Source organism: Arachis stenosperma, chromosome 4 (genome assembly GCF_014773155.1).
Source record: "Arachis stenosperma cultivar V10309 chromosome 4, arast.V10309.gnm1.PFL2, whole genome shotgun sequence".
Lineage (NCBI taxonomy): Eukaryota > Viridiplantae > Streptophyta > Magnoliopsida > Fabales > Fabaceae > Arachis > Arachis stenosperma.
Genome location: NC_080380.1, coordinates 14,800,638 through 14,944,816, shown reverse-complemented (window position 1 = coordinate 14,944,816; position 144,179 = coordinate 14,800,638). Strand labels below are relative to the sequence as shown.

General features: G+C 34.0%; 9 protein-coding genes and 3 non-coding genes across 13 annotated transcripts; 4 read left to right on the top strand and 8 right to left on the bottom strand.

Moving 5' to 3' along the window:
• Positions 1 to 3,953: 3,953 nt before the first annotated feature.
• On the top strand, positions 3,954 to 4,061 carry LOC130978016 (small nucleolar RNA R71). Its single transcript, XR_009085680.1, has one exon. It is a non-coding gene; the product is annotated as a small nucleolar RNA R71 (small nucleolar RNA).
• Positions 4,062 to 43,907: 39,846 nt separating this feature from the next.
• LOC130974677 (pectinesterase inhibitor-like) lies at positions 43,908 to 44,483 on the top strand. Its single transcript, XM_057899535.1, has one exon. The coding sequence runs from the start codon at positions 43,908 to 43,910 to the stop codon at positions 44,481 to 44,483; it is 576 nt and encodes a 191-aa protein (XP_057755518.1).
• A 16,299-nt stretch (positions 44,484 to 60,782) lies between these two features.
• On the bottom strand, positions 60,783 to 60,890 carry LOC130978718 (small nucleolar RNA R71). The gene has a single exon (XR_009086336.1). It is a non-coding gene; the product is annotated as a small nucleolar RNA R71 (small nucleolar RNA).
• A 15,404-nt stretch (positions 60,891 to 76,294) lies between these two features.
• On the top strand, positions 76,295 to 79,774 carry LOC130973616 (uncharacterized). Its single transcript, XM_057898237.1, has 4 exons — positions 76,295 to 76,832; positions 77,452 to 78,295; positions 78,888 to 79,026; positions 79,371 to 79,774. Exons 2-4 carry the CDS (start codon positions 77,743 to 77,745, stop codon positions 79,423 to 79,425), a joined length of 747 nt encoding a protein of 248 aa, XP_057754220.1. The 5' UTR covers positions 76,295 to 76,832; positions 77,452 to 77,742; the 3' UTR covers positions 79,426 to 79,774.
• A 912-nt stretch (positions 79,775 to 80,686) lies between these two features.
• Positions 80,687 to 81,469, bottom strand: LOC130976805 (cell wall / vacuolar inhibitor of fructosidase 1-like). Its single transcript, XM_057901730.1, has one exon. The coding sequence runs from the start codon at positions 81,439 to 81,441 to the stop codon at positions 80,854 to 80,856; it is 588 nt and encodes a 195-aa protein (XP_057757713.1). The 5' UTR covers positions 81,442 to 81,469; the 3' UTR covers positions 80,687 to 80,853.
• Positions 81,470 to 86,189: 4,720 nt separating this feature from the next.
• On the bottom strand, positions 86,190 to 88,803 carry LOC130974676 (uncharacterized). The gene is made up of 3 exons (XM_057899534.1): positions 88,653 to 88,803; positions 87,617 to 88,594; positions 86,190 to 86,311 (listed from the first exon to the last, which is right to left on the bottom strand). The coding sequence occupies exons 1-3, from the start codon at positions 88,801 to 88,803 to the stop codon at positions 86,190 to 86,192; spliced, it is 1,251 nt and encodes a 416-aa protein (XP_057755517.1).
• A 2,882-nt stretch (positions 88,804 to 91,685) lies between these two features.
• LOC130974675 (cell wall / vacuolar inhibitor of fructosidase 1-like) lies at positions 91,686 to 92,222 on the bottom strand. Its single transcript, XM_057899533.1, has one exon. It carries the CDS (start codon positions 92,220 to 92,222, stop codon positions 91,686 to 91,688), a length of 537 nt encoding a protein of 178 aa, XP_057755516.1.
• A 7,822-nt stretch (positions 92,223 to 100,044) lies between these two features.
• On the top strand, positions 100,045 to 100,838 carry LOC130974674 (uncharacterized). The gene is made up of 2 exons (XM_057899532.1): positions 100,045 to 100,327; positions 100,423 to 100,838. The coding sequence occupies exons 1-2, from the start codon at positions 100,045 to 100,047 to the stop codon at positions 100,836 to 100,838; spliced, it is 699 nt and encodes a 232-aa protein (XP_057755515.1).
• A 5,594-nt stretch (positions 100,839 to 106,432) lies between these two features.
• On the bottom strand, positions 106,433 to 106,957 carry LOC130974673 (cell wall / vacuolar inhibitor of fructosidase 1-like). Its single transcript, XM_057899531.1, has one exon. It carries the CDS (start codon positions 106,955 to 106,957, stop codon positions 106,433 to 106,435), a length of 525 nt encoding a protein of 174 aa, XP_057755514.1.
• An 8,486-nt stretch (positions 106,958 to 115,443) lies between these two features.
• TRNAW-CCA (transfer RNA tryptophan (anticodon CCA)) lies at positions 115,444 to 115,515 on the bottom strand. The gene has a single exon. It is a non-coding gene; the product is annotated as a tRNA-Trp (tRNA).
• Positions 115,516 to 115,932: 417 nt separating this feature from the next.
• Positions 115,933 to 119,690, bottom strand: LOC130976806 (nuclear poly(A) polymerase 3). Its single transcript, XM_057901731.1, has 10 exons — positions 119,066 to 119,690; positions 118,869 to 118,946; positions 118,251 to 118,358; positions 118,068 to 118,130; positions 117,829 to 117,990; positions 117,594 to 117,707; positions 117,387 to 117,449; positions 116,995 to 117,300; positions 116,712 to 116,876; positions 115,933 to 116,621 (listed from the first exon to the last, which is right to left on the bottom strand). Exons 1-10 carry the CDS (start codon positions 119,303 to 119,305, stop codon positions 116,217 to 116,219), a joined length of 1,704 nt encoding a protein of 567 aa, XP_057757714.1. The 5' UTR covers positions 119,306 to 119,690; the 3' UTR covers positions 115,933 to 116,216.
• A 10,631-nt stretch (positions 119,691 to 130,321) lies between these two features.
• LOC130973326 (uncharacterized) lies at positions 130,322 to 133,084 on the bottom strand. Of its 2 annotated transcripts, none has more exons than XM_057897805.1 (5): positions 132,818 to 132,870; positions 132,193 to 132,343; positions 131,702 to 131,897; positions 131,075 to 131,094; positions 130,322 to 130,721 (listed from the first exon to the last, which is right to left on the bottom strand). In XM_057897805.1, exons 2-5 carry the CDS (start codon positions 132,306 to 132,308, stop codon positions 130,691 to 130,693), a joined length of 363 nt encoding a protein of 120 aa, XP_057753788.1. In that variant the 5' UTR covers positions 132,309 to 132,343; positions 132,818 to 132,870; the 3' UTR covers positions 130,322 to 130,690. The 2 variants fall into 2 exon arrangements, with proteins under 2 accessions (XP_057753788.1, XP_057753787.1); XM_057897804.1 differs by lacking the exon at positions 132,818 to 132,870 and adding an exon at positions 132,940 to 133,084 and having other exon boundaries at positions 130,324 to 130,721.
• Between the last annotated feature and the right edge of the window lie 11,095 nt (positions 133,085 to 144,179).

Genomic DNA, 144,179 nt, shown 5'->3' with positions numbered 1-144,179 from the left:
ATTCTTTCAAGAGCCAACATTCATGAACCACAAGTTCAAAAGACATATGCACTGTTCAAGCATACATTCAAAGAACAAAAGTGTTGCCACCACATCAAAATAATTAAACTATTATAAAATTCAGAATTCATGCAATTCTTTCCTTTTCAATTAAGCACATTTTTATTCAAGAAAGGTGATGGATTCATAGGACATTCATAACTTTAAGGCATAGACACTAAGACACTAATGATCACAAGACACAAACATGGATAACCATAAGCACAAAAATCGAAAAACAGAAGAATAAAGAACAAGGAAATCAAGGAACGGGTCCACCTTAGTGATGGCGGCTCTTTCTTGCTCTTGAAGATCCTATGGAGTGCTTGAGCTCCTCGATGTCTCTTCCTTGTCTTTGTTGCTCCTCCCTCATGATTCTTTGGTCTTCTCTAATTTCATGGAGGAGAATGGAGTGTTCTTGATGCTCCACCCTTAGTTGTCCCATGTTGGAACTCAATTCTCCTAGGGAGGTGTTTAATTGCTCCCAATAATTTTGTGGAGGAAAGTGCATCCCTTGAGGAATCTCAGGGATCTCATGGTGAGAGGGGTCTCTTGTGTACTCCATCCTTTTCTTGGTGATGGGCTTGTCCTCATCAATGGGGGTATCTCCCTCTATGTCAACTCCAACTGAATAACAGAGGTGACAGATGAGATGAGGAAAGGCTAACCTTGCCAAAGTGGAGGTCTTGTCCGCCACCTTGTAGAGTTCTTGGGCTATAACCTCATGAACCTCTATTTCTTCTCCAATCATGATGCTATGGATCATGATAGCCCGGTCTATGGTAACTTCGGACCGGTTGCTAGTGGGAATGATTGAGCGTTGTATGAACTCTAACCATCCTCTAGCCACGGGCTTGAGGTCATGCCTTCTCAATTGAACCGGCTTTCCTCTTGAATCTTGCTTCCATTGTGCGCCCTCTTCACATATGATTGTGAGGACTTGGTCCAACCTTTGATCAAAGTTGACCCTTCTAGTGTAAGGGTGCTCATCTCCTTGCATCATAGGCAAGTTGAACGCCACCCTCACACTCTCCGGACTAAAATCCAAGTATTTCCCCCGAACCATAGTGAGATAATTCTTTGGATTCGGGTTCACACTTTGGTCATGGTTCTTTGTGATCCATGCATTGGCATAGAACTCTTGAACCATCAAGATTCCGACTTGTTGAATGGGGTTGGTAAGTACTTCCCAACCTCTTCTTCGGATCTCATGGCGGATCTCCGGATATTCACCCTTTTTGAGTGAAAAGGGGACTTCGGGGATCACCTTCTTCAAGGCCACAACTTCATAGAAGTGGACTTGATGCACCCTTGAGAGGAATCTATCCATCTCCCATGACTCGGAGGTGGAAGCTTTTGCCTTCCCTTTCCTCTTTTTAGAGGTTTCTCCGGCCTTGGATGCCATAAATGGTTATGAAAAAGCAACGCTTTTACCACACCAAACTTAAAATGTTTGCTCGTCCTCAAGCAAAAGAAGAAAGAAGAGAGTAGAAGAAGAAGAAATGAGGAAGAGGGGGAAGGTGGTGTTTTGGTTGTGTGAAAATGAAGGGTTGAAGAAGGGTATATATAGGTGAAAGGGGGGTTAAGGGTTCGGCCATTATGGGTGGGTTTGGGAGGGAAAGTGGTTTGAATTTGAAGGGTGAGGTTGGTGGGGATTTATGAAGGATGGATGTGAGTGGTGAAGAGAAAGATGGGATTTGATAGGTGAAGGGTTTTTGGGGAAGAGGTATTGAGGTGATTGGTGAATGGGGGAAGAAGAGAGAGAGTGATGGTGGGGTCCTGTGGGGTCCACAGATCCTGTGGTGTCAAGGAAAAGTCATCCCTGCACCAAATGGCATCAAAATCCACGTTTTGAGCCATTTCTGGCGTTAAACGCCGGGCTGGTGCCCATTCCTGGCGTTTAACGCCAGGTTGTTGCCCTTTACTGGCGTTTAACGCCAGTCTGGTGCCCCTTTCTGGCGTTAAACGCCCAGAATGGTGCCAGACTGGGCGTTAAACGCCCAACTGCTAGGCTTACTGGCGTTTAAACGCCAGCAGCTTCTTCCTCCAGGGTGTGCTGTTTTTCTTCCTGTTTTTCATTCTGTTTTTGCTTTTTTCATTGTTTTTGTGACTTCTTATGATCATCAACCTACAAAAAAGATAAAATGACAAAAGAAAATAGTTAACCATAAAACATTGGGTTGCCTCCCAACAAGCGCTTCTTTAATGTCATTAGCTTGACAGAGGACTCTCATGGAGCCTCAGAAATGCTCAGAGCCGTGTTGGAACCTCCCAACACCAAACTTAGAGTTTGAATGTGGGGGTTCAACACCAAACTTAGAGTTTGGTTGTGGCCTCCCAACACCAAACTTAGAGTTTGACTGTGGGGGCTCTGCTTGGCTCTGTTTTGAGAGAAGCTCTTCATGCTTCCTCTCCATGATGATAGAGGGATGTCCTTGGGCCTTAAACACCAAGGATTCTTCACTCACTTGAATGATCAACTCTCCTCTATCAACATCAATCACAGCCTTTGCTGTGGCTAGGAAGGGTCTGCCAAGGATGATGGATTCATCCATGCACTTCCCAGTCTCTAGGACTATGAAGTCAGTAGGGATGTAATGGTCTTCAATCTTCACCAAAACATTCTCTACAAGTCCATGAGCTTGTTTTCTTGAATTGTCTGCCATCTCTAATGAGATTCTTGCAGCTTGCACCTCATAGATCCCTAATTTCTCCATTACTGAGAGAGGCATGAGGTTTACACTTGACCCTAAGTCACACAAGGCCTTCTTGAAGGTCATGGTGCCTATGGTACAAGGTATAGAAAACTTCCCAGGATCCTGCCTCTTTTGAGGCAGTTTCTGCCTAGACAAGTCATCCAGTTCTTTGGTGAGCAAGGGAGGTTCATCCTCCCAAGTCTCATTTCCAAATAACTTGTCATTCAGTTTCATGATTGCTCCAAGGTATTTAGCAACTTGCTCTTCAGTGACATACTCATCCTCTTCAGAGGAAGAATACTCATCAGAGCTCATGAATGGCAGAAGTAAGTCCAATGGAATCTCTATGGTCTCATTTTGAGCCTCAGATTCCCATTGGAACTCAGAGGAGATTGGTACACGCCCACTGAGGTCTTCCTCAGTGGCGTCCTCCTCCTCTCTTTCCTCTCCATATTCGGCCATATCTATGGCTTTGCACTCTCCTTTTGGATTTTCTTCTGTATTACTTGGGAGAGTGCTAGGAGGGAGTTCAGTGACTTTCTTGCTCAGCTGTCCCACTTGTCCTTCCAAATTTCTGATGGAGGACCTTGTTTCATTCATGAAACTTTGAGTGGTCTTTATTAGATCAGAGACCATTGTTGCTAAGTCAGAAGTATTCTGCTTAGAGCTCTCTGTCTGTTGCTGAGAAGATGATGGAAAAGGCTTGTTATTGCCAAGCCGGTTTCTTCCACCATTATTATTGAAACCTTGTTGAGGTCTCTCTTGATTCTTCCATGAGAAATTTGGGTGATTCCTCCATGAAGAATTATAGGTGTTTCCATAGGGTTCTCCTAGGTAATTCACCTCTTCCATTGAAGGGTTCTCAGGATCATAAGCTTCTTCCTCAGATGAAGCTTCCTTAGTACTGTTTGGTGCATTTTGCATTCCAGACAGACTTTGAGAAATCAAATTGACTTGTTGAGTCAATATCTTGTTCTGAGCCAATATGGCATTCAGAGTGTCAATCTCAAGAACTCCTTTCTTCTGACTAGTCCCGTTGTTCACAGGATTCCTTTCAGAAGTGTACATGAATTGGTTATTTGCAACCATTTCAATCAGTTCCTGAGCTTCTGCAGGCGTCTTCTTCAGATGAAGAGATCCTCCAGCAGAGCTATCCAAGGACATCTTGGATAGTTCAGAGAGACCATCATAGAAAATACCTATGATGCTCCATTCAGAAAGCATGTCTGAAGGACATCTTCTGATTAATTGTTTGTATCTTTCCCAAGCTTCATAGAGGGATTCTCCATCCTTCTGTCTGAAGGTTTGGACTTCCACTCTAAGCTTACTCCATCTTTGTGGTGGAAAGAACTTTGCCAAGAAGGCATTGACTAGCTTTTCCCAAGAGTCCAAGCTTTCTTTAGGTTGAGAATCCAACCATATTCTAGCTCTGTCTCTTACAGCAAAAGGGAATAGCATCAGTCTGTAGACCTCAGGGTTAACCCCATTAGTCTTGACTGTGTCACAGATTTGCAAGAATTCAGCTAAGAACTGATGAGGATCTTCCATTGGAAGTCCATGGAACTTGCAATTCTGTTGCATTAGAGAAACTAATTGAGGCTTAAGCTCAAAGTTGTTTGCTCCAATGGCAGGGATAGAGATGCTTCTCCCATAAAAATCAGGAGTAGGTGCAGTGAAGTCACCCAGCACCTTCCTTGCATTGTTGGCATTGTTGTTGTTTTCGGCTGCCATGTGTTCTTCTTCCTTGAAGAATTCGGTCAGGTCCTCTAGAGAGAGTTGTGCTTTAGCTTCTTTTAGCTTTCTCTTCAAGGTCCTTTCAGGTTCAGGATCAGCTTCAACAAGAATGCTTTTGTCTCTGCTCCTGCTCATATGAAAGAGAAGAGAAAAAGAAAATGTGGAATCCTCTATGTCACAGTACAGAGATTCCTTGAAGTGTCAGAGGAAAAGAGAAATAGTAAGAAGAAGGAGAAGAAGAATTCGAACTTTATTAGTTAGAGTTCGAATTGTGCATTTAAAAGGAGTGGTACTCCATAAATAGAAGGATGTGGGAAGGAGGGAAGAGAATTTTCGAAAATTCAATCAAAAAAAATGTTGATAATTTTTGAAAATTGAAGTTGGAAAAGGAATCAAGTGATTTTTGAAAAAGATTTTGAAAATTAGAAGTCAAAAAGATTTGATTGAAACTATTTTGAAAAAGATGTGGTTAAAAAGATTTGATTGAAAAGTTATGGTTTTAAAAAGATGTGATTGAGAAGATATGATTTGAAAACAATTTTAAAAAGATATGATTTGAAAACAATTTTAAAAAGATTTGATTTTAAAAATTAATGACTTGCCTAACAAGAAAAGATATGATTCAAACATTAAACCTTTCTCAACAGAAAAGGCAACAAACTTGAGATGTTCAATCAAATCATTAATTGTTAGTAAGTATCTTTGAAAAAGGAAAGAGATTGATTTTGAAAACATTTGATTGAAAAGATATGATTTGAAAAAGATTTGGTTTTGAAAAACTTTGAAAACTTGAAAAAAATTGATTTTGAAAACAAAATCTTCCCCCTAGCACCATCCTGGCGTTAAACGCCCAGAATGGTATACATTCTGGCGTTTAACGCCCAAAATGCTACCTTTTTGGGCGTTAAACGCCCAACCAGGTACCCTGGCTGGCGTTTAAACGCCAGTCTGCCTTCTTCACTGGGCATTTTTGAATGCTCAGCTTTTTCTGTATAATTCCTCTGCAGCATGTTCTAAATCTTCAATTCTTTGTATTATTGACTTGAAAAGACACAAATTAAAAATATTTTTGGATTTTTAATAATCAAAATGCAACAAGAATCAAATAACAATGCATGCAAGACACCAAACTTAGCAGTTTGTGTACTATTGACACTATATGAGACACATAAACACTCAAGCCAAAAGAATTCAATGATCAGAGTAAGAAATCATCAAGAATTACTTGAAGATCCTTAAGACACATGAATGAATGCATGCTATTGACACCAAACTTAAGATGAGACACTAAACTTAAGCAAGAAACAGCAAATATTTTTTTGGTTTTTATGATTTTGTAATTTTTTTGTGTTTTTCGAAAATTAAGTGGGAAAAGGTATCAAAATCCTTAATGAGAATTCCAGGAATCAGTGCAATGCTAGTCTAAGACTCCGGTCCAGGAATTAGACATGGCTTCACAGCCAGCCAAGCTTTCAAGGAAAGCTTCGGTCCAAAACACTAGACATGACCAAAGGTCAGCCAAGCCTTAGCAGATCACTGCTCCAAAAGCAAAATTGATGAAAATCAACAAGCTCTTGTGGTGATAAGTTGAAACCTCGGTCCAATCAGATTAGACATGGCTTCTCAGCCAGCCAGATTTCAACAAATCATCATGAAACTCTAGAATTTACCTTCAAGAATTTCGAAAAAAAAATAAATACCTAATCTAAGCAACAAGATGAACCGTCAGTTGTCCAAACTAGAACAATCCCAGGCATTGTTACCAAAAGCTTGCTCAAAACTTGAACAATCCCCGGCAACGGCGCCAAAAACTTGGTGCGCGAAATTGTGAACAATACTTTTCACAACTCTCATAATCCCTGGTCATGAACTCCAAAAACTTGGTGGTTCAATTCCATGGCATTACACAACTTCGCACAACTAACCAGCAAGTGCACTGGGTCGTCCAAGTAATACCTTACGTGAGTAAGGGTCGATCCCACGGAGATTGTTAGCATTGAAGCAAGCTATGGTCATCTTGTAAATCTTAGTCAGGCAAACTCAAATGTATATGATGATGAATGAAAATAACATAGAGATAAAGATAGTGATACTTATGTATATCATTGGTGTAAGAGCTTCAGACAAGCGTATGAAGATGCCTTCCCTTCCGTCTCTCTGCTTTCCTACTGCCTTCATCCAATCCTTCTTACTCCTTTCCATGGCAAGCTCGTGTAGGGTTTCACTGTTGTCAGCAGCTACCTCCCATCCTCTCAGTGAAAGCGATTGCATATGTCCTGTCACGGCATAGCGGAATTCAGCTGTCGGTTCTCGGTCAGGCCGGAATAATATCCATTGATACTTTTGCGTCTGTCACTAACGCCCTAGCCTGCTAGGAGTTTGAAGCACGTCACAGTCATTCAGTCATTGAATCCTACTCAGAATACCACAGACAAGGTTAGACCTTCCGGATTCTCTTGAATGCCGCCATCAGTTCTTGCCTATACCACGAAGACTCTGATCTCACGGAATGGCTGGCTCGTTTGTCAGGCGAGCACTCGGTTGTCAGGCGATCAACCATGCATCGTGCAATCAGGAATCCAAGAGATATTCACTAAGCCTCAGATGCTTGTAGAACAAGAATGGTTGTCAGTCACCTTGTTCATGGGTGAGAATGGTGATGGGCGTCAATCATCACCTTCATCATGTTGAAGAACAAGTGATATCTTGGTAAAAGAACAAGCGGAATTGAATGGAAGAACAATAGTAATTGCATTAATACTCGAGGTACAGCAGAGCTCCACACCTTAATCTATGGTGTGTAGAAACTCCACCGTTGAAAATACATAAGCATAAGGTCTAGGCATGGCCGAATGGCCAGCCTCCCAAGGAGGGTTCAATCATAAAAACATGATCAAAAGGCTCTCCCTAATACAATAGTAAAAGGTCCTACTTATAGAAAACTAGTACATAGATGAGTAAATGACATAAAAATCCACTTCCGGGCCCACTTGGTGTGTGCTTGGGCTGAGCAATGAAGAAATTTCGTGTAGAGACTCTCCTTGGAGTTAAACGCCAGCTTTAATGCCAGTTTGGGCGTTTAACTCCCAATTAGGTGCCAGTTTGGGCGTTTAACGCTGGAATTTCTTGAGGTGACTTTGAACGCCGGTTTGGGCCATCAAATCTTGGGCAAAGTATGGACTATTATATATTGCTGGAAAGCCCAGGATGTCTACTTTCCAACGCCGTTGAGAGCGCGCCAATTGGGCTTCTGTAGCTCCAGAAAATCCACTTCGAGTGCAGGGAGGTCAGAATCCAACAGCATCTGCAGTCCTTTTGAGTCTCTGGATCAGATTTTTGCTCAGGTCCCTCAATTTCAGCCAGAAAATACCTGAAATCACAGAAAAACACACAAACTCATAGTAAAGTCCAGAAAAGTGAAATTTAATTAAAAACTAATAAAAATATAATAAAAACTAACTAAATCATACTAAAAATATACTAAAAACAATGCCAAAAAGTGTACAAATTATCCGCTCATCAATAAATAACAACCACAAGGTAGTGAACCGAAATATATACACTCACTGAACACCCAAAATATGTTTGAAAGAACTGAATACCTGTTTGTGTTATAGGTGGTGTCAAATGAAACCACGTCTCTGAAATAATCAAATGCAGCCCTGCTACTTGCATTAGCCTAGAATGCATGTTTAATGCAGTGATCGCCTTCAAGGTTGAGCTCAAAGAAGAAATTTTGGTTCTTCTCTTTCATTCTAACTAGGTACTTCCCAAATTATTTGGCATCGTCTTCTTCAGAAATATTTCGTACTTCCCTTGTGATGTAATTCCTGACGTCTTTTTCTATAAAACCTAGTTCACGGTGGCTGCCACAAATGATTGGTAAGTTTTGCTTGGTCTGATTCTGGCTTCCTCGTGGGTTTCGATGGTGCGACGCACGAACATGCTAAGCTCCCTGTGTTGTTTGAGCATCTCAGCCTGGTCTGCACAACAAGGATGTGAGTGATTCAAAATAACTTTGGAAATTGTCCAAAGACCAATATCCTTCATTATGTGTACGTAAATTCTGGCTAGACAATTTAACCCAACTGAAGGGTATGTCTTCAAAGTTGGAGATAGATTTCCACCTCCCCTCTCTGGAGTATACAATTAGTTTATTCTTAATCTTGTCTCCGTCCCAAGTCTTGTTTCTTATTTTGGTAGAAAAACCAGCAAGTTTGGAATAATGTTTGTAGAACTTTCCAACTTCTTCTAGTGTCTTAAAAATCATTCCCACCTTTGGGACAAATTTTTCATCCACAACATAGCTGGTATGCACGGTGAACCAAAATCTTAATTATGGTGAACCGAAATCTTAATTACAGTGAAACAATTATATAGTACTTAGGGAACAAAACAGAATATATTCGTCAAATTTTTTTAGACTCATTTCTGCTTACCAAACCGAACACATGCACATGGTGAATCAACTCTTTAGTACTAACCAAACCAAAAAGTTACTCACAATTACTCACAGTTACTCACACTCACAATTACATATGATCAATTCAATTCAATTCAATTCAGATATAGATCACATCAATCCATTCAATTCACTTCAAATAAAATTAGCAATTTCATTCCATTGAATTAGATTCAAAATTCAATAGTCCAAACCTCATCAAATTGATACGTTTCAGAAGAATTATCCAAATCTCACTCATTCAACTGATTTGAAGTTGATTCATTCATTGTTTTAATTCAGAAGTGCAGATCGAAGAAGAAAACAAAGAAGAAGATGAACGACGAAGGTAATTACGTTAAAGTCAATCCAAATCGATAATGCAGAGAAGAAAAACACGAATAAAGGAGAGCAATGAATTTAATTAGGTTGAAGAAGAAGAAGGTTATCGTTGTATGGAAAGGTTTACGTTGAGAAAGGTTGATCACGCAAAATAAGGATTAGGTTATATACGTTATATTAGGCGCGTGTACACGAACGAGTGTGTGGGGGGCGTGGAGTGGAAGGAACTTTGATAACATCTATCTAATTTTTACATGGATGTAGAGCTTTTCTGTACAAAAATTAGATAACTTATATTTCAAGAAAACATGTTAAGAGTATAATAATAAAAAATTTTAAATTTTTAATATATTTAATATGTTAAAAAGGTAAAAATAATTCAACATTTTTTTATTAAACCTTTTTTTATGATATTTTAAAATGTGCTCTTATAGTATAGGCTAACAAAATTCTTAAAATTTTTTAATACAAAATTTAATAGGTATTTTTTTTAAATATGGAGGTATTAAATATAATTTTTTAATGGAATACATATATATTTATATATATACTTTCATACATTTTTTTTTAAATATTAGTGGAGCATTTGCGCCCACCACCTATAAACTAGATCCGTTCTTGCTTTTAGGTGCGATGATAAATTCAAAAATTTTAAGTCGTAAAGATAAATATGTAATATATAAAAATAACAAAAAAATATATAAACATATCAAAAGTATATAGAAATAAATAATATAAAAATATTAAATATTAAACAATTTTTTATTTAACTATTTATTCATTATTAATAATGATATATTAATAAATAATTAATAAAGTAGTAATTAATTCAAAGTTTATAAATTAAATGTATATAATAATAATAATAATAATAATAATAATAATAATAATAATAATAATAATAATAATAATAATAAAAAAAGTTAAGTAAAAAAAATTCAGAATATAAACTTCAACTAAATAAATTCGTTAATTTATAATGTTATAGTAGTATTTTGTTTTTTAAAATTAATTTAATATATACTTTTATTTTATACTTTTAGATATAAATTAAAGTTTAACTTTGATATATTGACGGTGTAAAATATTTTATACAATCGTTTAATTACTTTATACTTTATACTTTTGAATAATCATTCACACAATTAATATAATAAACAATTATTTTTTATGACATAACATTACAAAATTAGATGCACAGATAAATTTATTTTACATTAATAATAGGTTAAAATTTAGTTCTAAAAATTTATATATAAAATTAGCTAACTTGTATCCAAAGAAAACATGTTATAAGTATAATAATAATAAATTATAAATTCTTAGTATATTTGATAGGTTGAAAATGTAAAAAAAAAATTCAATAATTTTTTGTCAAACCTTTTTTTATAGTGTTTTTAAAATGTGCCCTTATAATATAGGTTAGCAAAATCTTTAAAATATTTTGACGTAAAATTTAATAAGTAATTTTGTAATATGAGAGTAAATATAACTTTTTAATGGGTATATATATATATATATATATATATATACTTTCATATATTTGTTCCCACAAATTATGTTAGTGTAAAAACTATTAAAATTAATTAAATATTTTTTTGACTTTTAGGTAACGATAAATAAACTATACTATTTGAGCTATCATTCGTTATCAATTTAAGTAAATCTTTGACTATATATATTTTGAGAGAAATATTTCTGTAATTTTAATATTTTTAACATAAAAAAATATTATTATAAAATTAAAAAAGTATAAAAACATAATTAAAAAATACAAAAACCAAATTAAAAATTTAATAAAATTATAGAAACTAATAACAAAGTAATTAAATAAAAAACAATTGATTTTATTCAAAAATTAACTTTCTTTTTAGCTAATAATAATTGACCAATAAGAATAATAAATGAGAAATACTATAAAATAAATTTAAAAAATTATTAATTAAGTACTCGCTTAACAAAATAGTGCCTAATTTTTTTTTTTATCATATTTCGGTTTTTGATGATCCAAGATCAAACATCTTATTACAATAACAACAGATATTATAAAGGAATAAAAGTTATATTTACCAGCGTATTTCATGTATTTCGGTTTAGTGAGCTCATCTCTGTATGTTTTTTTTCACTAGTAGATTAATAAGAGATAATTGTAATTAAGAGGCACACATTCCAAAAAAATAAAAATTATTAAAAATTTGAAGAAAAAGCTTGAGAAATGTGAGTACGTAATTTGTGTTGCTCATGATAAATAGTAGTACATACAAAGGGGATGCTACGGTGAAATTGCTAATTTTATCTTTTTGTAAAGACGTTTTTTATTTTGTGGTTGTTATTGATTTAAAAGCGTATTATTAAAAGTGTTGCTTAAAGAGAAAGTGTTACCCTTAATCATTAACTTGGCTCTGATACCAATTTTTTAAATTCGATTTTTCTTTTAATTCTTCTTTCGAAATTTCTACTAACTCTTCATATTTTGCTTCGAATAAGTTTATAATTTGTATTGGTGGTGCTCTATTCAAAGGATTTTGATAAAAATAGTTTGCAACTTCATAATCTAAAGTATTAACCATTTCTACAATTTCTCTTGTATTTGTTATATGATTATTTATTACTAGTCCTTGATGTATATTTATAATTCTGATTTCATATTTATAATTTTTTTAATTCTGTTCTAATTTCTATCATAATTATAATATTCTTTTTTACAGGGATTATTATATATAAAATATTTTATCTGTTTGTCTTTTTAATATAATTTCTTAAATCCTCAAAAACTTCTTTTATTTCTATACTTTCTCTTTCTTCTAAATATCTTTCTAATTTTTCAATTTCATTCTTCATCTTTTCTTTCAACAGCTTTAATTCTTTTAAATCGTAATATGGTTTTTCAGGCATTTATAAATTTCCTATATTTAATTCCATCTTGTTTATATTTATTCTTATTTCTATCTTTTTTATTATAAGATCATCAATTTCGACCTGAAGATTATTTAATTCTTTTTTATACTCCTCTATTTTATTTTTTAATTTTTTCGCTCTTTTCCTTTTTATTTTATTTTCTGGTTTCTCAATCTTTTTATGCTTCATAAATTAGGTAATCTTATTATAATTCTAAAAATAGTTTTGTTTAGCATTATTTATTTTAGAATTTCTGCAAATTCTATCATCGATTCATGACTATTTTCTAGAGATTCTATTAATTTTTTTAGCTCTTCAACTTCTTTTTTCAGCTTGTTATAGATTATTTTTAGAGCTTCAAATACTCTTTGATTTATTTTAGAAAACTGCAAATAATTTAAACGATTCTCTCTTTCAAAGAGCTCTTGTTTCTTATCTTGATAAGTTACATATATTTCTTCCTTATTTATTGTCATAATTTAATATTTAGGGTTTCATTTAATTTTTCGACCTTTTTTGTTAATTCTTTTATTTCAGAGTTTTCTTCTTTAATTTTTAATTTAGATAAACTTAAAGGACTATTGATTTTAGATTCTCTTATTTGAAAATTTGATGAAACCGATCTTTTTTATGGTTCTTTTAATAATAGAACTGGGTTTTCAATAGCTTTATATTTTGGTATTTCTGTTTTTACAATTTTCTGAAATAATTCATCAACATAAATTCTTTCTCTATTTTTAAATATTATACTATGATGGTTATTTGTTAAAGCATAATTTATTGCATATGTAATTGAAAATGGTTCATCATCTTGTTCCATTAAACTTTTTCTATGAAATTTATAAGCTAAACTTATAGATCTACCAAGGTTTTCAGTTGATAAAGGTATAGCATATCCAAGATGGGCATTAAATTTAACATTTACATTTGCCAAATTTCCATGAACAATTTCAATTATTTGATCTATTGGGTTATCAGTAATTCTTTTGTCATAGATTGCTAAACTTATTGGTGAATTAATTCCTTTCATATATGTAGATTTGATTAAAACTTTTATAGTACTAATATGAATCCATCCAATTTTAGATCTTTTCTGTTGATCCTTAATTTTCTCAATCTATTTACTTAATTCTTCATCATTTATCAAAGCTATTTCAAGTTTTCCATTAGAAGATTTTATTTTTACAAGGGCTTCAAGTTAAATTTTTCCATAGTATATTATATTTTTTCTATTAAAAACTTTTTTTAAAAGACTTTGTTTATTAAAATTTTCATTTGATTTGAGATTTAGTTCTGTTTTTAGAATAGCCTATTTTTCATTATCTAATAAAGCAGTTAATCTATAATAATCAGATTCTTCTGTTAATTCTAAACTTTGTAAATAATTCATAACTAAGAGACTAGGATAAAGACGTACCTTTCTGGAGAAAAACTTCTTTTATTTAGTATATTTTACATAAGATATTTTTATCTCCAGAGGGGAGATTGTAGATATTAACTCCAGAGGGGAGTTTAAAACTATTTTTTCCTAAGGAAATTCTTTGTCAGACTACAGAATCGCCTCGGCAGCTTCCTCCTTGCTCTCCTAGCATATGAGTACTCTTAGCCTTCTGCTTTCTGTTTTCTGATGCCTTCTACAATTGCCTAAGCAATCTATTTATAATGGTTGGGTCTGATGGACAATTCCCATCCTTACCCTTCTTATGACGTCATTGCTTACGTCATTGTTTATTATCATGCACCAGCTACATTGTTGGTACTCTATGACCTAATCGCTTACATCATTATGCAATAATGTTGAGGGATGCTTCAGATGCACTATCCTCTTCTTTTATCATGTGGGTGGATGCACTGTCCTCTTCTTTTATCATGTGGGTGGATTCCATTTCATTATTGCTTTCTTCAGATATTTTCGAGGCACATAGCTGGCACTTGTGGTCTTCTCTGTCTTTTATCAAATAGCAGAGATTCCTTTTTATCCCTTCAGGGAGCTTTTCTAAGAGTCCGGATAAATTGTAGAATGCAGATTCAAATTCCACCAAGAGTCTCATCTCTCTTTCTTCAATTTCATTTCTTTTACTGGACACAAGCAGAGTATTTCTGCTTTTATAATTAATTCTTGTGTGAGATTCCCTTGTTATTTTTTGAGTTCTTCTAAAGACCCTTGCTAATGTACTGGCTAGTCTTCCTTCATGACTGTAGATTGTTAAATCTTGAATTTGATCAATTGGTTGAAAGTTTCCTGGGAAGACGGACATGAATATTACTTGGTGTGCCGGAACTAAGCATTCTTCTTCTTCATTAAAAATAGGTTGACTATTTGTAAATTTTAGGGATATATCCCTTGGATTTACATTGTCAATCATATTTTTAAATCTCTTTACTGCATCAACAAATCCTGCAGGAAACTCACTAATAATTTTTAGATCATTAAAAATTAAAATTGTATCAATTAATCCATACTGAAAAAACTGATAAGTGTCAGATGGGGAAGCCTCTGGAAAAATAACCAGCTTTGTTAGCTGTTCTTTGGCAATAGGATAGTATCCCAAACTTGTCCTTTTTTCTTCAGTCCAATTCAGGACTATATTAAGGGTTTCTCTGATATTTGATCTACAGACCCTTTTCTTTTCCTTGATTTCAGACCTTGCAGGAATATTTCTCATTATTCCTATTCTATGGGCTTGAGTTGGAGCTTTATCTGCTCTTTTTAGGGTTTGCTCTAGATGAAGAGCTTCATATTCCCTGAAGGATTCCTTTCCCTCTTCTAGTGTTAAAAATCCTCCTTTATGAACTATCTTTGATTGATGTGTGAAAGGTGCTGCTTTTTCCCAGGCATCATATACTCTGAAGGTTGTGGTAGGCTTAGAGAAGGGGGTTGAATCTATGCCTTCCTTTTAAGTTGCTGTTTTGACCCTTTTTAATCAAAGTTACAAATCTGATTCTGTTTGAACTCAGCAGCGGAAATTTATGAGACAATTTATTTTTGTCTCATGAATATCAGAAAACAGAACATGACAGAGAAGAAAAAGCTAACACCAGCATATATCTTGGTTCAGTTGCTTTGTGCTATGCAACCTACATCCAGTCTCCTCCACAACTATGGAAGAATTTCACTATAGTTAACAGTATTACATACACCAATTTCACACTCAAGTTCTAACCTAACTTGACATTGGCTATGCTAACACTCAACTATTCACTCTTAGTGCTATCCCAACTAAGAATAGGATACCAACAGGTACAAGATACAAGACACTTAATCAACCTAAAGAAATCAGAAAATAACTCTAGGCTTTTCTCTCAAGTGTTTCACTCAGTCTTTTTCAACTCTTGGCTTTTTCTCAAGCTTTCTCACAATGCCTTTTCTCTCAAGAAATTACAGAAAGATAAGCTTAGAAAAGTACATCACAATCAAAAAAATATGAAGGAGATTGACTTCATCAACAGCCTCTGTGCTATGCGAAAAACCAGATTAGCAAGCCTCTGATTTAGTTCTTCATACTGGCGGAATGCACCTTTGAATAGGTTACACTGTCCAGTTAGTTGAACTTCTTCAAAGAGCTCTCTCAGAACAAACACCTCAAGTTCACTGGTTATCTCTCCTTACTTCAGAATGAACAACAAGCTTCTTTTTATCTCCTTGCATGTTCCTTGGTTCTTCCTCCAAGGTCAACATCTTGAGCCTTGAGCTTCACCAACCTACAAGCTCACTTTTTCTTCTCAATCATCAAAGTAGAACCTTTCCTTCTGACTTTTCCAACTTGACCGAAAGCCATGAAGGAGTAACCGAAATTATTTTCCAATGGTCAACCAAATCTGAACTATAGAGATGCAACTTGGTCCCCAAGAATCTCTTGTGACCGTGGATTTGTAGCAGTGAAGAACAGAGATCAATTTTTTCTTTGAATGCCATTTTCGGATAGAACAGAGAGTAGGGAAGAAAGGATGAAGATCTGATGCATGCAAGATGAGATGGATTACCTTTCTTAAGCTTGATTTGTATTAGATTTTCTGCTTTAGCTTCTGTGCTTCAAGCTTAGATTTTCTCTTTCTTGCTTCTTTGGTTACTGGCTTATGGAGGAAGCTTTTCTTCTCTTTCTCTTTCTTACTTTGCTGAAGTCTTGATGTGACTTGATTAGAGAGGAGAAGAACGTTGCTTTGGTTGGAGCAAGATGGTGGGAAATTGAAAACAATTTCAAGCTTGGATCGGGTTCTTCTCTTTTTGGCCCGTGGTGCCTTGCTATGCTTCTTTGATGAATTTGTTTGATATGAATGACTTGGGCTTGTCTTTATTCACACTTTCCATTCAGCCCATTAGCTTTGTTTTGTTATTCATTCAACTTGGGCTGCCAAAATTGAATTATGGCCTACAACATAACATAAATAATTAGCTTATTTTGCCAAAAATAATGTTTATCATCACTAATTAATTTAGTTAATTTCTTAACTCAACAATCTCCCCTTGATGACAAACATGATCTAAGCAATAAGCAAAAGAGATGAGTTTGAGTAAGGTTTAGAAACTCCCTTTGATTTTTGTCATTTGCTTTTATGTTGCTCCCCCTGGATTTATGCTCTTCTCTTCTTTCCTGTTTACATATGCTTCTATGGAACTAAACAGATGCTATGTACCAACCAAAAGTATAGCAAACAGTGACAGTTTAAATGACCAAAAAAGTTTTAATACATCAGGGTCAGAGTCAGATAGCAACATATCATAAAGCAAGTTTCCAACCTCATTCACAACAGTTCACAATATCAAACAAAGTTCACAAAAAATAATCAAATGCAACTTTAGTCAGAATGGCATATCAGCTATTGCTATTGCGCCTATTACTCCCCCTTTTGTCATCAAGGGCGGATGATAAAAAGACCAACAAAAAGAAAGTCTTGTACCCTGCAGAAAAGGGTTAGAGCACATAACTAAGCACTAAATAAACTGTCAAAAGTGCAGCAAGATTAAAAGTTATTACAGTCATCCAAAATGAAATAGTGCAAAAGTAACGAAAGAAACAGAAATCATGAGACAAAAAGAGAGCAGCAGCAGCAGTTTTCATGAGACAAATTTTAGGTATCAGAACCATCCCCCTCCGAAGCAGCTTCCTCTTCAACATCGGTGGCAATGTCTTCATCATTATTAATGTTATCAATGAAAGTCATGAGCACAGCCACCCTATCACTTGATTTCTTCAAGAAGTTCTCATGCTTGATAGCTAGCTTCCTTTGTTCCTTGCTCATGGCAATTAAGTGATTTGATTGTGAAACAAACTCTTGAGCAACATCCTTGACTACATTCAGCAGAGCAGATGTCTTCCCAGTGGAAATGGAAGTACCCTCAGTGGAGGGAGGAGGAGAGTCATCTGGGATGTATTCTTCATCATCATCATCTAGAACCACTCTCTCAGATCGAGTTGGTCCTTTTTGCTGTTTCACTGAACCACCCCTTTTTAGGTATGAATGTTTATTTTCATAATCCTCATTTGACAAGTCAACACCAAAAATCTCAAATATGCAAGTCAAAAACATGCCATAAGGTAGTGCTTTATCCTTCACACTTCTAACAGAATCAAACATGTATCTAGCCATCAAATAGGCAAAAGAGATTTCTGTTTTAGTGATTAGGGCATACAAAACGAGTGTGTTCGTGTAAGAAACCCTTTGATATGAACCACTTTGAGGAATTAAAATGTGGTTGATAATACGATGCAACTGAGCACGTTCATATCCTAGGGCTTTGTGAGTGGGTGTGATGCCATCAATTAAAGAAACATGTTCACAAATGTGAGCAAGAGCATCATGGTACGAGATACCAACACCTTCATCCCACTTCACAGATGTATAAGCACACGGCCCTACACCAATGTACTTCAAGGAGTCACTGATTGTCTCATTATTCAAGATAATGTCTCTGTCTTTAACATAAGAATGCACGGTTCCTTCATGGTAAATCATGTTTGCATAAAATTCTTTGACTAACTTAGGGTAAACTGGTTTTTTGATTTTGAAAAGGTGATTCCAGTCTAAAAATTCCAGATTTTCAACAAAAGGAAATCCTTTCTTTTTCAAATCAGGTAAATCAGCAAGAAAAGAGGGACATAGATGACGGTACTGAATAACTCCCTCATAAAAGTCATGGTTCATTGCAGATTTGAAACGATGGAGGTTGAGATGTCATGAAGTGTGATTTGTGAGCAAAGGGATCAATGTCTGGTTCTCTAACAGATGTGAGGGGAACTCGAGTTTTACCTCTTTGAGACCGTGATGGAACAGACCTAGACTTTGGTTGTGTGGACTCAGGTGGAGGTTCTGGTGCTGCAGGTCGCTTCCCTTGGATGAACTTGGTTTTGATGACTCTGGCTTTGATGGTGTGACTTTCGGTGGTGGCGTCGGCTTGGCAGAGGCAGGGAACTTGGAGTGTTCTTGGTCCGAGCCATGGGGTCACAGTGAGGAGGAGAGGTAGGAGGAGAAGGTGAGGGAGTGAAGGTGGTGTCTTGAGAACGGGTTGATGGTCTAGAAAAACCTAGAAGTTTATGGATTTTCTCACGAGGTGCTCTTTTGGCAATGACTTTCTTCCTCATTTTGGTTAAATTGATGCCTTTGATGAAAGAGATATAGTGGTGTGAGAGGGAAGAAACCGAAGGGTTGAGGAGAAGTTATGGAGGGAAGAGAGGGAGTGTTGGTAACCGTACCCAAAAGCAAATTTCCAAAACCATGCAACTGCATCACCATTTGAAAAGACTTGACAAGACATGACATCATAAAGGAAAAGATTTTATTTGATTTTAAAAAATTAATTTTAAATTTTGAAAGGCAATCAGCATTAAATTGAAACTCCTTTTGGACCAAAGTCAAAAAAATTAAGTTTGCCAAAAAAAACTTTCGGGCCACAAAAAATTTTGAAGAAACTTAAACACACAAAAATAAGAAAGCAAGAATGTAACATTCATATTGGGCCCAGATGTGGTTTGAATTAATGAATCACATAGGACTACCCAGATCTGAATAGTGGTTGGCCCAGATTGATTTTTCGCTAGCAATAAGCCCAGAACACGCTGACTTGAGGGAAGCATTCATCATCTCCCCAGAATTGTCTCATACCTGTTCATGAGACAAAAAGCTCCAGCAAATACATCAACACTTTTCAAATAAGGAATCATAACTCAAAATTCCTAGACACGTCCTAAGCATGCAGAATCTATCCTCAGCTAATGGTTTTGTAAAAATATCTGCTAATTGCTCTTCTGATTTAACAAATTGAATGCAAATATCCCCTTTTTGGACATGTTCTCTTAATGAGTGAAATTTCACTTCAATATGCTTAGTCCTAGAGTGCAAAACTGGATTTTTAGAAATATTAATGGCACTCATATTATCACACATCAAGGGTATATTTTCAGCCTTTATTTTGTAATCATCAAGCTGTGTTTTTAACCATAAGAGCTGAGAACAACAAGAAGAAGCAGCTATATACTCAGCCTCTGCAGTGGAAAGGGCCACTGTTGGTTGCTTCTTACTTGACCATACATTTAAGGACTTCCCAAGGAAGCAACATAAACCAGAAGTGCTCCTTCTATCAACTCTATCACCAGCAAAATCTGCATCACAATAACCAACTGCAGAAAAATCATCAATCTTAGGATACCAAAGACCAAAATTGGATGTGCCATGAACATATCTAATGATCCTTTTAACAGCCGAAAGATGTGACTCTTTTGGTTTGGATTGGAACCTAGAACACAATCCAACACTTTGCACAATATCGGGTCTAGAGGAAGTTAGGTACATAAGCGAACCAATCATTCCTCTATACCTAGTCTCATCAACATCTTTCTCATTTTCTCCCTTATCTAATTTAGAATTCGGGTGCATGGGAGTTCCCATGGGTTTGGCATTTTCAAGGCCAAATTTATTGGCTAATTCCTTGGCATACTTTTCTTGATGAATGAAAATACCATTTTCAGTTTGTTTAATTTGCAGCCCAAGGAAAAAGTTAAGTTCACCCATCATACTCATGTCAAATTCGCTTGTCATGAGTTTTTCAAATTCAGAACAAAGGGATTCATTAGCTGATCCAAAAATAATGTCATCAACATATATTTGGACTAAAATAAAGGAATCATTTGAATTCTTGATAAATAGAGTTGTATCAGTGGTGCCTCTTTGAAAACCATTTTTCAAAAGAAAAGAGCTAAGTCTCTCATACCAAGCTCTAGGAGCTTGTCTTAAACCATAGAGAGCTTTAGACAATTTAAAAACATGATTAGAATGCTCTTTATTTTCAAAACCAGGGGGCTGCTCCACATATACCTCTCTATCTATCACACCATTCAAGAATGCACATTTCACATCCATTTGGTATAATTTAAAACCACAAAATGTAGCATAGGCTAAGAGAAGTCTTATGGCTTCCATTCGGGCAACAGGGGCAAAGGATTCATCAAAGTCTATTCCTTCTTCTTGGTCATATCCTTGTGCCACTAGCCTTGCCTTGTTTCTTGCAATGCAACCATCTTCTCCCAACTTGTTCCGGAATATCCACTTGGTGCCGGTCACTTTCTTTCCACTTGGCCTTGGAACCAACGTCCACACTTGGTTCTTTTCAAACTCAAGAAGCTCATCCTCCATAGCTTTAATCCAAGAGGGGTCACTAAGGGCTTCCTTGACGTTTTGAGGCTCTATTTGTGAAAGAAGGGCAATATTTGAACCTTCATTTGCCTTTCTAGTGGAAGACCTAGTTTGCACTCCATGAGAGACGTCCCCAATGGCAAATTCCTCAGGATAATTCTTCAAGAATCTCCATTCATGAGGTCTGGTGGACTTGGATGCGGATTCAGTCACCAAGGGATTCTGTGTGCTGCTTTCTGCAGAATTTCCTTCAGATTCATGAGACAAAATGGAATTGTCTCTTGATTTTTCAGTATTTGCTGTTTCTGGTTCAGTTTGTCTAGAATTTTCTTTTCCATGATCTTGAGCAGTTTCATCCTCTTTTTGAGCTTGATTTCCTGCATCACAATCTTCCAAAATGCTTTGCACCAAGTTAATGTCACAAAATGTAACGTGTATGGACTCCTCAATAATTCTAGCATCTTGATGATAAACCCTATATGCTTTACTAGTTGTGGAATATCCTACAAACAAACACTCATAAGCCTTTGGATCAAATTTTCCCAAATTTTCTTTGTTATTTAAAACAAAACATTTGCATCTAAAGATGTGCAAGTAATCTAAGTTTGGTGGATAGCCTTTCCAAAGTTCATAAGGGGTTTTCTTCAAAAATTTCCTTATGATTGTTCTATTCAAAATGTGGCAAGCTGTGTTAACCGCTTCAACCCAAAGGAATTTTGGAACATTACTCTCACAAAGCATAGCTCTTGTCATCTCTTGAATACTTCTATTTCTTCTTTCCACAACACCATTTTGTTGTGGTGTTCTTGGACAAGAGAAGTGTGAGATATTCCAAATTCCTCACAAAAGGATTCAAATAAATTATTTTCAAATTCAGTTCCATGATCACTTCTTATAGAAGAGATTTTCAAATCCTTTTCATTTTGAATTTTCTTGCAAAAAGGTTCAAAGGCCGAAAAGGCTTCATTTTTATGTGCAAGAAATAAAACCCAACCAAACCTAGTGAAGTCATCCACAATTACTAAACCATAATGTTTACCACCTAGGCTGTGAGTTCTTGTTGGACCAAATAAATCAATGTGTAGCAACTCAAGTGGTCTTTTAGTAGAGATGTCTTCCTTTGGTTTAAAAGAACTTTTTGTTTATTTTCCCATTTGGCAAGCATCACAAGTGATGTCTTTGTCAAACTTTATCAAAGGAAGACCTCTTACTAATTCTTTCTTTACAAGTTTGTTTATTTGAAACATACTTGTATGGCCCAATCTCTTGTGCCACAACCACTTTTCAGATTCTTTAGAGTGAAGACAAGCTACATTTTGATCCTTTAGTTCATCAAGAGTGAGTCCATACATATTATTGAAATGCTTGGCAACAAACATCACTTCATTTGTTTTTTTCATTAACAACACAGCATTCAAGTCTTTTGAAAACAACTAAATATCCTAAATCACACAGCTGGCTAATACTCAAAAGATTGTGCTTTAAACCACAAACTAAAAGCACATCATCAATGAAAGTAGATTGCTCATTACCTACTTTTCCAACTGCAATGATTTTACCTTTGCCATCATCTCCAAAGGTCACAAAACCTCCGTCATACTTATTTAGTTTAATGAAGTAGGTTGACCTTCCAGTCATGTGCCTTGAACATCCACTATCCATGTACCACATGTCCTTTTTGTTCTTGGATGCTAGGCAAATCTGCATGATGAGTTTCAAGTAGCCTTAGGTATCCAAATTAATTTGGATCCTTTAAAGTTAATCCATCTTGGTTGTCCAAGTGCATTGAAATCACAAACAACATTGTAGACCTTGTTTCCTACAACTCTCTTTTCAATGAAGCAATGTGCATATGAGTGACCAATTTTTTTGCAATTAACACAATGATTTTCTGGTGTGTGTCGCTGAAACTTGGGTGAGTTAAATTGCTTGAAGTGATTAAATGGTTGAAATTTTCTGGTTTTTGGAGGAGATGCATTTCTTTTGACAAACTGATTTTTGTTATAATTATTCCTCTTTGCAAAAATGTTTTCACCAGAATTTTTTTGAATATTTTTACCTTTCGAAAATGAGGTTTTGTTGTAAAATGGTGGTTTCTTGAAATCATCCTCAATTTTTGAAATGTAACCCAAACCTGGCCGGTTTGAACTCGGTTTAGTTTTTGGTGAATGCTCAGTTTCACTTATGTATACTTCATCAAATTTTTTTTCAAATGTTGGAGCATTTTCAACACCAACTTTGTTTGGTATAGTTTTGGTATTTGATGAAGAAGCCACAAACTTTATAGAGGAAATATTAGAAACTGCATCTTCCTTGGCTATGTAGCCTAAACCAGATTTTTCAAACAAAGGTCTTTGACTTGCAAGTAATTTATCCAAGTTACTAGAACTTTGAGCAAATTTTGCTAAGTCACCATTCAGCCTTTTAATTTTATCATTTAATCTTTCATTTTCAGCAATCAACTCATGAGAAGGATCCACAATGTGCTTTCCTTTTAATTTTTCAAGTTCAGATTTTAGAAATCTGTTTTCTTCAATGATGTCCGAAGCACATTCAGTTTCCTTTACTTTTTCCTTTAAAAATTCATTTTCAGCTCTTAACACATCTCTTTCAGATCTACACTCATTATATTTGTCAAGCAGTTTTGATGTATTTAAAGTGAGATCATCAATAATAGCATGCAAGTCTTCAATGGTTAAATCATAATAGTTTACCTCATCAAGATTGTTGTTTCCAGCCATGAAACAGTCTTGTCATCTCCTTCAGATTCTTCTTCTTCATTTGAGTCATTCTCAAGATCCTCCCAAGTTGCCATGAGTACTCTCTTCCTTTCCTTCTTTCCTTTGTCCTCCTTTTTGAGCTTTGGGCAGTTTGACTTGAAGTGTCCAGTTTCCTTGCAACGATGACACGTCACCTTGCTCAAGTCTATCTTTTGCTCCTTTGAACTTGAACCTTTGTATTTGTCCTTGCTTTTCATCATCCTTCTAAATTTCCTAGCAAAAAACAAAAGCTCGTCATCTGAAATACCATCACTAGACTCACTCTCTTTCGGTTCTATTTGTGACTTGAGGGCTATTCCCTTTTTCTTTGAGTCTGTGTTTGTGTGTGTGGCTTCATAGGCAAGGAATTTTCCTCTCAGCTCATCATAGGTTATGGGACTTATATTGTTACTCTTGGTTAGGACAGTGGCAGTGTTTTTCCACTCTTTTGTGAGGCTTCTAAGGAGTTTTCTCACCAAGGTTTGTTCTGCATAGTTTGTACCCATAGCATCAAGGTTGTTGAATATGATTGAGAATCTCTCAAACGCTTCATCAATGCTTTCTCCATCCTTCATGCTAAACATCTCGTACTCTTTTTGCAGCATATCAATCCTCGTTTCTTTGACTTGTTTAGTGCCTTCATGTGTAACCTGGAGTTTTTCCCAGATTTCTTTGGCTGTCTTGCATCTAGACACCTTCCGGTATTCTTCAAAGCTGATAGCACAGTGAAGAAGGTTGATTGCTTTAGCGTTCAGTTCTATCTTCTTCTTGTCATCTTCATTCCATTCAGCTTCTTCTTTCGGAGTCACCACACCATCAGCACTTATTTTTGTTGGGATCTTGGGACCACTCACAACGATCTTCCATAGGTTGTAGTCAATGGATTGGATGAAGATCCTTATCCTTTCTTTCCAGTAGGAGTAGTTCTTTCCATTAAAGAAAGGTGGCCGGTTGTTTGACTGGCCTTCAGTGAGGGTGTAGGCAACTGTGGTTGTGCCCAGGTTGTTCGCCATTGGATCTTTGCTCCAAGCTATTAAGCTTGACTCTTGAGACCTTAGCTCCTGATACCAATTTAAGGTTGTGGTAGGCTTAGAGAAGGGGGGGTTGAATCTATGCCTTCCTTTTAAGTTGCTGTTTTGACCATTTTTAATCAAAGTTACAAATCTGATTCTGTTTGAACTCAGCAGCGGAAATTTATGAGACAATTTATTTTTGTCTCATGAATATCAGAAAACAGAACATGACAGAGAAGAAAAAGCTAACACCAGCATATATCCTGGTTCGGTTGCTTTGTGCTATGCAACCTACATCCAGTCTCCTCCACAACTATGGAAGAATTTCACTATAGTTAACAGTATTACATACACCAATTTCACACTCAAGTTCTAACCTAACTTGACATTGGCTATGCTAACACTCAACTATTCACTCTTAGTGCTATCCCAACTAAGAATAGGATACCAACAGGTACAAGATACAAGACACTTAATCAACCTAAAGAAATAAGAAAATAACTCTAGGCTTTTCTCTCAAGTGTTTCACTCAGTCTTTTTCAACTCTTGGCTTTTTCTCAAGCTTTCTCACAATGCCTTTTCTCTCAAGAAATTACAGAAAGATAAGCTTAGAAAAGTATATCACAATCAGAAAAATATGAAGGAGATTGACTTCATCAACAGCCTCTGTGCTATGTGAAAAACCAGATTAGCAAGCCTCTGATTTAGTTCTTCATACTGGCGGAATGCACCTTTGAATAGGTTACACTGTCCAGTTAGTTGAACTTCTTCAAAGAGCTCTCTCAGAACAAACACCTCAAGTTCACTGGTTATCTCTCCTTGCTTCAGAATGAACAACAAGCTTCTTTTTATCTCCTTGCATGTTCCTTGGTTCTTCCTCCAAGGTCAACATCTTGAGCTTTGAGCTTCACCAACCCACAAGCTCACTTTTTCTTCTCAATCATCAAAGTAGAACCTTTCTTTCTGACTTCTCCAACTTGACCGAAAGCCATGAAGGAGTAACCGAAATTGTTTTCCAATGGTCAACCAAATCTGAACCATAGAGATGCAACTTGGTCCCCAAGAATCTCTTGTGACCGTGGATTTGTAGCAGTGAAGAACAGAGATCAACTTTTTCTTTGAATGCCATTTTCGGATAGAACAGAGAGTAGGGAAGAAAGGTTGTAGATCTGATACATGCAAGATGAGATGGATTACTTTTCTTAAGCTTGATTTGTATTAGATTTTCTGCTTTAGCTTCTGTGCTTCAAGCTTAGATTTTCTCTTTCTTGCTTCTTTGGTTACTGGCTTATGGAGGAAGCTTTTCTTCTCTTTCTCTTTCTTACTTTACTGAAGTCTTGATGTGACTTGATTAGAGAGGAGAGGAACGTTGCTTTGGTTGGAGCAAAATGGTGGGAAATTGAAAACAATTTCAAGCTTGGATCGGGTTCTTCTCTTTTTGGCCCGTGGTGCCTTGCTATGCTTCTTTGATGAATTTGTTTGATATGAATGACTTGGGCTTGTCTTTATTCACACTTTTCATTCAGCCCATTAGCTTTGTTTTGTTATTCATTCAACTTGGGCTGCCAAAATTGAATTATGGCCTGCAACATAACATAAATAATTAGCAATGTGTACTTATTAATTTAACAACTCTAATTATTTATTTTGCCAAAAATAATATTTGTCATCACTAATTAATTTAGTTAATTTCTTAACTCAACATACTCTTTTCATGGGGCCATTACAAATTACATAATATTTTTTATCTTGTGTGGATTTTTTAATAATTTCAGCAATTGTTTTATTTTCAGAAATTTTTTCTTCACCTGGTTTGTCCACCATGTTTAGCTGCCTGAACTCTGATGGTTTTGCTTGTTGTGTTGATTTCATTGTTTCAATGGCCTTCTTGAGGGATTGGATCTGTGTCCTTATTTGCTGACAATGCTTGCATTCTTCGAGTTCTTGCTGATATTTTTGAATTTCTTGATTTAATGCGCTGTAAACGAACTCCATTCTCTTGTTAATGCATCTGCAATAATATTTTTGTCACCTTTAATATATTCAATTTTTATTGGATATTGTAACAAAAATAATTGCCATCTTACCAATCGCCCATGATTATAATCAACTTTTAAATTGTATCGAATGAAACCTGTTAGGTAACTTGAATCTGTCCTTAATGTAAATTCTTTGGGTAGTAAATCAATTTTTTATTTTTTAAGAGATTTAATTGCTGCTAGAGTTTCCTTTTCATGAGTAGTATATCTCTGTTCTGTTGGAGTAAAAGTCCCTGAAATATACCTGCAAAGTAATTCCTTTGGGGAATATTTAGAATCTAGTGATTCTTTTTCTTGATCCAAACTTTTTATAGCTTTCTTAGCTTTTAGACATCTTGACCAGGTTATGTCTGAAGCATCTGTTTCTACTATTAAGTAGTCGTTTTCTTCTGGAATATAAAGTTCCGGAAGCTTTTCACATAATTCTTTGATTCTTTGAATTTGCATGCTATTTTTTTCTTCCCATTTTCATTCTTTTTTAGTACTTATTTTTGTAAATAAGTTTTTAGTGTATTCTGTTATATTCTTTAAAAATCCTTGATCAGAAATATAATTTATACACCCTAAAAATCTTTGTAATTGTTTTCTATCTTCTATTTTATTAGGAAATAAATTTACCTTTTCTAAAATATTTGGTTGAAGTTTTAGCTTTCCTTGAGTGGATAAAATTAACCCAAGAAACTCTATTTCTTGTCTTGCAATTTTTGCTTTCTTTTTGCTAAGAACTAATCCTTTTTCTTTACATCTTTCTAAAACTATTAATAATTTTTGAAGATGATCTTCTTTATCCTGTTTTGTAAAAATAATATATCATCAATATAAACTAAAATAAATTCATTTAACTCTTTTAGATTTTCTTCCATAAATATTTGATAGATACCTGGGGCTTATTTTAATCCGAATGGTAAAACATTCTATTCATAGAGCAACACACTTGTTGATTCTTTTGTTGGGCAAGTAAAAGCAGTTAATTTCTTTGTTTCTTCGTCTAAACGAAGTTGCCAATATCCTGATTTTGCATCAAGAGATGAAAACCAAGTTGCTCCTTTGATTTTTTCTAAAATAGAATCTTTTCTTGGAAGTTTATGAGCATCACCAACAGTTGCTTCATTCATTTTCTTATAATTAATTACCATTCTTCTTTGTTTTCCCCTTTTAATTTCATTATTGTTTTCGACATAAAAGGCTGGAGCCGCATGAGAACTTTTGCTTAATCTTATAATTCTTTTTTCCAAAAGATCTTTACATTCTAATGAGAACTCTTCTCTATCTCTTGCGGAATAAGGAATTTTATTTGGAACATTTATTTCTTTTGTAGGATCTTTTAATTTAATGCTTACTAATTCTTTATTTGTATTTTTAATATCTAAAGGATTTTCAGCGCAAATTTCATCCAAAAGTTCTTCTATTTTTATTTCAAGATTATTTTTTGGGATATTTATCTGAAAATATAAATTTAAATAACATGTTTCTAATATAGAAAATATTTTAAATTTTAAAATCTTATCTATGGTAGTAGTTGGTATCTTTATACGTTTTGATTTTTGATTTATTGAAGAATCGTGTGGAGCTTTTAAAACTATATATGTTAATTCTTGAATAAATGGATGATATAGCTTTAAGAAGTTATTTCCTATGATAAAATCCATCCCAGAATCTAACATATATATGGATGGAACAATAAACCTATAATTTTGAATAAATATTTCAACCATTTCTACTTTTTGGTCAATTTTATGTATTGATTTGTCAGCTATTCTAACTCTTAATGGTTTGTTTAATTTTTTCCAATCAAGTTTTATATTTGTACTAGCAAAGCATTGTGTTGCTCCAGTATCTATGAAAGCATTTATAAACTTTTTTGTTATTTTTATAGTAATAAATGTGGCATTATTGCTCAGTCTCTGAGTCTATTTCTGAGACATATTCAAAAATATAGTCTAAGTTATCATCTGATTCTTCTAATGGTTCCATGAAACAAGACTTAGCAATTTCTAATTGTTTGGTAAGGTCTTTTTTATCCTTTTTTTTGGACATTCATTTGCATAGTGTCCTTCTTCTTGGCAATACCAACACTTACAATTTTCTTTTTTATTTGGGCAATAGTCATTTTTTTGTTTTTTGTTTTTATTGTTATTTCTTTTTCTAAAATACCTCTTTTTTCTCCAATTTGGATAGTATTTTTTTTTCTAAATTGATATTTTCTTTTTTTTTGAAAATTTTTATTAAGACCATATTTTTGAGGTATTTCTTCATTATCCTGACAGCAAATTCTAATTATATTTTCAAATCTTTTGAGTTGCTTCTTGCATACAACGTTCTTTTATTTCCTCTCTTATTGTAGATGTTGCTCCGCCAAAATTATTTTCAATTGTTTCTCTATTTATTTCTCTTATAAATCTTCCCATTATAAATTCATTAGCAGGGTATGAAAGTTTTGTTATATACATACTAAGATAATAGTTTTTATCTTCTTCTTTTAGTTTATAATAATGTATTCTGTATTCATATATGTAAGATTCCACATTACATAAATCATATATTTGAATATTAGCTAAATGGTTTTTTGCTTCTTGATATTCTTTATTATAGACTTCTTGTTTATGATCTATAATATTTTTTCCAAAAAATTCTTTATACAGAATCATCATTATATGTAATATCTTATCGTAAACTGTTGTTTTTGTTGCTAATTCTTCTATTATTTGGTTTTCTATTGATGTCATATAATCTCTTACAGTTCCTTTAGTATGAAACCCTATATAATTTCAGATATCTCCTCCAGACAATTCACTAAGTTTTGGATTAGTAAAGGCTTCTAATAAGAAGGAATTCAACCAGTTCTCAAAAATTTCTTTTTCATTCTTTTTACAGTCTAAATCGAGCATTCTTTCTCCTTTCGTTTCTTGGATTTTAGGAACGTACTTTGATGGTATTTTTGTACACTTTGAATTTTTATTTATAAATCCCTTTTTAAAAGCATAACTTTCAAAACTTGTTTCCCATTTAAATTGAGATTGATTATCCTTAGATGTTCCAACTTCATTTTTTACTTGTATTGGAATTGCTGGTTCTTCATCACTTGAATAATCTAGGATGTGTTCTTCATTTTCTATATTTTCAGAATTTACTAATTCTTCTTCTATTTGAAACTCTTGTTCCATAATATTATTTTCTTGAGCCATTTTTAATTGTTTAAAAAGTATTGTAACTTCTTCTAATTTTTCTTCAATATTCATAATTTCAATGGTGGTTTTACTTTTAGTTTTATTATGTTTGCTATATTTTGAATTTTTTCTTCTTTGGGATTCTCTTTCTGAAAATATTTATTTAATATTTGTTTAATTTCGTTTATATTAGGTTCCTCTTTTTCCTTATTTCTTTGAAATTTTATGGATACTAATATTTCTTCAAGCATATCTACTATAGAATTTAATTGTGGGTTAAAAGTATGATAGAGATGTGGGGAATCATTTCCATGGTAGCATTTTTTAGAAATTCCATGTGAAATATAAGTTTTTTCAGTTTTTGAAGTCCTTCAATAAAACTTATAGTAAAATAAAGATTTTGAGAAAAATCATTTTGTATTAATTTTAAGAATTCGGTGTCATTACAATTACCATTAGTTAAAATCATTAGTTTTTTATCTATTAATTTTGATAATTTAATTATTTCTTCTCTTAAATCTTCTAATTTATTTTTTTCCATTAGGTGACGCTTTTCTCATAAAATGCTATGGTTTTAAGTGTTATGTAATTAAAAGTGTGACTTTAGAATGTATGGTTTAGGTTTTGCCACGTAGACGTCTTTAGAAAAAGTTATTTTTGGGATTTTTATTTAAGTGGTGCCTAAAGATAAATTCACATCAATAGTAAAAAAAACGAAAAACCTTTAATGGAAGGAAAAAATACACCACCACCACAAATCTTTCACCGCCATCATGCCATTTTCATTGTCCATACCCACCACTACAATCAATGATTTCAGCTTTCTCAACGATGATACGTTTTTTAAAAAGCCACTTACTGATTTAGTAAAAGAGGGAGATTTTGGTCCTCTTCCTTCTCTGCCTCCGGACGCAATTGTTCTAGAATCTTTTGAAACAGTTGCACAATCACAAAGGTCATCCTTTTTTTTAATCCCATCTAATCCTGATGTGGCTGTTAGTAACAACAATAATAGCGATAGAATCTGTTGCCGGAATTAAACGTCCAGCAGAATCTGTTGCCGGTGACAGTAGAAATGAAAGTCTGAGAAGTCATGAACCTGATGATGAAAAAAATAATGATGAAAAAAATAATATTATAACTAGGTAAGACAAAAAAAAATTAATAGTAATAGTGCTGAAAATAAATAAATAATATAATTAAATGATCATTATTTTCTCATTTACTTTTTTTCAATGGTCTATTTTGTTCAGTTGTGGTTTAATTTTTATTTGGAATTTTCTCACCACTTTTATTTATTATTAATTATAACAAATATTTATTTTAAAAAAATCAAATAATAAAAAAAACAAAACAGGAGGATAAATAGAAGGAGCGAAAATAATCTTTCGAAATTTGCTTTTTTGACGGAGAGTGAATCAGACAACCTTAAAGATGGCTATAAATGGCGCAAGTACGGTCAAAAAACCGTGAGAAACAGCCCTTACCCAAGGTGATAATATAAACATAGTATCATAGTAGCCAAAGTTGCGATGGTGATTTAAAATATTAAATAAAAACATGAATAAATTTTATCTCTTATAATACAAATGTGACTTCTTTTGCAGGAACTATTATCGTTGCACAGCAATTGGTTGCAATGTGAAGAAGAGAGTGGAGCGGTGGTTAGATGATCCCACCTATGTATTAACCACCTATGAGGGTCTACACCTTCATGATTTGCCACCGATCCCGGCCCCTCTACTCCTTTGAAGTCCTTCGGCCTCTACAACAACTGCACCACTGGCCCCAAACCTCACAGAGGCAACTGTAGCTGTCGATGTAAAAAATGGTAAATCGAGGTGATAATCACCTTTGAATAATTTGACGATAGCCACTTATTAAAAAAAAATTATTAATCTAATAATATGAATACTTATTCCTTTATCATTTTATAAATTTTTTATTTATTTAAAAACATATACAAAATAAAATCACATATACATTGGAAAACAATTAGGACCGATTTTTTAAGGCCAACAATCAGCTAACATTCTTTTTTTTGTTCTTTAAATTTTCTTTTCTTGCTTTTAATATTTAGTCATATACATTATGGTTACACAAAAATCAATCATCTCGTATAAAAAAAATATGTATTTAATGTCTCATAAAAAATTTATTACACTATTATAAATAAATTTAGTTATTCGTTTATTATATTTTTTTGGAAAAAATTTAAGAATTCACATAATTTATTATTTTTTGTCAATATTTTTAGTTATTTGTTCAATTTCTTTAGTGTAGCAATTTAACAATATACTTTTAGATAATGACACAGTTCCAAAACTTTTTTCGTGAGAACAAATATGTAGCACATAAAGACATATCAAAATATATAAAAATAAATAATATAAAAATATTAAATATTAAATATTTTTTATTTATTCATTATCAATATTAATATATTAATAAGTAATAACATATAATAATAATTCAACTTTAATATATTAATTCAAATTTTTATAAATTAAATACATATAGCAATAATAACGTTGAGTAAAAAGAAGTCAAGGATATAAACTTTAAACTAAATAAATTCATTAATTTATAATGCTATAGTATATATTTTTTTTAATAATGCTACACATATAATTATTTTTGTTAACTAAGTCCAACTAAATTAGTCTGATATAACAAAAATTAATTATGGTTAGCATTATTTTAAATCTTATTATTTAATTTGATTGGACTTGGTTTATAAAAAAATTTAGATATGTAGTATTATTTTTTTATTATTAAAATCTAATATATATTTTTATTTTATATTTTTAGATACAAATTAGTGTTTAATTTAAATATACTGCTGGTGTAAAATATTTTATACAGTTATTTAATTATGTCTATTTTTTTGGATGAACATTCATTCGATTAATGTAAAAGATTACAAGGATAGTTATTTTTTATGACATAATATTATCGATACACGTCATTTTACGCTGATAATGTATTAAAATTTAGTTCTAAAAATTAATATATATATATATATATATATATATATATATATATAATAAAAAAATAACTAACTTATATCTCAAGAAAACATGTTAAAAATATAATAATAAAAAACTTTTAAAATTTTAATATATTTAATACGTTAAAAAGATAAATAAAAATTCAATAATTTTTTATCAAACTTTTTTTATGATATTTTAAAATGTGCTCTTATAACATAGGCTAACAAAATTTTTAAAATATTTTGATACAAACTTTAATAGGTATTTTTTTAAATATAGAGTTATTAAATATATTTTTTTAACTGAGACACATATATATATTTGTATATATATTTTCATACATTTTCTCAAAATGTTAGTGGGGTATTTGCCCCCACAACCTAGCTATAAACTAGATTCGTCCTGCTTTAATTCTTAGGTGCAGGACGACTCCAAAAATTTTAAATCATAGAAACAAACATGTAACAAAAAAAATCGTATAAACTTATCAAAGCATATAAAAATAAATAGAATAAAAATATTAAATATTAAATAATTTTTTATTTATTTATTATTAATATTGATATATTAATAAGTAATAAAGTAGTAATTAATTCAAATTTTATAAATTAAATAATAATAATTAAAATAAAAATAAATTTGAATAAAGAAAAATTCAGAATATAAACTTCAACTAAATAAATTCGTTAATTTATAATGCTACAGTAATATTTTGTTTTTTTAAATTAATTTAATATATATTTTTATTTTATATTTTTAGATATAAATTAAAATTTAATTTTAATATATTTACGATGTAAAATATTTTATACAATTATTTAATTATGTGTTCTGTCGGATAATCATTCATGTACAGATTAATATAATCGATAATTACTTTGTATAATATGACATTACCAAATTAGATGCACGTATAAATTTATTTTATATTAATAATATATTAAAATTTAATTCTAAAAGTTAATATATATATATATATATATATATATATATATATAATTAACTAATTTTTATCTTAAGAGAATATGTTATAAGTATAATAATAAAAAATTTTAAAATTTTTAATATATTTAATACGTTAAAAATGTAAAAAAAAAGAATTCAATAACTTTTGGTCAAACCTTTTTTTATGGTGTTTTTAAAATGTGCTCTTATGATATAGATTAGCAAAATCTTTAAAATATTTTGATACAAAATTTAATAAATAATTTTGGAATATGAGAGTAAATATAACTTTTTAATGGGCATATATATATATATTTGTATATATACTTTCGTATATTTTTTTAAAAGGTCACTGGGAGTACTTTTTTTACAAATTTTTTTAGTTTAAAAAATAACAAAGTTAACTAAATATTTTTTGATCTTTAGATGAGAATTAAAAAATTATATTATTTGAATTATAATTCGTTGACAATCTAATTAGATCTTTTACGGTATAGATTTTGAGAAAAATATTTGGTTAATTTTAAAATTTTTTATATGAAAAAAAATAATTAATTAATTATAAAATTAAAAAGTAGTATAGAAATCTAATTAAAAAAATTATATTAAATATTTAATAAAATTATAAAAATTAACTGAGTAATTAAATAAAAAATAATTAATTTTATTGAAAAATTAATTTTTTTTAATTAATAATAATCGACCACAAGGATAATAAAAAATATTATAAAAATAAATTAAAAAATTTTATTAATTAAGTACTTCGTTTAAAGAAATACTACCTAATTTTTTTTTTATCATATTTCAGTTTTTGAAGATCTAAGATCAAACATAATCGCTTTTATTACAATAACAACAAATATTATAAAAGTTATATTTACCATCGTATTTTATGTATTTCTGTTTAGTGAGCTCATCTCTGTGCGTTTTTTTCTTAACTAATAAATTAATAAGAGACAATTGTAATTAAGAGGCACACATCCTAAAAAAACAAAAAATATTAAAAAATTGAAGAAAAAGCGTTAGAAATATGAGTACATAGATTGTGTTGTTCATGATAAATAGTAGTACATACATAGCTTAAATTCAAGTAAAAAAAAGGAAAAAACTTTAATGGAAAAAAAAAATACACCACCACTTCTTTCACCTCTACCATCACCGCCACAAATTTTTTCACCGCCATCACCACCATTTTCATTGTCTATACCCACTACTACTATCAATGATCTCAGCTTTCTCAATGATGATACGTTTTTTGAAAAGCCACTTACTGATTTAGTAAAAGAAGGAGACTTTGGTCCTTCTTTGTATGAGTGGTTAGGCATCGCCCATGAGGATGCTCCACCAGTTAAAAGACCAGTAAAGCATCCTCTTTGTTCTTTTCCTCCGGCCGCAATTGTTCTAGAATCTTCTAACACAGTTGAACAATCACAAAACTCATCCTTTTCCTTAATCCCATCCAATCTTGATGTCGCTGTTGGTAACAACAATAATTGCGATAGAGTTTCTGGGATTAAACGTCCAGCAAAATCTGTTGTCGGTGACGGTGGAAATCAAAGTCTGAGAAGTGATGATGAACCTGGTGATGAAAAAATTAATATTATAACTAGGTAAGACAAAAAAAAAATTAATAGTAATAGTGCTGAAAATAAGTAAATAATATAATTAAATGATCATTATTTTCTCATTTACTTTTTTTAATTGTCTATTTTGTTCAGTTGTGGTTTAGTTTTTATTTTGAATTTTCTCACCACTTTTATTTATTATTATAACAAATATTTATTTAAAAAATCAAATAATAAAAAAGAACGAAACAGGAACACTAAGACAATTAGTCAATTACAGAAAGGGTGCATGCGGTGCGTGAAGAATGAGAAATAGAAACACAGAATACGGAAATTTCTGCACTAATATATCTTTCTTTTTCTGTGTTTCTTTAGGCTGAAACTGAGCCCATCTACAATGACATCGATTGCAGCTACCATGAAGATAAATAGAAAGAGCGAAAATAATCTTCAAAAACTTGCTTTCTTGACGGAGAGTGAATCAGACAACCTTGAAGATGGTTATAGATGGCGCAAGTACGGTCGAAAAACCGTGAGAAACAGCCCTTACCCAAGGTGATAATATAAACATAGTACCACAGTAGGCAAAGCTGCCATGGTGATTTAAAATATTAAATAAAAACATGAATAATTTTTATCTCTTATAATACAAATGTGACTTCTTTTGCAGGAACTACTATCGTTGCACAACAATTGGTTGCAATGTGAAAAAGAGAGTAGAGCGGTGGTTAGATGATCCCACCCATGTATTAACCACCTATGAGGGTCTACACCTTCATGCTTTGCCACCGATCCCCCCTACTCCTTTTAAGTCCTTCGGCCTCTACAAAAACTGCACCACTGGCCCCAAACCTGACGGAGGCAGCTGTAGCTGTCGATGTAAAGGTGCAGTCGCAGTTGCAGGTGCAGGTGCAGATGCAGGGGAACAAAATCGTGCTAATAACGCTATTACTAGTGTTCATCTTAGAACTGTCAGTGGTGGTAGCGGTGTTAATGACGGTGGCTCGCAGCGCATTGTGGCAGGTGAAAATGAATTTAATTATAACAAACACATGCAGAATGTAGAAAAAGCAATTGCACCAATACTGTTACAGAACTTCAAGTTAATTGCTCCACAGACTTTCTTGAATAATGCTACTCCCATGACTGTTACTCATAATGGTCATTACCAATCATCACTGATGAGTAGTGTTCATCATGGTAACAATCATCGTCAAGATTGTTTTGGTGCTGGATCTTCAAATGGTGGTGCCGAGGATTTGTTTAGGAAGAAGAGCACTGGTACCGGGCTGCTTGAAGATATTGTCAATTTCTCATGAATAGCATCTCATGGTCATCATCATCATCAATCAAGCTCCCTGTAGGTGAAGAAATTATAATGAGTAATTCTCAGATATTCTCGAAATAAAGAAGAATAAATAAAATAGTTTGCTATGTTGATATACATAATTTGACATTTTAGCCTCTATTTTAATAAAACAAAACACAATGAAATTTTAAAAAATTTCATAAAAAATAAGTATTCACATAGTTTTTACTTTTTATATAAAAGCTAAAATGTCAAGTTATATATATCTAACATATAGTTTTTATTTTTTTTATATTTTGGGAATATTTAAGAAATTTTCTCTGGTATGTTAGTGTTTATGCGGGAACAATCAAATTAATTTTATTGTCAGTTTTATTTGAGTTTTTAGTATAAAAATGTGATGTTTTCAAACCAATTGGATTGCTTAGAAAGATCTCTGGTTTCTTTAGTTTCCTCTTTTGACTTATAGAGAAAGGCATTATAGTAGTTTTGTTAATTTAAGTTTTATTTTCTTTCTATCTATAAAATACAATGAGACATTAATAATTATAATTAGTTTTTTTTAATATCTATCTTTTCTTTTTATGTTCTTTTTTCTTTATGAATGTAATTTTGTAGTGGCCAATAATCTTCCTTAACTTTTCCAATACTTACTAGGGAAAGAGAAATCAATTTATGTAAATTCTTACTTATTTGAAACTACCACTAGAAGGAGTATTTCTCAATGGAAAGTATGAATAATGTAAAAGATGCTCAAGAATCTAGTAGCGACAAGAGGGTCATACAAAACGAAGGTGGAAAAAAATTCCATCATAAAGTGTACGTGGATTGCTAACAGGAGGATAACAGCAAATGAAAGCTTATTTTAATAAAACTTTTATGAGTTGTGTATGTGAGGATTGGTTTAATTTGTATATAGGCTTTTGTTATATGTCTTAGTGGTTGAGGTTTTGAAGTGTGGTGTGATTCACAAAAATTTGTGATTTGTAGTTAGTCCTTGATAGTAATAGTAAAGGAAATTGACTATAAGTCAAATAAGACCTATTTATCTTATGAGTCAAGACTGGTAAGGACAATCTAAAAAAGATGATGAAGATTGAAAGTTTTCCCCATCTCTTATTGAGTTGAAACGGTGCATATGAGACAGAAAAAATGCACTTAAATTATTGAGACCAAATTATTATTTATTTTAGTTGGTGTTTCACTGCAATTATATAATATATTTTGTGATAGTGACTACTGTAACAACAATATAGATGTGGTCAGCAATTTAAACACTCTCTGCACTATATATGTCATGAACTAGCCTGGATTTGAACTCTTTACATATATCTATACCCATTTCTATCAATATTCAGTTCATTTCAGAGAGATTTTTATTAGTTTTTAGGTAGGAGTGTGTGGTAGTCAGGCTACATATCATAGGTGTGTTTGTATTTGTTTTAAAAATGTTATTTTACACGTTAATTTTTTTTATATAGTTGAAAAAATTTTAAGACTTATTTTAATGAAACATATTTTATAAAATTCATATAAATATGTGAAAAATTTTTTAGTCAAAAAATTAAATATCGAAATAAATGCACCCTATAATCAAGGTGCTATAAATTTAAGCTGTTTTGGATTTTTTGGGGTTTTTGGGGGGGGGGGGGGGTTGGGGTGGGGCGAGGGGGGAGCTATATTTTCAAATTTTAGATAATGAGATTTAAATAAGTTGATCTTAAATATCAAATATTATAAGATAAACAATTTTCTTCACCATTTTGGTAATTTTAGTACATGATAGCAATTTTTCAAATAAAATTTAAATAAAATGGATTATCTTAAAAAGATTCAAACATAAACTGGTTCTTATATAACTAATTATGCAAATAAAGCACTAACAAAAAATCTCTAAAAGACTAGAATCACCAGTGAAGCACGATTTAGGCTCACAAATTAAATATTCATGAGTCATAGAATTAATCTTTAAATACATGAGTTGCAAGGCTGTTAGTTATATATAATTTGCAGCAGTTGCTAATTTTCCCATTAGATCTATCTAATTGTTGTTTCTTTCTGATTTGCATGTTTTTGGTGTAGGAGTTTTGTTTGAATTATTATAAACGTAGCAGAGATGTCATCTAATATCAACCACAACATTGGAAGGTGTGGAGTGGAAGGAAAATATTATATATAAAAGGGTTAGGGCTTTCCATTTACACTTTCATCTTCTTTTTTAGTTTTTTTTTTATATTTTATAAGGAAAAAAAATCAAAGCACAAAATAAAATTTTGTTATTTTAACTTTTTTTTTCATAAAATTATAAAAAAATACGAAGAATACAAAAATAGTGGAAGATGACAAAATTATGTTTTCTGTTTTAATTTAACTCAAACCAAATAGACTCATTTTCAATGTAATTAGCTTCGCTTAAATTATTGTATAACTGTGATTGTATTCACAATGTCGTTTAATTTTCAAGGTGAAATGATATTTTTCTCCAACAAATTTTGTAATTGAAATAATTGAAAACCATTTTCTTTCTCTCCAAGTCATAAATATCGAATTGAATTTATAATAAAAAAAAATGCATGTAAATTGGCTATATATGTGTTTGAAGATCCATAAATCTTTATTTCGACAATGATTATTAATTAGTTTTAAGTTTTTGTCCACAAGAAGTTCTTGATATAGCTGGAACTGAGGACGAAGAGGATGTGGATTTGAAATTTATAACAAAGATAAGGTTTTGTAGAAAATTTCGTATGAAACCCTCTCTATATATGTATCTCTTAATTTCTATATATGCTATTTGTATAGCCCTGTTCATATTAGAAAGTTCCTTTCATAAGACGGTTGACATCTATATAGCATTAAAGCTCTGAATTATATAAATCACAATTATATTGTTACATGGTTCCCAATTGGAATGCAATAAGTTCAGGAACTAATGAATATTAAATAGCATGTATGTACATGGTAGAGAGCAAAGGTCATTATTGGTAAGGGTTATTACTTTTACTCTGTCACCTTATGATGTGATCACAAAGTAAGATACCATATACACATAATATTTCAACACTATACAAACAGTGATATTTAGTATGTGAATCTATCTATCTAAGTATCTATCATCATCATTATTGTCAAAGCCAAGCTTGGACATCCAAAGCTATCAACGATTCATGGCACACCACCAATCCCCTTCTGCAAGATAGAATCGAATATCTCTCTGCAAATACTAAACATATATGCTGCACCAATATATATTTGTCAAATTCTTAAGGTAGGAATGCCTAGCTACTCCTATGCTAACAAAAAAATTAGTGTGGTTCAACTTAAAAAATCTATGTTAAACTAACAAAGATTCAAAATTAAGTGACAACTTAATTCAAATATCTAATAAAGTCATAACAAAGTAATAATACTCCAATCAAATGTCGAATTTCAAATGCATGTTAAAAATCTCTCGGTACTAAATTATTTGGTGCATGCTAAACTTTCACTATTAGTAACTAAAACAACAAAACTCACAAATAATAACAAAGAGGGAAGCTAATGATGGATTGAGCATGAAGCAGATTACATTGGTTCTGCCTTCAATAATGGCTATTATTTATAGAGGCTAAGAACCCAAGAAGCCAATCTCCATACCTTGCATCTCAGCGTAGTTTGATTGGTGATTCAACTCTGTATAGATAGTGTGATAATAATATTTATGTTCCTGTAGCAGTGAATGTAAAGTGTAAAGTGTAAAGAGTAGTAGACTACCAAATAAGTAAGGCTTGCTACGTTTACTTCCTCATATGGTTTGTTTCTCCAACTAGCTGGTACTAATCTTTTACCTTTCTTAAAAAGTTATTATCTCTGCTCTCTGTAAAATATGTCTTCTGTGTTCACAATGTTGGAATTTGGAAATTGCATGCAGTATCTAAATCTCTATATTTCTTTATCTGATGATCATCTTTTAATTTTATCTTTTTATGTGCATGATTTAATATTTTTCTATTATTTTAGATGGATGCATGATTCAATAATTCAACAATAAGTTAAAATAAGACCGAATGTGGTAATCTCTTCTATAGTCTAAAAGTTAAAAACATATTATTATTCACATTAATCCCTAATCAAAGTTACGTATCTAGGATTAAGTACACATTTCATTCAATTAATATTCATTATCGTAGTCATATCTTCATCTTCATCAGCATCGGTGAAAACCTCTTCTCCGTCACATGCTTCTTCATCCATCGAGCTAATCCTGTTGATGCACAAGAGAAAAAAAAAAGACGGAAGGGGAAGGAAAATGTAAATGGAAATAAACAAGTAAACAAAAAGAAATCATCAATTGCAGAGTCAAAGTCAAATCACAGTTTACCCTGAAATTCCAAACTTTGCAATCCCTAGCGATGAGGAAAGCACAATGAGCGTCGACGGTCGCATACTCAACCTGTTCATGGCTCAGAAACTCTTCGTCCCAATCGCTGATGCCGATCTCTTTCCTCTGCTCCACTTCAAAGCCGAGACACTCCTCCACAATCGTGTTAACCGAAGCGCGCTTCAGGCTCCAGCCGCTGTCGGTCTCCGTGCACAACCTCAGATCCACAGGGTCCGTACGCATCCTGAGGCCGAGCCAGTTGTTCTCCAGTTTCCGGCGATCCGAGTGGTTCCAGAACCCGGCGAACGTCACGCGGTGGTCCAAAAGGAAGCCGCGGAGGTTCCGCGGCGCAGCGTTGGCGTGCGCCAGCTGGAAGATTAAGCAGCGGCAGCCGACGCAGAGCTGCAAGGTGTCGGCCGGAGGATGACGTTCCGCGGCGCAGGGAGTCCACTGGACGCCGAGGCCGACGACGAGGCGGCTGGTACGGAGGAAATGGCGGTGGAGGAAGAGCGTGGTGGAGATCCATTTTCTGACGACGGAGGCGGTGGAGGTGACCGTGACGCTGACGTGGATGGTACCTTGGTTGAGGGAGACGGAGTAGGTGAAGCCGTTAGGATGACGCATAACGGGCAGAGTGTGGAGTTGAAATGTGAAGCGGAGAAGGAAGGAAGTGGAAGCGTGCTTTGGAAGGAATGGAAGTTTGTTATTTCAATTGTGTGCGCTGTGAGACTCGACTGAAGACTCATATCATACCTTCATCTGCATTGCACACACTGCATGTTTTTATCCGTTACTTTAAACGGAAATGTGTAATAATAAAAAAAATTAGAATTTATTAAATAAAGTTAGTTTTTTTTTTTTTTGGTCTCTTTAGTCTTTACTATTATCATTAGTTTAAATTATTTTCAAAAAGTATAAATTTACTGGTATGGCAACTTATTATATGAATTATTATTCGTATATTATTGCAATTTAAATTATTTAAAGACAACGTATCATTGTCTTTAAAATAAATAAAATCGTTTTTTTTGCCGTACAACCGTTTTCTTTTACAGTCAAGGACTCAAGGTATTCAAATTTCAAACAGAAGGTAAACTGTAAAGTGTAAACATACATCTTGCTTTGCAATTTTATACCATCCTATAAAATTGTTGAGACACTATCTAAGTTTTGGCTGCTCGGCAATAAATTCTTATTAATTTTGCCACTAATTGTAAGAGAATTATAATAGGTAAATGAATGGTAATATACGATTAACTTCGATTTCTACTTTCTAGATACTTTATAGTTTATATCTCTTCTAGAGAAGTAAAGCAAAATTGTGTTCTTAATTCTTATTTGATCTCCTTATTGATTATATTCAAATACATTCCACATATATATTTTGAATTAACATCCATAAAGTCAAGTCTCTCAGAAAAAAAAAACCCATAAAATCACAAATCATAGATCAATTCCTCAATTGCCAATTTTCTCATTAGATATATTTAATTGTGAAGGTTTATTAAATGTTTATAATTCACGATGGAAGTAATAAAATAATAATTTATTATCTATTCTTCTGTGATTAAATTTTTATTAAAGTAATATAAATCAAATATACATACATGATATAATCGTTATATATAAAAATACGTATTTAACATATCATAAAATTTTTTATCATACCATTAAGCAAATTTGAATATTGAATTATTGCATATTTGATTATTCTATTATGATAGATAGAGTTTAATATTGTAAAGGTTGGTTATCTAATTTATATATACAAATATATGATTACTAAAATAATAGCTATTTTTAGTATACATGAAATGTTTTTTTTTTAAATATCTTATCAATCCAGCTTTATTTTGTATTTCTTAATTATTGTTGGAAAAATTTTATAATTTTAGATATAGTAAGTGTAATTATAAATATGCAAAAAATTAGAAATGTTAAAATACATGAGATAATTTTGAATTATTGTCTTCCTAATTATTGGATGCACATTGTTGTATTTTAATAAATCACATCGTTATATGTAATATATAATTTATTGAAAATTTTAAATAGCAATTATTTTACAAAACAAAAAATGTACAATTGACCAAGTATAAATGTTAAGAAGTCCAAATTCGTACTTTCAATCAAGTTATAATATTTAACCACTAAATTAGAGTAGTTTCACATTTTATTATTATTATTATTATTATTATTATTATTATTATTATTATTCTATAAAAATAAAAATAAACAAAAAATACTACATATTTATAATTCATAATAATTTTGATATTTTAATTTTGACTTAATAATAAATTATAGTAATACACTCCAAAAGTTAAGAAGCCGTCCAACAAATACGTTAATGGCTGTTTGAACGCATTAACTTTTCAATTAACTAAATTTGTTAATTTTTTTTACTATCAACTTTTGAAGGGTTTAGAGAGTTTAGAATATAAGATTTAGAATTTAAGACTTAAAGTTTATAGTTTAAAATTTAGAATAAAAAATAAATTTAAATAATATAATTGACTAATATTAATTAAAAAATTAACTTCCTAATTAAAGTCATAATAAATCCAGGGATAACATTTAACAAAAAGAATCAAAGAGAAATTTGAGAATTTAATTCAATGATGAAATAATTTTGAGAATAGAATAGATTAATCCACGAATTGCAAAGGAAAAGGAAAAGAATAAGTTTCACTATTAAGAGATTAATATATTGAAACTTAGGAATTTAAAATGTTTCTTAAAATGTTGACAACCAAGAAAAAAATACAAAAACAAAAGAAAACAAAAGAAGAACCACTGTGAACCACAACTCTTTTGAGGACGGGCGAGTACAAAGGTAAGCCTCAAAATAATTTAGTCACGAAAAAGAAATAGACGTTTGCTTCATTCAATCTCTATAGCACAATAAACTAGCTATATAGTTATTCCATTATCCTCCTATTGTGTTATTTAATCATCAATAATTCTCTGCGGAAGAAGATGAAACTCTCAACATTTTCAACCATCATTGCACTTCACTTTGCAATTTCATGTTTATTCTTGATCCAACCAATCCAATCCACCATCCCAAAACCAGGCTTGTTAGAAACCGTATGCCGAAATACACCCCATCACTACCTTTGCGTTTTCATTCTAAAATCACATTTGCAACCCCTGCAACTTCGATCCGGCGTCGACGTTGCAGGGTTTGCTCGCATAGCCCTAGAGGTCGTCGCGGCCAACGCATCAGCCACGATAGACCGCATTAAGGAGATTCAAAAGCAATCTGAGGACAAGAAACTCAAAACTAGCTTGGAAAGTTGCATAGTCTCTTATACCAAGATTGTGAACGTGCTTTTGCCACAAGCTCTTAAATGCATGGACAAAGGTGACTATAGTTGTGCCAACCGCAATGCGTTAATTGCTGGAACCCTAGCTGGTTCATGTGAGAAAAAATGCAAGGAGAGCTCTAGTGCAGTCATGACAGATACCAATATTTATATGCAAAATATATGTAGCATAGCTGTGTCCATTATTACAACAATGCCTCAATCTGTGCACCAAACTTTGGCATAGATTTCACTTTGCAGTTTTTCTTTTTGGCGTTGGCTTATAGAAGATTCTTATGAGTTTGGATTTTTATTTGTTCATAACTTTTGGGCCGTAGCTTCATTTATAGGTCTTGGACGACCAATATTCTTCGATTTTTGTAGAGTTTTTTATATTTTTATTTGTATTGTGATCATGGTTAATAACTTGTACATAAATTTAATGTAAAAAAAAATTGTACATAAAGTTTGCATTACACGTGGTTGAGGCCTTGGGCACAATGGATATTCATAGTAACCACATTACGGTTCGAAACTTAGTTAAAATCAAGTATCGGATAAAAATTCTTAAAATGCTATGTGCCTAAATAAACAATGTGAATAAATTTGTTATTTTGTAATGATTAAAATTGGAGGCTGTCTAACCCATAAAAAAGGAAGTTCTATGGTGGTATAAAAAGTAGTGATTAAGAGTGATCAAGAGTTGACTAACCTATAAGAAGAACACATGTGGTGATTCAATTAGTTAAAGACGAATTTAAGATGCTCTAACTCTCTGGAGGTCTACTGTGCTCCATATGTTCCAACTCTGTCAAGTATCAAGCTTTTTTGTGAAAATTTTTCCAAAGGATACAAGAAAGGTGATTATGCCACTCTGCCAAAATGCTTCTTATTATTATATAGACAGATTATAATATATATAACAATATTTACTTTTATTTATATTCAATTTATTTTAATTTTAAAGTCACTCATTTTTAAATTAATTATATTTTATTTAACTATAAATTTATTAAATATATAAAAATTAAAAAGATAAACAAAAAAATTTATTAATCACAATTTATTTTTTTATGATTATATGATATCTATTAATATTATTTTTTCAATAAATACTTGTAGTATATAATAATAGGTAAAGACTCACATGCAGTTGTCTTCATAAGAAGTTAATAGTTGAAAAATTTTAGATGATATTTAGTCAAATTTGTTAAATCATTTGACGGTTCTTAAATATCAACTTCACATGAAAATAACTGTATGTGAGTTTTCACCTATAATAATATAATAATACAATAAATGTAAACTAATTAATAAAGTATTAAAATTTGAAAATGATAATTATTTTTATAAAAACAAAATAAAATTATTTATAATAAAAAAATAATTAAATTTTATATAATTATTTAATTATACCGAGTTAACCGGTTCGACCAGTGACTCGCCGATTGAACCAATAATTGAGTGACCCAATAGCCTTTCACCGGTTCGGTTCTGACGTCCATTAGGCTGGTGTGGAGTGCAATAACTTGCATGAGTTTAAATATCATCTAAAATTTTTCAACTATTAACTTCATATGAAAACAACTGCATGTGAGCCTTTACCTATTATTATTATATACTACAAGTATTTATTGAAAAAAATAATATTAATAGTATCATATAATCATTAAAAAAATAAATTGTGATTAATACATTTTTTTGTTTATCTTTTTAATTTTTATATATTTAATAAATTTATAGTTAAATAAAATATAATTAATTTAAAAATGAGTGACTTTAAAATTAAAATAAATTGAATATAAGTAAAAGTAAATATTGTTATATATATAATAATTTGTTTTTATAGTAGTAAGAAGCATTTCTAGTATAGTGGCATGATCACCTTTCTTGTATCCTTGAGAACAAGAGTTTGAATCTCCTTTGAAGCTAAAAAATTTTCACATAAAAACTTGACACTTGCAGAGTTGGAACATATGGAGCACGGTAGACCTCCAGAGAGCTGGAACATCAAGTTAGTCAACTCTTAGCCACCAATTTACAGGAGCACCTTTTGATACACTGCAAATAACACTGGATATACATACATATTAGAAACGGCCAGTAATAAATAAAAATTAAAGAGTGAATATTTTTTTCAATTCTTAACCATTTATCTATAGAACATAGCGTACTCTAATTATCATTAAATTTCATCTAATTCTCCATCTATTAAAAAAAATGAACAAAACAAAATCTGCAACCGACACTGCAAGAAAGTTTCAGAATAGCGACCGATTTTAGTAATCAACAAAATCGGTTGCTATTAGCGATTAATTTTGCGATCAATCAAAATTTTTTAGGAAAAAAATGTTGGTTGCTAAATTTTAATTAGTGGCCGATTTAGTAATCACCCACTCTTGATCATTAAAATCGGTCGCTATTTTTTAATTTAGCAATTAAATTAGCAACCAAAATAAAAAAAGGCTTTTGGGATCCCCGTTGGTGACTAAATCGGTCGCTATTTTTAATTTAGAGACCGATTTTGTGACCAATATAAAAAGAAGCTTAATAATTGTTGGTCGCTAAATCGGTCGCTAAGAGGTTGATCACTAAATCAGTTGTTAAGTGTTAAAATAGCAACTGATTTAGCTAACAACTTTAAAATGCTGCTTTAAAAGTATTTTTACAAATAGTTTTACAATTCGATTTGAGGAACACAACCCAGCAAAAATCTCCTCACTATAAGTTTACTTCGTCATGGTTTTGAGAATCGAACTGAATCAATCGATTCAACCGATTTAACTATAAACCGATTATCAAACCAATTCAATTTAAGTAAAAAATTAATTGACAATGTGTTACATACCCATATAGAGTTGAGGAGGTGGGAATAGAAGGTTCTAATCCTAGGAAGGGGAAGATCCTCCCATTGACATTTCATTACAGTAGAAAAAAGAGGGTGGGAGATAAAAAGAAAAATGAGAATATCCTAATAACTAACATGCCACTTGGCACAGGTAGTGAGAAAGTGCGAGAGGAGAGGTGTGATTAATTGAATCGGGAGTGGGCAAGAGAATATTAATGAGGATAGAATTGAGGTTAGGGACAGTAGGTTTTTGGAGCAAGACTAAAGATAGGCATAGGAGAGAGGATGGCTAATGAGTCCATATTTTTTGATATATTTTGCCCTGATTTGAATGGATTCTAGCATATGAACTCACATTTAAGCACCAAAATAGCATACTTTTGTGTTTGATCCCTAATTTGATCTTAAATATGAAAACATGCAATTTTGTGCTTTAATAGAGCAAATTAATTCCACTTTTATGTCATTCGATGCTGTGATATGGTTTGTGAGTGATTTCAGGCCTTTGAAAGCAAGAATAGATGGCCAAAAGTGGAAGAAGGCATGTACCAGTACAAGGGAGAAAACATGAAGAAAACAAGGAAAAGCACACACAGCAAGGTGTGCGTGCGCACAAGCAAGCATGCATACGCACAAGACCGCTTCAGCCAAGTGTGCGTGCGCATAAGCCAGCGTGCGTACGCACAAGAGGAAATTTCTATGCGTGCGTGCACACAAGTACCCGTGCGTACGCACAGGAGCCAAAACAGCCAAGTGTGCGGACCCACACATCTGTGCGTCCGCATAGGTCCCTGTACGTGATTTTGTTAATGAAACGCGTGCTATGCATTTTCTGAGAGCTTTTGGCCCAAAATTTGAAGGCTGGGAGCTGAATTTGAGTGCTATATAAGGGAGATTCAACACATATCAAAGAGAGCTCACTTAGATAGTGTTGGAGAGTAATTAGGGGTAGGAGTAGGAGTAGTGTAGCATTGCTCTCTTAGGGTTTCATTTTTTATTCTCATGTAGCATTTTATAGCAAGCTTAATTTTGGATTTTAATCATCTTTAATTGTAAGTACTCTTTAATTTCAGTTTAATTACATTGTCTTTACTTTTATTTCCTTTGGTTCAAGTTACTTTGTTTATAATTGCAATTTTGAGTTTCTTGAAGTTTTGATTGATGAATTTAATGTTTCATGCTTTCTTTACGTTTGTTTGGATGTTTATTGTTGATTTTATGCATCGTTAGTTATAGCTTTCTATTTTACTTTGCAAATTTCCATGTTTTGGTTTTATGCACACAAGGTATTTGTGAAAATGCCAACCTTAGATTTTGAGTAGATTTTCACACCTTGGCTTGTGGTTCGAGTTCCTAGGATACTAGAGTCATAATGTCCGACATTTAGTGGTAATTCTTGGGGAGTTAGTTGGCTCTTGTTTTCATTAAAGCTAGCCTTTCACCAACTAGTTGGTGAGTTGGATAGGACTTTTGGATTAAAGTCAATTATGCTTGCTTGACTTACTCCTCGATGGTTGGGGTTAACTAGGTGAGACTAACTCATGACAATTACTATAGTTGTGATTATGGCAATGATAGGACCCCTTGGATCTTCACTCCCAAGCCAAGGTCTCTTTTATGCATTAATTCACAATTTTGCTCATTCCTTAGTTCTCTGATTTCTTAGTTCTTTTAATCTTTGATTTCTTGCTTGAAAACCCCTTTCTTCCTCACAACCGAAAGAGAAACACTCCTAATTGCATTCCTAGGGAGAACGACTCAAGGTTTAGATACTCTCGGTTATATTTTGTTTTGAATTGAAATATTTGATTGTGAGGATTATTTGTTGATTTAGACTATACTTGCAATGAAAGAAATCTTATTTTGAGAAAAATCTAGATCATCAAACAGTCCTAACATCAAATTTGACGCTGTTGCCGGGGAATGCAATTGGTGTTATATCTTAGGTTGTTGTAAATATGTTGATAGTGTAAATAGTTTACTTTTTGGTTATTTGGTTGTTTTTGTTAATAGCTAGGTTCTTGTTTTTCTTGTTTGTTAATGTCTTTTGTTTTTATTTCCTACTTTCTCTATGAGCTATCACCCTTGTTGCTTGGAGCTTGGTTGAGATTGTTTTGTAGGGTATGATGAATTCATGTTGAGATTGCTTCATGGAGTGGGAGAATCAGTTAAGGGAGGAACCAATTGCGTGTGAGCAACACTCATGGCAAATACTTCCCTCATACTACAATGAGCCACACTCTCCCCTATTTGAATATCAACCCCAAGGATATGAGAGTTACCCCATACACAACCCTCAACCACCCTATACACCTCCATGGAATCAAGGTACTTATACACCCTACTATCAACCATATGAACCATCACCCTCTTATATACCACCTCAATATCCCCACCCACATGACACACCTCCCTCGTATACAACCTTTCTCCCAACTTTTGAACCTTCTCTTCCACCTCAAGGTGAAATTTTCCAACCCTTGCCTCAAGAAGAACAAGACCTTCAAGCATTCTTCCAAGAGCAAGAAGGATTCTGAAGAAAGCAAGGGAAGTTTATGGCAACCATAGCCGAAACGGTGAACTGCTTAACCTTGCTACACTCAAGCAATCAAGACATTCCCCTTGAGGGATGTGGAGGATTGATGGAGGAGTGTAGTGAGGAGGAAAACATGGAGCCTCAATGAAAGGAAGAAGAAGAGTCAAGGCTTGAGCAAAAAGAGGAGGAAGGTAGAATTAGTGAACCGGAAGAGGTAGATGGTGAATTGAGAGAGTTTGATCAAGAAGTGGATTGCATCCTCAATGATTTTTTGTCCACCTTGGTCAACCGCCTCAATGATCTTGAGGAACCTTCCACTCTTGCGTTTGAGAGAGATATGGGGGTGAGAAAAAGGAAAACATCCAAGAAGTGAGAGCTTTCGTGCAAGAGCTTACAAGAGTGACTCCGATCCAAGGGCAATGTGAGTGGGTGACAATATCCTCCATGAGCTTCATAGGACCACATCAAATTGCTATCTTGGAAACGGATCATCAACTTAAGGTGCTTCTCAGAGTGTTAAATGGTGAAGGAATAAGTGTTGGTTGTCAAAGGAATTCAAGGAACAAGTGGTGCAAGGTCCAATTGGGAGGAATTCAACATTCAAGTGGATGCTTCAAAGGTGCTTGGAAAGGTTGTTCATCCAAGGGCACAAGTGAAACTCAACAAGAGGATGATAGAGAAACCAAAGTGTGGGATCCGGGAATACAATTCTACAACCAACAATTTTGGATCCCCATTGTCTACTTGAAGTTGCTTGGGAGCTTAATGTACTTCGTTTGGGATCCCAGAGGATTTTTGAAGAACAAACATGGGTGGCTACTTAAGGATGAGTGGAAGCATAAGCCACCATGACACAAGCTTCACTCAAAAGTCCAACTTAAGGACTTAAAACCAAAGTGCTAGGTGGGAGACACCATACCATGGTAATATCTTTCTAACTTTCTCTCTTTTACTTTTTGCCTCATGAATAATTTCACTATATTGCTTAGTTGGATAGATTTATTTTGATGTTTGCTAAGTAATTTTAGTGAAATAATGTGTTTTTGGGAATTTTATGATGTTTTGGGACTTGAAAACATGTTTTGGATGTCATGTTTAATGCCTTAGAGGCATAATTTTTGTTGCAGGAACAGAGACCTGTGCGTGCGCACACCCTTGTGCGTCTGCACAGATCTCTTATTCTCCAGTTTCTGTGCGTACGCACAGCAATGTGCGCACGCACATCCTTAAACACCCCTTCTGTTCCCAACACGCGCATGGGCTGTGCGTGGGAACAATCCTTTCCCCTTCTATGCGTCCGCACACCATGCGTGCGGCCGCACACGTCCCCTTTCTCTTAAAAAAAAAGAGAGAGAAACCTCTTGTGCGTGCGCACAGAGATAAGCGCACGCACAACCTTAAACCAACCCTCCGGCCACACCGCCCGCACAGGCGGTGCGTGTGCACCCAACCCCCCTTCCCTCATCTGTGCGCGTGCACACCCTATGTGCGCCCACACAGGTCGCGTTATACCTTCTGCTCGCAGCGTCCGCACGATCTTGTGTGCGCGCATACCCCCTATCTTCCTTCCATGCGTCCGCACGGGTCTTTTCTCTCTTCTCTATTTCTTTCTTTCTTTCTTCTTCTTCTCTTTCTTTCTTTTATTTCTTCTTTTTTCCTTCTTTTTCTTCTTCCTTTGTTCTCTTCCCCGGCGAAGTTCCGTCGTCGTAAGCCTCGCAGTGGCTAACACGAGTGCCGCTGTTGCCTATCCCTTTCCTCTCCACTCTTCATCTTTTCAATTTTCTTATTTTCATTTTAATTTTCTTTCTGTGCATAGTTGCTTGTTTTATTTTCATCTTTTTAGTTAGCTTTGGTAATTTAGCTTAAGTTTTTCTTAATCCTTTGTTTGTTTGTTACATCGCAAGTGTTCAAAATTCTGATTTATGGGTTGTTGATGTTTGAATTTTAACTTGAATTTTGTGAATATGTGCACCACACTCCATATGTATGATATAATGCCTGAATGAACTTTTTGGTTTAATGCATGTGTTGTCGCAACCATATGTGTTAGACATTATCCTTGTTTGGCATCCTAATTAAGAATTGTGCACCGTTGAATGGTTATAATTTCAATAATATACTTGTTGTTTAAAGCTTTGAGTTGTTAGCACCAAATTGATTTAGAAATTGACTTTTTGTCTCTTCATTGGTGCAATTTTTAACAAGTACATATTGAATTTAGTGAATTGAATGGACTTGCTTATTCATCATGATCTTTAAGTCAATATAATCACATCACAAGGTATTTGCTCCTTGTTAATGCTTTGCATTTGTTTGAGTTGACTTGACTTGATTCTTATCAGGACTTGTCACTTTTTGTAGCAAGCACCTTCCCATGTGATTAGTTGATTATTCTTAAGGATGAATAGGTAGTTCTCTTTATCATTGCATTGGTTATTGTTTGTTACGCTATTTTATATCAATTTGTCTCTTTCACTTGCACAACTTCAATATCCAATAATTCCTACATTCAATTCACTCTTGTTGTTTGCCTAAGTTTGCATGTGCTTAATTGATGCTCATTCATTGCTTGCATTTTAGGTCATTTAGTTGAGGAACTAATTCTTACTTTTTGATTGTGTGAATGCCACTTTAATCGGCCGTTGTGTGTGTTCTACACCACTATGCAACCCTTCTCAATTAGATGTTTATTTGTTCCCTCCTTTACCTTTTTGTACTACTTGCCTATGAGTTCTAATTATACCTCATTCGTTTCTTTTCGAGGATGAGACATACCGACAAGGAGCCGGGAGAGGAGGATGGAGATGCCAAGAATGCGTTGGACATTGGCGAATTCCACACAACCTAAGCCCCCGCATTCGCCAACCAAAGGTGGAGCTCCTGAGAGACATTCTCCCCAGATTGTGTTCGTGCACGGAGGACCGTGCAAAGCTTAAGTGTGGGGGAGGATTTGCCATTTTGGGGCGTAAACTCTCTTTTTCGAACACTTTGCACTTTATTTTTGTTTCTTTTTATTATGTTCTTGTAGATATTTGGGGTGTTTTTAACTGTTGCATTGTATTTTCTTTTAGCATATATATCTTAGCTTATGCATAGTTTATTTCTAGCTATTGCATGTTGCATTTTTGCATCCTTATCTTAGTATATATTTTATAGATAGAAGTTGTGATTGGATAATGTGAATAGTATAGCACCTAGTTCAATCTTGTCCTAATTGTTCATGTTAATTTTTGCTTGTTAAAAATTAGGAAGAGAACTAGAAAAATTTTGAAAAAATTACATCCATCACATCATACATACATATAGGAAATAATTTTGGTGAAAAACAACAAAGATTTTCAAGAATTTTTTGTATAGGGCATTCTATTGAATTGATTGGAAAATTGTTCTTTTTAACTTGCTTGAATGATTTTTATGAAACATAGAAGAGAGAAAGAACAAAATACCTTGTGAGTTTTTTAGCTTGAATGAGCGGTTACACCTCTTAACTACTAATTTTGTTCATTGTGTGTTATATCTCCTTCTATGATTGTGATCTTGGTTTTGCTTGATTCTTTATTTCCGATGTTTGATGTTTTGAATGCATTTAGCATGATTGAGGCTATTTTTGAATCAAACTCACTCACCCATATGGACCTACCCTTGCATCTACCTTTATTAACCCCTTTTGAGCTTTTTAATCCCCTTTATTCTAATTGTTAGCACATCACAACCCTAAGCGAAAAATTATGAATTATCTTGAATTGTATCTTTGATTAGTTTAGGTTGAGGAATGTGTGTCATTTAAGTGTGGGAGAAATTTTGAGAAACATTGGTAGAGAAAAATTTTGTTTAGGATAATTGTTGAAAAAAAATTGAAAAATGGGTGCATATTCATGTTTTAATTTGCCTTAACCATATGCATTTATCACAAAAAAGAAAAAAAAAGAGAGAAAATGAATGAAATGAAAAAATTTTTTATAGTAATAAGATGGGACAAAAGTTATCCCAAAGAAAAAGAAAGAAAAATATGAAATGAATGAAAAATGATGAATAAGAAATGCATATGTGGTTTGAATAGAAACTAAGGCATGAATGTGTGTGAAAAGAAGTAATGGGTGGCTAGAATGCATTCTTATGGGTTGATTAATATAGGTTGAGTTGGATATTTGAGCTAATCAAAGATTCAATCCCTTAGTCCACTTAGCCATATACTCATCCTACCCTTACCCCAACCCCATTACAACCTTATAAAGACCTCATGATACTTACATTCATACATCACATATTTGTTGATTGTTAGATAGAAAGTAAATTCTTGAAAGCATGATTAGAGAAGACTTGAGTGAATTGACCGAAAACACCGAGCGTTGAGAGTGTATACACACCTAGTGAGGGTTCAATTACTCAATTCTATGTTTCCACTTTTCTTATCATGTATTCTTGCAAGTTGCTTCATTTTTGTTAACTTGAATCAATTCTCTAGATCTTGTTTGCATTGAATTAATTCTTTGCTTAAGCCCTACCTTGTCTATACTTGCTTGGAATTGGATTGCTTGCTTGATTTCACCAAATAAATAGGACATTATAGATAGATAGATACATAGCATATATATACATGCCTGCATATAGATAGTTGCATTTAATAAGTTGATTACCCCTTTAATTATCCTCCTTGTTGGCTTAGCATGAGGACATGCTATTGTTTAAGTGTGGAGAAATTGATGAGTCCATATTTTTCTATATATTTTGCCCTGATTTGAATGGATTCTAGCATATGAACTCACACTTAAGCACCAAAATAGCATACTTTTGTGTTTGATCCCTAATTTGATCTTAAATATGAAAACATGCAATTTTGTACAATTTTGATCCCTAATTTGATGCTGTGATATGGTTTGTGAGTGATTTCAGGCCTTTGAAGGCAAGAATGGATGGCCAAAAGTGGAAAAAGGCATGTACAAAGGAGAAAACATGAAGAAAACAAGGAAAAGCACACACAGCAAGGTGTGCGTGTGCATAAGCAAGCATGCGTACGCACAAGACCGCTTCAGCCAAGTGTGCGTGCGCACAAGCCAGCGTGCGTACGCACAAGAGGAAATTTCTATGCATGCGTGCACACAAGTACCTGTGCGTACGCTGTACGCACAGGAGCCAAAATAGCCAAGTATGCGAACACACACATCTGTGCGTCCGCATAGGTCCCTGTACGTGATTTTGTTAATGAAACGCGTGCTGTGTGTTTTCTGAGGGATTTTGGCCCAAATTTTGAAGGCTGATAGCTGAATTTGAGTGCTATATAAGGGAGATTCAACACATATCAAAGAGGGCTCACTTAGATAGTTTTGGAGAGTAATTAGGGGTAGGAGTAGGAGTAGTGTAGCATTGCTCTCATAGGGTTTCATTTTCCATTCTCATGTAGCATTTTATAGCAAGCTTAATTTTGGATTTTGATCATCTTTAATTGTAAGTACTCTTTAATTTCAGTTTAATTACATTGTCTTTATTTTTATTTCCTTTCGTTCAAGTTACTTTGTTTATAATTGCAATTTTGAGTTTCTTGAAGTTTTGATTGATGAATTTAATGTTTCATGCTTTCTTTACGTTTGTTTGGATGTTTATTGTTGATTTTATGCATAGTTGGTTATAGCTTTCTATTTTACTTTGCAAATTTCCATGTTTTGATTTTATGCACACAAGGTGTTTGTGAAAATACCAACCTTAGATTTTGAGTAGATTTTTACACCTTGGCTTGTGGTTCGAGTTCCTAGGATACTAGAGTCATAATGTCCGACATTTAGTGGTAATTCTTGGGGAGTTAGTTGGCTTTTGTTTCCATTAAAGCTAGCCTTTCACGAACTAGTTGGTGAGTTGGCTAGGACTTATGGATTAAGGTCAATTATGCTTGCTTGACTTACTCCTCGATGGTTGGGGTTAACTAGGCGAGACTAACTCATGACAATTACCATAGTTATAGTTATGGCAATGATAGGACCCCTTGGATCTTCACTCCCAAGCCAAGGTCTCTTTTATGCATTAATTCACAATTTTGCTCATTTCTTAGTTCTTTTAATCTTTGATTTCTTGCTTGAAAACTCCCTCTTCTTCCTCACAACCAAAAGAGAAACACTTCTAATTGCATTCCTAGGGAGAACGACCCGAGGTTTAGATACTCTCGGTTATATTTTGTTTTGAATTGAAATATTTGATTATGAGGATTGTTTGTTGATTTAGACTATACTTGCAATGAAAGAAATCTTATTTTGAGAAAAATCTAGATCGTCAAACAGTCCTAACGTCAATGGCTATCTGAATTCAACCTTTATCATTTTCCCTTCTTCTATTTCTTTGTATTTCTTTCTACTATTTTATATGTTTATAATATAGTATAGGAGGTAATCACTTTGATTCCTTCTGCATTTCGACTTCTATGCTGCTATAAGTATATGTGTGTGTGAGAGATAGTCAATTGTGCATAGACCAATATTACAACTAGTATTAAAACACCGTTCTTAGAAATTCCTGTGTATGGTAACCACACAAGCTGCTACCATAGAGGAAAGAGTGGACCGGTTTGAAGAGGCAGATGGAAGAGTTCTATGCTGAGCACGCATGAAGCATGTCAACAATTCTGAAGCGATTGGAAGAGATGAATCAAAGAGTAACGAAAAATGCGAGGTTGGAAGGCGATCGGGGAGAACAGGACGTAGTAGAGTCTGATGGAGAAAGAGAAGGTGAAAATCCCCTGGCCTCACCAAGGGTGGAGGTGACTCAGAGTATAATTACCGACCTTTGAGGGGGATGATGTGTGTGGGTGGTTGGTGAAGATTAAGCGTTACTTCCATATAGCACAGATCACTTAGGGGGAGAAGCTTGATTACATAACTCTTAACGTTTTAGGGAGAGGTCTTGACATGGTTGGAGTGGTGGGAGGAGTAGACACTGTTCTTTTCGTGGAGGAGATTCAAAATGAATATGTTGAAGCGGTTTTAACCAGGGACCGCAACAAATTTCATGAGCCCTTTGCTGGAGGTAAGGTAGACTGATACAATGGTCAAGTACCGATAAGAGTTTGAATTGGCAGCGAGGATGCAACACAGTTTGGGACATGGAATTCTTATGTATATTTTATTGAATGGGTTGAAGAAGGAGGTGCAAGCGAAGATGGCCATTTCGAATTTTGAGAGCTTCCAAGAATTGATGGATCGAGTGGTGGCATTGGAAGTTAGAAACAATGCTTGGCATGAAATAGAGCTGATACTGGGAGGAAGACAAGCTGAAATGCTTCATTGGAGAGTTAGATTCAGAACGAGTCAGAGCTTAACATGGGATCGAACTAGTCTAATAGCAGCTTTAGCAAATGTGTCCTGGACTGAAGGGGGTGGAAGCAACCATGGGATTAGAACTTCTATTGGCCTAAATTCAAATTCTGGGAAAATAGTAGAGGCTCCAGCAAGTAGCAGTGCATCTAATAGATTGATGAGCGGATAATTTGTACGCTTTTTGGCATTGTTTTTAGTATGTTTTTAGTATGATCTAGTTAGTTTTTAGTATATTTTTATTAGTTTTTAGTTAAAATTCACTTTTCTGGACTTTACTATGAGTTTGTGTGTTTTTCTGTGATTTCAGGTATTTTCTGGCTGAAATTGAGGGACCTGAGCAAAAATCTGATTCAGAGACTGAAAAGGACTGCAGATGCTGTTGGATTCTGATCTCCCTGCACTCGAAGTGGATTTTCTGGAGCTACAGAAGCCCAATTAGCGCGCTCTCAACGGCGTTGGAAAGTAGACATCCTGGGCTTTCCAGCAATATATGATAGTCTATACTTTGCCTAAGATTTGATGGCCCAAACCGGCGTTCAAAGTCACCTTCAGAATTCCCAGCGTTAAACGCCGGAACTGGCACCAAAGTGGGAGTTAAACGCCCAAACTGGCACCAAAGCTGGCGTTTAACTCCAAGAAGAGTCTCTACACGAAAAATGCTTCATTGCTCAGCCCAAGCACACACCAAGTGGGCCCGGAAGTGGATTTTTATGTCATTTACTCACCTTTGTAATTCTTAAGCTACTAGTTCCCTATAAGTAGGACCCTTTACTATTGTATCTTCGGATCTTCGGACATCTAGTTCTTAGATCAGATCTTGGTTCTTCTGGTTCCCTCTTTGGGACCAAAGCCAATGATCACTCTTGTTCTTATGTATTTTCAACGGTGGAGTTTCTACACACCATAGATTAAGGTGTGGAGCTCTGCTGTACCTCGAGTATTAATGCAATTACTATTGTTCTTCTATTCAATTCCGCTTGTTCTTGTTCCAAGATATCACTTGTTCTTCAACTTGATGAATGTGATGATCCATGACACTCATCATCATTCTCACCTATGAACGTGTGACTGACAACCACCTCCGTTCTACCTTAGATTGAGTGAATATCTCTTGAATTCCTGATACACGATGCATGGTTGATCGCCTGACAACCGAGCGCTCGCCTGACAACCGAGCCAGCCATTCCGTGAGATCAGAGTCTTCGTGGTATAGGCAAGAACTGATGGCGGCATTCAAGAGAATCCGGAAGGTCTAACCTTGTCTGTGGTATTCTGAGTAGGATTCAATGATTGAATGACTGTGACGTACTTCAAACTCCTGAGGGCGGGGCGTTAGTGACAGACGCAAAAGAATCACTGGATTCTATTCCGGCCTGATTGAGAACCGACAGATGGATAGCCGTGCCGTGACAAGGTGCGTTGAACATTTCCACTGAGAGGATGGGAGGTAGCCACTGACAACGGTGAAACCCTTGCATAAGCTTGCCATGGAAAGGAGTAAGAAGGATTGGATGAAGACAGTAGGAAAGCAGAGAGACAGAAGGGACAAGCATCTTCATACGCTTATCTGAAGCTCTCACCAATGATATACATAAGTATCTCTATCTTTATCTTTATGTTTTATTCATATATCACCCATACCCATTTGAGTTTGCCTGACTAAGATTTACAAGGTGACCATAGCTTGCTTCATACCAACAATCTCCGTGGGATCGACCCTTACTCGCGTAAGGTTTATTACTTGGACGACCCAGTGCACTTGCTGGTTAGTTGTGCAAAGTTGTGTTTATGCCATGGTATTGAGCACCAAGTTTTTGGGGCCATTACTAGGGATTATTTGAGTTGTGAAAAGTAGTGATCACAATTTCGCACACCAAGTTTTTGGCGCCGTTGCCGGGGATTGTTTCGTGTATGGACAACTGACGGTTCATCTTGTTGCTTAGATTAGGTATTTTTCAGAATTCTTAAGAATGAGTTCTAGAGTTTCATGATGATCTGTTGAAATCTGGCTGGCTGAGAAGCCATGTCTAATCTTATTGGACCGAGGTTTCAACTGATCATCACAAGAGCTCATTGATCTCTATCAATCTTGCTATTGGAGCAATGATCTGCTAAGGCTTGGTTGGCCATTGGCCATGTCTAGTGTTTTGGACCGAAGCTTTCTTTGAAAGCTTGGCTGGCTGTGAAGCCATGTCTAATTCCTGGACCGAAGTCTTAGACTAGCATTGCAATGATTCCTGGAATCCAAATTGAGAATTCTGAAACCTTTATTTTCTATTTCCATATAATTTTCGAAAAATCCAAAAAAATTTCAAAATCATAAAAACCAAAAATATTTTATGTTTCTTGTTTGAGTCTAGTGTCTAAATTTAAGTTTGGTGTCTTGCATGCATTGTTTGTTTGATCTTGGTTCTATTTTCAAGTCAATAGTATAGGGAACTGAAGATTCAGAACATGCAGCAGAGGAATTACACAGAAAAAGCTGGGCGTTCAAAACGCCCAGTGAAGAAGGACAGACTGGCGTTTAAACGCCAGCCAGGGTGCCTGGTTGGGCGTTTAACGCCCAAAAAGGAAGTGCATTGGGCGTTAAACGCCAGAATGTGCACCATTCTGGGCGTTTAACGCCAGGATGGCGCAAGAGGGAAGATTCTGTTTTAATTCAATTTTTTTTCAAGTTTTCAAAGTTTTTTAAAATCAAATTTTTTTCAAATCATATCTTTTCAATCAAACATTTTTCAAAATCAATTTCTTTCCTTTTTCAAAGATACTTGCTATCAATTAATGATTTGATTCAACATTTCAAGTATGTTGCCTTTTCTGTTGAGAAAGGTTTAATGTTTGAATCATATCTTTTCTTGTTAGGCAAGTCATTAATTTTTAAAATCAAATCTTTTTAAATTGTTTTCAAATCATATCTTTTCAATCATATCTTTTTAAAAAAGCATAATTTTTTTTCATATCTTTTTAATCACATCTTTTTCAAAACAGTTTTTAATCATATCTTTTTTATTTCTAATTTCAAAATCTTTTTCAAAAATTACTTGATCTCTTTCTCACTCTTGATTTTCGAAAATCAAATTAAAGTTTTTCAAAATGTTTTTAAAATCTTTTTAATTAATTTTCAAAAAAATCTCTTCCCCTCTTCTCGCATCCTTCTATTTATGGAGTACCACTCCTCCTCAATGCACAATTCGAACTCTATCTGACTAAGTCCGAATTCTTCTCCTTCTTCCTTCTATTTTTCTTCTTTTCTGACACCTCAAGGAATCTCTATACTGTGACATAGAGGATTCCGTATTTTCTTGTTCTTTTCTCTTTCATATGAGCAGGAACAAAGACAAAAGCATTCTTGTTGAAGCTGACCCTGAACCTGAAAGGACCTTGAAGCGAAAGCTAAGAGAAGCTAAGGCACAACTCTCTGGAGAGGACCTAACAGAAATCTTCAAAGAAGAAGACATGGCAGCCGAAAACAACAACAATGCAAACAATGCAAGGAAGGTGCTGGGTGACTTTACTGCACCTACTCCCGACTTCTATGGGAGAAGCATCTCTATCCCTGCCATTGGAGCAAACAACTTTGAGTTTAAGCCTCAATTAGTTTCTCTAATGCAACAGAATTGCAAGTTCCATGGACTTCCATTGGAAGATCCTCATCAGTTCTTAGCTGAATTCTTGCAAATCTGTGACACTGTCAAGACTAATGGGGTTGACCCTGAGGTCTACAGACTTATGCTATTCCCTTTTGCTGTAAGAGACAGAGCTAGGATATGGTTGGACTCACAACCTAAAGAAAGCATGGACTCATGGGAAAAGCTAGTCAATGCCTTCTTGGCAAAGTTCTTTCCACCTCAAAAATTGAGTAAGCTTAGAGTGGAAGTCCAAACCTTCAGACAGAAGGATGGAGAATCCCTCTATGAAGCTTGGGAAAGATACAAACAATTGATCAGAAAATGTCCTTCTGACATGCTTTCTGAATGGAGCATCATAGGTATTTTCTATGATGGTCTCTCTGAACTATCCAAGATGTCTTTGGATAGCTCTGCTGGAGGATCTCTTCATCTAAAGAAGACGCATACAGAAGCTCAAGAGCTAATTGAAATGGTTGCAAATAACCAATTCATGTACACTTCTGAAAGGAATCCTGTGAACAATGGGACTAATCAGAAGAAAGGAGTTCTTGAGATTGATACTCTGAATGCCATATTGGCTCAGAATAAAATATTGACTCAACAAGTCAATTTGATTTCTCAAAGTCTGTCTGGAATGCAAAATGCACCAAGCAGTACTAAGGATGCTTCATCTGAAGAAGCCTATGATCCTGAGAACCCTTCAATGGAAGAGGTGAATTACCTAGGAGAACCCTATGGAAACACCTATAATTCTTCATGGAGAAATCATCCAAATTTCTCATGGAAGGATCAACAGAGACCTCAACAAGGTTTCAACAACAATAATGGTGGAAGAAACAGGTTTAGCAATGGCAAGCCTTTTCCATCATCTTCTCAGCAACAGACAGAGAATTCTAAGCAGAACCCCTCTGACTTAGCAACCATGGTCTCTGATCTAATCAAAACCACTCAAAGTTTCATGACTGAAACAAGGTCCTCCATTAGGAATTTGGAGGCACAAGTGGGACAGCTGAGCAAGAAAATTACTGAACTCCCTCCTAGTACTCTTCCAAGTAATACAGAAGAAAATCCAAAAGGAGAGTGCAAGGCCCTCAACATGGCCGAATTTGGAGAGGAAGGAGAGGCAGTGAACGCCACTGAGGGAGACCTCAATGGACGTCCACTAGCCTCCACTGAGTTCCCCAATGAGGAACCATAGGAATCTGAGGCTCAAAATGAGACCATAGAGATTCCATTGGACTTGCTTCTACCTTTCATGAGCTCTGATGAGTATTCCTCCTCTGAAGAGGATGAGTATGTCACTGAAGAGCAAGTTGCTACATACCTTGGAGCAATCATGAAACTAAATGACAAGTTATTTGGAAATGAGACTTGGGAGGATGAACCCCCTTTGCTCACCAAGGAATTGGATGACTTGTCTAGGCAAAAATTACCTCAAAAGAGGCAGGACCCTGGGAAGTTCTCCATACCTTGTACCATAGGCACCATGACCTTCAAGAAGGCTCTGTGTGACTTAGGGTCAAGTGTAAACCTCATGCCTCTCTCTGTAATGGAGAAGCTAGGGATCTATGAGGTACAAGCTGCAAGAATCTCACTAGAGATGGCAGACAATTCAAGAAAACAAGCTTATGGACTTGTAGAGAATGTTTTGGTAAAGATTGAAGACCATTACATCCCTACTGATTTCATAGTCCTAGAGACTGGGAAGTGCATGGATGAATCCATCATCCTTGGCAGACCCTTCCTAGCCACAGCAAAGACTGTGATTGATGTTGATAGAGGTGAACTGATCATTCAAGTGAATGAAGAATCCTTTGTGTTTAAGGCTCAAGGATATCCCTCTGTCACCATGAAGAGGAAGCATGAAGAGCTTCTCTCAAATCAGAGCCAAACAGAGCCCCCACAGTCAAACTCTAAGTTTGGTGTTGGGAGGCCACAACCAAACTCTAAGTTTGGTGTTGAACCCCCACATTCAAACTCTAAGTTTGGTGTTGGGAGGTTCCAACATTGCTCTGAGTATCTGTGAGGCTCCATGAGAGCCCTCTGTCAAGCTACTGACATTAAAGAAGCGCTTGTTGGGAGGCAACCCAATGTTATATTTTATCTATTTTCTTTTGTTATTTTATGTTTTCTGTAGGTTGATGATCATGAGAAGTCACAAAATCAATTGAAAAAGCAAAAACAGAATGAAAAACAGGAAGAAAAATAGCACACCCCGGAGGAAGAACCTACTGGCGTTTAAACGCCAGTAAGGCTAGCAGATGGGCGTTTAATGCCCAGTCTGGCACCATTCTGGGCGTTTAACGCCAGAAAGGGGCACAAGACTGGCGTTAAACGCCAGGAAAGGGCAAGAACCTGGCGTTAAACGCCAGAAATGGGCACCAGCCCGGCATTTAACGCCAGAATTGGCTCAAAACGCATTTTTGCATGCCATTTGGTGCAGGGATGACTTTTCCTTGACACCTCAGGATCTTTGGACCCCACAGGATCCCCACCTACCCCACCACTCTCTCTCTTCTTCACCCATTCACCAATCACCTCAACACCTCTTCCCCAAAAACCCTTCACCTATCAAATCCCATCCTTCTCTTCACCACTCACATCTATCCTTCATAAAACCCCACCTACCTCACCCTTCAAATTCAAACCACTTTCCCTCCCAAACCCACCCATACATGACCGAACCATGAGCCCCACCTCTCCTATATAAACCCTTCTTCACCCCTTCATTTTCACATAACCTAAACACTACTTCTCCCCCTCTTTGGCCGAACACAAAGCCATTCCCTTCTTCCTCATTTCTTCTTCTTCTACTCTCTTCTTTCTTTTTTTGCTCGAGGACGAGCAAACCTTTTAAGTTTGGTGTGGTAAAAGCATTGCTTTTTGTTTTTCCATAACCATTTATGGCATCCAAGGCCGGAGAAACCTCTAGAAAGAGGAAAGGGAAGGCAAAAGCTTCCACCTCCGAGTCATGGGAGATGGAGAGATTCATCTCAAGGGTGCATCAAGACCACTTCTATGAAGTTGTGGCCTTGAAGAAGGTGATCCCCGAGGTCCCTTTTTCACTCAAAAAGAGTGAATATCCGGAAATCCGACATGAGATCCGAAGAAGAGGTTGAGAAGTTCTTACCAATCCCATTCAACAAGTCGGAATCTCAATGGTTCAAGAGTTCTATGCCAATGCATGGATCACCAAGAACCATGATCAAAGTGTGAACCCGGATCCAAAGAATTGGCTTACTATGGTTCGGGGGAAATACTTGGATTTTAGTCCGGAAAATGTAAGGTTGGCATTCAACTTGCCTATGATGCAAGGAGATGAACATCCTTACACAAGAAGGGTCAACTTTGATCAAAAGGTTGGACCAAGTCCTCACTGACATTTGTGAAGAGGGCGCCCAATGGAAGAGAGATTCAAGAGGAAAGCCGGTTCAATTGAGACGGCATGACCTCAAGCCCGTGGCTAGAGGATGGTTGGAGTTTATCCAACGCTCAATCATTCCCACTAGCAACCGGTCCGAAGTTACTCTAGACCGAGCCATCATGATCCATAGCATCATGATTGGAGAAGAAGTGGAAGTTCATGAGGTTATAGCCCAAGAACTTTATAAGGTGGCGGACAAGTCCTCTACCTTGGCAAGGTTAGCCTTTCCTCACCTCATTTGTCACCTCTGTTATTCAGTTGGAGTTGACATAGAGGGAGACATCCCCATTGATCAAGACAAGCCCATTACTAAGAAGAGGATGGAGCAAACAAGAGACCCCTCTCATCATGAGATCCCTGAGATGCCTCAAGGGATGTACTTTCCTCCACAAGACTATTGGGAGCAACTGAACACCTTCCTAGGAAAATTGAGTTCCAACATGGGACAACTAAGGGTGGAGCACCAAGAACATTCCATTCTCCTCCATGAAATTAGAGAAGATCAAAGAATCATGAGAGATGAGCAACAAAGACAAGGAAGAGACATTGAGGAGCTCAGGCACTCCATAAGACCTTCAAGAGGAAGAGCAAGCCGCCATCACTGAGGTGGACCCGTTCTTTAATCTCCTTGTTCTTTATTTTCCTGTTTTTCGAAATTTTCATGCTTATGTTTGTCTATGTTTGTGTCTTATGATCATTAGTATCTTAGTGTCTAGGCCTTAAAGTTATGAATATCCTATGAATCCATCACCTCTCTTAAATGAAAAATGTTCTTAATTGAAAAAGATAAGAATTGCATGAATTTTGAATTTTATAACAGTTTAATTATTTTGATGTGGTGGCAACACTCTTGTTTTCTGAATATATGCTTAAACAGTGCATATGTCTTTTGAATTTGTGGTTCATGAATGTTAGCTCTTGAAAGAATGATGAAAAAGGAGACATGTTACTGAGGATCTGAAAAATCATAAAAATGATTCTTGAAGCAAGAAAAAGCAGTGAATACAAAAAAAAAAGAGACGAAAAAAAGAAAGAGAAAAAGAAAGAAAAAGAAAGAAATAAAGTTGTGATCCAAGGCAAAAAGAGTGTGCTTAAGAACCCTGGACACCTCTAGTTGGGGACTCTAGCAAAGCTGAGTCACAATCTGAAAAGGTTCACCCAATTATGTGTCTGTGGCATGTATGTATCCGGTGGTAATACTGGAAGACAGAGTGCTTTGGGCCACAGCCAATACTCAAATAAGTAGCTGTGTTCAAGAATCATCATACTTAGCTAGGAGAATCAATAACACTATCTGGATTCTGAGTTCCTAAAGAAGCCAATCATTCTGAATTTCAAAGGATAGAGTGAGATGCTAAAACTATTCAGAGGCAAAAAGCTAAAAGCCCCGCTCATCTAATTAATACTGATCTTCATAGATGTTTTTGGAATTCATTGCATATTCTCTTCTTTTATCTTATTTGATTTTCATTTGCTTGAGGACAAGCAACAATTTAAGTTTGGTGTTGTGATGAGCGGATAATTTGTACGCTTTTTGGCATTGTTTTTAGTATGTTTTTAGTATGATCTAGTTAGTTTTTAGTATATTTTTATTAGTTTTTAGTTAAAATTAACTTTTCTGGACTTTACTATGAGTTTGTGTGTTTTTCTGTGATTTCAGGTATTTTCTGGCTGAAATTGAGGGACCTGAGCAAAAATCTAATTCAGAGACTGAAAAGGACTGCAGATGCTGTTGGATTCTGACCTCCCTGCACTCGAAGTGGATTTTCTGGAGCTATAGAAGCCCAATTGGCGCGCTCTTAATGGCGTTGGAAAGTAGACATCCTGGGCTTTTCAGCAATATATGATAGTCTATACTTTGCCCAAGATTTGATGGTCCAAACCGGCGTTCAAAGTCACCTTCAGAATTCCCAGCGTTAAACGCCGGAACTGGCACCAAAGTGGGAGTTAAACGCCCAAACTGGCACCAAAGCTGGCGTTTAACTCCAAGAAGAGTCTCTACACGAAAAATGCTTCATTGCTCAGCCCAAGCACACACCAAGTGGGCCCGGAAGTGGATTTTTATGTCATTTACTCACCTTTGTAATTCTTAAGCTACTAGTTCCCTATAAGTAGGACCCTTTACTATTGTATCTTCGGATCTTCGGACATCTAGTTCTTAGATCAGATCTTGGTTCTTCTGGTTCCCTCTTTGGGACCAAAGCTAATGATCACTCTTGTTCTTATGTATTTTCAACGGTGGAGTTTCTACACACCATAGATTAAGGTATGGAGCTCTGCTGTACCTCGAGTATTAATGCAATTACTATTGTTCTTCTATTCAATTCCGCTTGTTCTTATTCCAAGATATCACTTGTTCTTCAACTTGATGAATGTGATGATCCGTGACACTCATCATCATTCTCACCTATGAACGTGTGACTGACAACCACCTCCGTTCTACCTTAGATTGAGTAAATATCTCTTGGATTCCTGATACACGACGCATGGTTGATCGCCTGACAACCGAGCGCTCGCCTGACAACCGAGCCAGCCATTCCGTGAGATCAGAGTCTTCGTGGTATAGGCAAAAACTGATGGCGGCATTCAAGAGAATCCGGAAGGTCTAACCTTGTCTGTGGTATTCTGAGTAGGATTCAATGATTGAATGACTGTGACGTGCTTCAAACACCTGAGGGCGGGGCGTTAGTGACAGACGCAAAAGAATCACTGGATTCTATTCCGGCCTGATTGAGAACCGACAGATGGATAGCCGTGCCGTGACAGGGTGCGTTGAACATTTCCACTGAGAGGATGGGAGGTAGCCACTGACAACGGTGAAACCCTTGCATAAGCTTGCCATGGAAAGGAGTAAGAAGGATTGGATGAAGACAGTAGGAAAGCAGAGAGACGGAAGGGACAAGCATCTTCATACGCTTATCTGAAGCTCTCACCAATGATATACATAAGTATCTCTATCTTTATCTTTATGTTTTATTCATATATCACCCATACCCATTTGAGTTTGCCTGACTAAGATTTACAAGGTGACCATAGCTTGCTTCATACCAACAATCTCCGTGGGATCGACCCTTACTCGCGTAAGGTTTATTACTTGGACGACCCAGTGCACTTGCTGGTTAGTTGTGCAAAGTTGTGTTTATGCCATGGTATTGAGCACCAAGTTTTTGGGGCCATTACTAGGGATTATTTGAGTTGTGAAAAGTAGTGATCACAATTTCGCACACCATAGATCTAGAACACAAAGGGTACAGAGATTGACCCAAGAAGAATGGAATGAGAGACAAAGAAAGGGCATGTGTTTCAAGTGTGGTGAGAAGTAGGGGTAGGATCATGTGTGCTAGGTGAAAAATTTTCACATTCTTTTATTAGGTTAGGGTGAGGAGGAACCCAAAATAGAAGAAGACTTGGGCTTTTGAGAAAAAGAAGCTAGTGCAGAGCTCTTAGACTTCAACAATTTTCTTACACATTTTGGGGCCTCACTACCCACAAAAGCTTCAAGGTCGAGGAAACGATGATGGGCCAAAGGGTAGTTATGTTAATAGACCCAGGAGCATCAATAAATTTAATTGCCACCAAAGTTGTGGACAAATTAGGACTTTTCAGTGCAAGAACTTTGTAAGTTTAGAGTAGAAGTGGAGAATGGGGCTTTTGAACACAAAAGTCGATATGTGATTGGTGTGGAGTTTGAGATACAAGGGGTTACAATTAAACAATCATATTTTGTTATGGAATTAGGTAATGTTGAGATGGTATTCAAAGTAGGGTGGGTTGCTAGCCTTGGGAGATTTTAGGATGATTACAATAAGATGGTCTTTTGTTGGGTGGAAGGAGAAAGAGAACTACGGATCAGGGGCGACCCTTCTCTATCCCGGCAGCAAGCATCTTGAAAGTCAATGTTACAAGCTTTAGGGCGTGAGGAAGAGGGATTCTTAGTCACCCTTGTAATGTCGCATCACCGAGCAGCCATGAAGGAGGAATTAAGTCTAGAGCTCCAGCGCCTCTTCCAGCAATTCAAAGCCTTGTTCCACATACTTGAGGGCCTCCTTCCACAACGGGAGCATCACCATGCCATCATTCTTAAGGAAGGAGCTGAAATTCCTCGAGTTAGACCCCTATAAGTATACCCACTATCAGAAGACTAAAATAGAAAAAATAGTGGGTGAGATGTTGCAATTGGGGGTGATACGGCTCAATGCTAGTCCTTTCTCAAGTCTAGTGATTTTGGTCAAGAAGAAGGATGGGGGTGGTGTTTTTGTGTTGATTATAGATCCTTAAACAAGATTACCATCGCAGAGAAATTTCCATCTAAGTGATAGATGAATTACTGGATGAGTTGGGTGGAGCCACAATGTTTTTCAAGCTGGATTTGAAACTAGGATATCATCAAATAAGGGTACATGAGGAAGACGTTCATAAGATAGAATTTAGAACTCATGAGGGGCATTACAAGTTTCTTGTAATGCCATTTGGTTTAACCAATGCGCCTTCTACTTTTCAAACCCTTATGAATCAAGTACTTTGACCATACCTGAGAAAATTTATATTAGTATTTTTTGATGATAGATTGGTGTATAGTACTAGCTGGGAAGAGCATCTAAAGCAATTAGCTATGAGGTGTTGTGAGAGAATCAGCTTTGTTTGAATCGCAAAGAGTGCAGTTTTGACTACAAGAAAATTGAATACTTAGGACACCTTGTAATATCTCAGTTTTTTGAATTATGTTCATTATTCAATAATTAATTAAAATTGTAATAATTTAAGATTTAAATTCATAATAAAGAATTAGAAAATAATGCATTTGAAAAACTAGCATATATAATTTAAAATATGAAAATACGAAAATACTAGTTTAATTTTAATGAATTTTTAACCAACAACAAACAACCTTTTAAAATATAGTCATAATTAATTCTATATTTATTGGATTTGAATGATCTTTAGTTACATGAAAAGATAAAAAAAATCAGCTTCATTATTTAAGTTCAGTGCAAAATCAAATTCAAATTAAATTAGGTAGATAAATCTATTAAAAGATCATAGTAGAAAATTGCGCTCTAACTAACCAGCCTGATATAATAACAGTATTTCGTAAATATCTCAATCATATGGTTATCCAATTGACTTAATTCATAATGCATTTTAAATCTAACTCAATTCTCTATAAATTTTTCTCTAATAGCTATTTCCAAATTCCAAACATACAACACATTACAAGGCTCACAAAGTGACGATTCAGATTGAAGATTTCACCTAAACACGAGTTATATTCTCCTAACACAATCTGGCAATTTGCACATACCTAAGAGCCATTTAAGCCCTTCCTTTCTCATTTTATTCTCCTTTTTTATATATACAAAAATTCTAGGTAACCTAGTTTCTCTATCTCCAATTATTGTCATTCATATACTTTCTCTACTCCATTATAGAAAAAATTCTTATCCTTTCTCACTTTCTTACTCTCACTCTAAATCTTCTATTAAACTATTCACAAATTTTACTCATATATTGTTCGAGAAGATATCCTCTCTAAATTATAAAAAATATGTAGTATGGAAATTTCTTTCTATCCAGTCAAAGATTCATACATACATCAAAACATATACACAGTCTAGCCATGGAGCAAGTCTCTCTTTGCTAATGAATCGTGTCTATTTGCATTGGAATATATATAGGAACTTCACTGGAGCTAGGGTTTTTATACTATTTTTTATATGTCATGTTTTAAATATTTTTGAATATAGATGTTAACATTGCATGTCATGATATAATATCTATTTATTGCATACGCATTATACATTATAATAACCATCTTATATGCATTAAAGAACTGAGAAAATAATCTCTGGTAAGAAAAAATGACCCCCAAAGACAAGATAATTGAGATGTGGTGCACGAAATTGTGATCTCAATGGCGCCAACAACTTGGTACGCACAATTGTAATCTCAACTCTTTTTCATAACTTCGCACAACTAACCAGCAAGAGCACTGGGTCGTCCAAGTAATAAACCTTACGTGAGTAAGGGTCGATCCCACGGAGATTGTCGGCTTGAAGCAAGTTATGGTCATCTTGTAAATCTCAGTCAGTCGGATTCAAATGGTTATGGAGTTTTAATAATTTGAAAGATAAATAAGCATAAAATAAAGATAGAGATACTTATGTAATTCATTGGTGGAAATTTTAGATAAGCGTATGGAGATGCGTTGTTCCTTCTGAATCTCTGCTTTCCTATTGCCTTCATCCAATCCTTCATACTCCTTTCTATGGCAAGCTGTATGTTGGGTGTCACCGTTGTCAATGGCTACTTCCCGTCCTCTCAGTGAAAATGGTCCTCTACGGTTTCTGTATGGCTAATCAACTGTCAGATTTCTCGTCTTGGATGAAAAATACCATGCACAGATATGGCTAATTAGCTGTTGTTTCTCGATCATGTAGGAATAGAATTTACTATCCTTTTGCGTCTGTTACTACACCCTACAGTCACGAGTTTGAAGCTCGTCACAGTCATCCCATCCCAGATCCTACTCGCAATACCACAGACAAGGTTTAGACTTTCCAGATCTCATGAATGCTGCCAATGGATTCTAGCCTATACCACGAAGATTCTAATCTCGGATTCAGATGCCCCATTGTCAGAGGGGAGTCGATGTGAATCGTTAATTAGAAACCCAAAAGATATACATTCAAGCTTGTTTTCATGTAGAACGGAAGAGGTTGTCAATCACGCGTTCATAAGTGAGAATGGTGATGAGTGTCACATAATCATCACATCCATCATATTCTTGTGTGCGAATGAATATCTTAAAATAAGAATAAACATGAATTGAATAGAAGAACAATAGTACTTTGCATTAATACCCGAGGAACAGTAGAGCTCCACACCTTAATCTATGGTGCGTAGAAACTCCACCGTTAAAAATACATAAGTGATGATCGTCCAGGCATGGCCGTGAGGCCAGCCCCCAATGGCATATGAATTCAAAAATAGGGAAAAGGACCTAATCCCAAGATCAAGGATGATAAAAAGATGTCTAATACAATAGTAAAAAGTTCTATTTATACTAAACTAGTTACTAGGGTTACAAAAACAAGTAAATGATGCAGAAATCCACTTCCGGGACCCACTTGGTGTGTGCTTGGGCTGAGCATTGAAGCTTTCATGTGTAGAGGCCTTCTTTGGAGTTAAACGCCAGTTTGTAACTTGTTTCTGACGTTTGACTCTAGCTTGCAACTTGTTTCTGGCGTTTAACGCCAGAATAGGGCAGAAAGCTGGCATTGAACGCCAGTTTGCGTCGTTTAAACTCGAGCAAAGTATGGACTATTATATATTGCTGGAAATCCCTAGATGTCTACTTTCCAACGCAATTGAGAGCGCGCCATTTGGGTTTCTGTAGCTCCAAAAATTTCATTTCGAGTGTAGGGAGGTCAGAATCCAACAGCATCAGCAGTCCTTTTTCAGCATCTGAATCAGATTTTTGCTCAGGTCCCTCAATTTCAGCCAAAAAATACATGAAATTACAGAAAAATACACAAACTCATAGAAAAGTCTAGAAATGTGAATTTTGCTTAAAAACTAATAAAAATATACTAAAAACTAACTAAATCATACTAAAAACTACCTAAAAATAATGCCAAAAAGCATATAAATTATCCGCTCATCAAGATGACCCTTCGATATGATTGAATCGAGATGATCCTTTGGTAAGGGAAGGTGATCGACAAACTTTTGGAATAAGAACCTTCAGTAAGAAAATAAGACTCCTATTAATTTTATATAATAATATCTCTTTATTGTATACACATTAAACATTATAATAACCATCTTATACGCATTAAATAACTAAGAGAATGATATCACTCGGTAAGAAAAGGTGACCTCCAAAGACAAAATAACAAAATGATTCTTCGGTAAGAGAATGTGATCAGCAAACTTATGTCTCCTTTCTTTTGGCATGACTCTCTTATTGTGTATGTCTTAAATAACCTTAATTGTAAATTGAACTGAGGGAATGATCTTTTGATAAGGGAAGGTGAGTCCTAAATATAATATATCGATATGATCTTTCGGTAAGGGAAAGTGATCGATCGAGATGATCCTTTGGTAAGGGAAGGGGACTCCCACTTTTTTATACCAGTTTGAGCTCAAATACCTTCCATAAAAGTTATGAGAAAAAGTAATAAAAAGTACAAAGAAAAAAGTGATTATGTTATTGTTCTCCTTTCGTTCAAAGATCTTTTCTGTTTGATATATGATTATATTTATTATCCTTATTTTATTCATAGATCTTTTCTGTTTGATTATCTATACCAATGTTGCTATTCTTCTCTTATTTATTTTGCATTGCTTTATGGCCTATGAGAAAACCAAGTCAAGGTTCATGAGTTTGCATTCTATATGTTTTAATGTTATTTACATTTCGTTTTGAGTCACGTGTCACAATATAAGTAAATGAGAAGCATCTAAAAGTCACACCATTCTGACTAACAAAGATTTTTGAAAAAAATAATTGAACAACATTGCATTATCATTGTTTTTATTTTAAAACTCGAAGTGGGTGGGGATGGATACGATGACACCATATAGATAAACTATTACGAAACTTTTGTTTCTCACCCCTTTCTCCGTACCATCTTTAAGAACAACACGGTGCAAAGTAATACCCTACTTGATTGAGTTAAAAAGACCAGTATATTATAAGATGGTTAGGAGCGGGATATCAAGGATATAGATACGAAACATTAAGCATTTACCCAAATTCATATTAAGGATGGAGCATAGACGATTGTTTCAGCCATAATTATGCAAAGTGTGAGAATTAGGATCTTCTGTGTATCTTATTTAATCTTTATTGAGTGACTGCAATTGTGGTTATGATGTTTGTTTTTATTTATTATATGATTATTTTATATGAGTAAAGTTTATCATTGTTTTTGCCTTTATAATTTAGTACGCCCACTTTCTGTCTTAGTATCACTAGATCCACTTATATTTCCCAACTAGTAACGATTCTTGTGATCAAGATTCTCACTATTTTCAAATAGCTTCCAAAAATAAAAACTAGTTATCCATTTTTTTATGAAATATTTTATATACAAATTTTATTTTTTTTGAAATTTTGTAAAATTTGAATATCAACCACTAATATAATTCAAATAAAGTTTAAGGCTAGTTTGAAAATATTAGGCTGTTACACACCTCATCTCATCCTTGGGTGTGGACATTGACCCAAAAAAGGTGCAGGATATGCTAGATTAGCCTCCATCTAAGGATCTTAAAAGCTTGAGAGGGTTCTTGGATTTGACCGAATACTATCGACAATTCTTGAAGAACTACGGAAAAATTGCATGGCCACTCACTTAACTACTGAAGAAGGATAATTTTAGGTGGAATAAGGAAGCTCAGGATGCTTTTAAAGCACTAAAGGCAGCCATGACATCAGTCCGAATTTCAACTATACCATCCTTCTTTTAACCTTTTGTTATATAAATGAATGCTTTAGGAAAATGATTAGGAGCAGTATTATTGGAAAAGGGGAGCCCAATTGCTTACATGAGCTAGAAGCTATCAAATCGAGCTCAAGGTAAATTAGTTTATGAACAAAAATTAATGGCTATCATCTTGGCAGTCAAGCGATGGAGGCATTACTTATTGGGAAGCATTTCACGATTTTCACAGACCAAAAAAGTCTTAAATTTTTGTTGGACCAGAGGATATGGGAGAGGAATAGTAGTGGTGGTTATCTAAATTATTGGGGTATGATTTTAAAATAAAGTATAAGAAAGGGAGGAAAAATACAATGGCTGATGCGCTATTCAGAAAATTTTAATTCGCATCTCTATCAGTGGTTTATGCTGCAAAATGGGAAGATTTAGAAGAGGAAGTACAAGCTGATGCGAAACTCAGAGACATCTTCACAAATTGCTCAGAAAAAAGGAAGTTTTGAAGGGTTATAAGCTGTGAAAAGGGCATTTGCTTCATCAGGGCAAATTAGTCATCCAAAGAATTCTACGTTCATTCAAAAAATTCTCTTTAAGTTTCATGATTCCAAGCTGGGAGGGGGGAGGGCATTCAAGTTACTTTAGAATTTATAAAAGGGTAGCAGGAGTCCTATTTTGGGAGGGGATAAAGAAGACTATTATAGAGTATGTGAAGCAATGTGATATTTGCCAATGTAATAAGTTTTCTATACTTTTTCACACTGGATTATTACAACCATTGCCTATACTAAAAATGTGTGGGCTGATGTGAGTATGAATTTTATTTGGGGGATCCATAAAGCAGTAGAGAAGGACATTATTATGGTAGTAGTGGATCGAATGTCTAAGTATGGTCATTTTTTCGCTCTATCTCACCCGTATACAACAAAGGATGTGACAGAGATCTTTATTCGAGGCATAGTTACTCTTCATGGATTTTCGGTTTCCATTGTGTTGGATCGAGATCGCTTGTTTATGAGTGCATTTTGGGAGGAAATATTCAAGGTAGTAAGGACTTCACTTAAGATGAGCTCCGCTTACCATCTGGAGACGGACGAACAAAGTGAGGTTGTCAACAAATGTGTGAAGACGTATTTGAAGTGCTCTACGAGCACAAAAATGACTCAATGGCATAAGTGGCTTCATTGGACAGAATATTGGTACAATACCAACTACCGCTGGTCCATTAAGATGACTCTGTTCAAGACTTTTTACGGGCGGGATCCTCCTAGTCTATTAAGAGGTGGAGGTGAGCCTACGGTGGAAGCAGTCAAGGTACTAATGGAGGAACAAAATCAGATATTGAATAAGCTTAAGTCTCACCTAGATAAATATCAGGCACGCATGAAGCAGAATGCGGATAGGAGGTGTAGGGAGGTGGAGTTTCTGGTGGGAGAAAAGGTTTTTCTCAAAATATAACTTTATCGGCTCAAGTCCTTGGCTAAACTAAGTAACCAGAAATTGAGTGCTCGTTATTATGGTCCATTTGAGGTGTTGAAGAGAATTAAGAAGGTGACTTATAGACTGCAGTTTTTAGAAGGCTCAATGATGCACCCAATCTTTCATATTTCGCTGCTCAAAAAGAGTGTGAAGTTTGACACTCCCACCCAACCTCTACCGGTAGCTGTAACTGCTGAATATGAACTGCAAACTAAACCAGCAAAGGTTTTGGCAGTTAAGGTGAATGAAGTTAGCCAGATGGATGTTTTGATTAGGTGGAAAGATTTGCCAAATTTCAAAAACTCTTAGGAGACAGCAGCAGCAATTCAAGAGGAATTTCCCTCATTCTACCTTGAGAAGTAAATCTTCAAGAGGGAATATTATTACATATTCAGATAAAACTGATGAGGTGGGAATAGAAGGTTCTAATTCTAAGAAGGAAAAGATTCTCCTACTGCCATATCATTACAGTAGAAAAAAGAGGGTGGAAGGTAAAAGAAAAATGAAATGTCCTAATAACTAATATGCCACCTAGCATAGGTAATAGAAAAACGCGAGAAGAAAGGTGTGATTTTAACTGAATCGGGAGTGGGCAAGAGAATATTAATGATGACAAAATTGAAATTATGGATAATAGATTTTTGGAACAAAACTAAAGATAGGTATAGAAGAGAAGTTGACTCTTTGAATTCAACCCTTATAATTTTTCCTTCTTCCTACTATTTTATATTTTTTTCTATTATTTCATATGTCTATAATATAATACTGGAGATAATCACCTTGATTTCTTCTGCGTTTTTATTTTTATACTGTTGTAAGTGTGTGTGAGAATCAATTATGTAGATACTAGTATTACAACTCCAGTGTTACCCAATGAATTAATTAAAAAGCCAAAAAAAAAATTAATTAATCGATTGAATCGATACTAATTTTTAACAGTTAATTAAGTTAAAATAATAAAACATAAAAATATCACCTTTTTGTTAAAAATATTAAATATTTACATAAATATTTTATATTATTATACTCGATTCAATTCAAATTAAATCTTTAACTTTTGGAGTCTCTAATTCTATTGGTTTGATGACTCATTCTCACAACCTTGATCTTGGTTGAAGGAAACCTATCACATACAAGTTAGTGTTGTCCAGCTTATCATGATTATTGATATGGTTCAATCATAACTAGATATCACATTTTGAATTATAATGAACCAAGACGCGGAGGTAAGCACGTTAAGCGTCAGGCTTAAACGCGTTTCATTTGCAAGCTAATAATTTCCACTAGCTAGCTACCAATAGTTATTAATACATTTCAGATATGAAATATAAAGATTTACTAAATTGAACACTGAATTTTTAGACAGAAATAACTCATAACAAACACAGTATTGTTTTTCTTTCTCTTAGCAGAGTTTTAAGATTAAATCAGAGGAACAAGGCACAAAAGTATATTAATAAAAAATTTGAACAAAATACACAAATTATGTCACTTATTGTAAAACAGAAAGAGAAAGAGATGAAGAACCCATACCCAAAAAAGAAAAGAGAGAAACTAAAATAAAATTGAAAATGGGGGGCCACGCAGAGGCAGTGAAACTCAGAGAGGTGCCAACTGTCAATCAGGCTATGCCGTTTTTTGAAGACAACACAGCACATGGGAAATGCCATATGCCATATTCCCATTAATAACAGCCACTTTTGTTTTGTTTTGGATAAATTAACACAACAAATCATTTCTAGAAATTACAAATGTGTGTTACATATTTGCTCCTACAGAGAGATTCTCGTTGCAACAAATCTTAATTTTGCAGTGTTTCAAACTAACTCTCTCTATATTCTCGTGTCCCCTTCCCTTTTCCCTTTCTCTCTCTCTCATTACAAATTTTCAGCTCTCTCTTCCGTCATTGGACTTGGGATTCCTTCCATTTCCCACAAAGGTATTCATTTTTTCCGTTCCTTATTCCTTATTCTTGTTCTCTTTATGCTGCTCATGTAATTTAATGTTTTATTTTGTGTTGTGGCTAAAACTAGTTCAAAGTTGTTGACTTTTTCAACTTTCATGGGTGCCCATTTTGTTCATTTTGTCATCCTTGGTTGCAATGTGAGAGGTTTTCGTTTTTTTTTTTTAATTTTTAAATAATATGGTGAGGTATTGGTTAGTGGGTGGCAGGTTATCGAAATTTCTTTTTTCTATATTTTCTTCTGTCTGGGGTTTAGTGTTTATATATGTTTGTTCTGTTTTGGTTTCTTTTGTGTGGAATTTTCATGGGTGAGAGCCATATCAATGCCTTTGGTGTTGCTTCATATGCGTTCCTACCTTAGAAGCTTAAACCCTTACCTTTCCTTTGTAGTTCACAATTCACATTTATTTTAATTCCTATTTTGTTTGAAAGGTTTGAGGATTGGTGCTTTTAAGGTAGCTTAAAGTTTGTACATTATTTAGTTTGCTTCTTCATGCCGTTACCATATGATGAAAAGACTAGTTTCCCCACCATTGAAGGGGAAATCATTGTAAGAGGGTCATTGGATTGAAAACTGTGTTGTGTTGTGATGCAGGGTCAATCCTGTTTGTTTGGAGGGAATTATGAGCTTGCAGTACATGCGAGCTTAGAAAGGATCGAAGAGGAAGGGATATAGTTTTCGGTGTTGATTATCGTTGTCTAAATTCTGTCTTATGTGCCTTCATAGGAGCTATCAGAATAAGGATTGTCTTGTTGATGATTATTGGTCGATTCCAGGATCAGTGCATAACATCTTTAGAGGTGGTTGAGTTTCTTGGTTGTGATTTAGATGAAATTTGTAGGATAACAAATTGTGAGAACTCAGAATTACAATTGTATCTTCAAGATGGATCATGTAAATGCGAAGGATAACGAGAATGAAGTTGATCTTGAAAGTGGATTGCCATTGCTTAGAGATGATGAATCAAAGAATATCTCTCCACCAAGTACTTCAAACCAAGGGAAGAAAATATTTGCCAAGATTCCCGATCGGTTTGTCGGAGGTTCTTTAAGAGGCGAGGAAATGCCGAGTTTCCCCTTCAATGAATCAACTTTAAGCCAAGTTTCTCTGGACTTGCCGAAAGTGGCAAACAAGCCAATGATGGGGCAAGACTTGGCGGATGCAGAGAGGACACCGTTAAAGGAGAAACGTAAAAAGTCTAGTCATAAAAAACCTCCCAGACCTCCGAGGCCTCCGAAAGCTCCAGAATTGAATGCAGCAGACTATAAGTTAATAAGGGAGATAACTGAACTTGCCATGTTGAAGCGTGCAAGGATAGAGCGTATGAAAGCCTTGAAGAAGATGAAAGCTGCTAAACAATCGTCGCCATCTTCTTCCAATACCAGCATTTTGGCCATGATTTTTACTCTTGTCTTCTGTATTGTGCTAATATTCCATGGTAACTTTCATCATAAAAAATAAGCTTTATTTTTCATCTTACATTTTATATATGATATGGATCTTGCTAATTGTTGAGTTTGACTTTGAGACCTTGTTTTCTTACCTTTGGATTCTGAATTTTCATTGGTTAACTAAGCTTTGCTAGGCATTATGAATTTCAAATAATTCATTTCTATATTTCGCAAATCATTATTTTGTCAAACTTACAATTTTTTCAGAATCATAGTTTGTTAAAAGTATGACCAATAGATCATGGTCTTGCTTTTGGAATCAAACATTGTCATTTTTCCATTGTCTATTGACTTTTTCGTTGTGAGCAGAGGTTGCAACTTTATCTATAATCCATAGCCAAGATTTTTTGAGATCATATTCCCTGTGTCCTGGTTTTCTTTCGCAGCTTCAGCTATATTCCGAGGGTGCTGCAACTTTCTCTGATTATGCATGAGCTAGATTCTAGTAGTTCTCTTTATATTATGCAAGGAGTGATAGAAAATATACTTTGGTCTTGTTACTTTCCTTTTCCTGTTCATTCGGAGTGAGAATGCTTTAATTTTCATGATTGTTATCTGATTTCGATTTCGCTTTCTCAGGCATTTCAAGTGGAAAAGGTTCCGGGGCAACTTTCCAGGGATCACCTCTATCTACGGCAGGAGAGGGTGGTTTAATTTCAGTTCAGTTCCAACTCACTCCATATGCAGTTGAATCAAAAGCACCTGGTTCACAGTCAAGGTAAGAGTTTCACATGCTTCATACTATTCCCTTAACAAAAAGAAATTAACAAATTGGTCGCGTATCTTTTAGAATATTAGACAAATTAGTCCTAATGAAATGAAGATTGGGGACCGTTTTCCTTTTCTAAAGGGATTCTTGGGGACTAATTTGTTTTATTAAGGACTAATATGCCTGAAAATACGAGGGACCAGACCGATTTGTTAGGGACTAATTTGTCGAATACAAATACAAATCTGGACCATTTGGGGGATGGGGGAAGGGGGGGGGGGGGTACCTCAAATATAATGCCGGTGCGACCTCATACTAATATCAATTTTACTACTTTTGATGGTTCCTTGCAGTTTTGTACAGCAAGTAACAGGTTCAGATCTGGCTGAGAAACTGAAAAGAAATTAAGGTTAATGCAGTTAGTCCAACAGAAGATATGGCTTAATGCTATTGTGCTTCTCTTTTCTTGTTTTTCAATATATATGTCTTTAATCATTATGAGACTAACTGTATTGGTAATTTATCCCCTATATGTATATTAATCAAATATTGGGGGGTGAGTTAAATTACCATAGCAGAGTTCTTACTGTTCTTCATTGGCTTGCCACAAATTTAGCTGCAAGATTTTGCCTTTGAAGTTGCACCTCCTTCTTTGACTGTGAAGGCCTAATTATTATGTAATGATGTATATTGTCATTGGTTTGATTGACACAAATACTACATAACTAAGTGTTGTATTGTGTACATTCTAATGTTATCCAATTTCCACATACCTCGGTTGAAGTGATTTTTATTTTAGCCTTCCAAGTTAATGACTATAATTCGATTTTATATATTTTATAATGCCTTTCCTTACTAGAAAGGAGATTTTCTCGTTAAAGAGCAAGAACCAAGAATACTGTGGATGTGATTCCTGATGCTTATTGTGTCAGCTAAATAGATCCTACTTTGGACCGAGTCATGTGTATGTTTTTGTTTGAGTAATAGCTAGAATATATGAACATGATCTCACCAGTGACATTATTTCTCTGTCTGTGATCATTGAAAGAAAAGAAAATTAGAAAATTGTTATTTTTATTCATTCTAATTTATGTATACTTTATTATTATTATTAAATTAGTTGTGAGATTCATATGCAATGAGTTTTTAGACTTTTATGCTCTATCTAATGATGCAAGAGTATACTGAATAAGAAATTTAAAAAGGAGTATAACAATCGACCAAAAAAAAAAAAAGGAGTATAACACATTTGAAAAGAAAACTACCAAGTAGGTAGGAAGATTCCTTAGATGGGACATGGATTCTTGAATCTGCTCTCATCCTTAGTGTCTTTTTTGTTTGTTAGTTTTTCCAAATCCCATATTGATCATTAGTAATGGGTCTTATTAATAACTATGAAACAAACTTGGTTGAGTAGTTAGCTCAATCTTTCGCTTAAGCAAGTGTTAGGATTCGAATCTCGCTTTATATATGTAGTAAGTCATTGACCAATGAAAACTCTTAAACAGAATTCAAATTTGCGGCAGATTAATTTTTTGCTGTGGGGTGGTCGGGTTGAGGATATATACTGTGGAAAACCAAAAACTATGAAACAAACATCAACTTGGTAGATTTTCGGAAAAAAAAAAAAGTGGACAATGTTGTATAATTAACTAAATTAAAAGGGTGATTCAAATTAGTGAAATTACAAAAAGAATCATACTTTGTGCAAGCTAAACCAACCCACCTAGGCTAAAATTGTTTTTATTCAACAAACAATAAACTACAAAATAGTACTTGTACTAAGTAGTAGTAGTAATAAGAGGTATGAGACAAAAAAAACAAACGAACCCATGATCAAGCCTTCAAAAGCAATTTGATAATGGCATTAGCAACATCAACAAGCTTCTGAACAACATCATTCCTATCACCCAAAGGTGACTTATCAGAAGGTGATTTCACCAATCTACCCTCACAGGAATTAACTTCCTTAACAGCATCAGAAATGCAGTAACTTGCAAAGGCAAAGTGTCCCTGGCTTATAGCCACAGCAGCTTGTGGAAGAGTGAACCTCACAACAGGGATATATGACTCAGCACAAAGAGCCAAAGCTTGTTCCAATGGGGGGTCCTTTGTGTGCTTCAAAAGGGCTTCAATGTAATTGAGTGTGTCAGTTGCATTTGACAGAATGTTGTTGACCATTATGAGTGCTACTTGTTTGATGTCACTCTTGGGGCTTAGAAGAGGGTTGTTGTGGAGTGTGGAAATGCATAAGTCATAAAAGGGTGTTCTTTTGCATACTTGGTCTATTAGATCTTCAACACCATTGTTCTCATTCCAATAGTAATACACTCTGGTGGTTTCGGATTGTGTGCAGGGAATAGAAGAAGAAGAAAAGAGGAGAATGATGGTAATGGTAAAAGTAATATGAAGAGTTTTAGCCATTGTTATTTGTGAGAGTGGAAGTGATTGAAGAATTTTAAGGGAATGAGACTATGAAAACGGTGTTTCTTGGATGCTATTTAAGGTTACTTTGGTTGTTGGGTGTGTCGAAAAACAAAAATATTATTTACAAATTAAAATCAACTACTAATATATTTATATATAAATATAGCTTATATGTGTTGTTCAATTTATTTTCAATACATATTTATATTTTAATAGTGGAATTGATTTTGGTGTGCATCTAACATAGTCCTAAAAAATTTCTTCTTTATTCAATTTCTACTCTTTTATTTTTTATTTATTTTGCCCTCTTAAAATCATCGCCTAAAGAAAATGATCGATTCGATTGAGTTTATTGATGTGTTCAATTTGTTTTTTCTGTACATTTTGTGGCCCTTTCAAAGAATATCATGACAGTGATTTTTTTATCCTATCAAATGAAAATGTTTACACTACTAAATTGTAATTAAGCCTAAAGGCTATTACACTATTTTTCAATTTATCAAAATATGTATTAATTTTTGTGCAATTTTACCTTCAATATAACTAATAGGGTTAAGTACTATTTTAGTCTCTGAAATATAGGTCGAATTTTTTTTTGTCTCCAATCCTTTTTTGCGTATAAAATGGTCTCTAAGATTTAACTTAATTTTAAAATCGTTCCTAAAATTTAATTTGATTTTAAAATCGTCCTTAAAGTTTAATTTGATTTTAAATTTTTTGCGGCAAAAACAGAGACAGAGATAGATTGTGGACAACTTCTTTTTTTTTCCTCTTAGCAGGAGTAGAAACATTCTCTTTCTCTTATTTTTCTTTATTTTTATTTTATAATTTTTTTTGTTATAGATAATTTGATTCAAAATTTTAAGATTTAAGTAAAAATGACAATTTTGTATAAAAAAATGTTGGAGACAAAAAAAATTTCGACCTGTACCATAGGGACCAAAATCATACTTAATCCTAACTAACACATTACAAAGCACTTTATATCCATTAAATTGTATTTTTATTGATAATTTTTATATAACTTAATATTTTTTATAATAACCAATTTAGATTTATTTTTAGAAATTCTGTGAGGAATAAATAATTAAATATGAAAAATATAAAAAGAGTATGTAATAGAAATAAAAATTTAAATTAAACTATTCTCTTTAAATAGTTATTCTAATATAAATAAGGGACTAATATAATTTACTCTTCTCAGATTAATATGAGTTTTTGAATGGACATATGTAGTTCTCGGTGTCTATATATAAAAAAGAGAAGGGTGCATTTTTAAAAAACATATTATATACATTTTCTATGTAATTTCTATATTTAAAATGTAATTATGCATGTCATGTATTTTATGTTCTTAATTTTGAAATTGTGAAAATTGTGACTGGTTGGTTGTTTTGCTGTTTCAGAACCATGGGCTGGAATGTGTGGACGGTGTTATTTACACATTGTTTTAAGGTTACAAATTACAATGGCTTTGTATAACGGATGTCTATATTTCACAATGCCACGTGTTTCTATCTTGTTCCCTCTTTCATTGTAAGATGCCAAATTTGAGAACTTTCTAGATCTTGGTGTCTTAATTAATCCCTTCATGTTGAAATATAAAACTAAACAAATTGGAAGAGGGTCCTCCCCCAAAATAAAAATATTAGTTAATATTAATTTTTTGAATAATGTTAAAATATTTTTTTTAATTCAATTTAGATGTTTGTGTTTATTTAAAAAATAAAAAACAATAAAAGAAGAGTAGCAAAGAGACAGAGAGAGACGACCAACGTTTTGCAACTAAGATTTTAGATTTTGTTAAGACAAAAACTACATGATTGCTGTAATTCCTCTATTTTTTATTTTTCTTTTCAAATATCAAGGAAGAATCATTAAGCATCACCAAAGACAGTTGGTAACTAACAAAATATAATTAGTATTCTCCTTAATTCTTAATTACTACCATTAATTAACTTTTAATATTTTGTTTTATCTAAAAGTAGCAATTATTATTTCAATATAAAAAGTTCTGCCATCACATTGAAAGTCTGGAGAATTTTTTTCTGTGGCACATGGAAATTTTACCTGCCACTAAAATATTGAATTCCTTCTTTTAATTGTTTAAAAGAGAGTTAGGCATAACATAGAACTGCACAAAATTAAGAAATAAAACAATAAAATTGAGTGGACAAAAAGATAATATATATATATATATATATATATATATATATATATATATAATATTATTTTAGAGATCATAATATTTGAATTAAATTCTAATTTTATTTTTAACATTTAAAAATTTTTATTTTTATTCTAATAACTAAAATTTTTCTTCTGTAAATATATTTTTACTCTATTATCATTTTTTAAGTAATGATATTGTAATGATAGCAATTATAATAGTAATTATAGTGACTTTAAAGTGAAATCGATACATAAATAAGAAAAAGAAAAATATAATAATTTAATTTGATTAAAAATAAAAATACACAAAATAAAATATTTAGAACATAAATAAAATATTTTAAACATAATAACAAAATTATGACTTAAAAATGGACTTATAATACATTGTAAAATATAAATTCTTCCTAAAATTTGTATGCAAGTAAATAACTATTTTAATACTTAAAAATTTTTAATTTTGACAAAATAAATTTTTATATTTATTTTTAATAAAAAATGAACACTCAAATATCTGTTCTTTTTAATAAAATGGCCTAATTATTTAAAGTGATAGGTTAATAATGAAGCCATTTTGTAAAACGAAACAGATATTTAACGGATTTGTTTCGTCAAAAATAAATTTTTTTGAGTATTAAAATGATTATGTTAAAAAAAAATTGTCATGTTATATTGGATTTTTTTTTTTTGTTTTTCACGGTATTCCCCAATCCGGTAGGCTAAGGACTAATTTGCCGCGATACTGAGTTCCATTTAAGGGTTTGTCATTGGCCAATAGGTTGCTGCATGCACAACGCAAGATTCAAACCCCCGACACTTGTTTAAGTGGATTAATAAGATAACTACTAGACCAACCCAACTTAATTATGTTATATTGGACCCTTTGACGCCAAGAGTTGGCACCAAATGAGATATCGGTCCCCCTTGATTAGAAATTGAAGAAAGAAAAAACCCCTTTAAAGTGATTGAGGTTCTTTTCCAACCTATACCTGGCTGTATTCTAACATCACAAACAGACAAAAACCATATCATATCATCAGTAAAATTTGGACCGACTATATGATTTCAAACCCCCACAAACAAACAAAACGATCCATGGTGTGAAAAGAAGAAAATAACGCGTCAACGATTGAACCCAATTCCGATAACAATTTAAAAAGAAAAATGAATAACATAATAATAGTAAAACCTAAGAAGCAATGAACAATGCAATGAGCTAGGGAACATGCACATTGTGATGTGGACAACCGGATTATCTGCTCTTATTTTCAGAACCGAACATCACATGTATAGAGACATCACCAACTAAGTAGTGCATGTTTGGAAATTCTCTGGTGTATTTTATTTAAGGTGGAGACTCACCTCCACTTATTTTTATATAAAGTTAGTAGTTAAAAATTAAATTATTAAATAATAATTTAATTAAATTTATTAAATTATTTAACAATTTTTATTATTAATTTTATATAAAAATAATTATACGTAAATTTTTATTTGTATAATTATATTAAATATTTAGATGATAAAAACTCATTATATGTATTTTAAGTGATATTTAATTTGTCAACTTATTATATTGCATTTGATTTTAAGAATAGAATGAGAAAAAAATTACAATATATAAAACAATACACAAAAAATAAAGATATAAAAATTAATATTTTTATATTTTATTTAATAATAAATTATATTTAAAAAATAAATTATAAAATTTAATTTATTCTATTTTTATTTTAAAAAAAATATAATAACAAAAAATAATAAGAATAATAAAAATAAAAAATAAAAAATATTTATTATTAGTATTTTTATATCTTTTCTATTAAAAAACATAAAATACATTAATTTATTATTTTAGAATATAATATTTATGGTTATATCTCATTACCAATATAAATAATATATCTTAATGCATGTCTTGTAAATAAACTCCTTCTAAAATTTCATAGTTGATCTTTGCTAGGAATTGTTAACAAACAAATCCGGGAGTCATTTAATTATTAAGGATTAGAAGCACAGATAAAAATCATTAGGATAGTGTTTGTTTTTAGAGTCTATAACTGAAATTGGGATATTAGATTCAGTATTATTTTTAGTAGTTAAAGATTAAAATTAAAATTTTAGTTCTAAAATCTAAAATTTTAGCTTTTTTATTATTTTATGAAAATATAAAAGGCTAAAATTTTGTGAATAAAGATAAAAATTTTAATAATATTTTTTAAATAATACTTTTTTTAATTTTTTAAATTTTAAATTTATTTATTAATTTTTATATTTATCTTAAACTAAATATAATACTGAGACATAATTCAGTTTAGTATATTTTACACTAAACATAATATAAAAATTTAATTTTATCTCTATCTTTTAATTTTTGTCTTCTAATCTTAGTCTCTCAATCTCAATCTTTTCTAAACGCAACTAGAGGATTAGGAGGTAACCCAAGTAATTCAACTTTTTTTAATATATTTTTATTCATTACAGATAATTAGAAAACTTGTATTGATCAAATAAACTTTATTAATCAATATTGTATTCAAAGAATTACAGTATTTCATTTTTGAGAATTTGAATCAATAGTAGTCTAACAATAGCTCCTGCAACATGTGCCACATCACGCATATATCAATGTTCTCTTTGGTGAGTGGTGAATTATTACCACTGAACTGTTGCTCACAAGACATGGCCTCATTAGCTGAATCATTAATAGCTTCTTCAGCAAATAATTAGGGTTCCCAAACTTAATTCCATGAGTGGCTTGTGGTACATCACCCACCAAGATTCCAGTGATACATCAAAACATGAATGTAAGGCAAACTTAGTTTCATCACCAGCACCTTGGAGGAGTTGATGAATCTTGTTCAATGTATTATTTAATTTAGATTGACATCAAGTCATCAACTATGATTAGTGCTAGGCCTTGGACATTAGTAGTTTTGCTATTAGGGTTTGAAAGGATTTTGAGACAGAGCTTTGGGTTTGGTGTTTTTTCGCATGTATCTTGAATTAGTTTCTTATGATCATTTGGTTGGAAAACCCTACATTTACCTTTTGGCATTACTGAAATTGTGAGCTTGTGACTAGAGCAAGAATTGTGAAGAATAGAGATAGGTATTTCAAGTTTTTTGCCATCTTTAATTTGTTAATAATAACAAAATACTCAAAAAGATTATTGAGAGGATGAATAGAATGAAAAGTGATCAAGTGAATTTTTCTGGCTGAGGTTTTTTGTTTTTTGTTTTTAATAAATGTATTTCAAAAATATTGAACATTTTAAATAGATTGTTTTAAATGTATTACAAGAAATTTAAAATGAATTAAAGAGGAGTTTTTTAAAAGTTATAAAGAAGGGGAATGTACATTTTATAAATAAAAAAGAGAGAAATATTCTTTTAGCATCTCGCAAGAAAAAGGAGTAAAATTTTTCTTATATTTAACATTTTAACAAGTGTATCTTTAGGATACTTATTATTATTAGTTAAATCCATAAATTTAAAAGTGATACGGTATGACTGATAAAATTTATTATTTTTTATTAATATTTAATTAATTTTAAATTTTAAAAATTAAATTTTAAATATTAAATACTAACCAAAATATTAATTAATATTAATAAAAAATATTACCCTTAACATTTATCTAAATTTAAATCATGAGTCAAAGAATAAAAAAGACAAAATTATTGTTAAGGAACTTTCCAGTCAAAACTTTATTTTCCTGACCACTATTAAATGTACTGGTCTACAAGTACCATATATTGGGTCACAGATATAGCACTCTTTCCGCAGTATATTTAAAGTAACCAAATTTATTTAAGTGAGATGATATGTATTTTCCTTTATTTAAATTTTTTAAAATATAAATAATTATGATTAATTATTTTCAATTTTTGTTGTAGATGTGACTTGATAACTTGCCTGATTAGATTAGATTAGATTAGTTAGCAAGTTAGTTAACACTGCTTTAAGTTTGTTAGAATTAGACATTACAAAAGCTATACCTTGGTTGGATGGGAGTGATACCACTTGGTTTGTTGTACCTATCATCTTTTGGATTTGTTGTGCATCTGATTGCTGCAGCAGAGACAGTAGTGCGCGTTTTTGCTCTAGGATAAACTCTAGCTCAGCCTTACTTTCCTCTTCAATGGCGCTGCTGTTTGTGTCAGGATTCTCTTCAGCAGCTACATTGTTGATGAAGCTTGTTCCACCTTGTTTGAGATGAGGTGGCATTCCGTGTTTCTTGTAACATACATCAACCAAGTGGCCAGTCTTACCACAATATGAACAATGTTTGGAAGGTGTTCTCCCTCTTCCCCTGCCAGCTCCTCTGCCACGCCCCCTTCCTCTATTTGCTTGAGGAGTGTTGCTTGAAGCGCTCATGAGGGTTCTAGCATCAAATACAGGTTCAGTCTGATTTATTTGCCGTTCTTGCTGAAGTAGCATGAAGAAGGCTTGATCAATCTTTGGCATTGGCTTCATCAACATGACTTGTGATTTCACATGAGAGTAAGCTTCATTCAATCCTTTCAGGAATCGTACCACATAGGCATCTTCTCTGTACTTTCTGACCATCTCCAGACCACATGCACAGTTAGTTGCTGCACACGTTACACAAGGAGGTATGGGTCGCAGATTTTCAAGTTCTTCCCAAATTGCCTTCAATTTGGTGAAGTATTTTGTGACAGAGAGTTCACCCTGCTTGATTGTGCTTAGTTCATCATCAAGTTCGGCCATCTTGAATATATCCCCTTGACTATACCGGTGTTTTAGGTCTCGCCACAAATCTGCTGCAATATCGTGCCATATCACACTTTGAGCAATTTCTGGACTTAATGCCAAGGTTATCCAAGAAATGACGATATTATTACATCTATCCCATGCTTCATACAGTGAATCATTCTCATCTGGTTTTGCAATTGAACCATCAACAAATTTTACCTTATTTTTGACCTCAACGCTCTCCACATTGCTCTTCCCAACTGTGGTAGTTTGAGGATGTCAAGGCTGTAGCGATCAAAGGAGATCCTGGACTTTCACCAGGATGCAGGTAGTACGGGCTTGATGGATCTGTGAGAGGACTCATGTTGTTCCTTGCTTGCTGAGACTGCATGATGTTGAATTGATTCATCATGCTTGCGAAGGTGTGCATGTCCATGTTTGGAAGCTCGTTTCTCTGATCTGGCACCATATGTATCAATGAATCTTTTAGCGTTCAAGATTCAGAACTTCTTCTCTAAACTCGTTGATCGGAAAACAATTGTTAGCATCGGGAAGACCAGAAATTTGCTAAGCTCATTGTAATCTCATCAATCTCTGTTGTGTGAGTGAAGAGAAGAGGAAGAATTGGGCAGAAACGAAGAATTTGGGGAAGAATCAGAGGAAATTGAATCAAGAATTGAGGTTCAAGGGTTCGAAACAGGAATTTGAGATCGAAATCGTGAATGAGGGACTGATGCGTCGATTACAGTCAGGAATCGAGAGATCTAGGGTTTTGAAGTAAGAAATTGGACTTGTGGTTTCGAATGAGAATTCGATTTGATGCGTCAATCACCTCTCCCTCGCTGTTCGTTCGAATCTACTCAACCTTCAGATTTCAGCTCCACGCTCACCGCACCATGTTAAAGGTGAGTTCAAGCTGTATCTAAAGGGAATGATTCAAGAATCAGTGGAGTGTGGGGAGAATATTTTTCTACACATTCCCTTTGAGAGAATAGAGAATTTGTAGAAATTAAAATTGGTGACTGAATAATCAATTTTTCAGTTATAGGTTTTGCTATTTATACATCAGTTCTCTAAGAAGACTAACTGGCTAATCATAAATAGAACGAGCTAAAAAACTAACTAATTCTAACAAACTTAAAGCAGTGTTAACTAACTTGCTAACTAATCTAATCTAATCTAATCAGGCAAGTTATCAAGTCACAGTAGAAGAACGCAACATGAACAATTGTTATATCTCTAATATTTTTTCTTAAGTAAGAGTCTTTTTAAATTTATTTAATTTTTGTAAATATTATTTTTATTTTTTTATACTATTTTTTTTATTTTTAGAATTTACTAAGAATCAAACTCTATTTTTAGATATAAAATTATAATATATATCATGTCATAATATTATTTATCTTAAAAAATTAAACTAATAAAAAAAGCAAGATGAATAATTATATCTTTAATATTTATCATCAAAACGTTTTAATTTTTTGTAAATATTTATAAAATAATAAAAAATCTGTATAAAGTTATTTTATTATTGTGCATTTCTTAATTACCACTTGAATAATTGAATAATATTAAATATAATAGATATATAATTATAAATATTATATACATAAAATTATAAATATTAAATTAGATAAATTAATTTTTAATTATTATTTCCTTAATATATTATGAATATCTATTTAATTTTTCGTATTTTAAAGTTCTTTCGTTTAAATTAATATATATATATATATATATATATATATATATATATATATATATATATATATATATATATATATATATATATATATATATACTCCAAAACAAACTAACCAATCCACTTAATTAAATATATCCCCGATCTAAATTTTGTCATCATGCATGTTTTTATTTTCTTAAGATAATTCTAGTCACCAACATTTAAAATTCTATTAATACGTTTAATAAGACTCTATATTTTGTTATTTATGTTTTTAACCATTATAATAGTGGTTTACATTTTTTCTTTATTTTTTTTACTTCAATTTTTTTAATTTCTTATATTTTCATCTTAAATATTTCATACAACTACTCTTTTATTTTTTTTACTATTTCTTTATTTATAATAGATCGTGTATGTCATATATACATAAAAAATAATTTGTATTTAAAACCTCAACATTTAATTTTTCTTGGAATAAAATATATTTTTTATTCCCATCTTTTTTAAAATATTTCTAAGATTTGATTGAAGAAGGACATAAGCGATTGATTTGCAATGGGAAGCGATGGAGATGTTAGCTGTTTTGTAGTAAAGTTATATTCATAATATAATTTTAAAAAAATTTTCGTGAATATTAAATCATATATGGTTGAAAATTTAATGGAAAATGTAACAGAACTAATACGTTTAATAAAATAAAAATGAAAAATTAATTACTATTGATTAAAATATAAGACAAATATAAAAAAAGAAAAAATGGATACTTAAACCCTAAACCTAAGATAGAAAGGAGAGAAATTCATATTGTATGGCAGTGGCAGATTAAATTAAACACGAATAGATCGTCACATACATAACTACAGAGAAAGTAATAGGATTGTAGATTATATGATTAAAGAGAGTATCACTATAAATCCAAGATTTCAGTTTGTTGATAACTCCCGAATAGTCTTATAAGACAAATTTTGGAGGATGATGTGAGAAGAGTTACTTTATTCCGATTTGTATGACTGTTTTTGTCTTTTTTTTTTAGCATTAAGCTTTATTTTGATTATCGAAAAAAAATAAAAATAGAAAATACGAGTGAAATAAAAATGAAAATAAAAATGCAGCATTTTTGGCAAATATTAATTCTGACATATCAACATTTTTTTTAAATTCTAAAATTTTGTAAACTCTAAATTTTTTTTACTATTATTTTAGTCATGTACTCTTGAAAATAACATAACCAGGTTATAAGTTCAAGTACGCTTGCACACCCACGTACATCTACACACATCCATGAACTAAAGACACATATGCATAGACACACAACAGGTACACATGGACGTATACAAATGCACGCATATGTATAGACATACAAACTTATACATATAGCTGTTCAACTAAATTCATTATTTTAAATAAATATTTGCCTAATTAAACTAAAATATAATTATTTTTATTAACACTATAAAATTAAATGTATGTATAAACATATTTTTTTACGATGGCAATAGATTAAAATTAATTTTGTTTAAAAAGTAATTGACTTATTTTATATCTATCATATAAATGAACTAATCTAATCTAATATATTGATAAATTAAAATATATATAAGAGATCAAACTTTGCTAATCAACATTTTATTCAAAGATTATCACAATATTTAATTTTTGAGCATCTAATACAACATTCTAACAATAACTCTTGCCATATTTGCACTATCACGCACAGCTTTGTTTTCATTGTTTAATGGTGAATTACCATTGAACCCTTGCTCACAAAAGTAAGCCTCATTAGCTGCATCAGCAACAGCATTTTCAGCAAACTTAGGGTTATTAGTCTGAATTCCGCTAATGGCTTCTGGCACATCACCCTTTAAGATTCCATCGTTATAATGGCCAATGCATGAATCCAAGGCACCCTTAAATCTACCAGTAGCACTTTGTTGGAGTCGATGAATCTTGTTCACTGCAACAATTGATCTTGATTTCATGAAATCAACCATGTTTAGTGCTAGCCCTCTGAGATCAGCATTTCTGCTACTTGGGTATGAATTGAGGATTTGGACACACAGATTTGGATACATTGTTTGGTTGCATGTGGATTGAATTAGTGTCTCATCATTAGGGTGAAAAACCCTACATTTACCAAGCGGCATGATGATTAGAACAACAATTGTGAAGATTAAAGATGGGTGATTCAAGTTTTTTGCCATCTTTATTAAGGATAACAAAATACTCAACAAAGATTATTATGGACGAGAGGATGGATGGAATGAAAAATGATCAAGTGGATTTTCCTTGGGATTTTTGTTCTTGCACTCAAAGAATAATGAGGCCGTTTATATGCACTATTTCATGGGTTGGTTACTAACATTATTTAATATTGAACCGACAAAGTGACAACATAAAATATTTTGAATAGTCATCAAATTCACAAACGTAATTAATATATTTCTTATATATCTATTAAAATAAATTAATAATAATTTTAATATGTAACTTAATAATACATGTTAGTAAAACACTAAATTTAAATACAAAATTGTATATATACTTTGCATGAGTAAATCATAAAAAATTTATCAAAATTATCAAATTATTAATAAAAGTACTCTTCAAATTTGTTAAAATGAGAGTGCCATGGAAAAATTTTAAAACATGACGAAAAATTCAAACGTTAAATATATTTTTTTAAAAATACTTTTACAAAATGAAATTTAATTTTAATGTATTTTTATGTACATATAATTAAAAAAATATTTTTATTTTTAAAATTTAGTAATTTTGCGCTAAATAATTTTTTTGTAATATTTGTTAGATGGCCAAAAGTATTTTAAAAAATGCAGCTACATTATAGGTACACGATATATTTCAAGTAAAAAATTATGTAATTTTGGTCAAAAATTATTAATGGTAGTTATTTAAAGTCAACTAGTTAAGAATTGTTTATATATATATATATATATATATATATATATATATACCTAAATTAAGAGTTGTAAATTAATAATAACAATAATTCAATATTGCGTCTGAAAAAATAAATTTAGGATTTTGCTAATAAAGAAAACTTTGCTAAGATTATTTAAAGTAAACATTTAATTTTTTTAATAAATGTATTGCAAAATTATCGAAAATAATGTTAAATATTTAGATTTTTAACAAAGTTTATATTTTATTTTGGTGAGTACAAAGTTTATATTTAACATTCTAACAAGTGTGTCTTTACTATTATTATTATTATTATTATTATTATTATTATTATTATTATTATTAGTAGTAGTAGTAGTAGTAATAGTAATAGTAGTAGTTAAATTCATAAATTTAATAGCAATACTACGTAACTAATAAATTTATTATTTTTAATTAACATTTAATCAATTTAAAATTCTAAAAATTAAATTTTAAATTTTAAAGTCTAATAATATAAAAATAAATTATTAATCAAAATATTAGCTAACATTTATAAGAAGTGTATTCAAGATCATGAGTCAAAGAATAAATTAAAAAAGGACAAAAATTATTGTTAAGGAATTAACTTTCCATTCAAAAAATTTATTTTCTTTGACCACCATTAAATGTAGTGACGCTACAAGTACCATATATTCAGTCACACTCCCACATACACTCTTTCCGCAATATTGTAAGGGTTTATTACTTTATGCTATGTACACAAGTTAATTTTACAAATTAAATTTTTTTATGAAAATATAAAAATTTTAAGTTTTTAATATATTTATTTTATATTTATTAAATAAAATACTTAAAATTTTCTACTAATAATAATGATAAGCTTATCATGTATTTTTATGACACATATTAACTAAACTCATATCTTATAAGTAATCACATTGATTAAAGTAAGACACTACACAAAAAATGACAAACTGCAGTGATTTCTAAAAAGCGTCGCCAAATGAAAGATTGCAGTGGTTGATGCAACTAATGAGAAAAGGATTGCTAATAGTCTAGCATTTTGCGACCGTTTTGGTATAACCGCCACAAGATTGATATAGTGGTTACAAAATAAATTATTGGCGGCGATTTTTTTACAACTACAGTAAAATATGTCTAACTCGTTCTTTTTATTTTAAATAACCAAATCTGATCTGCTTACATTTTCACTATTTTTTTAAGAAATATGTTTGAATCACTGTTCGTTACATTATTTTTGGATTTGTTTTACATAAAAAAAATAATCACTTACAAAAATATATTTTAATTAATTATGTGAACAAATTTATAAATTGGATTTTTTCGTTTACTATAAGATCCTTTTAAGTTTGTATTAAAGCATAAATGTAAATAATCAAAGAAATAATTACATGTTATTGTTATTAATTATTTTTAATTCTCATCAAAGCTTTTTAATGTTTCAAAAAATATTTGAGAGATAATAGAAAATTAATCCAAAATTATTTTATTGTATATTTTTTAATTATTGCTTGAATAATTGACCAATTTCAAATGTAATAAGCAGGTGATTATAAATATTATATACATAAAATTATAGATATTTATGTAAAATAAAAAATTTAAATTATATATTATCTTCTAATCATTATTTTTTTGTGTTTTAAAATTCTTTTAGTTAAATTGATATATATATATATATATATATATATATATATATATATATATATATATATATATTCCATGTATATATAAACACGCCAAAACAAACTAACCACTCCAATTAATTAAATAAAATATGTCCAAGATCTATATTTTGTCATCATATTTTTATTTTCTTAAGATAATTCTAATCACCAACATTTAAAATTTTATAATGGATTATACTTATAAGACTCTTTATATTTTGTTATTTATATTTTTTCACCATTATAATATAGTGGTTCTCTAGATGTAATTTTTTTTCTTTACCTTTTCTACAATTTTTTTTCAATTTCTTATATTTTCATCTTAAATACTTCATACAGCTACTCTGTTTATTTTTCTTTTTAATATTTCCTTAATTTATATATAAGGTGTAGTCTATGGTGGCCATAAATTTTGGTGCCTATGGTGGCTATAGATTTTATAAAATGATATTTTTAACTAAATAAAATGAAAAATTAAAGCACGATTCAGTTCTATTAATAAATAATGACATGTTTATGAGTGTAAATAAAAGAAAAAAATTAGACCATTTATCATATTTTTTGACAAAAAAATGATCTATCGTTGTTGAAAATGGAGTTGCTACCAATGCCCAAAATTTAAAAAATGATAGTATCTAAAAATACTTACATTGCATTAATTTTTTTCTCACGTTAATAAATAATTATTTATATCTTTTATTTTTAATTAAAATAATCATTTTATTCTGCAATAAAAAATTTGAAGTCTAAAGTTACTGTTATTAATTAAATTTTAATATTAGTCAAGTGAAATTTAAAATTATTAATTATAAAAAAGAAAAGTATAAGTAGAAAATAAAAATATTAAATAATTTGAATAATAGATATATCGGATGTTCAATTTACTAGGTATGCAGATAATTATTCTAATATTAAAATTTAAGTAGATCATTTTTTTGTCAAGAAATACGATAAATGGTCTAATTTTTTCTTTTATTTACACTCATAAACATGTCATTATTTATTAATAGAACTGAAACGTACTTCAATTTTTCATTTTGTTTGGTTGAAAATATCATTTTATAAAGTTCATAGCCACCATACGCACCAAAACTTGTGGCCACCATAGACTACACCTATATATAATAGATCATGTATGTCATATACTTATAAAAAATATTTTGTATTTAAAACCTCAAGATGTATTTTTTATTGGAATTAAATATATTTTTTATTCCCATCTTTTTTAAAATATTTCTAAGAATTGATTGAAGAGGGGCAAGCGATTGATTTGCAATGAGAAACAACGGGGCTGTTAGCTGTTCTTGTAGTAAAGTTCTAATGAATTTGCTATATTCATAGTTTTAGATCTTTTTTGTGAACATTAGATCATATATAGTCTAAAATTTCAATAATAAATGTTAGAGAACCAATATGTTTAGTAGAATAATAAAAATGAGAAGTTAATTAATATTAACTGAAATAGCATATATAGTTGGCATATGCGTTCAAGTGTGTGCACACACCCATTCACATGTATACACATCCACGCATGTAGACCCACAATACACATGCACAGACATATATACACGCACGCATATGTATAGACACACGCATATACATACAGTCATTTAATTATGTTCATTATTTTAGATAATTATTCACATAATTAATAAAAAATAATTTTTTTTAAAAGAGATTCATTTATCTTACCTAATACATATATGAAATCCAACTTTGCTAATCACCATTTTATTCGAACAATTATTATAATATTTAATTTTTGAGCAACTAGCTAATACAACATAATAACAATAACTTTTGCAATATTTGCTGCGTCACGCACAGCATTGTTTTCTTTGCTTAATGGTGAACTACCATTGAACCCTTGCTCACAAGAGTAGGCCTCATCAGTAAATGCAGCCTTAATTCCGCTAATGGCTTGTTGGACATCACCCTTCAAGATTCCATTGTTGTAATGGTCAATACATGAATCCAATGCACCCAATCTATCAATAGTACCTTGTCGGAGTTGATGCATCTTGTTCAACGCAATAATTGATCTTTGATTTTATGAAATCAACCATGTTTAGTGCTATCTCTCTTAGATCAGCATTTGTGCTACTTGGGTATGAATTAAGGATTTGGACACACAGGTCTAGGTATGGTGTTCGGTTGCATGCGACATGAATTAGCCTCTCATCATTTGAGTGGAAAACCCTACTTTGACCAATTGGCATCATTGAAATTATGGATAGAACAAGAACTGTGAAGATTAGAGATAGGTGATTCAAATTTTTTGCCATCTTTGTTAAGGATAGCAAAATACTCGGAAAGATTATTGATGAGAGGATGGCTGGAATGTAAAATGATCAAGTGAGTTTTCCTACTTTAGGGTTAGTAAAAGAATGAGGCTATATATTTTCGAGGCCTACTACACATACAAGTCTTTTTGACTTACAAGTCTTACAAGTTGGTACAAGCCCAACAAAAAACACGCATTACACTCCCACATTTAAGAGTAAATAAACGCACGTTATTCAACCACTTTCCGTTTTCAAAGCGTGCTACTCACCATGCATTATAAACGACTCTTCTTCTTCTTTTTCTTCTTCCATGAAAACGAGTTTCTTGCCAAATTTGAAGATAATGGAACTTCAGAAATACACCCAAACGATTACAGAAATACACTCAAACGATTACAGAAATACACTCAAAGAATTACAGAAATACACTCAAACGGTTACAGGAATTCACCCAAACGGTTATAGAAATACACTCAAAGGATTACAGAAATACACCCAAAGGATTTAGGAAATACACCCAAAATTTGTTGAAGTACACCTTATGCATAATTCAGACCTCTTTCTCTTTCTCCTCCTCATCTTCTGCTGTTTCTTCTTCTTCAAAACGATTTCAGATCAGAGCTTGATGTAAAAAAACAATGGAAATTGAGAATAACGAAGAAAGAAAACAGAGAGAATAGCACGTAAATGAAGAAGAAGAAAGAGAAGACAAGAAACGAAAGAAAAGAAGAAGAAGAAGAAGAAGAACGTGCAGTAAGAAGAAGAAGAAGGTGCAGTGAAAATATGCAGTAATGGTTGAAGAAGGAGAAAGAGAAGGCAAGAAACGAAAGAAAAGAAGAAGAAGAAGAGAAAAAGGAAGAAGAAGGTGCAGTGAAAACGTGCAGTAATGGTTGAAGAATGAGAAAGAGAAGGCAAGAAACGAAAGAAAAGAAGAAAAAGAAGAGGAAGAGGAAGAAGAAGAGGAGGAAGAGGAAGAGGAAGAGGAAGAAGAACGTGTACAAGAAGAAGAAGGAGGTGCACTTGTAAAGACTTGTATAAAAAAATGCTTGTATGTAAAAAATTTCTCTATATTTCTTGGGTTGTCATTAGGGTGTTCATGGCGGGACCGGGTTTAATTAAACCCATATTCAAGTTCGAAAGGTCAATCAATTTATCTTGATTTGATTAAAAAATAATCCGAAATACAATATTTTTGGGTTGTCATTAATATTCATTAATGCTATTTAATATGTAATTTGTTATAGGTACAAGATATAGATATAGAAAAAAGTTTAAGAATTAGTAAAATTAATTAATTTTTTGTATTTTTAGTTATCAATTTAATACTTTTAGTTTAATGATCTAATAATATATTTTTAATTTATACTTTAAATATTACTAATAAAAAATAATAAATTTTGTTAATCCTCTAATATTTTTTTAAGATATATTCCATGGTGACAATTGTTTTGATGATCATCTAAAATTAGAGACTAAATTATCTTTATCATAAATTATTTCGTTTTGATGTTGAAATGATGACACTAACCAATATATATATATATATATATATATATATATATATATATATTTTAATTTTGATGCACTTTTTAAAGAAATTTTATACGTATATCTAATAATTACATCACATTAATAAAATTAATTATCTAAAAGAATAAATACAATATTAAACGATTATATGAATTAACGACGAGACAAATTTGAGACGATTTCAAAATGTTAGGGACTTAAATAGAACGAAAATGTAAGGACAAAAATGATACATAGAAATAAATTTTAATTTTATCCTTCATTAATATCAATTTTTTACTATAATAGTATTTAATTAATTTAAAATCACATCTAAGTAAATTACACTTAATTAGATTACTTTCAATTTAAATAAATTACTTTTCTTTATAATTTTATTCTTAAAGATTTTAGTTATCATGAAATATTTGTAGAATGACTAGTATATAAACTTGCAGAAAAGAAAAAAATAATATATATACAATAAAATATAAATTATACCTTTTGTCTCTAATGTATCAAAATTTTTTAAAATTATAAAAAAATAAATTTACTAAAAATAAAAGTAATATGATTAAGTGTAATCTATTTAGATGTAATTAAAAAATAATTGAATACTATGTACAGTAAAATATTAATATTATTGAAAGATAAAATTAAATTAAAATTTATTTTTATGTATCATTTTTGTCCTTAACGTTTTCGTCCTATTTAAGTCCATAACGTTTCAAAATCGTCTCAATTTTGTCCCGCCGTCAATTTTGTTAACGGATCCCTAACGACAGGACAACATTGAGTCAATTTTGAAACGTTAGGGACTTAAATAGAACGATTGAAACGTTAGGGACAACTTTAAGACTTACCCCAAACTTAGGGTTTAGGGTTTAGGGTTTAGGGTTTAGGACGTTGAAGATAAAAATGATACTTTACTCAATTAAAAAAAAAATAGAATAATAAGCGTGAAATATGCTCTAAAATTATGCAGGCTTTTTTTTTTTATCTAAATGCGCATTGAAAAATGATTTATTCCCTAAATACGCACGGTTTGAAATACTTTTCAAAATGCGCAGCTCCGTTTCATGCATGGCAACCACGAAATGGAATTTAACACCATTTCAAGCTTGGTGACCACAAAATAGAGACACCATTTCTGCCTCACCGGTCATGAAATCGAGGTCTCATGCCATGCATGGCAGCCGCGAAATGGACTTGCAAACCCAGGGACGGCAGAAGGTACATGGTGGCACGCCAGACATGAAATGGAGAGCATGTCAGGTTGGACTCACGAAATGAAGAACCCGTTTCAAGTGTATCGCACACGAAATGAGCCAACTTAGTGTGTACCACACACGAATTGCAACGAAAGCTAGGCTATATAAACCCCTCTCTTGCAGAAGTAATGCCACAATTCGAATTCTCACTTCTTTTACTCTCTCTTTCTCTCCGTGAGTTTCATTTCTATAGAGCTTCGTTTCATAAATTTTTGGTATGAAAATGGCCTCTGAACACATTTACGTGGTCTTATATCCGAATAGAGAAATTTCTCATACTACCAAAGGAGTGACATTTATGCGTGATGACCCACTTTGGATAATGATTCCCCACAATCATCTTTGCAACAACTAAAAAATCTTATTCTGATGAACACTGGGTTGGTTGGAAAAAAGGAGATCAGTACCTTGACTTATAGGATGCCAGTTGCGGTAGCCAGTTCATTTGCATATCAGAAAATGCATATTAAATCTGACCAGCAGGTTTCGATGATGTTTTCGTATCAAAGTAGTATTGGAAGCATCTATTCGATGGAACTTTGTGTGAAGCTTCAAGATGTGGGGGGTAGCTCATCTAGTTCGAATAATATGGAGGAACTGTGGAATTTCGATTCAGATGAAGCCATTCCATTTTCGGAGATTGGCAGGGCTCGTAGTCCGTCGTTAACGCCTTTGTTGTGCTCGCCCAGAATGTAGAAAATCTGCACAAACGTCCCTCCCTCACAACTCATGGGGCATCTCCGGAAGGTACTGCACACGGGTTGGCTGACTCGTCTGACGAAGGCGAGATTGAGGATGATAGTGGAGATGAAGCAGAAATTGTTCCGGAAACCCAACCAGTTCAAGAAGAAACGTTTAGCCCAACTTGGGTTGAACCGATAAATGTGATGGGGGTAGGCGATTTTTCAAGCAGCACTCCCGGCCAATATCTTCAACTGCGTCTTGGTCCAATGAACTCGACTACCGCGGAAGACATACCGAACAACTATGCTTTGACCAGTGAAATGGTACTGGAGATTGGCCTGAAATTCCTGAATAAAAAAACAGCGATGCTAGTGGTTAAGAACTACAACATTTGTAGAAGTGCAGAATTCAAAGTGGTAGAGTCAGATCATACTCGGTATGTATGTCGATGCAAATTCTTTGGTGAGCAGTGTCGCTAGATGGTAAAGGTTGCGAAGACGAGGGCTTCCAGATTTTGGAAAATCCAAAAATACCAAAAGCCTCACAGTTGTTTGGCATCTGTGATGTCGCAAGATCATGCTCAACTTGATTCAAATGTCATATGCCAGCACATATTCCCCATGGTTCAGGCAGACGTGACCATCTGCATAAAGGTGTTGCAGGGTTCTGTGGAGTCAGCGTACAGATACAAGGTGTCATACAAGAAGGTTTGGCTAGCGAAGCAAAAGGCAATAGCCAGAATCTACGGAGACTGGGATGATTCATACAACCACCTGAGGAGATATTTCAACGCGTTGCAAACTTCCGTTCCAGGTAAGAACATACGATTGACTTATGTGCTCATGCGCTAATGTTTTTTGTTGGTAACTCTTATTTCATAAATCAGCATTAATGTCCTAGGTACAATTGTCGATCTTCATACCCGACCGTACAACGTGGGCAACACGTTCGACCGTGACAGTGTCATGTTTCATCAAGTATTCTGGTCATTTCCATCGTGTGTCGAAGCATTCAAGCACTACAAGCCACTAGTCTCAATTGACGGAACACACTTGTATGGTAAGTACACGGGCACCCTATTGATGGGAATAGCTTAGGATGGAAACAACAACATACTTCCCATAGCCTTCACGCTTGTGGAAAGGGAGAACAAGACTCGTGGTACTTCTTTCTGACCAACTTACAAAGGCATGTGGCTACTCAGCCAGGGATATTACTTATCTCTGACAGGCATGAAGCTATAAAGGCTACGCCGGAGTGAGACAGGTGTGGAACATAATGTTTATTGTGTCAGACACATTGCCTCTAACTTTGCAACAAACTTCAAGAGCAAGGAAGCCAAAAGGCATCTTGTTAATACGTCATACTCAAAGACGCAAGAGCAGGTGCAATACTACCTCGAGTTAATAAGTGTCGAGGATCTTGCCACCTCCCCGGAAATTATGGATTGGATTAGAGGGTTAAAGCCACTGAAATGGCTCCAACACCGAGAAAAGGGTTGCCGATACGGTCACATGACAATGAATCTTTCTGAGTGTATCAACTCTGTGTTCAAGGGGACCACGTATAATAATCACGACTAGGTCACAAGGTATTTTCCTAATCAATCTGTAGCCAATATGATATAATGCGTCAGTTTAATTTGCCCACACTTCAAACCATGTTTGGAGGCGGACGGGCCACCATCCATCGTCGTTGCGCGCCGATTGGCAATGAAATGTGTCGATGTTCAGTGGAGGGTTCGGCGGACCTTGCTTGCTGCCAAACTGCCGCATGACTCTGTCAATGTTAACAATCTCGATGCACCTGAACAATATCAGCGGCACGACCACGGTGAAGAAATCACCATGTAGGGCTCTAAGAAACTCTGCAGGCACTCTCGACAGAATACGTGCATCCCTGTACGGCATCCACGTAAACTACAAATACCGAGCATCACAAAAAATTGTTAAACAATATACTTGGAAAAAACAAAATCATACTCTAACAAACGACGAAAATCATACTCTAAAAAAAGCAAGTGTTGCTCAGCGTAGTCATTCTTTCCTCTCTTACCCGCCACCTATAAAGAAACATGTTGGTATTAACCTTTTTGGGATTCCGATGCAGATGAAATAGCACAAACTCAAAACTAGACATGTTATATAATATAATATATTACCTTGTCGCTAACGAAAACATATATGGGATCGTAACTTCCGGTGCCTAAAAGGGAAGCCTGAAGTATATCCATGACATCAACAATGTATGACAGCCAGCCATTTTGTCAACATTATAATCAGTAGCTAAGCACATGGCTCTATATAACCAATAGAGCACAGCGCTGCCCCAACTATAGGTGCTAATGGCGTCATTATTGGCCAAGAGAGGAAGATAACACACGTGAACCGCGTGTTGTTCACCTTGTCAGGACGTAAAACGCCACCTAGTAAATAAATAATATAACAACGTGCATACCATACGACGACGTCCTCGGGAGAGTCAAGAGGCATCCGTTGGAGTCTACTCCTGAGCCACTTCAATTTTATGTTATACTTCGTGGTCCAGACATGACCATCAGGAACTTCTCCTAGGAGCTCCTCACACCATTGCCAAATATCCTTCTAATGGAAGTTACTCCAGCTTCTTAAAGTCCCACTCACTGGCTCACCATCAATTGGTAACTCCAACTGCATGACAACATCTTCTAGAGTAACAGTACACTCGCCCCATGGGAGGTGGAACGTGTGGGTTTCAGGACGCCATCTTTTCACAAGCGCACTAATAGATTGTTGTATTCAAAATGTTTTATTAAAGACGCATAATAGAATCCAACCATTCTTAAATACGGTTCAAGCATTTGCCGCCTAGTCTCCATGGCTGGATCAACTTAATCAGAAGTAAAGACGTCTACTAATGTGCTATACGGAGTTAGCACATGTGCCGGCTGAAATAGATAATGGAAAAAAAACAAAATTAGTCAATTAATAAATGTATTATTATTCATAGATATTTTTTTGCTAACAAAAAAATCTGACCTTCAGATGTAAGTGGGCAGAAATGTGAAACTCATACAACCTATTAAGATTTTCTTCGACATTGATTCCACTTCTACTCATTTTAATAAGTACTAATTTTTTCCCCAACATATGAAACCTCACCAGCAGAACCACATTCCTTGTTTCCTATTTCCCTACCACACGGTTCTGGTCTCTCCCCATCTCTCCTTTTATATTCATTCAATCCATAAGCTTCCAAAACATGCCTCTAAGACCAGCTACTCCTGTGTGGTACAGGGACTGCATCCTTCACGCCCCAATTCGTGTGCGCCGGTCACTAATTGAGCCATTTTGTGGCTGGCTCAACTGATGACACCAATTCGCTGGTGCCAGAGACGGGTTGGCCATTTTGTGGGTGTCTCCAATGATGTGCTCCATTTTGTGGTAGGGGGCTTGAGGTGGAGCTCTAACACGCACATGGCCATTTTGTGGACACCTCATGTGAAATGGTGTTAAATTCCATTTCGTGGTCGCTATACATGAAATGGAGCTGCGCATTTTGAGAAGCATTTCAAACTATGCGCATTTAGGGAATAAATCATTTTTCCATACTTATTTAGATAAAAAAGCAAAATTATGCAAGTATTTCTCTAACTTCATACATACTACTAACTATAACGCTAGAAAGGATTCAACAACATAATTAACTAGAATTTAATTTGAATTAAACATAATACTTTGAATTTGAGTAAAGTTAATATATTTATTCGTGTCCTGCATAGGATAATATATAAAAATATGTATAGTAATTTTTGTTATAAAAATTTTATAAAATTAAATTTAAAATTTAACTCTTTTCAATATTGAAATTAATAAAATTAATGAGTAATGATTTTATTTGTTTTCAAATATAACAATTATTCATTAATAATAATATATATAATTTGTAATTAAATTAAAATATTTATATTAGAATCCTATCTTTTCAAATATTTTTTTTTAAATAACATTAGTCTCATAATTTATGGAATAAAACTTTAATTTCAAATCCTCTTACTTTTATGAAAGACCGATTTAAACAAGTACAATTCAATATAAGATAAAATTCTCCTTAAAATATATTTTTTATTATCATAGCAAAATAAACTATTATAAAAAATTATTTTTGTTAAAATCTATCTAAAACTATTTGATATTTTTGTATCATCTTATTTTTGGAATCAAAGTAATATAACTGACATCGTTATCAGTTGTAACTTATCAATATATTTTGTCTATTCTTGAATTGAAAAAGTGAGAGAATATAACGGCTAAAAAACAGGGAAGATGATGAATGTTAAAGAATGAGAGAAAGAAGAGGAAGGAGAGAAATGGGTTAAAGAGGAGACACTACAAAAAATTATCAGAATAGCGACCAATATAGAATTTCTAGGATCAAAAAAATATTGCTCGCTAAATTATATTCAGTGACCGATTTTAGCGACCAACAAAATCGGTCACTAATAGCAATTGAATTAGCAACTGATAAGTTCATTATAAAACGAGACCAAAGTTGGTTGCTAAATCAATTGCTATTTTTTAATTTAGCAACCGAATTAGCAATTAAAATAAGAGAAGTAACGTCTTTGGAATTCTTGGCCACAAAATCAGTTACTATTTTTTAATTTAATGACCGATAGAAAAATATGGTGAAAAATTGTTTGGTTGCTAATGCAATGGTCGCTAAATTGGTTCTAATTGTTAAGATAGAGATCAATTTTAGTGACTAACAAAATCGGTCACTAATAGCAACCGAATTAGCCACCGATAAGTTTTTATACAACCAGAATAAGGTTGGTTGATAAAATCAGTCATTAATTTTTAATTTAGCGACCGAATTAGCAACTAAAACAAAGAAGTAACATCTTTGGGACTTCTGGTCACAAAATCAGTTGCTATTTTTTAATTTAGCGACCAAATTTGCAATCGATAAACAAATAGAGTGAAAAATTTTTTGGTCGCTAAGACTATGATCTCTAAATCAGTTGCTAATTGTTACGATAGCAATTGATTTTAGCAACCAATAAAAAAATACTATTAAAAACTAACCAGTCACTAAATCTGCCACTAATTTAAATAAAATAAGATAGTTCCTGAGTTACCTTCACTAACCCTAACTCAACTCACCCACACCATTCTCACCTTCTCCAAATAATTACCGAGTTACTTGCCGGAATCACATCACCGTCTTCTGAGTTACCCACACCATTGCCATCTTCTTCATCGCAGCACCGTCTTTGTCATCTTCTGATTGCAGCGCCGTCTTTTGAGGTCTCTGCGCCGTTGTCTTCTGAGGCTTTAGCGTCGTCGCATTCGTCTTTTAGACCTTAGCATCGTTGGCATTGACTGAGCTCGCAGATCGTCTCATCACCGTCCAGATCTGACTTTCTCATTGTCATGCCGTTCTTTTCTCACCGTTGCCTCCTCTGGTCGCGCCGCCTCTTCTACTCATTCCTTTGTTGCAGATCGTCGCCTTGCCGTCCAGATCTGTTATTGCTCCTTGTCGCGTAGTTCATTTCTCACTACTACTTCCTCTCGTAACTTTTTTTCTCTGGCAACAACAACCACAGTCTCTCCGATAACTTATTCTCAAACTAATTTAATTGATATTTTGAAGCCTCAAATAACGATCATTTGTTGCTGGCGCAGGAAGTTAATGTATCTAATCAACGCGAGCATGTAATCCACCTTCTTGCGAATGAGTAATCTCAGTTTCGAATTCCAGATACGACTGATCCTGTAATTCTTTGTTTCTTTAATTTCTGATATCTCGCCTTCTCCTTGTCTGCTTTAGATTTTTGGTACGTCAATGTAAAAGATAATTATTTTTAATTACATTATATAATTAAATATACGCATATCAACATATTTTATGACAACAGTGCATTAAAATTAATTTTGTTTCAAAAGAGAATGGCTTATCTAATATCTATAATGTAAAAGAACTAATCTAATCTAATATATTGATAAATCAAAATATATATATCTAAGAAATCAAACTTTGCTAATCAACATTTTATTCAAACATTATTACAATATTTAATTTTTTTGAGCATCTAATACAACAATATAACAATATCTCTTGCAATATTTGCCCCATCACGCACAGCCTTGTTTTCATTGCTTAATGGTGAATTACCATTGAACCCTTTCTCACAAATGTAAGACTCAATAACTGCATTTTCAGCAAATTTAGGGTTATTAGCCTCAATTCCGCTAATGGCTTGTGGCAAATCAACCTTTAAGATTCTGTCGTTGTAATGGTCAATACATGAATCCAAGGCATCCTTAAATTTACCAGTAGCCCCTTGTTGGAGTTGATGAATCTTGTTCAATATAACGATTGATTTTGATTTTATGAAATCAATCATGTTTAGTGCTAATTCTCTACGATTAGCATTTCTGCTACTTGGGTATGAATTGAGGATTTGGACACATAGATTCGAAAATAGTGTTTCGTTGCATGTGGAATGAATTAGTGTCTCATCATTGGGGTGGAAAACACTACATTGACCAATTGGCATTGTGATTAGAACAAGAATTGTGAAGACTAGAGATGTGTGATTCAAGTTTTTTGCCATCTTTGTTAAGGATAACAAAATACTCACAAAGATTATTATAGACGAGAGGATGGATAGAATGAAAAATGATCAACTGAATTTTTCGTGGGGTTTTTGTTCTTCCACTTAGAGTAATGAGGCCATTTACATGCACTATTCGTGGGTTGGTCATCAATGCTATTTAGTGTTGCACGGATGACAAAGTGGAAATTAAATTTTTAGTAGACTACAATCATAACTCACATTAATTAACTTTTGAGCTAATCTCCATTAATGGATATTGATTTTTTGTACAGATTTTATGTGATCAAAATTTATTAGAATTCTAAAAGTTTGATTATTACTCCCAAAATTTTTAAATTAAACTTGTTATTATCATTTTTTTCGGAGAGTCAATTAAATTTCTAGAAAAGTCTAGTAGATCAAGTCTTAGTCACATGAAATCTAAGCAAATAATCCAAATCTTAACAAGTTAACCACAAAATCAACACGCCATATAAAAAAATCAACTCATGAGCTAATGTGAGTTATTATTGTAAATTTTAATGGACGACTTAAGTCAATTATATATTTAGGAGTCAATTTGAGTCTGATTTTAATTTTCACGAACAAAATTGAGTATTAACTTGACAAAATTACAATAAAATATTTTGAATAGTAATCAAATTCACATATTATTTTTTTATGATTATTTACGCAATTAATGTAAAAATAGTTATTTTTTTTGTCAATACATTAATATAATTGAATACATCTATACAATTATTTTATACTTATAGTACATCAAAATTAAATTTTTAGCTAATACTATACATGTTTTAAGATATATAGCGAACACATATCAAAGCTATCAATTATTCTTTTATAAAAAAACACAAAGTTTAAATTTTAAATTTGTTATATATTTATTAAAATAAACTAATAATAATTTTAATATGTGACTTAATGATACATGTTAGTAAAACACGCACTAAATTTAAATCATACCATAAAATTTTTACATAAACGAAAAAATATACCCTTTCCATGAGTAAATCATAAAAGATTATTGAAATTACTTGCGTCATTAAGTGCTCTGTTAGAGTTTCTTAGTGCTCTGTTAGGGTTTCTTAACGGAGTTTTTATTGCCGTCAAGACTACATTGTCAACGTCAATTAAATCTCAATACAAGTCTCCGTAATCTGCATGGCTGAGACAACGAGGGATGAAGATCGGACCAAGGAAGACAACCGGAAAGGAGGTAGGAATGTGATTCTACTGGAAGAGGTAGACATATCAGAAGGTATTAACGCTTGCTCCAATAGTCTCTATGGCAAACTCTTTGCTTCCAAAACCTTCTCAATTGGAACCATGGGGAATGCTTTAAAGGCTATATGGGGAAACCCGGAAGGATTTAGAGTGAGTGATAAAGGGGATAATTCCTTCCAATTCTTTTTTAATAAAGAAGTGGATGTCTTGCGTGTTGAACGTGATTCTCCATGGCTATTCAAAGATTATGTGCTCCATGTCAAGAGATGGAAGGAAGATCAGAACTGTGATGAATAGATTATTTCCAATTTTCCAGTTTGGGTTCAATTTTGGGGTTTGCCAGAATCGTTTAAAACCCTCGAAGTTGGATGTAAATTGGGAGAAAAATTGGGCACAGTATTGGAGGTAGGTAAATTTCAGATACGAGGCAGAGAAACTAGGATTGTGAAGACCAAAATCAATATTGATGTTGTCAGGCAAGTGAGAGATCAGTTAATAGTGACAGGACCTAATAAAAAGGAGGTAGAAGTGGCACTGCGCTATGAGAGACTTGGAAAGTTCTGTACCTATTGCGCAAAATTGGAGCACGAGGTGAAAAACTACCATGATCTGCTGAAGGACACAGAGAGTGATATGGTAAAAGAGGATGACATTGGCGAATGGGTTAAAGCCAGCCAAGTGGGAATGCGAATCTACTCTGAAGGAGAAAGAGCATTCAACAACTTAACCCAAAACCAGAATAAGGCCACTCAACGTAAGAAAAAACCGGTCTTAAACTGCTTATTGGAAGAATTTGCAGGGATGTCAATGCAAGAAGGGAAACAAAGTTTGAAACCACAAGACACTGGTAATAGGACAGCACCTGAGTCACCTCAATCAGCCAATTCTAGAACAGAATGCATGGAGGTTATCATAGCTGGTCAGTCCAATACCAAGGAGGATGAAGGGCAGCTTATGCAATTCGCTATTGGGCAGTGTCTCACCACAGAGAAAGGTAGGAAGTGGAAAAGGTTAGCAAGACAAGGTGCTGCAGAGTCAGATACTAAAAGTGAACCCAAAAAAAGGTTGTTGAGTGGTATAGCTGAAGGATCTACAAAGAAAGCAAGAATAGAGGATGAAAATGCAGTTGAAGAGATGGTGGAGGGTGCCAGCCTACAAATGGCACCCAAGGCGCCATGAGAACTATAGTTTGGAATTATCGGGGTTTGGGGAGACCCCTGACAATTCACACCTTAAAAGGGATCTGTAAATCCCACTCCCCCGAGATTGTGTTTATAAGTGAAACAAAGAACCAATCTCGACAGGTGGAAGCAAAACATCGGGTATGTGGCTATGAAAACTGGCATATTGTTAACCCGGCAGGAGTGGCAGGAGGACTTGTGCTAGCTTGGAAGGACAGCATCAGTGTTCAAATTATTAGCAGTGGAGAATTCTTTGTGGCAGCCGAAATTAAGGAAGTCGAAAGCAGTGAGGTATGGGCGTTCATTGGTGTCCATTTGAGTTGTTCGGAACAAATTCGATCCTTACAGTTTGAGGAGCTTACAACAATGAGCCAACACCTGGAAGAAAAAGTGGTAATAGCAGGCAATTTTAATGCTATAACAAGCCAAGCGGAAAAGGAGGGTGGAGGCCAAAAATCAGCAACCACCATTGCAACATTCACTAATTTTATTGACAGTAACGAATTAGTGGATATTGGAATGGTGGGGCACCCTTTCACGTGGACAAATCGAAGACAAGGAGAGGATTTTGTGAAGGAGAGGCTTGACCGCTATTTAGTTGGGATGGAATGGAAGTTGAAGTTTCCGAATGCAGTGGTGCACAGGCTCACAGAGTCAGGCTCGGATCATGCTCCACTTTTGATGGAAACCGAACCTCAATCCTGGCATAGTAAAAGGCGGTTTAAATACCAGGAACGTTGGTGTGGAGAAGAGGATGTCAAGAGAATTGTCAGTGAAGTGTGGAGAATGGAAGTTGTAGGCTCAGCTATGTTCTCCTTGGCCCAAAAGTTGAAAGTTTGTAGACATAGACTAGTTCAATGGCAGAAAACTCACAAAGCAAACTCTCGAAAAGAAATTGAGGACCTTCAAGCTAAACTAGAGGAGTTGCGGGTGGCTGGAATCAATGGGGGAGAGGAGGTTACTAGTTTGGAGAAGAAGTTAGAGCTGGCATATTTGAAAGAAGAGAGCTATTGGCGAGAAAAATCTAGAGTCAAGTGGCTAAAAGAAGGAGATCAGAACACTAGATTCTTTCACCAGAAATTTCAATCAAGGATGCGAAGGAACAGAATTTGGAGATTAGTGGGGAGGGACAATGAGATTGCATCGAAACCGGAGGATATTGCAAAGATAGCTGAAGACTACTTTTGCGATATTTTTACTTCTTCTTGTTCGGCTGATCCGAATCCATACTTAGAGAATTTAGAGCCAAAGGTTACAGCTTCCATGAACCGTAGGCTCCAAAGGCCAGTAACTATGGACGAGGTCAAAAGAGCTACATTTAGTGTTCATGCTCAAAGTGCTCCTGGTGATGACGGGTTTACAGCTAAGTTTTTTCACTTTTTCTGGGATATACTTGGAGGTGACGTTTTTAAGGCATTAAGAAGTTTCTTTCACAGTGGCAGAATTCTAAAAAGCTTCAATCATACTCAAATTTGTTTGATTCCAAAGGTGCCAGATGCCAATGACATGACTCAAGTACGACCGATCAGCTTGTCTTCAGTTATGTATAAAATTATTTCTAAAGTTATGGTGCATCGATTACAAGGTATTATGAATAAAATTATAAGCCCAAATCAGAGTGCGTTTCTCAAAGGTAAACTCATTTCAGATAATATCCTCATTGCCCACGAATGTATGCACTATTTGAAAAATAAGTGAAGTGGGGCAGAGCATGAGATGGATATTAAACTAGACATGAGCAAGGCTTATGATAGGGTCAAATGGCATTTCTTATGGTATATTATGGATAAGCTGGGCTTTGATGCTAAATGGATTAACTGGACTAAGGAATTGGTAACGACTGTTTCTTACTCTGTCGTTGTGGAAGGTCAACCTTTTGGCTATTTTAGGCCAAATAGGGGCATCCGACAAGGTGACCCCCTATCTCCATATCTCTTTCTTTTTTGTGCAGAAGGGCTTTCCTTCTTGCTACACAAGGCAGAGCAAAACAGATTAATTCAAGGAGTTCAAGTTAATCGGAGATGCCAAACAGTTAATCACCTTTTGTTTGCTGATGATTCAATCCTTTTTTGCAAGAGCGCACCTAATACAAGCCAAAGTATTCTAGAATTGCTAGAGATCTATGAGAGTTTTAGTGGACAAAAAGTCAATCTGAATAAGTCAGCTATCTTTTTCAGTCACAACACACCTCAGAACACAAGACTAGCAATTGCTCAGACACTAAATATTGAACATATCGGAGCACAAGACAAATACCTGGGACTTCCCTCTATAGTTCAAAAATCAAAGAAAGCAACCTTTGGAGCTATCAAGGATAAAGTTCAGAAGAAGATTATGGGTTGGAAAAGAAGTCTATTGTCATCAAGTGGTAGGCACACGCTATTGAGAGCGGTGGGGGAGGCGATTCCTATTTATACACTCTCTTGTTTCAAGCTCCCGGACACGCTGTTGACTGAGATTCATAGCATGCTCTCGCAATTTTGGTGGGGTCAAAAAGGCGCAGAACGAAGAATGGTTTGGATTAAATGGGACACAATGACGAGACCGAAGAAAGATGGCGGGCTGGAGATCAAGGACCTAAGGGCGCAAAATTTGGCTTTATTGGAAAAACAATGTTGGCGTCTAATGAAATACCCTAATTCTACTCTATCAAGAATGCTCAAAGCTAAATATTTCAGATATACAGATTTCCTACATGCAGAGATAGGAAACGTACCGTCGTGGGGCTGGAGAAGTGTTCTTGAAGGGCGCAAGGTGATCGAGAAAGGCTTGTTATGAAAAATAGGCTCTGGCACTAATGTTCGCATCTTCCATGACCCCTGGCTCCCACCACCAGTGCCCTTTAATGTCCCTCAAAATGCACTCACAATTCCGCCAGATCTGCAAGTGTATTACGTTAGTGCGTTACTAAATCCTGATAGAAGCTGGAATAGAAATCTGATTGAGTCGATTTTTTCAGTTGATATATGCAATAAAATTTTTTCAATCAAACCAACAGAGGGGGAGGATGAAGTTAATTGGTGCTGGACAAAATCTGGTATATATGAAGTTGGGTCAGGATACAAAATTGCTTATGGATTCTTTCATTCTCCTACTTCATTGAGGCCCCAGAACATACACAACAGAGTCTGGAATAGCATTTGGGAGTTGAAATTACCACATAAAATTAAGATTTTTCTATGGAAAAGTCTTCATGAAAAGCTTCCAATGTTGCAACAAGTCCACAGCCGGTTCGCATCCACTCCTGCCACTTGTCCAAGATGCATGTTGAAGGCTAAATCAATTTCTCATGCTTTGTTCCAATGCCCCCTATCTTCAATAATATGGAGACTAAGCTTAATAACCCCTGACCTATGGATGAGAGAAGAAGAGACATTTTTCAATTGGTGGCAACGAGTCTTATCCTGGGCAGCGGCTCAATTAGACGGTAGACAAAAAACTCTCCTCATAGCGGCGCTGTGTTGGAGCACTTGGAAAGCGAGGAATCGGTGTGTTTTTGAGAAGGTAATAAGCCCGGCACCAGAGATAGTGAAAGAAGCCAGCAATTTAGTGCGTGAACTCGTGAGCCATACCTGATAGATGCTGCTAATTTTCTTTACTCTTACTTTACTCTTCTTTAAGCTCTTAGTATTTCAGTTACAGTTGGTGATAAATAGAAATACCCAATTCTTTTGTACTTCCTTATGAAAACACTTTTATTTTATATTAATAAAATAACATTTATCTTTGAAAAAGAAAGATTATCGAAATTATCAAATTATTAATAAAAGTATTCTTCAAATTTGTTAAAATAAAAGTTCTGTAAAAAAAATTTAAAACACGACAAAAATTCAATCGTTAAATATATATTCTCAAAAATAAATTTAGAATTTAAATTTAATTTTGATGTATTTTTTGTAAATATAATTAAAAATATTTTTATTTTTAAGATTTAGTAATTATACACTAAGTGAATTTTTTGTAATTTTTTTTAGATGAGCAAAAGTATTTTAAAAAACGCAGCTGCATTATAGGTACAAGATATATATCATTTGTGGTAATTGCTTCGGTAATCTTCTAAAATTAGAGAGTAAATTATTTTTGTCAAAAATTATTACATAACATGTCTATTTTGTATACTATATATTAATATGTGAAATAATAAAAATACTTTGTGCATATTAAAAATAAATCATCAATTTAGTTATTATGTATTTATATATAAATATATGTATTTTTAATTTATGTTTAATATTTTATATTTTAATATATAAATTATACAAATAATTAATTTGATGACTAATTTTTTATGTATACTAAGCATAATTGATGAAATAATGACACTTCAACCAATCAAACAAATTTATAAAGTTTGAGAAAAATAAGATTTTAGAAAAGTATATTAGATACCCTTTAAAATTATGCAAATTATTAGAAAAATAAAGTCTTCTCTATAAGATTAAAAAGACTCGACAAAATATTAGAGTTTAATTGAAATTAAACACAATACTTCGAATTCAAGTAAAATATGTAACAATATTTATTTTATGTCTTACCATCAAATATTTATTTTATGTCTTAGTAAACGTATAATTAAATTAAACCTACCATATAATAATGCGTGATAGAAGATAATTTATTCTCAAGTTTAATTTTTAGACGGTGACATAATTTTAGTTGAAAGAGAGAGGGGGGGCTTTTGAAAAAAGATAAACATTTTTTTACTTATATTTTTTTTTGTAACTATATTTTTTTACTTATATACATAAACAAATAAGTATGAATTTTAAACAATATATATTTTTTTCGTATTTGTACAAATCTACAAACATAACATACATAATACATAGACATATAAACATAATTTTTTTTAGAAAAAAATGATATGTTAAAAACTTTAACTTGTTTGGTTAGAAAAAATAATAAAAAAACAAACATAAAAAAAGATATAAAACAATTAATAATTATGGAGGAGTAGAGAAAGAAAACAAAAAGAATGAAGAGAAGTGGGAAAAAATGGAAAATAAAAGAAATAAAGGCAAGAAGTAAGAAAGAAAAAAGAAATGAAAGAATATACCTACTATACGGAAAATGGATCTTGCCTAGTTTTTTTAACATTTGACAGGATATCAGTATGATCTCTCACATTTGATTCTATAAGTGGGATCAGAAATAAATAAGAGAGAAGAGTGATAAATAGTTAAATTAAATACTAAATACCATCCTTTTTTTATTGGAGAGGATCCAGTCCCCCATACGTGTGTTTTCCCTAATTTTTTTTTGAGGTCTTGCTAATGAGTGTATTAAAGACACATGTTAAAAATATCATAAAAAATTTATTAAAAATTGTTGAAAAGATAATCTTTTTATATATTTCTAATTTAAAAAATTTTTAATTATATATTCTCTTAAAATGTACCTTTAGAATACAAAATAGCTAAATTCATTTTTTAAATTTTTTACTAATCTTAGTCTAATAAACTAAAGACTATTTTGTAGTGAATTTAAACCATATTTAAGAGTTACTACACACACAAAGTTCAAACCTATGATATTTTCTTAAGCGAACAAGTATTAGATTTGTATGCCTAACCCAAGTTGATTTGTGTGCCTACCCTAATAATATGATATATATATACGGAAAATTTTTTAATGTTGATAGAATTTTTATCGAATTTGCCTAAAAATAATATGGGTGTTATTTCTTTTTTTTTTTAAATCCTACATGTGAATGTTAGACAACAAAAAAAGACCATATATGTCACCTAAAATATGTTGTCATTTCTCCTATTGATTGTTGTGTAATTTTGACATCCTTTTTTAAGGCTCATTAGCATCGGGGTCTTTTGACAAAAAAGAAAAATTTGTCAATTTGACATCATAATTAATAGCCAATGTACAAAATTATGTCTGTCTTTCCAAGTTATATTTATATTGAATTGAAGATTATTTATTATATATTATTATTAAAATGTTTAGAAGGAGAGTTGATTTAATTGAAAAATGTGCAATGAGATACAGAAAAGATGAGAAACGATGGGGATATTATTAGGTGAATTTATTATATTCATAAATTTAGAAGGAAAAAAATAAGGGGATTGAACCCGACGTGAATCGAACACGCAACCTTCTGATCTGGAGTCAGACGCGCTACCATTGCGCCACGGATCCACGGTTGTTTGTCTCTCCTCAATTAAATATCTTATTATTATGTACGATAGATGAACTTTGGATGCTCCAATAGCTTTTATATTGCATGAATCCGAACTTTGCACTCATAGCACAGGCCTGTATTTTTCTGTGTTTCATCTTTCATGGTGGCAACCAAAAGAAAATTTGCTTTATTCGAGGTCCTTTCGAAATTCGAGGTGTCAAGTGTGAACTATCAACGTTGTGTTTCATTCATACCACCATCAAATTAAGGCCAGCATGTTAATTGATGATTCTAGAAATTGTGTTGGATGTGTCGCACTATAATCTACGAAGATGTCTCACACATAACTCGCTCTTTAAGCACATTAAAGTGTCAGAAATCCTACTACAAAATTATTTCTAGAATAAACATTTAAATATCCAAGAAATGATTCCTCTACTGTGCGAGTTTGAAAGGCGTTTATTCATTCCATTCAATTTACATTTCATCTTCTCCAATACAAATCTCCAAACCCTCCTAACATTTTGGCCTTTCCTTCTTTTAACTATACAAACTATACCACCCTACAAAAGTTCAACAGAAAAAAAAAAACTGTGGAACCTATGCTCCTACTGAAGCCAAAAACAAAAGGGGTCAGAGGAAAAAAGGAGGAAAGAAAAAAAGAATACAGACGGAAATGGTATATACATCCACCTTGCAGATGAATAAATAAATGGATCTAGCCACTAGAACTTAAGCATTCACCCTCCCCATTAGATGAGACATGACCAACAAGGCAATGTTGAATATGATGCTGTGGATAAACTTGGCTCCTTTTCTTGTCACAACCAACCATTTTCCAGCATGCTTTTCTACCTTTGTTATTAATAATTATACTTCTATCATCAAACTGGGCATTCTTGGGGAGCTGTGACGGCGATAGGAGGTGCAACTCCAACCTACCGGGAGTTCCCTCGCAGCCGTTTCTGATAACCTTCATGAACTCTCCCTCCACCAACTCTATGTCCAGGTAGTTGTTCCTTCCAGATTGCAAGCCCCAGTAGAAAACCATGCTTGGCTCGCTTTTGTCGGGGTCAGTGTACTCCGTAGGGTTAGGATCACAAAAACCCTGGATCCCCTCAAGCTGCATCGGACGAATACCGCAGGTGAGGAACTGATGATGAAAGTAAAAATAAATTACAAGATGGCTAGGTTTACTACTTGAGATACTTACAATGATGAGAAGACTGCGGAAGCGTGACTTGACCCAACCAACCCAGTCGCCAAGCTCACATTGATTGGTAGTAGATAGGTAAATCTTGACAAATTTGGAATACCTTCTTGAGTATGGAAAAAGCTCAAATATATTGTCCCACGTGAAACCTGGCTTCAAAAGATCCTTCAATGACAAACCAAACAAAGCGAAATGAGCAAAAACAGAATAAGGTTCAAACCTACAAAGTATTAGTATACTATATGCTAATAAAGAGACTTATGTTGAAAAAACAGAAACATACCCTTGTCATATTGTATCCACGTACAAACTCGGTCCTGATCCGGTAGAAAGTGCTTTTGGTTATATTTGAATGGCAAAATTCATAAGGGCTAGATGGCAGCAAAATAGGCATGAAAGATCGCATTTCCATGTTCTCTAGTTGTTTTAGGAACATTCCTTCCTGCAGCGTCACTGGCGAAGGCCAGGACCAAAAGGCAAATGTTCGGAAAAAGTTCATAATTAAAGCATTTATGGAGGCATCAGGATGCCGTTGACAAACATAAGCTGCAAGAATTGCCAAATGGACTCCTCCCAAGTAACCATGTAACTACAAGACAAGCCATAAAGGATGAGTTTGTGCATGATGTCATACATAAGCATCACTTAAAAGTTAGAGAGTACGCTTGAACTTACTGTGCCATAAACTCCTCGCCTTTTTGCCCATAATTTAAGACACCGTACCATAGCTTGAAAATTCTGAAACACACGAATATTAATGTAAGAAACACAAAATCAAAATGCTTAAACACCACAAAATAAAACGAAACTAAGATCCCTCACTGTCCCCAAAGGTACAGAATAACAGAAAAAGGGGAGACAAAGGATTGACATGCATCATACCTCAACATTTGGTACTAGCTGAAGAATGCGTTTATTTGCTCGTACACCAGACAAGCTTTTCCAGCTGGTGTCATCAATATTCCTCAAGAAGAATGGGTGTAGTATGTCAACACTCTGCGCACCAATAGAATTATGTGAGCATAATATTATTTGGAAGAAACTTTGAACATATATGTTCACAAATCCAAAAGATAAACAAGATTACAGGAACTACATTATGACTTCTCATACTGACCTCAGGAACGTATAGTACTTTCAAGCAAGCATATGGAAGATCAATGGAAATTCCATCGAATTTGAATCGCATAAGAGGGACTTTTGCACTCTTGACACAGTAAAGCTCCGACACTTCTGGCCTACTTTTAAGCATGTCGTGCAAAACAACAAAGAAGTCTTCCTGTATAGATCATATCGCATAGAAATTAAATTAAATAAATACAACATACCCAGAAAGGAAAAGATAAAAAAACTCACCGAAAGGGTTGCAAAATAAGGAGCAACACACAAAGCATCAATGTCGGAGTCAGCACTGTGAACCTGAACATCACGAGTGTTAAAAAGAAAAAACAAGCTTTCAAGACTTGTCAACAAGTTGAATAGACTAATGCCAGTAAATTCGAAGATACATGGAAAAGAACTTAAAAGGGAAGCACTTACTCCAAGGCCATAAGATCCATATGTCAATACCGTGGCAGATGTAGCTGCAATCTGATGCTTTGGTAATCGCCGTTGTACAGCAACCTGCTTGATCCATGTTGACACAATCTGCAAACTCAAACAAATAGCATGATAAGAAAAGTGATGACATATAAGTTCCAGATTACTAAATGAACAACAGCCCGTCAAAAAAGTCATGCAAAGTGCATAGATAAATATTGATATACAAGCTGAGACAAACAAAACTAAGATTAGCATACAAGTGGCCAAGACTCAAGTGCAGGGATTGCTAACCTACTCAACATGGTTTCTAGAAATGAAAAAGTCATGTTTTTGCCAGGAAAGTTGCAACATCTATAGCTATGTGATTTGTGCAATTTGATTAATAACTTGACTATTGTATGAACAACTTCAGATCTTTCTCCAATTTGATAAATACATAATGAATGCCGATCACAACAAAAACAGCCCATTTCCTAAAATGCTAAAAAACAATGTTGCAAATTTATCAGGCAATGAATCAATAAAAGAAACACAGAAAGATCAGCATGAAAAATGCCACAGGAAAAACTACAAGAATGTAAGCAGAAATGAAGGGCAATGGGTGTAGATAGAAACCTGTTTGAGCTTCTGAATAGCATTCTTCCTTCTCTCTTCCTCTTCCACAGAAGGAACAAGTCCTTCATCAGCCATAAACTGCACAAAGATTAAACCCCCAAAATCAAATCACAAAAAGGCCACAAACTTTACAGAAAACGCAGAACCCCAAGAAGAAAGAAAGAAACCCCTAAAATACCCAAAAATTAGGGTTTTACCTGAAGAAGGGACATAGACCTCTGGTGATCCATTGAGAAGATGAGAGAAAGGTTGAAAGGGAAAGGTTGCGGGGGTGGAACAAGCACCCCCGAAGAAGGATCAATACGCAGAAACGGCGGTGGAGGTGGCGGCGGCGGCGTCGGGGGTCGAGGACGAATAGGAGGGTCCAAAACGACGCCGCTTAATGAATAAGAATAAGAAGGAGGAGGAGAAGAAGGAGCGTGTGCTTCAAATTCCATGCAAGTTGGGGAAAGGGGGGGATTTATTAGAAAGAAGAAAACCCTCGGAGAAATTGCAAAACCCCTAAAAATAAAGCTGGTGACAGAGTGGTAGATGGAATAATAAAAATTTCAATAGCGATTCTTCGTGCGAAGGTTGAATGTCAAAAGTTCTAAAAAAAAGAAATCTAAGAGGAACACCGAGTATGCGAATTTTTCTGTTGACTAGCTTGAAACCTATATTTAGTAAGAATCGGAATCGCGAAAAGAATGACTGAAATGTGAACTTTTCTGCTCTCTCTCTCTCTCTAATTTGGTTTCTATGTCTATCTATCTATCTGTCTTTCTCAGCTACGCTGTGAACTGTGAACTCCTCTGTGTGAGAAACTTCGTCATCTGTTCGTTGTGTCCTAGGGAAAGGTGAAAGCTCGTGGTGGACAAGTGCCAACATGCTGAATTGCCAGGTGTCCCCATTTTAGACCTAGTCATCAATCACACGCCACTATTTTTCCCGTTTTTATTTTCATTATTTTATTTTTTTAGATTAAATATTATTTTTAGTCCCAACTATTTGTCGGAAAGACAAAGTTTCATTCACAGTTAAAAAAATTTTAATCGGTCTTTTAACTTTAAAGTAATTAAAGTAATTTCTCTAAACAGTCTTTTTCACTCGACAAAATAATTTCTAACACATCAACAATTCACTATTATTAGTGCCGTTTAGATTAATTATTTAAATAGTTGAAGATTATTTAAAATTTTTAAATTTGAATAAATAATCAATACATACATGCCTAGCACATCTGCACGAGATAATCACTTGCACCCGTCTTTAGTGTAAGATTCGGTGGGAGTCTCTTCGAGATAATTGTTTTAAGTTGAATTGCGATATTAGTGTCGTGTCTGATCAAGATTTAACTAGATTTGATTGTATTATCAGAAATTCAAATGTAGATTGGATTATGAAATGCTCTAGGTCTCTTTTTTGTTGGACTATTTGCCGCTGCGAACTTTTTTCTGTTTGGATTATAACTTTGGAGTTAGAAGTGCGATTTAAATAAGTGAGACAAATCTTATTCTAAAAATTCAGAAACTTATCCTCTGCGCTTGGACTGTGCAATTTGATTGGATTATGAGAAAAGCCAACAAAACTGGAAATTGACTTGTTGACCATGAAACTCGAAGAACTACTGATGAAGCTGTGTGGTTAGCCCCTTCGGAGGAGCTTGTTAATGTTCTTCTCTCTGAGTATTTTCGTTAATGAAAGTGTCGGCGTAGTTGTTAAGTGCCAAAAGAACAATATATATTGTCTTTGCAAAACTCAATCAAATATGTGATCACTCAAAGTGTGATCCATTCCTTCCCATTTCCAAATCTTCACACCACAAACACGAAATTCCGCCTATAATAATTTCTTCTTATAAACCAAATTAAATACATACAATTCATATGTTCACAGGTCATAATCTCATAATACATACAACAAGTTCCAATTTCATGAAACAAAATATATATTCACATAAAAAATTAAATAAGGAATAATAATAATAATAAAAACAATAAGATGAAAAGGTTAGAGACTACAACCACAACAAAGGAAGAAATAGCAAAGCATGGCCGCTAAAGCAAGGGATTCAAGAACCGTCACAAAACCCCACAACACGTCATCTACCACGGAAAAGTTCACCCACCAATACGATAAATCTACCGCTGGCCACCGCAACACCGTCCAAGGTGGCGACAGATCCAATTCTGGCCACCGCATGTTCGACGCGTACCACCACCACCGTCCGGAACCTGACATCTATACATATATGCTATGCGTTCTTCTTTCTTTCCTTTTTATTTTTTCCTTCACCTTTAAGTTTTTTTTTTTTGGTTGAATTCTTTGATCATTTGGAATTTTATCTTTTTATTATGTATATTCTACACGTGTTCAACCAGAACCACCCACCAGAATTTTCCTTCCATGATTACGTGATTAGATTAGATTGTTTTAAGATAAAATATTATTATTGTATATATTTTTTATTTATTTAGATAAGTATAGTAGACTTCATTTTTCTTTATCAAAGTTATATTAAATTTCACTTACTTTTTTTTGTAATTTTTAATAAAAATAATGAAATACAAATTAGGAAGAGAAAGAAGAGTCTTTGTAGTTCCGAATCCAAGCTGATGTAATTCCACGTTTTACAACTTAACTTATTCAATCTTTTCTTCGGTAAGATGAGTTCGAATAAAGTCAATATAATACACTTCATTTTTATTTTGGTTCCTACAAAATGTATTACTCTTTTTTATTCTTTTTTATGAATGATAAGTGATTTCAATAATTATTTTAGAGGACACAAACATAAACTGAAACAAAATACAATTTTTGGATTTTTTTTTTAATTTTTGGCCATTCATGTAAAATATTGTCAACAAAAAATCATTTAACGTAATATTACAAAATTTGGAAATGAAAAGATCTTATATTTTAAAATAAATTTAGAATAAAAATATTTAGTCTAAAGTCCTTTTATTTTTTTGGTGACTCGCCTAAAGTCCTCTTAAATTTTTTTTATTTTGTTTCTTTTAAATATATCTTTTCTCTTTTTTGGTTTTTTTTTTTACTAAAAGTATTGTTAAATATATCTTTAGCAAAATATTGATGTTCTATTCATTTTAACTATGAAGATATAATGTAAATTATTTAGACGGTCCTGATACATGAAACGTTTCCTTCAGTAGTCTTGAAACACAGAAAGTTCATGAAGGATGTGCAACCGATTAAGTAGTTGCTCAGTACGTATGCTTAGGAGATTTTTTTTTTTTTCTGTCCAGCTAGAAACAAAGTTGGCTTGCCCTGTCCACCAATTCACCCCTTTCAACATTGGCTGCCTCGGTTCATCTGCATATATTCCTTCTCCCATTGCCAATTTTATTTTTCTTGAAAAATGTTAATAAGACAATTAAAAAAAAAAACATGCAAAAAATAATTACAAGGGGGAAAGAATCTGGTTTGTCCTAACTCCTAATAATTATAATTAATGGGCATAAAGCTTGGAAAAAAAAACTCTTACAAACAGTGTCTCTTAGAAATTAAACTTGTATTATCATAAAATTGCAAAGAAACTAAATTAAAAAAAATTAATTGAAAATTGAACAATTATTATTTTTTGTAAATATATGATATCGATAACGGTCAAGTTTTAAGAAATCATGTTCTAAATCACTCGAACCGAAAGAGCTGCAAAATAAATAGGTGGCACTAGACAATTTTAAATAAGCTCAATGCTATTTTTAACTCCAACAAACTTTATCAAAGCCTCCTTTTCAAACCAAAACCAAAGCCAATGCCTAAATCAAAGAAAAAGTGGAAAACTATGAAAAATGACCATAGCTTGACTAATTGTTGGATAAAATCAAGTTAGATATATATTAAAAAAACAATAATTTACACTCAACTTTATTTATTATTCAAATTATGCAAGTAAAATTATATGTTTTTCGCTAATCGCTATATTGAAATTGAAGGTTGATCGTGATTGGTATAGAGAGTACAGAAAAGAAAATTTTAGTAAGGTAAGATCATGATCATTATTGCACGGTTATTAGCACAACATAGCTAAAACACTGTTCCACACTTCCACTGTTAAAAATTTCATTGATTCGCCAAAAACATGGCCACTATCAATGAAAAAGATGATAAAAACAACAGCACTAAGACCAATGAAATGGTTAGCTTTTCTAAAGAAACTAATGTCCGTATCGAAACACCTCGTCACCACCACGGCCTCTTTCACTTCCACAACACCTGCTCCACGTGGCACTCCTCCATCCCTTCCTCTCTTACCACCACCACCACCACCACCACCTTCCCTATCCTCCTTAGTGGGATTGCAAATACTGTTGAGCTCCGGCACCAACTTAAATACTCAGCACCGAAAATTTTTCACCCCAAGCCAATATCTTTCTTTCTTTTTAAGCTTGTCATTTTTGGAAAAACACTTCTTTAACAAGGGTTAATATCGTCATTCATTTGCTAACTAGAAGACAAAAAAATATGGGTTACCTGTCCGTACAAAGAACATCAGTGTTCCGATAAAGTACAACTTTCCTATATCTTTATAGGGTCCATCTCATGTACAGATGCATGTTTGTACAGATTTACAGATTTTGATTTAAAAGCGTGTCACTAAAAATGTTGCTTAAAGAGAAAGTGTTACCCTTAATCGTTAACTTGGCTTTGATACCAATTTTTGAAAGTAAAACGACTTTTGGTTTTGAAAGTAAAACGACTTTAAAATTTTTTGAATAATTTGCCAATTTATAATCAAAAGTATTGACCATAATTATGATTTTTATAGTTTTTCAATCTTGTTTTAGTTTATAATATTTTTTGCATGGATTATTGTATATAAAATATTTTATCTGTTTGTCTTTTTCTTTAATATATTTTCTTAAATCCTCAAAAACTTCTTTTATTTCTACACTTTCTGTTGTTTCTAAATATCTTTTTAATTTTTCAACTTCATTCTCCATTTTTTCTTTTAATAGCTTTAATTCTTTTAAGTCATAATATGGTTATTAGAACAGCCTGTTTTTCATTATCTAATAAAGCAGATAATCTATAATAATCAGATTCTTCCGTTAATTCTAAACTTTCTAAATAATTCATAACTAAGAGATTAGGATAAAGGCGTACCTTTCTGGAGAAAAACTTCCTTTATTTAGAATATTTTACATAAGATGTTTTTATCTCCAGAGGGAAGATTGTAGATACTAACTCCAGAGGGAAGTTTAGAATTGCTTTTTCCTAAGGGAATTCTTCTTCAGACTATAGAATCGCCTCGGCAGCTTCCTCCTTGCTCTCCTAGCATATGAGTACTCTTAGCCTTCTGCTTTCTATTGTCTGATGCCTTCTACAATTGCCTAAGCAATCTATTTATAATGGTTGGGTCTGATGGACAATTCCCATCCTTACCCTTCTTATGACGTCATTGCTTACGTCATTGTTTATTATCTTGCACCAGCTACATTGTTGGTGCTCTATGACCTAAGCGCTTACGTCATTATGCAATAATGTCGAGAGATGCTTCAGATGCGCTGTCCTCTTCTTTTATGTGGGTGGATGAGCTGTCCTCTTCTTTTATCATGTGGGTGGATCCCATTTCATTATTGTTTTTTTCAGATATTTCTGAGACACACAGCTGGCACTTGTGGTCTTCTCTGTTTTTTATCAAATAGCAGAGATTCCTTTTTATCCCTTCAGGGAGTTTTTCTAAGAGTCCAGATAGATTGTAGAATGCAGATTCAAACTCTACCAAGAGTCTCATCTCTCTCTCTTTAATTTCATTTCTTTTACTGGACACAAGCAGAGTATTTCTGCTTTTATAATTGATTTTTGTGTGAGATTCCCTTGTTATCTTTTGAGTTCTTTCGAAGACCCTTGCTAGTGTGCTGGCTAGTCTACCTTCATGACTGTAGATTGTTAAATCTTGAACTTGATCAATTGGTTGAAAATTTCCTGGGAAGACAGACATGAATATTACTTGATGTGCTGGAACCAAGCATTCTTCTTCTTCATTAAAAATAGGTTGACTATTCGTAAATTTTAGGGATATATCCCTTGGATTTACATTGTCAATCATATTTTTAAATCTCTTTACTGCATCAACGAATCCTGCAGGAAACTCACTAATAATTTTTAGATCATTAAAAATTAAAATTGTATCAATTAATCCATACTGGAAAAACTGATATGTGTCCGATGGGGAAGCATCTGGAAATATAACCAGCTTTGTTAGCTGTTCTTTGGCAATAGGATAATATCCCAAAATTGCCCTTTTTTCTTCAGTCCAATTTAGGACTATGTTGAGGGTTTCTCTGAGATTTGATCTACAGACCCTTTTCTTTTCCTTGATTTCAGCTCTTGTAGGAATATTTCTCATTATTCCTATTCTCTGGACTTGAATTGGAGCTTTATCTGCTCTTTTTAGAGTTTGTTCTGGATGAAGAGTTTCATATTCCCTGAAGGATTCCTTTGCCTCTTCTAGTGTTGAAAATCCTCCTTTATGAATTATCCTTGACTGGTGTGTGAATGGTGCTGCTTTTTCCCAGGCATCATATACTCCTTTCATGGGGCCATTATAAATTACATAATATTTTTTATCTTGGGTGGATTTTTTAATGATTTCAGCAATTGTTTTATTTTCCGAAATTTTTTCTTCACCTGATTTGTCCACCATGCTTAGCTGGCTGAACTCTGATAGTTTTGGTTGTTGTGTTGATTTCATTGCTTCAATGGCCTTCTTGAGAGATTGGATCTGTGTCCTTAGTTGCTGGCAATGCTTGCATTTTTCGAGTTCTTGCTCATATTTTTGAATTTCTTGATCTAATGCGTTGTAGACGAACTCCATTCTCTTGTTAATGTATCTGCAATAACATTTTTGTCACCCTTAATATATTCAATTTTTATTGGATATTGTAACAAAAATAATTGTCATCTTACCAATCGTCCATGATTATAATCAACTTTTAAATTATATAGTATGAAACCTGTTAGGTAACTTGAATCTGTCCTTAATGTAAACTCTTTGGGTAGTAAATCAATTTTCTATTTCTTAAGAGATTTAATTGCTGCTAGAGTTTCCTTTTCATGAGTGGTATATCTCTGTTCTGTTGGAGTAAAAGTCCCTGAAATATACCTGCAAAGTAATTCCTTTGGGGAATATTTAGAATCTAGTGATTCTTTTTCTTGTTCTAAACTTTTTATAGCTTTCTTAGCTTTTAGACATCCTGACCAGGTTATGTCTGAAGCATCTGTTTCTACTATTAAGTAGTCATTTTCTTCTGGAATATAAAGTTCTGGAAGTTTTTCACATAATTCTTTAATCCTTTGAATTTGCATACTGTCTTTTTCATCCCATTTCCATTCTTTTTTAGTACTTATTTTTGGAAATAAGCTTTTAGTGTATTCTGTTATATTCTTTAAAAATCCTTGATCAGAAATATAATTTATACACCCTAAAAATCTTTGTAATTGTTTTCTATCTTCTATTTTATTAGGAAATAAATTTACCTTTTTTAGGACATTTGGCTGAAATTTTAGCTTTCCTTGAGTGGATAGAATTAATCCAAGAAACTCTATTTCTTGTTTTGCTATTCTTGCTTTCTTTTTGCTAAGAACTAATCCTTTTTCTTTACATCTTTCTAAAACAATTAATAATTTTTGAAGATGATCTTCTTTATCCTGTTTTGTAAAAATTAGTATATCATCAATGTATACTAAAACAAATTCATTTAACTCTTTTAGATTTTCTTCCATAAATCTTTGATAAATACCTGGGGCTTGTTTTAATCCGAATGGTAATACATTCCATTCATAGAGCAACACACTTGTTGATTCTTTTGTTGGGCAAGTAAAAGCAGTTAATTTCTTTGTTTCTTCGTCTAAACGAAGTTGCCAATATCCTGATTTTGCATCAAGAGATGAAAACCACGTTGCTCCTTTGATTTTTTCTAAAATAGAATCTTTTCTTGGAAGTTTATGAGCATCACCAATAGTTGCTTCATTCATTTTTTATAGTTAATAACCATCCTTCGTTTTTCCCTTTTAATTTCATTATTGTTTTCGACGTAAAAGGCTGGAGCCGCATGAGGACTTTTACTTAATCTTATAATTCCTTTTTCCAAAAGATCTTTACATTCTAATGAAAACTCTTCTCTATCTCTTGCGGAATAAGGAATTTTATTTGGAACATTTATTTCTTTTGTAGAATCTTTTAATTTAATGCTTACTAATTCGTTATTTGTATTTTTAATATCTAAAGGATTTTCAGCACAAATTTTATCCAAAAGTTCTTCTATCTTTATTTTAAGATTATTTTTTGGAATATTTATCTGAAAGTATAAATTTAAATAACATGTCTCTAATATAGAAAATATTTTAAATTTTAAGATCTTATCTATAGTAGTAGTCGGTATTTTTATACGTTTTGATTTTTGATTTATTGAAGAATCGTGTGGAGCTTTTAAAACTATATATGTTAATTCTTGAATGAATGGATGATATAACTTTAAAAAGTTATTTCCTATAATAAAATCCATTCCAGAATCTAACATATATATAGATGGAACAATGAACCTATAATTTTGAATAAAAATTTTAGCCATCTCTGTTTTTTGGTCAATTTTATGTATTGATTTGTCAGCTATTCTAACTCTTAATGGTTTCTTTAATTTTTTCCAATCAAGTTTTATATTTGAACTAGCAAAGCATTGTGTTGCTCCAGAATCTATGAAAGTATTTATAAACTTTTCTGTTATTTTTATAGTAATAAATGTAGCATTATTACTCAATCTCTGAGTCTGTTTCTGAGACATATTCAAAAATATAGTCTAAGTTATCATCAGATTCCTCTAATGGTTCCATGAAACAAGACTTAGCAATTTCTATTTGCTTAGTAAGATCTTTTTTATCCTTCTTTTTGGGACATTCATTCGCATAGTGTCATTCTTCTTGGCAATACCAACACTTGTAATTTTCTTTTTTATTCGGGCAATAGTCATTTTTTTGTCTTTTGTTTTTATTGTTATCTCTTTTTCTAAAGTACCTCTTTTTTCTCCAGTTTGGATAGTATTTTCTTTTTCTAAATTGATATTTTCTTTTTCTTTGAAAATTTTTATTAAGACCATATTTTTTGGGTATTTCTTCATTATCCTGACAGCAAATTCTAATTATATTTGCAAATCTTTTTTGAGTCGCTTCTTGCATACAACGTTCTTTTATTTCCTCTCTTATTGCAGAGGTTGCTCCACCAAAATTATTTTCAATTGTCCCTCTATTTATTTCTCTTATAAATCTTCCCATTATAAATTCATTAGCAGGATATGAAAGTTTTGTTATATACATACTAAGATAATGATTTTTATCTTTTTCTTTTAATTTGTAATAATGTATTCTATATTCACATATATAAGACTCTACATTACATAGATCATATATCTGAATATTAGCTAGATGGTTTTTTGCTTCTTGATATTCTTTATTATAGACTTCTTGTCTATGATCTATAATATTTTTTTCAAAAAATTCTTTATATAGAATCATCATTATATATAATATTTTATCATAAGCTGTTGTTTTTGTTACTAATTCTTCTATTATTTGGTTCTCTATTGATGTCATATAATCTCTTATAGTTCCTTTAGTATGAAACCCTATGTAATTCCAAATATCTCTTCCAGACAATTCACTAAGTTTTGGATTAGTAAAGGCTTCTAATAAAAAGGAATTCAACCAATTTTCGAAAATTTCCTTTTCATTCTTTTTACAGTCTAAGTCGAGCATTCTTTCTCCTTCCATTTCCTGGATTTTAGGAACGTATTTTGATGGTATTTTTGTATATTTTGAATCTTTATTTATAAACCCTTTTTTGAAAGCATAATTATCAAAACATGTTTCCCATTTAAATTGAGATTGATTATCCTTAAATGTTCCAGCTTCATTTTTTACTTGTATTGGAATTGCTGGTTCTTCGTCACTTGAATAATCTAGAATGTGTTCTTCATTTTCTATATTTTCAGAATTAACTAACTCTTCTTCTATTTGAAAACCATGTTCCATAATATTATTTTCTTGAGCCATTTTTAATTGTTTAAAAAGCATTGTAACTTCTTCTAATTTTTCTTCAATATTCATAATTTCAATGGTGGTTTTACTTTTAGATCTGTTATGTTGATTATATTTTGAAATTTTTCTTCTTTGGGATTCTCTTTTTCCTTATCCCTTTGAAATTTTATGGATACTAATATTTCTTCAAGCATATCTACTATAGAATTTAATTGTGGGTTGAAGGTATGATAAAGATGTGGGGAATCATTTCCATGGTAACATTTTTTAGAAATTCCGTGTGAAAAATAAGTTTTTTCAGGTTTTTGAAGTCCTTCAATAAAACTTATAGTAAAATAAAGATTTTGAGAAAAATCATTTTGTATTGATTTTAAGAATTCGGTGTCATTACAATTAACATTAGTTAAAATCATTAATTTTTAATCTATTAATTTTAATAACTTAATTATTTCTTCTCTTAAATCTTCTAATTTACTTTTTTTCCATTAGGTGACGCTTTTCTTTGTGAAGAGTTACGGTTTTGAGTGAAAAGTATAGCTTTAGGATGTGTGGTTTAGATTTTGCCACACATCATTATATCTTTAAATCTGTACAGATTTAGATCTGTACCATATAATTTTCTATCTTTATATCTTTGGCCTCTTTGATACATTTTGTCAGATATTTTTTTTCTAACTTCGGGCCCAAGTGCCCAAGAGTAACAAAAAAAAAAAGCTAAAATTCTTCTGAAGAATTTCACTTCACTAGAAGATGAGGCAGAAACAAGAATGGTGGATTCTCCAAAGAGAAAATATATGAAACTAATTTTTAGTTAGTCAATATTTGCTAACTTTAGAGTTTAAATCTTATAATTTATTATTTAAAATTTATAATTTAAAATTTATAAATTTAAAATAATAAAATAATTTAAAAAATTTGACTAACTATCGCAAGAAAAAAGTTAATTTTCTAACCTTACTCTTTAATTATCTAAATTTGGGTAGAATTAACTCTTCTCTTTGTTGCACAGAGCTAGAGCTTTCTCTTAGTTTCTTCATAAGACACTGCATACATAATGCTACCGGAGCCTTAGCAGCTGCAAAGAAATCCACAGGAAGAAGCATCTTACCTCTGATAGTATTAATTCAGTTTGTCTACTACACATCCTACCTCTGATTGTGTCATCCTCTCATTTCACCCATCTAAACCAAAATACGCTCAACCCATGAAATCTCCTTACAAAGCAAACAGAACAATCTCAACATAAAAAAATAAAACCAACCTGGCCTCGACCCAACACACATCACCTGCCATAATAAGCCATCTATCCACCATAACATGTGAGAATGCATTTATGAATAGATAATTCAGCTGAAAAACTAGTTCATAAATAAATGAGCAACATTTGGACCAAAGGAGGAGAATGTGAAAGAATCACAATAATTGCCAAATAAACAGTCTCAGCTAAATTTTCATTGAGAATTAAAGCTAAGCAAAATGATAAAATAAAATTGACAAAATTGCTTAGGGGGTCATAAAACATACTGCAAAAGCAATCTCGTATAGGCCAATTTTGACAGCGAGAAAAGATGCAACATTGTAACATCCTTGCCTCTTGAAACTCTGTTTCAAATAATACATCAACGGATAAATAATCTAATGAAGTGAAGCTTACAAAGTTTTAAAACGGTTACATCATTGAAGCTATCTAATAACTCTAGGGTGTAGCTGCATCCTGGCAAGCAATGGTAGCAGCAACAGAAGCCGAATTCACCTTCAGTTTAAACACTTGTATGCTCCCTCCATCAGAATATATGAACAATGTCATATGCAAATCTTTATTTTTGTCAAAGAAGCACAGTATCATAGCAAGAACTTCAGCATAAGATATATACAAGTTAAATGTTAGGTTATATTCGAGTAGGAGGCCACTAATGTCATTGCACTACTCTAATGGCACAGCAATGGCTGCTCAAGAGCAACTGAAAATATCCATCACTTTATTTTAAACATTGGGAAGTCATTACTTGTTGCTAGTACTACAGCTTGAATTAAAATAACTTACTCCATCACTCTTTGGTGGTAGACATACAAGTATTCCCATTTTTAACGGATTTTATATTGTTGAATCAAGTTAAACTTGCAGTCACACTTCACTGATATTATCATATTTCATAAGAGAAGGATACGTCCAAAACAGCACGAACGACTGCAGAAAGTTTTAAAAAGTAAGTTAGAATGCTATACGCCAAAAATATATATTCACACACACACACACATATATATAGAGAGAGAGAGAGCACAAACACCCACAGCATCTAAATGTAATGTATGTTGAATTGGCCAATAAGAGGTGTTAAAACTAGACAATTACATAGACCTCCTATTAGAAAACTACACAAGCTTTCCATTTAAAATCTCAAGTGTACTTTATTCAACATGAGTTTCACCACTATTCATAAAAATTTCCAGCTCGAGCATTAACACTCAAGAGGGGTCAACAATTTCATGTTGTACACCTTATCATTTTGCCTCCAAAGACAACACAAAGGCCTTTCACCCATTTATGTTGGTATAGCTAATTTATTCAAATATTTCACAGGGCATCAATGGTGGGTATGCAAAGTTTGGCAAACTCTACATAATTGATGTCTTGTATTCCTATCCATGATGCTAGTTACATCTTATCCTCTGTTTGTGTATGTTATTCCTATCTACCTTTCTTATCCAAACTAATTTCATCTTTTGATGTAAATAGGAAGTTCCCTATACACTAATTATTCCTAACAAAGATGCAATGAATACAAAAGACCTACCATTAGACCACCAAGAAAGCCATCAAGCAGCACTCGGTTCCAAGAGTCGAAGTAAGTCGGGATTGAAAATTTTGCTTTGGCTACAAGCCCAACTGAAGTAACTGCCATGAGAAGTAAGTAAAAGACAAATCCTTTCAAGCCTGTAAATCCTAAAATTCCAGCAACAACTCCGCCAATTATAGACAAAAATGTCCGACTGCAAAAGCGACAAACATAATAAAAACTTCGGTTGAAAACTTGGCCAATATTAAACACACAAATTTTTTCACTCTTTTCCCTTTTCCTAAGAGTGCTTTATATACGCATTTCAAGCACTCAGGTAGAACCACACATTGGAATCCATACCAAAATCACCATCCCAAATAAGCTGGTAGAGAAAGAAAAGAGGCAAACCATTCTTGCTACTTAGTAGTCAATCCCAAATATAATGCTCCTGGCTATATAAATGTATTCAAGATAGTATATTAAATCTATCTACTATAGAAACAAACCTGTAATAGATAATCTTCATGTTGTTCTGCATGTTCTCAGCATTAAAGGTCAGTAACTCATTCAATCCATTGCCTGATTTCTTCTCCTGCGAACCTGACTCGGAGTGTACAGCCATGATATCCCCCTACCTTTACTAATTTGATGATATTTCTGCAAACAGAAACAAAATCAAATTATTTTGTGTAGAAATAGCAGATGAATTTTTAAATACATATTCAGCACAATTGCACTGATGCTAATAATAAGCACATCCAAAGGGAGCATGACCAGACATGAAATGTCTTAAACTGCATAGTCACAAGTTCTCCAAAGTAGAGTACATCGTATGCCTATGAATCACTCTGAAGAAAATTAATTGAAAACATAATTTTCCGTCCAAACACCACTATGATTCAGCGTTTTGAACCAGGTGGAGGGGATTCACTATTCAGCTACACTAATACTTCAACACTGTAGATTCTGCAATCTACACTCTCGATATCTAATAATAAATAATAAAAAAAAAAGCAATGTTCAAATTTCAGCATGATCCGTGAAAGCGTTTCAAGAGCATAAATTCCAAACAAACGGGAAAAACTTGACTATAAAATCAAATCAAAATAATCTAATAGAACAGAGAATTACGAGAGAAAAGCAGTTCCGTTGCTGGAAAATCGATTCGAATAGAAGAGGCTGGCGATTCGTATTAGATTAGGTATTATTCAATTAAATTAAATCAAAGGAAATTGAAGCGAAGAAGAGCTTACCTCGTTGTGAGAAAGAGAACAGCGTAAGAGCAAGTCAATACTGAAGAACTGAAGCCACTCTGCTCCCTTTCGGATCTTCCTTGTTCATCTCAATTTATTAATAATAATACTAATAATAATAATAATGGTATAAAAATAAAAATTGCGAAACTTACCAGGACCGACTTGATAGTTGTTGCCTAATGAAGGTGGATTGGGCCGTGCAAAATGCAGTGAGAATTGGGGCTTTTGTTTCTTGGTGGGAGGTACATTGGGTAATCTGCATAAAATTATAAGTTGGCCTTTGAAATACCACGATGACCAAAAAAAAAAAAAACAACGTAGCACTAATATAAATATATAATAGATTCTCCAGAGTCTTTTTTCTTTACTACTTTTTTTTTTTTTTTTGGTAAAATTTTTTCTTTACTACTTAATATTATATATTTAACCATTTCTCATTATGCGAGTATACAACCGAAAACCATATAGCAATAATATTTATATAGATTGTTATTATTATGAAGAGAGATCAAGTGACATGGTTACTAAGAAGACATGGGTTATTCAAGAAGTTAAGAAATTATGGAGAAAGTTTTTATGGAGTTAAAAGTTTTATTTTTCTTTTTTTTTCACACCAAAATTCAATTTTTGTAAGTCAAAATTAGTATAGTCTAGTTAAAATTTTATATTTTATATTTTATATTTTTTACCTAATTAATAATTTATAAGTCAAAATTAATATTTTTACTTTTTTTTTTCAAACCGAAATTCAATCTTTGTACGTAAAAATTAGTATAATCTAGTTAAAAATCCGTATTTTATATTTTACGTTTTTTACTTAATTAATAATTTATAAGTCAAAATTAATATAATCTGAGTTAAATATCTATATTTTGTATTTTGCAATTTTATTAAACCAAATTTATCTGTCATACTCATACTCTTATCAATATGACAAAAATAAATGTTGCTTTGAATGTTCTTTCAATTTGACATGAGGACGAAGGTAAAATGCCGTTATTGAAGAAAAAAATGGCCAACAGAAACAAAGCTTATTTTACTTCGATGAAGACATTATAAACTTTTTTCAAATTACAATTCTATGGAGACTACTCAATATGCTATCACAAGAAAAGCGCTAATTTCCACAGCCTTCTGCCCGACCCAATCCACTTCTATTAGACAACAATTTAATTATATCTAATTAATTACCAAAAAAAATCCTTTGCCTCTTCATCAAAATGCTGCTAAGAATGGCGTACCAGAGGCAGCACATATTTCACACACGTGACAATCTTATAATGCACCACCTATTAATGTTGATTTTGAATGTAAACACCATAAAATTTCCCTATAATGTTTTCCCCCACACTCTGGTTGAGGGTAATTAAAATTTAAAATAGGGTAACAAGTATAATTTCAATTATCTCAAGGGAGATTTGTGTAATTTATCTATGATATAAACTTAAGACAAATGGTTCTTAATTTTAAATTGAATTTATCTATTTTGTACCTTAAGAGCGTATGTAAAGTTTACAAATTAAAATTTTTTATTTAAAAATATAAAAAATTTACGTTTTCATTGCATTAATTTTTCATTCATTAAATGAAGACATTTAAAATTTTTTACTAATAATAAATTTATCATATATCTTAAAGACACATATTAGCTAAAATCTTTTAATTTTTGTTTCCATTTTTTATAGAGGAAGAGTGAGGAATTAAATCCTTCTATAATAGTATTGTTTGTGTCTAGAATTGATTTTATATTTTTCTACTAGGGAGACAACAAGGTGTAAACAACCATGGTTCTGAAAACTGGACTGGTCATCAAACTGCTCTAGTTATTGGTTCATTAGTTCATTAATTTAACCAATTCAACTGTAGTTTAACCAGAAAAACTGTTTTATAATAAACACCTAAGTCTATAAAAATTCAATGAATAAAACAACTGGTTCTAAACACTCTTCTACTGCATTTTTTTACTTCAAAAGGAATCATAAACAACTAGTTCTATGAATAAACAAACTACAATGATATGCAATGCCAAAAATAGGCCAATGATGAAATAATAAAGGGTTTCTCTCTTCAATTCTATGTTCAAGCTTGTAGCAGACCAGAATCAACAGAATAATACTGTAGAAATAGTCTTCTTTCTTAATTCTTATATACGTCAAAGAATTTCCTACAAAATAAAAATTGAACACAACACACAGCTTTAAAACAAAAACAAAACAACACTCAGAAATCAATCACCTCTTCCAAACACAGCCTTAAAACAAAACAGAACAACATTCAGAGTATGAGCATTGATCACAAAAAATTGATTTCTGAAACAAAACAAAAACAGCAGAACAACATTCAGAGTTTGAGCTTTGATCACAAAATATTGATTTATGAAACAAAACAAAAACAGAAGAACAACACTCAGTGTTTGAGCATTGATAACAAAAAATTGATTTCTGAAATAAAACAAACACAGCAGAACAACATTAAGAGTTTGAGCATTTATCACAAAATATTGATTTATGAAACAAAACAAAAACAGAAGAACAACATTCAGAGTTTGAGAATTGATAACAAAAATTGATTTCTGAAACAAAATTGTTCATACCCTGGCCCAATAGTAAAGGTCCAGGTCCAAACAAAAGGCCTAATCCCACGGATTGAGCCTCACCCGGCACCGACCTTCGTCTTACGAAGTCGACACTCACCACGACTTGTTCTAAAGAAGTCGGGAATGAGGGTTAGCTAGCAGATAAGCACTCATTCAGATGGGTAACTGCCCCTAAAATCTCTCTAACCACTTCCAGTATCCATATCTTAACCTCCCCAAGATAAAGGGACGGTTAACACCCTAAAAAAGTGGCACTACTCCAACGGTGGTTATTGGTTCACCACTATAAATACACTGACATTCCTCAGGTATCTCTAAGTCCCAATACTCTCTAGACCTGCTCACACTCTTGCTGACTTAGGCATTGGAGTGTCTTTGCAGGTACCACCCCCATTCTTTCACATACACAACTCGGAGGTGGCTCCCAGACGTAAACCAAGTCGTAGACCACACTCCTCCAACGCTTGGGCCTCACAAACAAGCCCAACCACCGTCCGGTTCTAGGTAAGCCCCGAAACATTGGCGCCGTTGCCGGGGACCCGAGAGATCAACCAGTGATGGCGGACAAATCCCCCGAAGAGGGTCATGTGGAATCAGATTCTGAACAAGAGAATCTGGACACCGGAAACAATGACGCAGACTTGACCCTTCACTAGGAAACCAACGATCAGCACAGAGAAGGTACCTCCGGAGTCAAAAATCCGAAGGTGAATTATTCAGAAGGGCGCGAATCGGAGAAAGATGGACCATCCCATGCAACTGAACTCATGGGATTAGTCCACGTCCACCAAAGTCGCCTGGAACAGTTAGAACAGGAACGGGAGCGACAAAGGGAGACTGAGAAGAACCTAAAAGAGGAGATGGAACGACAAAAAGAGTTAGAAAGAAAACTCTTGAAGTTAGAATCCTTCCTCAAAGATCGGAACTCCCGTGACGAACGAGAAGAACCGCCCCTAGGAGGGGAGGATCCTTTCAGCGAGGACATAATGAGGGCAAAAGTTCCGAGGAACTTCAAAAGCCCCGATATGGACCTCTATGACGGAACCACGGATCCGAAGCATCACTTAAACAATTTCAAAAGTCGGATGTACCTGGCTGATGCTTCCGACGCTACACAATGCAAAGCTTTCCCGACCACCCTATCGAAAGCGGCGATGAAGTGGTTCGACAGCCTCCCTCCGAGGTCGGTCACCAGTTTTGAAGACCTCTCAAGAAAGTTTTTGATGAGGTTCTCTATCCAGAAAGACAAAGTGAAACATGCGCCAAGCCTCCTGGGAATAAAGCAGGAGGTCGGAGAATCCTTACGAGCCTATATGGAAAGGTTCAACAAAGCATGTTTAGAGATCCAAGACCTGCCCACCGAGGCAGTCATAATGGGGTTAGTCAATGGGCTTAGAGAAGGTCCCTTCTCACAGTCCATATCCAAAAAACACCCCATCTCCTTAAGTGATGTGCAGGAAAGAGCTGAAAAGTACATCAACATGGAGGAAAATGCTAAGCTGAGAGATCTGAGTTGGCAACCTGGGCATCTTCCCTCAACAAAAGAGAGGGAGATGGAAACCAAGAAAAAGGAAAAACGCAGCCTCGATAGACCAAGGAAATATCACTCTTATACTCCTCTAAAGGTTTCTATAGTGGATGTATACAGAGAAATTTGCAATACCGAAAGGCTGTCACCTCCCAGACCCATTAAAAATAAAAAAGAAGGGAGCCGCAGGGACTACTGCAAGTACCATAAAATATATGGTCACTCCACAAATGACTGTTACGACCTTAAAAATGTGATAGAAAAGCTGGCTAGAGAAGGTCGGCTTGATAGATATCTCATAGAAAGGTCGGACAGTCATGGGAAGAGAAAGCGAGACGATATGGATAGAAGAGACCCACCACCGCAGACTCCGGAGAGACATATCCATATAATCTCAGGAGGGTTCGCGGGAGGGGGACTCACCAAATCCTCTCGTAAAAGGCATCTCAAGAGAGTCTACCAGGTCGGAGGAGAATCATCCGACCTCCTTACCATTTCATTCACAAAAGAAGATGGGCAAGGAATAATCCCAGGACACGATGATCCAGTGGTAATAACTATGATCCTAGCAAATGCCCATCTCCACAGAACCCTAGTAGACCAAGGAAGCTCAGCGGACATCCTTTTTAAGCCCGCTTTTGACAAACTAGGGTTAGATGAGAAAGAATTAAGAGCTTACCCCGACACCTTATACGGATTAGGCGACACGCCAATAAAGCCACTGGGATTTTTGCCCCTCCACACCACTTTTGGAAAAGGGGAAAAATCAAAAACTCTGAGTGTAGACTTCATAGTCATCGATGTAGGGTCAGCATATAATGCTTTAATCGGCAGCGCTACCCTTAATCGACTCGGAGCGGTGGTATCCACTCCCCACCTTTGTATGAAATTCCCGACCCCAGCGGGGATAGCAACGGTAAGGGGAGATCAGAAATTGACAAGGAAATGCTACAATGAAAGCCTAAACCTGAGAGGAAAAGGCAGAGAGATTCACACAATAGAACTCGGTGGTGCAAGGGCTAGAGAAGAGCTGCGACCACAACCGGAAGGAAAAACCGAGGAGATACAGGTAGGCGAAGAGGAAGGAAAAAATACTCACATAGGAGCCAACCTAGGGGAAACCCTAAAACAAGGGTTGACTAAGCTCCTAAGAGACAACTTTGATCTCTTTTCCTGGAAGGCCTCCGACATGCCCGGGATAGACCCCGAGCTCATGTCCCACAAACTCTCGGTCTACCCGGGGTCCCAACCCATACAACAAAGAAGGCGCAAGCTCGGCCCAGAACGAGCCCTAGTAGTAGAAGAACAAGTACATGCACTCCTAGAAGCCGGCTTCATCAGAGAAGTCAAGTACCCAACATGGATCGCCAATGTAGTGCTAGTCAAAAAACAAAATGGCAAATGGAGAATGTGTGTCGACTATACCGACTTAAATAAGGCCTGTCCCAAGGACCCTTATCCACTACCAAGTATTGATACCCTAGTAGACTCCAGCTCGGGGTATCAATACTTGTCGTTCATGGACGTCTACTCGGGGTATAACCAAATCCCGATGTATGAGCCAGACCAGGAAAAGACATCCTTCATCACGCCCAGAGAAAATTTTTGCTATGTGGTCATGCCATTTGGATTAAAAAATGCAGGGGCCACATACCAAAGGCTGATGAACAAAGTATTTGCTCCCCACCTTGGGAGCCTAATGAAAGTATACGTCGACGACATGCTGGTGAAAACCAAGAAAGAAGTCGACCTCTTGTTAGACCTCTCGCGAGTCTTTGACACCATAAGGTTACACGGGATGAGACTAAATCCCGCAAAGTGTGCCTTCGCGGTAGAGGCGGGAAAATTTCTAGGGTTCATGCTGACACAAAGAGGGATTGAAGCCAATCCCGATAAATGTAGAGCTATCCTGGAAATGAAAAGCCCGACCTGTTTAAGAGAGGTCCAGCAGCTAAATGGCCGACTTGCAGCCCTCTCCAGATTCTTGGCAGGATCAGCACTAAAATCCCTTCCACTGTTCTCCTTATTGAGAAAGGGATGTCAGTTCGAATGAACTCTTGAATGTGAGGAGGCATTCCAGGAGTTCAAAAGATTCTTGAGCCAACCTCCGATTCTGACCTAACCTGTAGCTGGAGAAGACCTCGTCCTATATTTATCTGTAGCAGACAAGGCTGTCGCGTCAGCCCTGATAAGAGAAGACGAGGTCGGCCAGCATCCAGTGTATTTCATCAGCAAAGTTCTACAAGGACCCGAGCTAAGATACCACAAACTAGAGAAGTTTGCCTACTCCTTAGTAGTAGCCTCACGAAGGCTACAGCCTTACTTTCAAGCTCATACAGTAAGAGTCCGCACGAACCAACCCATGAAGCAAATCCTCCAAAAAACGGATGTCGCAGGGAGAATGGTTCAATGGGCAATAGAGCTCTCCGAGTTCGACTTGAGGTATGAAACTCGGACGGCGATTAAAGCCCAGTGCCTCACCGACTTCATCGCAGAATACGCAGGAGATCAAGAGGAAAAGCCAACTACATGGGAACTCTATGTAGATGGATCCTCAAATAAAACAGGAAGCGGTGCAGGCATAATATTGGTGGATGAAAGAGGAACCCAAATAGAGGTTTTCCTCAAATTTGAATTCCCAGCTTCAAATAATCAGGCAGAGTATGAAGCCCTGATTGCTGGATTGAAGCTGGCAGAAGAAGTCGGTGCTACAAAGGTGATGATATACAGCGACTCACAAGTGGTGACCTCCCAGATAAGTGGAGAGTATCAGGCAAAGGACCCAAATATGAAGAGGTACTTGGAAAAAACTCTGGAATACCTTGGGCGCTTTGCAGAAACCGAGGTCAAACACATAACTCGGGATCTGAATAGCAGAGCAGACGCCCTATCCAAGTTAGCAAGTACCAAGCCAGGAGGGAATAACAGAAGCCTGATCCAGAAAACTCTCCAGGAACCCTCCGTGGTAAAAGTAGAAGACAAACAAGAGGTCCTTGAGGTAGCCGGTTTAAACCTCGGATGCATGAACCCCTTGGTCGAATACATGAAATTCGACATCCTTCCCAAAGAGGAAAAAGAGGCCAAGAAAATTCGGAGGGAAGCACAACATTACACTTTGGTGAGAAATATTCTCTACAGAAGGGGGATATCAACGCCATTGTTAAAGTGCGTACTGACCTCAAGAACCACCGAGGTGTTAGAGGAAGTTCACAGTGGGATCTGCGGAAATCATCTCGGAGCAAGGTCACTAGCCAGGAAAGTGATCCGAACTGGATTCTACTGGCCGACCTTACAGAAAGATGCCACAGAATTTGTGAAAAAGTGTCAACCATGTCAGATGCTTGCAAATTTCCATGTGGCTCCCCCGGAAGAGCTCATCAGTATCACTTCTCCATGGCCCTTTGCAAAATGGGGAATGGATTTGTTAGGTCCTTTTCCCCAAGCGCCAGGACAAGTCAAATACCTGATCGTGGGAATAGATTACTTCACAAAGTGGATAGAAGCAGAACCATTGGCCACCATCACCGCTCAAAGAAGTCGGAGGTTTCTCTACAAAAATATCATCACAAGATATGAGATACCTTATTCCATTACTACAGATAATGGAACCCAGTTCACCGACTCTACCTTTAGAAGCCTAGTAGCCAGTATGAAAATCAAACACCAGTTCACCTCGGTAGAACATCCGCAAGCCAATGGACAAGCCGAGGCAGCCAACAAAGTCATACTGGCAGGACTGAAGAAAAGATTACAAGATGCAAAAGGAGCCTAGGCTGAGGAGCTCCCACAAGTGCTATGGGCTTACAGGACAACCCCCCAATCCGCCACTGGAGAAACGCCCTTCTGACTAGTCTATGGCGTAGAAGCCATGATACCAATAGAAATCAATGAACAAAGCCCAATGGTGACTCTCCATGACGAGATCGGGAACATACAGGGGCACAAAGAGGAGCTCGACCTGCTCCCCGAAGTTCGAGAGCAAGCCCAGATAAGAGAAGCAGCATTAAAGCAAAGGATGACTAGAAGATACAACAAAAAAGTCATTCGAAGAACATTCACCCCAAATGACTTAATCTTGATCAGAAACGACATTGGAGTCAACAAATCGGGGGAAGAAAAGCTCGCTGCTAATTGGAAGGGACCATACAAAGTCAATGAGGCCTTAGGAAAAGGTTATTATAAAGTGACCGACTTGAACGGCACCGAGTTACCGAGGTCGTGGCATGCTTATAATATGAAAAGGTACTACAGTTAAAAGCGAACTCTACTCCCTGATATACTCTTTTCCCAACTTCATGATTTTTTTCCAAAATCAAAGGATTTTTTCTGGAGAAGGGTTTTTAACGAGGCATCATAGTAGGGGCTAAGGGAAATAGATTGGCAAAAACCCTTAGTAGCAATAAAGTACCTCCCCAATAAATAAAGATCTTTTCATTTTACAAATATCTCTTATAAATTCATTTTTGTTTTCTCTTTCTTTCGACGAAACGCGCCGACTTAAGCTCGACAAAACGTGAAAATCCCATGAACCGACCTAGATGGTCGTCAGGATAAAACGACGAGGTACAAGTCGGTGTAAAGAGGTTATAGAAGTTGATCGTGATAAACTCGGAAACATACCGACTCATTAATCGAAATGAGAAACCGAGTAAAACAAAAACGAATTACAAAAGTAGCCTAAGTCATAAGAGCTCAATAAAACAAAGTTGAGTGCAAGGAATAACCAAAAAGAGATCAAAAAACCTAGGAGAAAAGCTTAAAAGTTGTCCTAAAAATCCTTTAAAACAAAAAGGCTTAAAAAGACAGACAAGCCAAGGGTTTTCAGAAAAGATCAAGGGAACTTCCGAAAATCAAAACCAGAAAAGTATGCACGCATAAGGTAACTTAAACCCTTATCCAAAAAACGGTATTTTTTGTTAACTTAAAACCCTTATTAAAAAAGGGTATTATAAAATATTTTGTTTACAGCCTTAAAAGGCCAAAAAGAAAATTGTTCAGTAAACCACCAACAAACAACAAATAAAAGAGTTTAAAAAAGGGGGGACCCACAGGCCGAGCCCCCATATAGCCAACAAAATCATTTTTTCAGAGGAGTAGACGGATCACCACCAGAAGGAGTAGTAGGAGCAGCATCAGAACTAGGGAGAGAGGCATCCATAGGAGATGAAGAGGAAGTCGGAGGAACTACAGAAGAGCTCGGAGCGTCCTTTGGGCGAGGAGGGGACTCAATGATCCTCTGCCCTCGAGTCTTCAATTCTGACTCGGAAACGATCACGGGAGCAGGGGGATCCACTATGGCACCGTCGATAACGACTTTGTCAGGATCCAAAGGAGAAAGATCCAAGTCAGGAGCGATGACTCCGACTTGCTCCTTAAAAATCCTCCAAGCCTCCTCGGCTCCGTCAGCAATCGAGTCCTCCAACTCGGCATATGCATTCCGAGAATTCAGCAGATCCTTTCTCACAGACACAAGATCTTCAAATAAACTTTGATAACTCTCCTGTGCTGTTTTCCTCAAGCCCACCTCCATGTTGCATTGGGCTTGCAACTTACTCTTCTTCTCCCAGAGGCTATCTCTCTCCTCCCTCAGCTTGGCGACTTCCTCCTTCAACTCCCTCTCATGCTCTTGATATATAAGAAGCCTTCCTTCCAGCTCTTCAACCTTCGAGGTTAAACCCAAAGAGCTGAGAGGAGTCTTCTCAAAAATATCTAAGAGTTTACCACAAACACCCACCGCCCTGAGACTCTCCTCAGCCAGAGTGGTAAGGTGGTTCCGAACAGAAACATCATCCATACTTATACGAGCATGGGGGTAGATGTACTTTCGGACGAATGCAAGAGCATCCGCCTTAACCTCACCTTCAAAAGAAGAGCCAGACTCTAAGGTCTTGCGCTTCTTCTTCTCTGGCTCAGGAGGAGGTCGGGCGGGGGGGGGGGCGGCCGAGATGAAGCTGAAGAAGAAATCACAATGGGCTGAGAAGGAGTCCCCGTGTTCCGGGGAGGAGGAGGAGGAGGAAAGATAATCGCCTTGGTGCCACCAGTCCTGGCTCGAGACCTTGCCTTGGCCTCTTGGACTCTCTGGTAAGATTCCTGAGCGTTCTTCTTCGCCATCTCTGCAAAAACAAGTAGTAACTAAAAGTCAAACAAGTCGGTACAAGAAATCACGAGTCGGAAGCAAATTAGAAAAATAAAGCTACCTAGTTGCGCCTGGATAAAAGTCGGAGACCCCTGGAGGAATTTCTTAGTGTCCAGATATGGGGCCCTCCCCCACACTTCTCGGAGGAACCCCACAATGGCCGCCTCCACTTCGTCTAGGTCGTCCTGACCATATTTCTCACAGGGGGAGGCCTCCAACCAATACAGGGGAAAGCGAGGAGAAGAACTCTCGTCCAAGAAAAAGGGGTGGTGACCCTCTACAGCTTGAACTTTGAAAAAATAATTTTTAAAGTCATGGAAGGATTCGTCAAAGAGGGTGAAAACTCTCCGACCTTGTATGGCCCGGAAAAACACCCACTGTTGCTTATTATTTAGCCCACTAAAGGGTTTGGTCATATGAAAAAGATAGAAAAAAATCTTCAGAGAGGTCGGGAACTCCAAAGCCTGGCTGATAAATTGATAAATTTTCAAAAAACCCCAAGAGTTAGGGTGAAGCTGAGTAGGGGCAACTCGGCAGTGACGCAACATAGACATCTCAAAATTTGAAAAAGGAAGAAAAACACCCAAACAGGTGATCATACACTCATACATAAAGAAAAAATGAGGGGCCGCTTCATTGGCCCTCCCAAAGCAAACCCGGTCTTCTGGGCCCGGGACTACCAACTCATACTTCGGCTCATCCTCCTCAGAAGTACAAATTTTGTGCGAGTACGAAGGTGGGTGATAAACTCAGTATCGACCGAAGGTTCCTCCCCTAAGACTGTAACATCAACCCACTGGGAAAGGATATCTACGGAAGCCATTTCTTTTCTTAAAAAGGTGACAAAAACCTACAAGGGAAAAAGAAAAGAAAAATAAAAAAACACGGTCTCTAAAGGGAGGGAATACGGAACCAAACAGAAATCTACAAACCAACCTATCTATCTACAAAATAAAGGCATGTTACAGAAGAAGAAA

Coding starts and splice junctions, on each gene's coding strand:
- LOC130973326 (XM_057897804.1), bottom strand. CDS start 132,308: ATGGCTGTACACTCCGAGTCAGGTTCGCAGGAGAAGAAATCAGGCAAT. Junction 131,898..132,192: donor ATGAAGATTATCTATTACAG/GTTTGTTTCTAT, acceptor TCGCTTTTGCAG/TCGGACATTTTTGTCTATAA. Junction 131,095..131,701: donor GCTTTCTTGGTGGTCTAATG/GTAGGTCTTTTG, acceptor AACTTTCTGCAG/TCGTTCGTGCTGTTTTGGAC.
- LOC130974674 (XM_057899532.1), top strand. CDS start 100,045: ATGAACACTGGGTTGGTTGGAAAAAAGGAGATCAGTACCTTGACTTAT. Junction 100,328..100,422: donor TTCGGAGATTGGCAGGGCTC/GTAGTCCGTCGT, acceptor CATCTCCGGAAG/GTACTGCACACGGGTTGGCT.
- LOC130973616 (XM_057898237.1), top strand. CDS start 77,743: ATGGATCATGTAAATGCGAAGGATAACGAGAATGAAGTTGATCTTGAA. Junction 78,296..78,887: donor TATTGTGCTAATATTCCATG/GTAACTTTCATC, acceptor TCGCTTTCTCAG/GCATTTCAAGTGGAAAAGGT. Junction 79,027..79,370: donor GCACCTGGTTCACAGTCAAG/GTAAGAGTTTCA, acceptor GGTTCCTTGCAG/TTTTGTACAGCAAGTAACAG.
- LOC130976805 (XM_057901730.1), bottom strand. CDS start 81,441: ATGGCTAAAACTCTTCATATTACTTTTACCATTACCATCATTCTCCTC.
- LOC130974675 (XM_057899533.1), bottom strand. CDS start 92,222: ATGGCAAAAAACTTGAATCACCCATCTTTAATCTTCACAATTGTTGTT.
- LOC130976806 (XM_057901731.1), bottom strand. CDS start 119,305: ATGGAATTTGAAGCACACGCTCCTTCTTCTCCTCCTCCTTCTTATTCT. Junction 117,991..118,067: donor CTTATTTTGCAACCCTTTCG/GTGAGTTTTTTT, acceptor TGATCTATACAG/GAAGACTTCTTTGTTGTTTT. Junction 117,708..117,828: donor AAGTACTATACGTTCCTGAG/GTCAGTATGAGA, acceptor ATTGGTGCGCAG/AGTGTTGACATACTACACCC.
- LOC130974676 (XM_057899534.1), bottom strand. CDS start 88,803: ATGGTGCCAGATCAGAGAAACGAGCTTCCAAACATGGACATGCACACC. Junction 88,595..88,652: donor CCCGTACTACCTGCATCCTG/GTGAAAGTCCAG, acceptor AAACTACCACAG/TTGGGAAGAGCAATGTGGAG. Junction 86,312..87,616: donor ATCACTCCCATCCAACCAAG/GTATAGCTTTTG, acceptor TTAATGATTCAG/CTAATGAGGCCATGTCTTGT.
- LOC130974673 (XM_057899531.1), bottom strand. CDS start 106,957: ATGGCAAAAAACTTGAATCACACATCTCTAGTCTTCACAATTCTTGTT.
- LOC130974677 (XM_057899535.1), top strand. CDS start 43,908: ATGAAACTCTCAACATTTTCAACCATCATTGCACTTCACTTTGCAATT.